Source organism: Pogoniulus pusillus, chromosome 22, assembly GCF_015220805.1.
Source record: "Pogoniulus pusillus isolate bPogPus1 chromosome 22, bPogPus1.pri, whole genome shotgun sequence".
NCBI classification, from domain to species: domain Eukaryota; kingdom Metazoa; phylum Chordata; class Aves; order Piciformes; family Lybiidae; genus Pogoniulus; species Pogoniulus pusillus.
In genome coordinates, this window is record NC_087285.1 from 9445582 (window position 1) to 9586955 (window position 141374).

The 141374-nt window shown below is 47.2% G+C and overlaps 2 protein-coding genes and 1 long non-coding RNA gene across 7 annotated transcripts; 2 read left to right on the forward strand and 1 right to left on the reverse strand.

Annotated features, from left to right (window-relative positions):
* The first annotated feature begins 369 nt into the window (after nt 1-369).
* On the forward strand, nt 370-14407 carry NPM1 (nucleophosmin 1). 3 transcript variants are annotated; one of them, XM_064161643.1, is made up of 11 exons: nt 372-501; nt 1208-1287; nt 3663-3782; nt 4087-4180; nt 5550-5653; nt 6149-6195; nt 6639-6693; nt 8207-8296; nt 9609-9710; nt 13004-13078; nt 14050-14407. In XM_064161643.1, exons 1-11 carry the CDS (start codon nt 438-440, stop codon nt 14086-14088), a joined length of 870 nt encoding a protein of 289 aa, XP_064017713.1. In that variant the 5' UTR covers nt 372-437; the 3' UTR covers nt 14089-14407. The 3 variants fall into 3 exon arrangements, with proteins under 3 accessions (XP_064017714.1, XP_064017713.1, XP_064017712.1); XM_064161642.1 differs by having other exon boundaries at nt 373-501; nt 6149-6213; XM_064161644.1 differs by lacking the exons at nt 9609-9710; nt 13004-13078; nt 14050-14407 and adding an exon at nt 9765-9992 and having other exon boundaries at nt 370-501; nt 6149-6213.
* A 10465-nt stretch (nt 14408-24872) lies between these two features.
* On the forward strand, nt 24873-101647 carry FGF18 (fibroblast growth factor 18). 3 transcript variants are annotated; one of them, XM_064161645.1, is made up of 7 exons: nt 24873-24963; nt 25624-26095; nt 26560-26830; nt 27157-27193; nt 55217-55397; nt 83276-83382; nt 101254-101647. In XM_064161645.1, the coding sequence occupies exons 3-7, from the start codon at nt 26799-26801 to the stop codon at nt 101518-101520; spliced, it is 624 nt and encodes a 207-aa protein (XP_064017715.1). In that variant the 5' UTR covers nt 24873-24963; nt 25624-26095; nt 26560-26798; the 3' UTR covers nt 101521-101647. The 3 variants fall into 3 exon arrangements, with proteins under 3 accessions (XP_064017715.1, XP_064017716.1, XP_064017717.1); XM_064161646.1 differs by lacking the exon at nt 24873-24963 and having other exon boundaries at nt 25590-26095; XM_064161647.1 differs by lacking the exons at nt 24873-24963; nt 25624-26095; nt 26560-26830; nt 27157-27193 and adding an exon at nt 33919-34002.
* Nucleotides 99770-102807, reverse strand: LOC135185155 (uncharacterized). Its single transcript, XR_010306379.1, has 2 exons — nt 102241-102807; nt 99770-100178 (listed from the first exon to the last, which is right to left on the reverse strand). It is a non-coding gene; the product is annotated as an uncharacterized LOC135185155 (long non-coding RNA).
* Nucleotides 102808-141374: the final 38567 nt, after the last annotated feature.

Genomic DNA, 141374 nt, shown 5'->3' on the forward strand with positions numbered 1-141374 from the left:
GCCGCTTCCTCCAGCTTAGAGCACCGAGCGAGCACCTGCACGGGCGGCGCTCGCCGCCGCTTCCCAGCGCCGCGACGCCGGCCCCACGCAGGACGGAAGGGCCGCAGGCAGCCCGCCCGGCCCGGCCCGCCCCGCAGCAGCCCGGGGCCCGTAGGCGCCGCCCCGGACGCCTCCATCTTGTGGCGGCCGCAACCCCCAGCGCGTGGCAGGACGCCACGAGCCGCGCGCTCGCGACCACCCCCGGCGTGAGCGCGCGGCGGGAGCGGGGCGGCGCGTGCGCAGAGGCGGGGCGGCGGGCAGGGGGCGTGGCCGGCGCGGTGCTGTCGCGAGAGCACGCGGGCTATATCTGGGGGTGGGCGGGAACGAGGCTCCCTTTACTGCGCGTCCGCCCGCAGCGTGCAGCTCCGAGAGGCCTTCCGCGCCAGCAGGCCGACAAGATGGAGGACAGCGCCATGGACATGGAGAGCATGGGCCCCCTGCGCCCGCAGACCTTCCTCTTCGGTAACCGCCTGCCCTTCACCCAGACCTGCCTTCCCGGGCTCTGCCGGCCTCTCCGCTCCCCCGGGCCGGGCCGGAGGCGGCCCGAGGCAGAGGGGCCCGCGAGGCCTGGTGCCGGCCTTGCGCTGTGCCTTAGCGGGGGGGGAGAGGCGGGAGGCGGGAGGGGCCCTGCCGAGGCGGGGGATGCGCGCCCCTAACGGCGGTGGCCGCGGCGCGGCCCACGGGGTGCGCCTCTCGCACGTGGCGCTGGCCCGGGCCGGCCCGATCCGGCGCTTTTGTTCGCCGCTGCCGCCCCGCCCGTTCCTAAGGACGCGGCCGCGCTCGCAGCGCCGGGGGCGGCGGCGGAGCACATGGCTGCGCTGCTGCAGGGCCAGCACGTGGAGGGGAGGGATGCGGGGCCGCGGCCTGCCTTGCCGCCTGCCCTCAGGTGCGGAGTCCGGGCCTCCCGGGTGGCGTCGGGGATGGGATGGGGGATATGGGTGAGCTTGGAGCGAACGCTTGAAAGGACTACGGTGGAGCTGCGTGGCCCGGAGTAGGCCGCGGGTTCGCCTGAGTTTTCCCTGCCCCACGTGTTTCTCGTGTGCCTGCGGTGCTTCTGGTTTTCTGTGTGACTGATGAGCCTTCAAGCAGCGAGTTTCGAAACTAGTGTTTAGCAAGTACTTGGATATAAGCAATGCAGCGTGCTTATGGTTGAACCATGTTTTCACAGGCTGTGAGCTTAAAGCAGATAAGGAGTATCAGTTCAAAGTAGATGATGAAGAAAATGAGCATCAGTTGTCTTTGAGAACGGCAAGTATCATTTCGTTTTAAAACTGCGGGGGTTTATATTTTAAGGTAATTCTCTGTGTTGTTAGAAGAGAAGGTTTTGATACATATCTCTAATAATACATTTTTGTGGGAATGGCTTGAATAGTAAGGTCTCATTGGCGAGTGAAGCATAAACCATATTACTTAAGAGACTAATTGGAAAAAAATACAATATCCAGCGATGCTTTGTTGTTTACAGCAAACAGTGTAGGGCTGAAAAAGTGTAAACGTGATTTTACAGTAGCTTCATAACTTAATTCTAAAAGGAATTAAAGACCAAAATACAGTTTACCCTCTCTAATGCAGTAGTTCACTGGAGTTAGCATGGGGGACAGGAGAAGTTTATGAGATACATGAATTATATATGGGCACAACACAGTTCAGTGGATTTTAATTTTGTAAAGGTTTTCTGTATATTCTCTAAATATAATGCCCAGAGCTTTTTTCTCTCCCCCCCCCACCATGAGTAGCTAGTAACTAAGTTTTATGTTTTGATTTGTTGTCTTTGGAGTTGCCCTCTTTCAGGATGTGACTACACAATGTCTGTTCAGATACTTTAGCTAACAGGACACTCCTGGAAATAGGAATCTGCATACTGAATTCTTAGCTGTGTTATTGGCTTTTTCTGCCTTACACAAACAAGACTTTGTTTTGGCCTGAGCACATTAGGTTTTGGTAGCAGAAAGGTGTGCTTCAACTTTACAGGCAAGGAATTGAAAAGCTGTAGCATCTCTCTACTTCGTGATTTCATACTGTCTTTATTTAAATACAAAAAGACATCTTGATGATACCTGGAAACAAGTCCTGTAATTATGGATTACTTCCTGTAGCATAGTTGTTTTCTACAGCAGACTTACATAATCTCTGCATTTATTCGAAGTGATAATTGGAATACTTTAATACAGGTGTTAGAATCTAAGGAGTAATTAGCTCTTAGAATTTCTTCTGAGGCAAGAATATAACTGAAGTATGTTCTTGCATCTTGTCATGCAGATGAAGTTAGTCACTGTGTGGTAACTGACGTGGCTTTATCTAAAGATCCTGGGTTTGGAAAATTGCTTGTTGCATCTATTCTGATGCTCTGTCTGCCTTTTTAAAGACAAAAACTGATACACAGGAGGAATGAGGGAGGAAATAAATGACAAACTGGAAGTGTCTCAGAGGCTTGTAAGATTTTTTTAATATAGAAAAGAAGGTACTGATGGAAGATAGTGTGGAGCTAGCAAATATCAAAGGACTATGCACCTGATGGAAGGCTAGATGTATAAAAGATTGACTGACATGTGTCAGTTAATATTCAGGTGTGGTCATGGACCTGGTGTGAGGCACAGAATGTGGGGGGAGGATAAGGAGATAAAAATGGAAGGGTAGGAGAATCAATGCATGTAGAGACATGAGGGTTTCTCTAAGTGTCTTAGAAATGACAGCTGAGAAAAAGAGGGATACTCAGTGCTTCGTTATGCTTTACTTCAGTGTAGAAATGGAAGCATGTGAATGGCTACTTGGCAGACACTCAATAAATAAAAGAACAGTATTGCTTGAACTGGTGCAAATGTCAGTAATTGTGGGTGGAAGGCATGCTCTTAAATTCCTGTCCTGGTGGGTAGTTGTACCAGCTGAATAATGCAGTGTTGTTCCTAACTCATTTGAGTGGTGAGGTCAGAGCAACAGTTTCACCTTTTTAAATTTACAGTAGCAAATCTTTATAGCAGTAGTGAATCCTAGATCCTGTTTCTCAGCCTTCACTATGATAGTCTGGATCAGGATAGACTGCTTAAAACTCGGTGGGAACTTGCAGTTGTGTCCCTCTGCCACCTTACACCAGCATCTCCCATGAAGGAGAGTGCAGATATCTCTTTTCGTGGGCATTGAGCAATAGTCTTCTTCACTGTCCTCTGGAATACCTGCCGGTGATACTGATCAGATACCAGAGGTTCAGAGAACTGGAATTTCAGGACTGTTTTATATCTCACCTATCTGCCTCCCTGAAGCCATGATTTTATTTTAGAAAGTGCCAGTCTGGTATTCAGGGTAAGGAATCCAGCACTTGAGTTTTGAAATGCTTCTGAGGGAGAGTTGTTGGTCTTTGAAGTAATGCATAAGCCAAGGCATATGTGACAGTGCTGAACTGGGAGAGGTTAAGACCTAACTGCTTGCAGAACATCCAGTAGGCAGACATTGTGTAGTGTGATAGTGAAGGAGTTCAGCAGTTGAGACATGGGCAGAAGGGGAAGGATAAAGGCAGTGATACTGTCTCACCTTGTACATCAGTCTTAAGAGATGCAGAAGAGTGAATGTGGTTCAAAGGACTTCAGCATATTTGGGAAGGTGCTGAAAACATGCTTTGTTCTTCACAGGTTACCTTAGGGGCTGGAGCCAAAGACGAATTACATGTTGTAGAAGCAGAAGCGTTGGACTATGAAGGCAACCCTGTCAAAGTAGTCCTGGCATCTCTGAAAATGTCAGTGCAGCCTACGGTAAGTACAGGGACTTGACAATCTGGTCCCAGTGGATTCAGGTGAGAAAGATTAGTTGGAAAAGGGCTTGGTTGGATGAATTTTAGGCAAACTTTAACTTTTTAATGAGAATGTAATGTGAATGCTGTTGTGTGACCCTTATTTGACTCAAAACACTTGACTATTCTGTCAGATGGGGACTGGGCAGTAACTGTTAGCATTAGGGTCTGCAGATGTTGATGCTTTTGGTTTCCTTTGGAGGGATTACCTGTTAAGCACATTGTCTTTAATAGCTGAGTAAATAACACGTTTTGTTTTCCTTTAGGTTTCGTTAGGTGGCTTTGAGATCACACCACCAGTGGTCTTGAGGTTGAAATGCGGTTCAGGGCCTGTTTACGTCAGTGGGCAACATCTTGTAGGTATGTAGTAATCTGGTTGTTAATCAGTCTCAAGAGAGCATGAATTGATGTATCTGTGTCCAGTTCTGGGATCCCCAGTTTAAGAGGGACATGTAGAACTTGCTTGAGAGAGTCCAGCACAGAGCCATGAAAATGATTAAGAGTGGAACATCTCTCTTAGGAAAGACTGAGGAAGCTGAGCCTCTTTAGCTTGGAGAAGAGGAGGCTGAGGGGGGTAACCTCATCAATGTTTATAAATACATAAAGGGTGAGTGCCAGAAGGATGGAGGCAGGCCATTCTCAGTGATGCCTGAGGACAGGACTAGGGGCAGTGTATGGAAGTTGAGGCATAGGAAGTTTCATGTAAACATGAGAAGGACTTTTTTTTCCTTGTGAGGATGACAGAACACTGGAACAGGCTGCCCAGGGTTTCCCTCTGTGGAGATACTCAAAACCCACCTGGATGCATTCCTGTGTAATCTGGTATAGGTGATCCTGCTCTGGAAGGGGGGCTGGACAGCTTTCAAGGTCCCTTCAAGCTCCTGACACTCTGTGTCTCAAACAGTGCTTTCTGTAATGCTAATACTCTGAATCCTGAACTGTTCTGAGAGATGTGAGGAAACTAGAAAAAGTTGTTCGGGGATGTGCTTGTGTAACTTTTCTTCATGCTTTGCATGGGTAAGGGGAGTTCATTGTTACAGTATTATATTCCTGGTGGGAAGTGTCTCAGAATTCTGCTGTGGCAAGACTGGCCATGAAATACTTTTGAGTTTGCTCTAAAACCTAAGCTGGGACTAACCTTCTCCTTTGAAATAATCTTCTGAGATATCTTTGTCTAGATGTCTCTTAAATGTCTCTTTAGGCATGGAAACAATTTTATGGCCCCTTTTTGTAAGGAATCTTGCAGGCAGTATATGGATGGTTATTCACCTACTTCGGACTTAGGAGAAGCTGGCATCAGATTAGACATTAGGATGAAATTCTTTGCTGTGTGGCTGATGAGGCATTGGAACAGGTTACCCAGAACATTTGTGGAGAACTCCAACCCTGGAGGTGGTCAGACCCAGGTTGGATGAGGCTTTGAGCAGCCTGGTCTAGTAGGTGATGTCCCTGCCCATGGCAATGTGGTTGGAACCAACTAGATAATCTGTAAGGTCTCTTCCATCCCATTCTGTGATTCTGTTTTAGTGTAGTAGTATGCATGTGATCAACTGAATTTCTAATTCTAGTGGTTAGGTAGCTAATAGGAAGCTTCCTCTTAACCAATTCAGCAGCCTAGTAAGACCACAACTATTAGTTGGGTTTGTTACTCTCTATTTTGTCCCAGCAGACCTGCTTTAATTATCAGTAAGTGAGGTGAGTTTTTTATACATTGCCATTATCCTACCAGCTCTAGAGGAAGAACCAGAATCAGATGAAGAGGAAGAGGATACAAAAATCATGAACACTTCAGTAAAGAGACCAGCAAGTGGAGGAGGAGCTAAAACACCACAGGTATCCCATTCAGTCACCTTGTCTGTAAAATTTTGCTATAGTTTCATACTACTGCTCCTAGGACTAAACAGTAAATCATAGCAAGCCAGCTAATTAAGTGGTCTTTTGATACCTGCAGGGAAGGATTATTTTATACTTGAGTCTTGAAAACTGCTATTCTAAGTATGGATAGCTTCCAAACCTTTCCTGGAGAGGTTGGGATGAAGGCAACTAAAAATGAAAGTTGAGTCCACTGCAGAAAGTGAAGGTGTACAGGTTCTGGTGCAAACATCAGTACGCTGCAGGAGTTTAGATGCTGATGGAAGCTGTAATGTAGAAGGAAAGGTTGATGTGCTCACAGCATGCTGTAGATGTCGATAGCTTTTGCCTGTAGCTTGCTATGGCTTGTCTTCTAGCTGTATTGATGGAAGATAGTCTTGTTACTACCCCACAAATTGTTTGGGATCAAGTTTAAGACAAAATGGCATTAACACTTTACTTGCTTTTGTTTTAAAGAAAAAAGCAAAATTAGCGGAAGATGAAGACGACGACGATGATGATGATGACGACGATGATGATGAGTATGTATTCTTGTTTTGATGAAGTTTAGAGTAGTCTTAACTGTTCTAGAATAGCAAGGATACTAAGTGAGCAAACTGCTTTTTATCTGGGCTATGAAAAGATAGAATTGCCTTAAATTCATCTCTGCAGTGACAAATATGTCATACTGGGTTATAAAACTTAGTTTCCTGTAATTAATTTCTGCTAAACTTAACTCTCTGTTAGTAGTGGAAGTCTTAAGATACAGCCTTGCAGTGTGAAAACAGAAGGAAAGTAATGTGGCCTAATGCCTTGCAATGTGCTAAATAAAGCTCTAAGGTAGACTTGGGGAGATAACTACTTCCTTCATGAAGAAAATGTTTTGCTGGGATGGGGAAGACTGAATTCCTAACACAGTTAAAGCTGTGAATATCAATCTAAATTGTAACCACCTTTCTGATTTTAGTGATGAGGATGACTTGGAGGATGATGAGGAAGAAATTAAAGCACCAATCAAGAAAGTAAGTGGTCTGTATATAAAAACATGTTGCTATAACCCTCTTCACCAGGGAAGGATTAAATGGTCTCTTTAACTTGAAGGGAAGTGGCTGGTGACACCAGGTAGCTTTACTATCTGCAGCTAAATATATTCAGATGAGGGAGCAAGTGCTTGCACCTCAAAACTTATTGATAGGTGTTAATTGACTGTCCATACTGATCTGTCATTGAGAAGTCATGTGAAAGACCCCTGAGGCAGGAAGTGGTGTGGTGAGGAAACTGTTTGCATGAGTGAGAGAGCATGTTAGGTTTGGAGTCTGTGTTTATTGTAGTGCAGAAGCTATTTGAGGCTGAGATGTCCTCTGGTATTTTGGTTTAACAATGGTCTGAATGACAATACAAAGTGTAACGGTCCAGGCACATAAAAACCCTTCCTTGAGTTAAGGGTTTTGAGCATGACTGGTTGCAATGTGTAAATGTTTTGATGTGGTTTAGTCTAAGCAGATTTTAATAGGACATTGGAATGCTTCAGTGTGATGTGCACCCAGTTCAGGGCTTATTTGCTGCAGAGCAGAGCTGAATTCCTACCATCATGGCTACACCAGTGTCAGACTGGTATGTGTTCCCTTGTGGTTAATGGGCAGCAAACAGAGATGTAGGCAACATTCTGCCATTTCAGTTAGTCCTGCGTGCTGTGAAGAAACTTCACCAACCTGACTGACTACAAAATGCGTTTGAATATGGCCACTGGAAAAGGTTCACTTCAGGCACCCAGGGGCTTGGATGTGAAGTTGTGTGAGCCCTTGAATGCCATCTAGTGGCAAAATTAACTATCAAGCTTTGAGCTGCCACTTGAATACTTGGATTTTTATGTTTCCTTCTGTTAAACTTTTAATGGTTTGCTTCACAATATGGTGCTCTATTTGAGCAAATTTCTATAGATGACAGTGCACTGATAGTTTAAGCCCCAATAAAGACAATCTGAACTGCAAACTTCCTGCCATCTAATCAAATCTAATGTGACTGAATTAAATGAGCCCTTGGCTTATGTAGAAATATAAGAGTTCAGTTCTTAAATATACAAATGTTGCATTTTCCACACATACCCCAGGTAATGTTTCTGTATGAAACGCCAAACAAAAGACAATGATTGTTACAAAACCTGTGTAGCACTTCAGTCAGATATTGGAATTGTTGTGCCACCTAAAATTAGTCTGAAGTGGTATCTGCCTACCGAAGCCTGCATGGTAGTAGGTAAGGCAAGATGTATCATCTAAGGAAAATATATTGGAAGTCCTATGTAGTTTTAAGGTAAAACAAAACTTGATCTTGGTTATTGTGCTTCTCTATCAGTTTGTCATTTGAGTCCCTGTAGTATACTTCTTGCTTAAATGATCAACACTGACAATGCTGTTGTGGGCAGTGAGAATGCCTTTTGTTTCAGGTTAGAGTGTAGTTGTTACTAAAACTTCAGTATTAATGAGTTTAACACTTGCAGTTTATAATGGCAGGTAAACTTGTATGTTTTCTTTTCAGCCTGTTCGTGAGACTCCAGGAAAAAATATGCAGAAAGCAAAGCAGAATGGAAAAGACTCTAAGCCATCCACACCAGCATCTAAATCAAAAGTGAGTGAGGGAAAATGAGTAAATAATGTTTTAGTGTGGAAGCTAATTTTCTTGCCTAATGATGACTTCAAATAATGTACTAACCATTAAGTTATGGTTCTTTATCTTTCATGCATTCGTAGAATGGTTTATATTGGAGGGGGTCAGCTAGTTCCAACCTCTTTACCTTGGGCAGGGACACCTTCCACTAGACCAGGTTGCTGAAGGCCTCATCCAGCTTGGCCTTAAACACCAAGGGAGTGGGCATCCATGACCTCCCTGAGCAGCCTGTTCTAGTGTCTCGCCACCCTCACTGGAAAGAATTTCTTCCTAATCTCCGGTCTAAATCTACCCTCCTCAGTCTCAGAGCCATTTCCCTCATCACAACAAGCCCTTGTAAGAAGTCCCTCTCCAGCTTTCCTGTAGCCCACTTCACGTACTGAAAGGCTGCTATTGGGTCTCCCTGAAGCGATCTCTTTTCCAGGCTGTATGGCCCCAGCTCTTTCAGCCTGTCCCATTAGGGGAGATTCTCCAGCCCCCTGATCACCTTTGGCCTTCTGGAACTGCTCCAGCAGCTACATTTCCCTGTTAAACTGAGGAATGAATATTGTAAATATGAAGCATGCTGGGTATGCTGTTCGTTGTTACATATTACCCTTTGAAATTCTTGACTGGTCGATACATAACTGCAGCAGCCAAACTTTGAAATTGGATGTGCTGTACTTTGAGTAGTGATGATTCCACAGTTCAAAATAGCTGCCTGTCAAGGAGGATGAGTGCCAGTTGCCTTGCCCCACTGCAGTGCAGCAGGAGACTGTTGCTAGCAGGGGAATCTCCCTGAACTGGAATGTTTGAGAACATAGGTTCCTTGCTTTGTAGTTTTTAAGCTCATTATGCAGCTTTTTCTTGCTGCATGTACCTGAACGTGCATGCCATGAAAATTAAACGGGTTAGGGTGAGATGGATGCTAGGATAGCATCTGAAAAACAGTGCAGATGTGTGACTTCAGGCATGATGTCATGTGTCGCTTACCACACTCAACACTCATTAAACCTCTGGTGGGATTCTTGTCTGTTTTTATTTCTGGGAGAAAGAGCTGTGTAGGCCTGGCCTTAGAAGCAAGATACTAACTAAGCAGACAGTAACTTCAGACTGAAATGTTGTTCTGCTTGTCTGAGGAATATGTGCTATCTGAAGTACCTGCAATCACTAGCGCGTTTATTATGTACCAATTCTACACTGTTTTAACATTTGAGTTTACAAAACTTCATCTTGTATATGAAGTAGCTTTATGTGTGTGCTGCAAGCTGTTAATGACACGAATAACTTTCAGACTCCAGATTCCAAGAAGGATAAATCTCTAACTCCAAAAACTCCAAAGGTCCCTCTGTCGTTAGAGGAGATTAAAGCAAAAATGCAAGCGTCTGTAGATAAGGTGAGTTTTTGGAACCTTTGGGTTTCTCAGCCTTATTTTTCTTTCCTCCCACAGATCAGAAGAGTTGAATGTTTATAAGAAATGATTGTGTCACTGGCTATGCAGTTATCAGAGTTGATGTTGAAGCTCTGAGAATTGAAAACTCGCATGGGGCAAAACCAAGCCTCAGTACTCACCAATGCCACTGTTTTTTGTGTTCCTCCATCAATGGCAATGAGTAATTTGGTATGACTGAAATGTTTTACTGAAAAGAACCCACAATAAAAAAAACCCAAAGCAATATACCTTGGGTGACATTTATTCTCAAGGTGTCTTAGTGTACCCATTGTAGGCAACTAGAGTAAAGCAGAGTTCTTCACATGCTTGAAATAGTTTGATCTGAAGACAGTATCCACCTTACAGATCCGGTGCTTGTAGTGCTCTCTGACTTCCAGAAGGGGGAGACAGGTGCTTATGAGATGCCTTAGTGAGTGGGCGAAGACCTGCAAGCGTGAGCTTTCTCAGCTGGAGACCTGGGGTTAATTGAGTCTGACCTCTGTGCATGCTTCATTCTTGAAGGCCGTGGGGCACTTGCTCTGTATCTGATGGTTATCAGCTTTGACTAGTGCTTCATGATTATTGTCCTTGTTTAAAGGATGCTCATCAACCCTTCTCGAATTAAAGGAAAATGCTCCACACCAGATTGGAAATAATTAGATGTTTAAGTGGAAGTAGTGTTCATAACTACATGTAACAGTGCAAATCATGATACACAAATCTATTATACGTACTACATACCAAGAAAAATCTTACTCCCCATGCTTTAATACCCAGGCCTCAGTGCTCCTCTCTCCCCCCATGCCTCCATACATTCTGTGCAACCAAGCCTGGACTGTAGAAAATGAGCCAGGCTGTCCATGGCTGCAGATAAACCCAAAATCCTCCCCCATGCCAGAGATAAGAACCCATGCGTTCCCAGAAGGAGAGAAGGGAGAAAAGAGCAAGATCTGGCCATACAGCCAGCTTATAAAGAGATGGTGGAATTCTGAGATAGAATAACACTTTACAATGTCTTGGGTCCTGTCTAGCCATTTGGAGAACTGTACTCTCTGGTTGAGACATCTCAGTGCCTTAAACCTATAACAGCATAGCAGAATTCTTACCTGGTATTTTAAGTTTGAGAAGGAAAATTGCACATTAGGTACAGGCTAGTTGGATTTAAGTGCCATAGGTAATAGCAGTTCTTCCTCTTTTAGATAGGCTTGGCAGTCTGTGCTAGCTGGGGGAGCAGTTGAGCACACACTGCAGAACAGTGAGGGCCTGACAGCTAGAACTCTGGAGCTCTGGTTTTACTTCAGGAGCTCTGGAGTGTGCCTACTTAAGTTTGAGACTGAAGTGGAGTATTAGACACTTGACTGATGCCAGTGCTGTGAAGGGTTCCTGGTTTGCTTTTTTTTTTCTTGGTTTGGTCTGAGTTGATAAATTTTTTTCCTCTTAAAGTGGCAATCAAATCATCTGAAGAATTAGGATTATCCTGTGCTTAGATTCTTAAAATGCTTCGGGGTGGCTTTATCCCAGGAATGTGATAGGACCCATAAGCATTCAAATCCAGAGTGTATGTCAAGTGAGCAGTGACAGATTGTGATGAGGATCAAAATGCATATGCCTGAACTGTGAAGCTGGCAGTGATGGATGGTATGGTTCTGCTAGGTCAGGCTAACCTCATGGAGCTAGTGGATGCTAGGGTGGATTTTGCATGACTCAGAGGAGCTGCGATTAGTGTTGGATTCTGCAGTGTAAGCAGAAGCTGCTGAGCTGCTCACAGTAGACAGATGTCCCTGTGGGAGGGGAAAGCATGTGGAGCAGATAAATGGCGAGTAGTTCTAGGATATACTTTGAGGAGTGTTTTTACTGGGAAATGCTGTGTAAGCACAAATACACAGAAGCAATAGCAGGCAGCTTAATTTAATGTTCTCCAAGGTGATGCTAGAGCATAACTCAGCAAGGCAGAAGGTCTGTGTGTTGCCATAGACAATAGCACTTGTATCTGACAACCAGCAAGCTAGCAGCTTAAAAAAAATCACCATTAAATTAGAGTGGAACTGCTCTATTGTATAGTAAGCAGATGTTGAGAGGCTAAAAAAAGGCACTAGTACTTAACAGAATCCAGAGGTAAGACATTGTCCAAATCTGAGCTTCTTGGGTGCACTGTTACACTTTCAGATACTCCTAACGTTGCTTTGTGTCCTTTGAACATTGTAATCTGCAGTGTGCTGTGTGGCAATCTAAATGTGCTGTCCTAATTAACTAGGTACATTTCAACTGATGAACCTGAAAAATGGGGAAAATACTACTCACAGTGCATGTGAAAAAGTAAATGTCTCTAAAGATAGTGTGCTGAGTTATTTTTGCCTGGAGTTAGGAAGAGACAAGAAGGGAGATAGAGGCAAGAAGATCCATGAATTACTGTGGAATGTGCTTTGTGCATTTCAGTATCTTCAAAGACAATTTGGGAGGTGCAAGCAAATCTTAGGATAGATTCATTTTGATTGAAAAAGACCTTTAAAATCATCATGGCCAACCGTTATTTAATGCTGCCAAGTTTGGTGTTAATCCATGATCCCTCAACACCCTATCTGTGTCTTCTAAGCTTCTCCAGGGATGGGAATTTCCACTTTACTGGGGAGTCTGTTCCAGTGTTAGAGAACCCTTTCAGTGAACAAGTTAGTCTTCTAATACCCAATCTGAACCCTCCCTAGTGCAAGTTGAGGCCATTTCCTCTCATCCTGTCACTTTTTCCTTGAGAAAAAAGATCAACCTCGACCTGGCTCCAACTTTCTTCAGGGAGTTGTAGAGGGCCAGAGGGTCTCCCCTCAGCCTCCACGTTAAACAGCCTCAGTTCTCTCAGCTGCTCCTCACAAGATCTGTTCTCCAGACATTTCACCAGCTTCCAAAACAGTTCTTTAAATTCATAAAATGAATGTATTGGAGTAAGTCTTAAAATGTAGTGGGAAGATAAATTTTAATACTCTCAGTGATATGAATGTTGACTACAAGCAAGGTTGTGGTGTACTTGCTATTACATTCCAAAGCAGGAGCAAAGATGCTCATGCAGTCATTGTAGTGTGCAGGCACTCCTCTGAGAATAGCTGACTACCACAGGGGAGAAAGCTTCTTAATGGTTTAAAAGCAGGTTGGTTTGGGATGTTGCAAGGTGAGCTCAGTAAAATTGCAAAGGGTTTAAGCTTCAGAAGTTGTTTACTGGAATCTTTAAATGACCTGCATACACTAAAGTGTGTTTTTTATCCAATCAGGGTACTACCCTTCCGAAGCTGGAACCCAAATTTGCCAACTATGTTAAGAATTGCTTCAGGACGGAGGACCAGAAGGTAACTGAGTTTATTGGAACGTGATAAAGTCCAAAAACTTTTATAACCTGACTTTAGGGATTCTTTTCCACTTCTTAATCTTTACAAGCATTGGACTCCTTCAAAGAGTTACAAACCACAAACAATACTTCAAATTAAAGAAATGGGAATGGTTTTAAGGGTTTAGTTGGCTCAGATGGGGAAGCTAATATTTTATTACATTTTTCCAGATTTTATATGGTTGGTAAATCATCTCTTGCTCACTAAGCCCACAGAATTTTCCTTTTGGCACCATCTTGGCTAAGGAAATGAGCTGTGGTTTTCCTTGCTGCTGAATTTGGCCACCTAGGCCAGTCTGCTGTTGATCCTTTTGTTGGGGAGGGTGTCTGGGAGGGGGAACTGTTTTGTGATTGAGATTATGACTTTCTTCCTACATTTTCTCCCAAAGTCAACTGAACTCTTCTGAGTGTGCAAGCCAAAAGGTGGTATCAGGAAGCAAGTTCTGAATTAGTTACTACTCAACATGTATTAGGCTAAAATGTCTCATGTTTCCCTATCAAAATTCCTCTGAGTTAATGCTTTATTCCAGTGACAGAATTCCTTCTGCTTTCCTGCTTCCCTCAGTGGTTTTGAGTCAACTTGTCTGATAGACAAATTGATAGGTTCTTGAAAGAAGGTTTAAAAGCAGTTAGCCTCAGCTACTGAAGTTGGTCTGACATGAGCCAGGGTAGGCAGAGTTCAGCCAATATTTGCCTAGCTGGTCCACACCCATCCTCTTGCTTACCTTCACTAAATTCTGACTATTGTGACTTAGTGTAAACAGTCTCCTAGACAGCAAGACGTTGGGTACTGCTGCAACTACTTTCTCTGCAAGGAATTTATATTTGTTGTAATTGCATGTCAGTGTTTTGTGGAGTAAGTGGTGATAGTAAACTGAAAATAATGAGAGAAAAGGATTTCAGTCTCTAACTTTTTTTTGTGCACACTTCCAGGTCATTCAAGCTCTCTGGCAGTGGAGACAGAGTCTGTAAGAAAACAAAACAGTTTAAACAGTTCATTAAAATCTGCAGTCTTCATTTCTGTAACCATTATTTGGCTGTCCTTTTTACAAATGCTGAAAGAGCTTTCCCTACTGTGTCTGATAAATGTCATCCAGATTACCTTGCCAAGAATGTGTTGTCCAAAACGCCTGCTCAGTTTTTAAAGACGGGACTCCACCCTCAGCTTCACTTTAAGTATGTATGGAATGTTTTGATAAGGCATGGTGGTGGTGGTGGTGGTCAGACAAATGGAGATGGTGGGGAGAATAAATGTACGTGGCAGAAAAATAAATTTCAGTATTTTAATAAAGCACTATCGTTTCTTTTTTATGATGGGCTGGGGGCTGTCTGTTTACTCAGCCCCAACCCAGGAGATAACAAGGCTTTGAAGTTAACCATAGGAACTACTACTAAGTATTTTAGCTACTCCTTTATACATCAGATAGTCTCATTTATGTTGTTGACTTGAAAAACAACTCCAATTCCAGGAGCTTTACGGCTGCTGAGCAGATGACTGGTGAGAGGACTGAAGTGGTAAGTGGTGTTTTATTCTTGTCTGGAAGTGACCACTAATTATGTAATTGCATAGAACAGCCTTTCCTGCATCTTGGTTTCTGAGCTGCTTCACTGCTCTTTGGTTTATGGTTTCTCTCTAATGACTGAGTATGTAGGGCTTGTAACTCTGCTTGTAAAATGTAATACCTCTGATTTAGGAATTGCTGGTTGTGCTGGTCCCCTCAGGGACTGCAGGCTCTGAGACTCTCCATGAATCCAGTGAGTGTTTTGTGGAGAAGAGAATTGAACATTTGTAGGGTGTGCCTAGAGATCTTGCTGAAGGAGATCTATTCCAGTGGATAAATTCCTGGGAAGGAGGAGCTTATTCATCAAACCCCAAAGGCTCACATCGGTCTCTTCTTCATTCCTTCTCTCTGATTCCTGCCTACTGATGGTGCCAAGAGGCAAAGTTGTATGTTTGAATCAGAGAATGTTGGGGGTTGGAAGAGGACTTGAAAGATTGAGTCCAACACCCCTGCCTCACCCCCCATCATGCCCCTGCCAGAATAGGATCACCTAGTGTAGGTCACACAGGAATTCATCCATGTGGATTTTGAATGCCTCCAGAGAAGATGACCCTACAGTCGTTCTGGGCAGCCTGTTCTAGGGCTGTTGCACTCACAGTGGAAGAGTTTTGCCTTTTTTATGTTCTTCTAGAACCTCCTATGCTGCAGCTTGAACCCTTTGCCCCTTGCCCTATTAGACATCACTGAGAAGAGCCTGGCTACATCCAGCCACTCCTCTCAGTTTGATGTCATCAGCAAACTTGCTGACTGCACTCTTCCTTCATCCAGGTGGTTGATGAATGTATCGAATAGTACTGGTCCCAAAATCCTGAGGGACTCTGCTAGACACAGGCCTCCAACTAGACTCTTCCATTGACCACACCTGACTTCTACTCTTTAGTTCACATCCACCTCACTACCAAGTCATCAGTATCACACTTCCTCAGTTTAGCTGTGAGTGGGAGACACTAGCAAATGCTTTAAAAACATTGGAGCAGTTGTATGGTAAACTATTCAACTTTAATCCTTGCTGTGTGTGAGAATTAATGCAACTGAAGTTTTTCACAGCAGAAAAATGTTAGTTGAGAACAGAAGGGCATTTGAGCAAATTGAGAGTTTTTCCACTTGCACAGTTGGTCTTTCAAGAAGGTTGCCTTCAAGAAATTGTAAAAACTTGAGTTGTTCTTTGTTTTATTTGACATAGAGGGTTGCTTTTTAAGTAGTGATCTTTCTCTCAAGTTGCAGAAACAATATATATGGTTTGAAAATTTGTAATTGAAAGTATTTTTTAAGGCTTGCTATTCTAATCACCTTAGTTTCTATAGCTGAGGTTCTGGACAAAAGGGAAGCCACCATGAGTCTCCAGAAGCAAATCTTGTTGGAAAAACAAAGTCAACAAAATGCATGGTAGAGAAGCAAAATGGTGCAAGTCTAGTGTCTAAGATTCATTTAAGTTTGAGCATAACTGCAGCACGTGAAGCTGCAGAGGGTAAGGGTTTGAAATGCCTGTTTCAGTGGGGTTATGTCAATAGATGATGTCATATACACAAGTGAGAGCAGATTTCCCTGATGAAATGGAGCTAATGGCATAGACAGGCTTATTTAAGCAAAATTGCCCTCAATTTTGGCTGAAACAAGTGAAAATTGTACAGTAATTTCAGTAAGAGGCCATCCAGCCAATAAAATATTCTGAGTATTAAACTTGTAAGAAAAGCCAGGGTGTTGTCTGTCTGCAGGTCACTTAACTCTGGTGGTTTGGCCCTGGCTGGGGGCCAGGTGCCCACCAAAGCCACTATCACTCCCTTTCTTAGATGGATAAGGGAGAGGGAAGATAAACCAAAGGCCTGTGAATCCAGATAGAAGCAATTTAATAGGGTGAAAAGCTAAGTCTGCACGTGGAAGCAAGAGTAAACAAAGCCGTTACTCTGCTCCCCACCAGCAGATGATGTCTGCTGCCTGAGAAGCAGGGCTTCAACACATGTAATGGTTGCACTGGAGGACAGATGCCATCAGTGACTGTCCCATGCTTCCTTTTCCTCAGCTGTTCCTTCTCAGCTGACATCCTATGTCATGGAATACCCCTTTAGTCACTTGGGGTCAGCTGGTCTAGCTCTGTCCCTTTGCAAGGTCTTGCCCAACTCTCAGCTCACTGCTGGGAAGTGAAAATGCTGGAGAAGCAGAGCCTTGATGCTTGGTTCAGCAATATCTGATGTGGTGTTATCACCCAGCTACATCACCCCAAAACACAGCACTATAAAAGGTGCTCTGAGGATGATGAACTCCAGCTCAGCCAATACACTTGACAAGAGCAGGTCCGTGGAGTGCCACCTGACCCAACACAAGGACCGAAGGGGAGAAGATGGAGCCCAGATGGACAGTTTTAATGGAAACCATTTCTGTGCTGTAGCCAAGGTGTAATGCAAGTCAAATCTTTGTTAGGCTGCTGTTGAGCATTGTGAGGCATCTACATCGGGACATAAAAATGGTAACTTCAGCTCCTGTTAGCCTTCTCACCGTTTTCTGCCAGTTTACATTCATGCAGTTGTGAAAAGTGAACAGGGATTGATGTGGTTGTCCACTGCCCTGCTGGCTCTGTAGTGATCTGCCTTGGCCCTTGCCTGTTCCTGCCAGCCACATCTCGCCTTGCTCCTGTTGGGACTGGCTATGGGATGATTCCATGGGGCTGCTGGGCTCCACAGCCCTATCCTCTAGGATATGCACGTGCAGCTGCCAGCTCTTCCACTGCTTTGAACAGAGCCTCAAAGGTTGAATTAAAACTATCTCAGATAGCAAATACCAGATGTGGGCTATTGAAGTGTTCTTGACTTTCAGGAGGGTTGAAACATGTTTTTGCCATGGCAATAATGACCTTATTGCAACAGAGCTGCAATGTTTTGATTGCTAAGTCGAGGGTTACAAATCTGTGTGCTTCTGGTCCTTCAGAATGGCTTGCTTGAAAGCATATAGGTCCATTGAGAAGCAGTTCTTCCCTGCCTTCTCAGGTGACCTTTCTTTGTGAATTTGTGTCTGCTCTGGAGTCGTCCTGCTCCTTGCCATTTCATCCCATAAGTGTTTAATGTCTTAAACAAGTAGCTGGTTGTGTTCCCTTGCACAGAGCAGATGTTCAAGGGAGCAAGCAGGGTGTGCAGCAGCACTGTCCTCTCCTGCAGTGTTGGTTGCAGGTACAGCTGCTCTGTATGGATACCTGGTTTGTTTTCAAGTCCCTGGTGATTTTAGTGTTTCAGAGAAGGTGATAATGGATACTGTAAAACCACCTCTTTGGTTTTTGTTGTCTTTGTTGGGACATTCAAGAAGAGTGCTCATGGTTGCCTCTTAGGTCTTTCTCAGAGTTCTGTTTGCTCCTATTAAACTGGCTTACCAGAGTGATGTCTGAGACCCCAAGGGCTGTGAAGAGTGTGGGGCTCTGTGCTTTTGTACTCAGCAATGTTGCAGCCTTTCTAGAGGAGCAACTGGAGCATGACGGTGGAAGGGAGTGTGTGTGGGCTGAGGCAGTGGAAAACAGGGCCAGGATGGGTGGTGGTTCTGGGCTTCTTGCCACCCAGACGGTCCCTCAGGGGCTAAGTTCGTGCTGGAACTGTCCTCTGCTTCTCTAGAAATCTTACCCAGATACCCCAAGCTATGCCCTGTCTCCTTCTAGTGTGCCATTACTGACTGGCAGCCAAACTCCACCAAATTTCCTGCCCTCTTTCCCTGTGCAGTAAGCACAGATGCTTATTTTTCTTACCATTTTCCCAAAGGGGAGCAAGTTAAAGACTGGATCCTACCTAAGGATTTTCATAGCAAAAAAGCTGTAGAAGAACTGGGTGGTTTGGAACCAAGTGTTAGATGGAGCACCTTTATTCCCTGGACTTGCCTACTGGGCAGTAGGTCTTGGCAAGCAGAACCAACTTGTGTTAAGTGAAGTTTGGAAGTTTTGTGAACGTGTGTTTATTATAGATTGCTTATTTTGAGTCCTGGCTCTTGTAATCTGAAGGAGGAGAGCTAAGCTTGTGTGTCTGGGCACAGGAGAAGTGGTATAGGACTTCGATGTATTTCCGAAGGAGCATGACTTGTCCTTCCTTTTGCAGACAGCAGAGGGATTCCCCTCCTCTCTGCTTGCTGGTTGCTTTTTATCTACAGTTACACTTCTGGTAGAACTAGTGTTGGATCAGTTCTTCAGTTGGGTTGTCTGTTGTGCTAGTGGATTCTATGTCATGCTTTACTTGGATCAAGTCAAATACATTGAATGTTAATTAAGATGAGTGTGCTGTGGAGACTCTTGGGCTCTTCTAACTATGCGTGCTTAGCCTGTCATCAGTTGTATGGGGCTGACTTCTGCTTTGCTTCTTACTTTCTTCAGAAACTTTCTCTTTCACTTTTCTGCCAACCCCTTAATCAAGCCCAGGAGTAGGATCCTGGGAGAAAATACAGTGAAAATCAAATAAAGAAGAGAAAGGAGGCAGAGGGTCAAAAGTTAGAACAGGAAAACTGGACACCTAAGGGGAATGGCATCTTCTGGGATTACCATAATAAAGTGAACTCGCAGGACAGGAAGAATGGGAGATGTTGGCTGCTTTTTTAGGGTCTCAAAATAGGAAAGGTGTTTTTGCATGTTCCCTCTGGCTTTTTATGGTTCTGGATAGTTCCAACTCTTTCCCATTCTAGATCTTGCTGCAGCCTTCTCCTTGTTAACTCTGCCTGTCATTGCTTTTCTGTCTTCTTATCCAGAACAGTTCCTTCTCTAGCCTTTTCTACCCATTGCTGCTGTGACTTTCCCTGGTCATCTTGCTCTCACAGTCTGTAGGAAAAGCTTGAACATTACTGCAAACCTGGTGCTCCTGCATGGATTTTTTGTGTTGCTTGGCAATGTGTCCCTGAGAGCAGCACAGAGGCTGGTGCCTTTGTGTCAGTCATGGTGAGGAATGGTGAGGATAACCCCCCAGTTCTGCTGCTGCTTTAAGTAGATGGAGCATTCAGCCTTACCTGTTTGTAGGGGTGCAGGATGCGTGTGTGTGCCTCAGGAGAATGGGACATCCAGAGATGTCTCTAACCTGTGATACTGCATTTCCAGAAGGAAGAAGAAAAAAGAAGTCATAATGGGGTATATTTTTATGCAAAAAGATGTCCCACCAATCTGCTTTCTAAGTTCTTGTTGTGAAGCCAGGTGTGGCTTATGGCTCCTCTTCAGGGTGTCAGTGGAGTCATACTTTTTCAGCTGTGTTTTCAGAAAGAGCTGCCCTGTGTCTGTCTCAAGGCCCACCTTGAGTTGTTTTCAGGTTGTTCCAGGTTGCTTGTTCAGTTGTGTCATGACTGAGGATAGTGACATGGGGTGCTGGGAGGTCCAGGACACACATCACCAGTTGAACAGTGCCTGCAGCTGTATGTGTGTCAACCCTGAACTGTGCTAGGGATGGTACATGGCAACTGTGGGGACATGTGAGGTCCTGCCAATGAGCAGGTGGTGGTGTGGGGAGGGATCCACTGTCCCAGAGAAGAAATGGCTCTGCAGGTGGGAACTGAGATAGTGGGAATCAAGATAGTGGCTTGCTGCAGACAGCTTAACTCAGGAGACTTCAGTCAGAGAGGTTTATGTTTAAGAGCTGCTGAGCTGAAAAGCTCTGGGTTAAGGAAATAGTAAGTTTTGAAGCTTAACAGCTTGTGATTTTATATATATATATAAGGGAAAAATGAAACCATGGTGGAACGTAAATCCAAGAAGCTAAGACATAGAATGTAATGCAGCACAAAGGCTGAAAGTGACAATTCCCACTGGTTTGCATAGAATTGTCTGCAGAGGTTTATCTCTTCCTGCCTCTCTCCTGAAGCATTCAAGCAGCTCCTGTATGCTTTCAGAGAGGAGCTGTGATGCTCCTGGGTGGTGGGACCAAAGGAAACCCAGGCACATCCTCGCAGTGCGGGACAGGCAGGACACCAGATCAGGCGTGCCAGGCTGGGGGAAGTGAGGTGGGGCCCTGGGCACCAGAAGTGGGCTGCACAGGGAATGGCACTGTTGTCTCTCCTTTATCTTGAGATGTCTGTCACTTTCACTGCTTTATTTTTCCTCATTCCTCTACCCATAAAGCGCTGAGGTTTATTTAATGAATGCACTGGAGCTTTCAGAGGAATCTGAGCTTTCAGTTCCCAAATCCCATTGAAATCCAGGAGGTGTTTCAGTGGAGAAAAATCTTTGCAAACTCTGGCTGCTGAATAAGAATCTTTGTTATTTTTTTTTCTTGTTATGAAGTAATGGTACACATGACCATGAGGACTGTGGCCTGTGTGGTTCTCTCTTTGCATTGGGCCGTGACACATGCATGTGGTCTAGAGCTGGAGGAGGTACTACTCTTACTTCCTGTTCCCAAGAAGTCCAGGATGTCCTCTTGGCTGCAGAAGCTCTTGGGAGCATCACTGATCACTCAGAATCTGGAGCAGCCTGTCTGCAACGTTCGTGACAGCTTTGGGGATTTCCTGACCACCTCCATCTTCCCAGGAGTTGGTGCTTTGCCTTGCCTCAGCTCCCTCCCTTCCTTCCCAGTCCATGGAAGGCTGTCCCATTTTGTTGTCCCTCTTAAGTCTACAAAAGGAAAGCACCCCCACTTGATATCCTGTTATTTTTATTTCTTATTTTACATTATTCTCTCTTGGCTTTTATTTGTCATGCATTATGTGCTTTTTCAGTCTTCATTCTCCAAGACAGGAGTTACTGGTCACACCACTACAGATTGCAGTGGAGCTGGGCTGGTACATCTGTGTGAGCTCTTGCTCACCACTGAGCGACTTCAGATTGTTCCTCACAGCTATTCTGTCCTTAATGCTGAATGATGGATGTATTATCTACACACAAGGCTCCAGATAGACCTTCATATTTTTCCAACAGGGTTTTCCAGCAGCTGTTACATAGCAAATATTTCTTGCTAAGAAGATAGGGTCATGTCACACCCATGTTTCAGTAGTGCCAGTCTCTTGACTGAGATCCTAGCCCACCTTGCTTCTTGATCACTGCATGGGATGGATGTGTCTTTTTTTTGCAATAGTGTCTCTAATTCTTGATGCTGTTTCAGAGATTTATAGGATGGTTTGGGTTGGAAGTGACCTCAGAGGTCGTCTGCTCCATCCCCCCTGCTCTGGGCAGGGAAGTGTCTCAGCTAGACTTAATTGCTCAAGATCTCATCCAACATGGCCTTGAGTACCTTCAGGTAGGGAGCATCCACAGCCTCCCTGGGCAACCTGTGCCAATGTTTCAGCGCCCTCACTGTGAAGAATTTCTCCCTAATATCCAGTCTAAATCTCTCCTCTTCCAGTTTAAGTAGTGAATAAAATCTGTAGAGTATGCTTCCATTAAAAATAAAAGAGAATAAAAATCTCTCCCAGGAATCATATGATCATAGAGTTTCCATCTCTTGCAGGTTGCTATCTGATCTGTGGGGCTTACCAAGCACAACTCGATGGTCACAGACTAAAAACTCGGTATGCATAAGGCAATCAGGACCAAAAAGCACTGTTTTGCCTTCTTGTTTTTTTGAGTAGTGAAGGGAAGCTGTTACATGTGCCCTGCTTCACTGTTTGAAATGCTTGGTGTGGGAATTCAGCATTGCTGCTTTCATTCTCTTTTATGCTGTTGTCTGGCATTTGGGTTCATTTCCATGCCTTCGTGCATTTGCTGAGTCCAGGCAACTGGCAAAGTGGTTGCAGACACATGTTGGGCCTGTGCTGACTTCTCTGGCTCTTCATCTTTCTCAGGGCTTGATGAAATCCCAGCATAATAGCCATTGACTTATGGTTTATTTGCTTTTGTTCCTGCATATATGGTTTGTTTATGTCCAGGGAGAAACTTCAGAGTGCTAAAACCAAAATCCCTTCTGGGAGCTAACTGGTAAGTGAGCCTAACCTGTGCCTTTCGGTATGTGGTGAACTTGGAGACCTTCATGGGTTGGGTACCAGCACCCAGCAGCTTTCCATCCTCACAGCTGCTCTTAGAGCAAGGTGCTGGGAACAAATCATGGATGCTGCACACCAAATCATTGCACACTTTGTTCAAACCACACATAAGCATGGAACTGCTGCTTTCTGCTGCTACCTGTATGATGTGAGGGGCTCATTTCTGAGTGCATTAGCAGTGTTAGAGGCTGAAGAGGGCTGCAGAAGAGCAAAGCTGTGTGCCTCTGATGTTCCTGGCTGCTCTGACTTGCCCCCATGCTGAACACCCTTCCCATGCAGCTGCTTGCAGGGCTCTGTCTTGGGATACGTTTTCATTCAGAGATTGCATACTCCTTAACCTTTTCTGTGCCTTTTCCCTGTCTTCTGTATTAGCAGGGCTGGTGACCATTGTGCCACCTACCACACTGCTGACTTTGAAATTGTTTGCAAATTATTCATGCAGGTTATATCTGTGTGTGTGTATTTATGCCTTTGTGCTTCAAATCAGGTCTTTAGACCACTGCTTTGTGGCTGTCTGAATCCAAGTCCTGACTGCTCTTCACCATGTTCCTTCTGCAAGGTTGTGGCTGAACATCACAGTGCTAAGGCTTAAGTCCTGTGCTCTTGGGTATCAGTTCAGGGTTGCTTTGAGATGACTCTTTGGTCGAGTGCTGGTGGAATTGTCAAATCATTTTGGTTGAAAGATACCTTTAAGATTATTGAGTCCAACCACTCTCTAACTCTACCAAGTCTGGTGCTAAATCTTGTCCCCCAGCACCACATCTCCCTGCCTATTTTAAACACCTCAGGGTTAGGGAAATCAGCCACCTCCCTGAGGAGCCCATTCCAGTACGAGAACCCATTCAAGGATGAAGTTTCTTCTAATACTCAACTTAAACCTCCCCTGTTGCAGCTTGTAGGTCATTTGTTCCCATCCTAGGAACAAGGTGGGGGCAAGAGACCTGCCTCCACCTCTCTACAACTACATTACAGTAACTATAGAGCATCCTCTCCCTCCTTGTTGGTCCAGGTTATGTGGCTGTAAAGGAGACAGGACTCTGGTGGCACAGTATGCCAGGTGTAGCAGGAGTAGATCCTGCACCAGCTTTTGCTGCTGGCTTTTCATTCACATTCCAAAGGGCCATGGAATGGATAGGAAGGTTTCCTGCTCAAGCATGCTGCTAAGTCCCCGGCCCCATTGAATGGGTTTCATGCTCTCTGAAATGTCTGCTCACTGGGGGATGTGGTCCACTGGAGCAGGGCAAGGGAAGCTCATTTCACTGGAGGCACCTTCACAGCCCTGCAAGCAAAAGGTCATGCTGCTCAGACTTTGATTCGAGCTGCTGAAGGGCAGTTACTAATCCAATAAACCACCAAGGCACTGTAAGACTTAGTCTTAATTCAGGTATTTGCATGGGTAAGTGGAAGGCAACATCGTGCAGCACTGAGACCCTACCTGCATGTGTCTGCCTTAACAATGTAGTGAGTTGTAGCCAGGTGGGTATTGGTCTCTTCTCCCAAGTAACAGGAAATGGCCTTAAATTGCACTGGGGCAGGTTTAGGTTGAATATTAGAAGAAACATTTTTGCTGAAAGGGGTCTCAAATCCTGGAACAGGCCTCTCAGGGAGATGGTTGAACCCTCAAATTTGGAGGTATCAAGAAGATACAGATGTGGTGCTGAGGGACATGGGCTAGCACCAGACTTGGTAGAGTTAGGGAATGGTTAGACTTGAGGATCTTAAAAGTCTTTTCCAAATGAAATGATTCTGTGATCGAAGGGCTGTGTCAGACTGCTGAGGGACAAAGCATGATCTAGTTTAAAGAAAGAACTCGTGCATGACTGCAAATTTAATGTTTCTGTAATTGAATAAGGAAAAATCCATCATGCCCTCTTTAAAAGAGGCCTCAGCTATTGTCCCGGCAGCTCTCGCTGTTCGAGGTGTCCAAGTGCCTTTTGCTCTGTGTGAATCCAGTCCCTTGGGTAGTCCTGTTTGTGCCGTGCCGGTGGGAGGCAGCCATGATTGCTGTCGTGTGGTACGCTGGCACAGCCAGGGCCAGTGAGGCCTCTGAGGTTCTGCATGTGCAACTCACAGCTGTGATGTGATTTTCCCTGCTGCTGGGGGAGCTGAAATGATAAATGACTTCTAGCTGTGCTGCTTGCGTCCAGGTGCAGCAGCTTTAGGCCAGCTCAGGTGCAGGCCATCACCATCAGTCACTACCTAACGAGCCTTTTCTGAGAGGAGGGTGGTGAGGCTCCCACATGCAAACCCTTGGAGCAGTGGGGTGGGTGCTCACCACTGCTGTAGGACTCTCAACCCTTCTCCCGTGGCATTTCTGCGTGGGGCTGGTCTTTGGAAGACACGCCGTGGAGAAGCCTCTCTTACAAAGGTGCGGAGGGGCCTGTGAGGAGGGAAGCCTGAGAGGCCTGTGGAAGGGCAGCCTGGGAGGGGATCTTCTCAATGCTCAGCAACAGCTGAAGGGTGGGGGGCAAGAGAATGCGGCCAGACTCTTGCCAATGGTGCCCCGTGACAGGACAAGGGGCACAGGGCACAAACTGGAACCTAAGAGGTTCCAGCTGCATGTGAAGAAGAAATTCTTTGCTGTGAGGGTGCTGGAGGCCTGGAGATGCCGAACTCAGGTGGACATTTTGATCCTGTGCAACCTGCTGTGGGTGACCCTGCTTTAGCAGAGATCTCTTAGAGAGCTCTTCTAACCCTTACCAGCCTGGGATTCTGGTTGTGTAACATGGAGGCTCTGTAAGAGCTTCCTTGGGTCATTCTTTTCAAAATTTTAAATGCTTTTGATGCCTCTTGGGCCTGAAACCAGTGATTTGGTGTCTGAGGGCTCCCCGGTGGTGCACTGTGGGGACTAAGGGTGACACTTGATTTGTGGGGGGGAGCAGACGCCTCAGCCTCCACAGCTGTAGGATGCTACCATGCTGTGCCGATGTGTGCTCTTGCTGGAGTGGAGAAATTGGAAGGCTCGGCGTTATGGGCGATGGTTGTGTTCTCACTTAACAAGGTGTTAACTGATGTTCTCTCTCCTCAGAAAGCAGTGCTCTGCGCAGAGGTGGATGGTTCCTGGCACTTTATCTGCTACTAACCAGTTTCCAGAGAGGGGAAGGAGGCACCGCACGCTCCTAGGCCGTCCATTTTTCAGACTTTAACTTAAATACATACATCAGAGCGAGGAAGCCTCTTGGATTTGCCCCCTGGGCTGCAGCGGTTCAGCAGGACGAGCTGAGTCGCGCCGAGCGGTGCTGGGCGGCCGCGTGGCCGCTGGAGGGCAGGCGAAGCGTACCGGAGCGGCGGGCAGCGCTGGCAGCACCGGCAACCTCGGCAACCTGACCCCGCTGCAGAGCGCCCGTCGTGGGAGCCGGGCCGGGCAGAGCTGGGCTAATGGACCCGAGCGGGAGCGGCGGCTGCCTGCCCGAGCGGCGGCAGGGCCGGGGAGATCCGCACCGGGGCTACCGCCCGCCCGGAGCTGGCCGGGGACGAGACGCGCGGCTGCCCGCTCCAAGGTAAGAGTGCATCGGGACGAGGCCGGGCAGGGAGCGGGTGCGAGGTGCGGTCTGCTGGGAGTAGGGGGGGTCCGGACCAGCAGTGGCTCTGCCCGCTCCGTCGGGCCGGCACCCCCGCCGCCTCCCCCCTCCCCCTCTCCCCTTTCTCTCCTTTTAAAATTCCTCCCTATTTTGTATTCACCCGCTCCCCGCCGTCGCTGCCCCCCGGGCCGTGCTGCGCAGGCGGGCGGTGCCCCATCCGCGCAGGCGGTGCCAACCCCGCAGGGGGTTGCCCGGGCGGGTCCCGCCTCCCGCTCCGCGCCCCGCGCATCGCCATGCCGCCGGAGCGGAGCGAGGCGCGGAACGGGCGCGGGGCCGCCGAGAGGCTTTATTCGCCTCGCAGGGCTGGCCCGGGGGCGGCGGCGGGGGGGCACTCGCTGATGATCGGAAGTTACTGACAATAAGCACCTTCATCCCCCCCAAAGGCGGAGAGAGAGAGGGAGAGGAGGAGGAGGAGAGACAGGGGGAGAGGAGAGCTGATGCCTAAGCGAGTCACTCGGAGGAGGCAAAGCGGGCGGTACCACAACTTCTCGGCGGCGCGGAGCGGCGCGGAACGGCGCGGAGCGGAGCTCGCCGGCCGGATCGCTCCCATGTCAGGGCGGCGGTGGGGGACTGCACTCCGCTAGCGTGAAGCCACTGACCTCCCTCTTCTCCTCGCCCAGCGATGTATTCACTGCTCTCAGCCTGCACTTGCCTGTAAGGATTATGGCATATTTTTCCATATTTTTGTTTCGATTTTTTAAACAAAATATTATTTTATTTTTAACATTTTTTCCTTGGTTTCACTATTCCTATTTTTTTAAACTTTCCTTTTGGAGGCTCCGGTTGCATTTTCCTTGCAATCAGGTGGGAATCGGGACGCGAGTCTTTTTCCTGAGCAGCGTATGGCTCTGCGCCCTTTAAAAGAATTGCAAACAAAAACAAAGGGAAAAAAAAGCAATAAAATAACAAAACTAAGCAACTTTTACCGTTTTACCGCATCATTTGATCTCTTGTTGCCTTTTTTTTTTTCTCCTCTCCAGATGTTTACATTTCCTGCTGCTGTGCTTTCAGGTACAGGTACGTGTCCTTTCTGTCCTCTTTCGCTTTTGGTTGGAAAACAGAAACAAAGGCAGCTGCTGACCCCGCAGTGCCAGGCACTTTGGGCTGAGGCTTTCACTTTCCTCCCCTCTAGTTTTTATAGCCATATTAAACCGATCCCCACCAGTGCCAGATGCTGGAGTGTCCCTTGCCATGGACAGAGGCTGCCCCACTCCCTCAGTCTCCTTGGTTGGGTGAGCGCTGGTGCGGGGGGAACCTGAGGCTGCGGGCGCTTGGCCGTCCGGTGCGGGCTGGGGCGCAGCCGGGTGCGCCGGTAGCGGGATCCTCTGGAGTGCATTAGGCTGGCTAATGATGTGAGAGGGAGTGCTGGACTCTCCTCCTTACACAATGTTGATTGATGCACTTGCCTTAGAAGAGCAGGCGCTCTGCTGATCGCCCTCTTTTTTTTTTCCCCTTTTTTTTTTTTTGTTTGGTGGGGTTTTTTTTCTTCTTCTTCCCCCTCCTAGGGAATTTACTCCCAAAAACTGATACTTTGAAAAACACGAGTTTTCCTAGCCAGGAGAAGGAGGCTGCGTGCTCCCTCCCCATTATTCAGTAGAAAGCCATCCAAGTCAGATCCTGCCTTTGATCCTGCCTCGGCAGGAATGAAGCCGTTGGAGGAACACCCTGAGTGTCGAGGCTCTGCAGCCCAACGCCTGCAGGATGCGGATGGTTGGCCGGGGATGCTGGAGTGGCCGCATCCACAGAGCCACATGCTTCCCCGGGATGATGGGGATTTAACTGAGAATGCCAGAGCAGACCCACCTGCGGGGCTGGGCAGAGCAGGTGCCACTGCTCTGCTGGCACCAGGACACCATCTCAATGTGAGACTGGGGGACACTTGTGCCACCCCCTTGGCCCTGCATAGTGCCTTGGCTGCGATTGCACCTGCTCACCCTTTTGAAGATAACCCAGCGACAGTGAGGGATGGTCCCGAATGAGCACGACGTCAGCCTTGGAGGGAGTTTCATCCCTCTGGCCAAGCTAAAATCCAAACCAGCCCCATACCCTGCTCCCCCACTCTTCCAAAAAATCCCCGGGTGCATTTTTCTTCTCATCCCCTCTGGAAACTGCAGCTCGAACCTAGCACCAGCAGAGCTCCCCCTCGGCGGAGCAGGCTCCTGGGCAGGAGAGGATCCACAGCTGTAATTTACCCTGCGGCTGGGAGACGTTTCTGCGGGAGTGTTTTCCCAGTGCCTTTTGGGGTGTTTTTCAAGCCCGAGGAGTATGAGGCCACACAGGGCTTGCAGCGATGGCACCCTTTGCGGAGGGGAGACGTTTCTTTTTGCGCTTGTGCGGTAACTGAAGTTAATCAGCCCTCCAGCCCCCTCCCTCTCCCCCTCCCTTTGGTGCTTTTAGTGAATCAGAAAAAGTTTGGCTGGCTGCCTGGAAAGCACTTGCTAAAATCTGATCTCTTACTTCAGCAGCCTTAAAACTTGGGAAGTTATTGGCATTTATACAGTTGGAGCTCGCAGGCTTCCAAGGCAATAAAATTATGAAAAAAAAAAAAAAGGACAAAAAAAAAGTTTAAAAAAAATGAAAGCTCTGGTGCTATTGGAACCATACTTGCTCCCTTTCGTGCTGATTTGGCAGTGTTCTGTGGGATTTGAGGCAGGATTCTCTGTGGATGGGCACTGCGGAGGTGTGCTGGCTGGAGGGGCAGTGGGGCTCGCTGGGTGTTACACCGAGGGGTGAGCTCCTGTGGTGATTAGTGTTGGGAGCCAAAAACCTTAGATTAGTCATACTCAAGGGCCTTCGAGTGAGTGTTTACAGTATTAATGGTAGATGAAAAGATGTGACTGCTGTAAGTTTTTATTGCCCGTTTTGTTACACGTTCTTTCTAGATTTATTCATGGGATTACATGTTTTGAGCCTGAATGGGAGCCAGGGATTATAGGATTTCTTTTATAGTGATCAGTTTGGGTAGGAGTTAGCCTTTGGTGAACTGGAGTAAATTAATGCGTCACTTAGCTTTAATATTTATTTAGGCTAAAGGAAGTTGTTTAGTTTTGCTTAAAGGGCTCTGTGTTGTATTGGGGAGATTTAGGAGTGCCTGAAATGGATTACGTTCTAAGGCTGCCTTTCGCCCTCCCGTGCAAGCCATGACCAAGCAGGTCATCCCACGTCTTAGTTTTAGAATTCTGCTCCCCAGCTGCTGGCTGTCACCCTGTGGCTCTGCATGCAAAGGTAGAAATCTCTCTGTCATGCATTTGGGCTGGGGATATTCTGCAGAAGAATACCATGGCTCAGATGTTTTGTGTCTTCTCTTAATTACTTATATACGAAGACTGTGGTGCTTTGATGTGAGGTGATGTAGTTGGCTAAGAGCTTTCTTGTAAACCCTGTGCCCACCTTTACAGACACGTGTAGGTGACACAGTTGTATGTAGCATCATCTATGGGAGGGTCGTGGCACAATAGAGAGGTGCTACCCATCCCAGAATGTCAAGAGGTTGGAGTGATGGGAGTTTCCAGGAGCAGGACTTAGACTCCTCTGTGAATTTGAATCCTCCAGAACTTTGCTGTTGGGCGACATTTCCACCAAGAGATGCTGGGGCATAATGTGTGGTGGGTCAGAGAGGAGCACTGCTGAAGCACAGCTGATGGGAGCTGGCGCAATGGTGTGGCTGTAAAAGCAGCCATGTACCTTGCAGGGCTGTGAGGACAGCTCACTCTTGATCCCTTCCCCCATGCCAGCAATGTCCTTGTCTTGTTCTTTTCTCTTGCATCTTGGGAAGTTCCTCTGCTGCTTGGGGTAGCTGCAGTCCTCAAGGCAGCAGGGACACTGAATATTCTTGGGGACACTGGAGGGATTAATTTATTTACACATGTTGTTCCTAGAGATGCCCTTTTCACCAGTGGTAACTAAGCTCTCCCTCTGTTGCTTGTTTTTAACATCTTTCAGCTTAATTCTCCTGATGTTTTTTCAGACTTCCAGGAGCAATTTGTCCTCTACGTGCTGTTTCCCTCTTTGTGTCCCAGAGTGGTTTTGAATTTGGCTTTGCAGTCCGTCCCTGCTCTTCACATGACTGAGAAAGCCTAGGAGCACTTTGGTAGATGGATAGCATCTCCTGTGCTATGCCAGCTCTGGCAACCCAAGTGACCCTTAGGACCTTGGGGTCAGGAACATGTGACCTCCTTTACTAAGGCCTGGAGGCAGGTTCAGTGTAGGCTGTGCAAGATTGTGAGATTTTGGGTGTTTCCCTAGTTTGCAAGAGATTCCAGCTCTTCTGCCCTGGACCATCTCCAGCACATCATCAGCCAGAGCATGGGGTGATGCTGGTGTGGGCTGCCATGGCCATGCCTCAGAGCAGAGGTTGATAAACCTCTGTGTGTTCTTCTACATGAAGTGCATCTGTCTTAGATTATTAAGAGGTCCCTGATAGGGCCAAATCCTTTGCTTTTATGGCTCTTGTAGGTTAAGATCCAGCTTTGGAATCTGATCCAGAAGCAAACAGGAGGTCAGAGGAGCGCACAAGGCAGCACTGGGCTATTTTCACATCTGCTGGTGTTGTGTAAGAGGAAGGCTGCTGCGGGCCATGCCAATAGCAACTTATGTTTCTTCTGAGCTCCTGTGCAGCGACAGACAGTTATTGTTTGGGGTTTGTAAAGTGAGACACAGAGAAGTGTTGCTTCCACACGTTCAGTGAGCCAGATCCTGCGGTCTGGCGAAGCTGCGGCAGCACATGTCGGAGCTGTGAGCCTGCTGAGCGGCTCCCCCCCTCTCCCCGCTGCTTCTCCGCGGCTGGTCTCCTCGGGGCAGCCGGATGCGAGTGACACTGAACGGCACCGAGGACACTGCCGTGGACAAGCCGGAGCCTCGTCCTTTTCACAGCCCGGCTTGCCTTGACATGGTGTCCTGGCAGCCCTGCCTGTGGGTGTGAAGCAGTGCTGGAGCCAAGGATCTCTGCTTGCCTTGCCCTCACCCTCCTGGCAGCAACGCTGGTGGCTGGCACTGAAGGCAGTGTGCTGGACCACTCGCTCCAGGAAGGTAATTCTCATGTCTGCTCTCCCTGCAGATGAGTGCCCACCTGCCCTCTCCCCGCCTTGGTAGCATGGGCATCTGTCTGGAGATGGTAGCCAAGGCTGTGTGTGCTACTAGGGATGGAGGCTCTGAGACTTGGGCATCACTGCATTGCTCTTGAAGCCCATGCTGTGGGACAGGGCAGATGTTACTTTGATGGAGCTCCTCATGGCAAAGCTTTGTGTGCTGAGACTTGCTGGGGACTCAGCATCCTGCAGCTCACAGGTCCTTGTGAGATCCTGTCCTTGTCATCTCTGCTAAGCCTGGCCTGGGATGATGGATTCCTCAGCACAGTATCCCTATGTCAGCACCTGCCTCCTGCTCTATGAGGGTATCAGACTGCCCTTGGATGAAGGTTCCATGAAAACATCTGAAGTGAGGGCTGTTTTCCAGTCTTGTCTCACTGTGCTTCCTGCCATGCTGTACCTCCCTGCCTTGGCCCACTCTGCACTTGGGCTGCTGACACAGGTTATAGAAGTGAAGTTGTTCAAAGCCCCCTTGCTCTCCTTGAAACTGCTATGCTGGTCAGCACAGGTGATTTTTATTCTCTCCTGATAACTCATTGCACCTGTCTCAGAAGTGGTGTGTTCTGAAGCTGTTCCTCATGTCCTGCTTCTGCCTTCTGGTCTTTGGAGAACTTGGGCTGCTGACACACAGGTTACAGAAGTGAAGGTGTGAAGGACAAAATACAGTAGAGGAAGGCTGGGAAGTTTTCTGTGGATTTTTCTGATCGCTGATGACTCTTAATGAGAAGACAGGAGAAGCTACATTGCCAAAAGCTGATTTAATTGGAGGACCAGGAGATCAGCAATGTTGATGAAGTGTACAACCCCATTATGAGCTGGAACTGATGAGATGGTCTACAGTGCTGGGTCAGTGCTACTGCTTGACTTGTGGTGGTGGAATGCAGTGCTTGCTTGTGTGGGTCTGCAGAGGCAGGGTTTGGTTGTGTATTAGATCTCTAGTTGCTGTTTAAAGCCCCCTTGCTCTCCTTGAAACCGCTGTGCTGGTCAGCACAGGTGATTTTTATTCTCTCCTGATGACTTATTGCACCTGTCTCGAAGTGGTGTGTTCTGAAGCCATTCCTCATGTCCTGCTTCTGCCTTCTGGTCTCTGGAGAACTTGGGCTCGTGGGGGAAGAGGAGACACCTTGGAGCAGCAGTCTGAGCTGGAGCGGGTAAGCCCAGCTCTGCTGAGTGGCAGTGGCCTGGTCCTTGTGTTGATGCATGCTCTGGGTCTCCCATGGCAGAAGTGAGACTGAGATTAGTACAGGGTGAGTGCAGGCATGAGCTTTCTTCCTGCAAAGATGGGGGTATGCAGCCCACGATCCAGTGGTGGCTGTTGACTGTCTACCCTGGGCCCAGGCTGCCTTTGCTTGCCATGGTCCTTGGCTCTTCAATGTTCTGGGACAGGTCCTCTGCTAGAAGACCCCTTAAACACATTTAGCAGGAAGACTTGCAAGGATGAAGCTGGTTTCTAGGTTCACATCTCAGTGAGGCCGAAACAAATATGAACTCTTTCAGCATTTGAGGGCTTAGCATCTTCTCGATATGTTGTGGCTGTGGGCAGCAAGGCAGAGCTGCTGCTGGAAAGTGTTGATCTGTGCACCTGCATATGTTGCTGTTGGCTTTTTCAGGGCTCTAGAGATGTGTAGAATGCCTCAGAGAGACAGAGAATGACTCAGTATGGTTGAGGAGAGCCCTTAGCAGCATTCAGTAGGTATAGGGTTCAGATGTCCCGTTTGAGGTAGCTTGTCACATTGTGGTGGTTACCTTTTGATATCTCCTTACTGCCTCTGGTTCATCCAAGGCTGGGTGGAGATGAGTGAGGCTGGGTTTGGAGCAGTGCAGAGATTCACAAGAGGGATGTCTGCTCAAACCCCACTTGTTTGGTATTTGTAGAGCAGCTTGGCCATAGTGTTCCAAAAGCAGAGCAAGCAAAGGGTGATGATGCTTCCCAAGCCTCTGGGTTGTGGTGATGTATCTGGTGGCAGATCCTTTGGTGAGAGGGGGTGGAGGATGACTGCTTAGAGCTTCCAGGATCACAGGATGTCAGGGGTTGGAAGGGACCCTAAGAGATCATTGAGTCCAACCCCCAAACGATGAACAGGATGAACAGCATCAGGGGGACCCAGGTGGCCATTCAGAATATCTGATTTTGCTGTAAACTGACAGCACCAAGCTGGTGAGGCTGGTGAGCAGATATCTGCCTCCACTGTGGGAGTCTGAGCTCAAGAGAAGGATTCCCCTAGGACTGAAAATACTTGTTTTTTTTTTTTATCTATAAAGCTACTTCTTGGATCCTTGGGAATATTTTTATGTGTCTCTTCCTTTCCTTAGACACAGGGAAAACCCCTGTCAGACTCTCTTTTCCCTCCATCCTATCTGAGCAATAGCTGTTTTCACATGGATTTCCCCCAGGTGCAGACACTTTGGCTATCAGCAGTGACAAAAGCAGGTGTGTTCAGGGCACAGCATGATTTAAAAGGGGAAGAAAACACCAATGACTGTCTGCTGATAGTGCCTGGGCAGGGGTATTTTGGGATGGATACCTGCTACCAGGGCCTCTTCCTGGGGTCTTTGCAAACTGCTCTGGTACCAGGAAGGCTGGGGTGAGTCATGCAATGTGTACTTGGAAGGTATAGAAGCTGTGGGCACCAGAAGGCGCCTGAATACCCTCCTGCCCTTCAGCCTCTCATGCTTTGGAGAGATGTTCTGCTTCTGAGACCAGGGGGACTTCCAAGTTGGAATCTGCATCTCTGGCAGGTCTGAACCTTATTTTTTTTCCTTTCTTTCCCTGGGTTTTTGTGCCTGATCACCTGCTGTGCCCTAGCAGCAGGTACAAACAGAAATTATGCAGAGCTGTGCATTACTCTGCCTACCTGCTATGTCGCCTCTGTGTCCTGGTCCCTCTCCAGATGTCCACAGAGGATTAGGCATCTGGTGAAGCAGCTGGAGGGAAAGTAAGAAAAAACCCCAACAAAATAGAAAAGACTGTCTGGCTCTGCCAAAGTCTTTCCCTATTGGCATTCAGCATCCTCGCCATAGCATGAAGAGAAAGAAAGGGGAACAGAGAGGAAGGAGGAGGCTTAGCCTGTCATGGTCTGCGTGTTTCCCTTTGTGCAAGCTCCTTGCTGTGCTGGGGGCTGCGGTGGGTGGGAGCTGATGTGCCAATCTTCCCCACTCAGCCAGGGCCAGGCTGTGGGGCTCGTGCCCCTGCACCAGGCTCACCAGCTTGCTTCAAACCAGGCATGGGCAGTGCCTCACCACTTTGCTGCTTTTTAGCCCACAGAGCTGGATTTCAAGCTGAAACACAGGGCAGTGCTTCCTACATAGTGCCAGCACATCGTCCCCTGGCACAGCACTGTTCCCTTTGCCAAACTCTTCTTACACTCTACTCACTGCATGCACTGGCTTCTTGAGGTTATGTGCTTTATTCTGCTGCAGTCAGCAGAAAAGGGGTTATACTGCTGGGAAATCCAAAATGCTTTCAACATATTGACCTTAAGAGTGCAGTAACACCATCCAACAGCACCCTCCTGCATACAGAGCCTGTCTCAGCATAGTGCTGCTCCTCTGGTGTGCGTGCTTATTGAGTTCACTGGCTATGTCGGCTGAGGTGAAGTTTGCTTTGGAGGCAAACTGGGAGGAAAGGGCAATGCTTTGAGGCTACAGTTCTGGGTGATCACAGCTCCCGCCTTGGGGAGCAGTTGAACCTGGATAAAAAGCAGGGAGTGAGGAAGGGTCTTGCTCACCTAGTGGGGAACAGCTTGTCAGGCCCTGGTGGTGCTGATGGGAGATGAGGCAGAACCCAGCCCTTGATCTCACTGCACGTGCAGGTGGAAGGTGAGGAATTGTTTCACTGGATTCATTGGGACAGACTGGGACTGCCAAGCCTTGCTCCAGCTGCTGGCCAGGCTGAGGGGCTGAATATTGCCTGTGATGGGTATGGCACTGAGGGAAGTGGTGACACGGGTCCAGGTGTGCCCTGTGTTTCCTTTGCTCTTGTTTTACAATCCAAATCACATTGAGGGTGATGAATGCAAAATCTTGGTGCCGGTACCAGGGAACTGCATATTGCATGGACACAAACACCAGGATGCAGCAATTAAGAACGGATTGCTCTTCCTGCAAGGTGTTTCCAGCACTCCTTATTTCTCCCAGTTCCTTTTTCTCCTACTGCATGTTACAAATCTCTTTCTTTCCTGCCACAATACTATCTTTGGCATCGTTTTCAAGGACAACTTGTTAAAAATCTGTTGTATCTTTTGGAATACTCTGAGCTACTCTTCTGCAGAATTAACAGGAGAATTCAGGGAGCATTGGTAAGCCTGGTAAATAACTGGGCTTGCAGCATGTGTGCTGGGTGACCGTGGGCATGGCTAGTGAGGTATGCAGTCCTGGGAATATAAATCAGAAAATGAGATGAAAGACAGTATTAGTAGAAGACATTTGGGTGCTTCTCCGTGGCTGTTAATCTGTTTGGAGAAAGGGCTGGGCTGGAAAGCTGGCACTGCAGTGCTAGAATCACAGGGGTTCTCCTACTCACTGGTGGAACTGGGCTCACCTCCTTCATTGCAAATTTGCCTTGGTTATATGAATGCACAAACTACTAGTGAGTAGGGTACTTACTTCCAGCCACAATTTGAGGGTGCTGGAGTCCTGGAGCAGGTTTTGGAGTCTCCTTCTCTGGAGAGGTTTCAAGCCTCCCTGGACATTGTGATCCTGGACAGTCTGCTGTGAGTGATCTTGCTTTAGCAAGAGGGTTGGACTAGATGATGTCTAGGAGTCCTTTCCAGCACTCACCATGCTGGGATTCTGAGATTCCTAACTATGAAATGGAAGCTGATTTTAACACCCCTAAGTTGCCAGGCCTCAAGGCTGCAATCCTGGTTGAGCAGCACTAGCCCCTGAGCATGGGGCTGTACTGTAAGATTGCATGGTGCAGTGTGGTATTGATTATCTGTAAAATAAATTATGATGTATGTAGTGCAGGTTTCTGACCCTGTGGTCGTGACCTCCCTGTGATTGGGGAGACTTCCTACCAGCTGAGATCAGAATAGCAAACAGCCCCCCAGCAATCAATAGAAGAACCAGCAGCTCTCATCCTTGGGGCCTGTGACAGGAGTAATGTTTGGTACTGTGCACACATGGCATTTTTATCCTGGAGAGCAGGCAGATCTTTTACAAACTTCATCTGAAATTAGGAGTGGAACTTGTGTGGGTCGTTCTGCTGTGTGCTGAGGCAGCCTGACCAGGGGACTGTCAGGGATGGGAAGATTCACAGTGCAAAACCAAGCATGTGGGTTTCTGTATCAGGGTTTTCAGTGACCAGCCAAGCTGGTGGTACCTCTGAGGATGGCAGGGAGGAATGTGAGCAGCTCTGCCTGGTTCTGTGGGCAGCACAGAGGAGCTGTCCTGCTTATATGGCATGTTTATTTTGTGAGTGTATAATGGTATTATATCAGCCCTACAAGGGATGTCTTCTGACCCGCAAGCCAACGTGACCAAGCTGGGGCACAACTGACAGCCAACCTGCTGGGCTGATCTTTGTGAGGTGTGCAGCTGCCTGCAGATGTGAGTGTGGTGATTAAGGTGGCTGCACCGGTGCTTTGCTGGGCTTGTTCCTCTAAAGTAGCCCTCACTAAGGAACTGGCAAGGCAGGGAACAGGACTGGACTGCCCTGAGGCACTCTAAGAGCATCACTCTCTCTCCTGACCCTGCTATCATGGGGATTGCAGCAGGGCCTCCAGCTTCTGGTTTGGAGAGACAGCAAGGAAATGGGAATGGCCTGCCAGAGAGGCAGAGGGCTTGCTTTTGCCTGTTTATGTTGAAAGAGTAGGTAATAGGAATTTAACTGCCATTTGAATTTTACAACCAAGAGAATGGAACGTATTTGTGCCATTTCAGTTTCTCTCTGGGAGCCTGATTTCCCCTGCACACCCTATCACTGTCTGTGCCAAGCAGCTGAACCATGACAGGTTAAATTGTGAGGTCTCACTTCTGAGACAAATCTGTGCAAGGCTAAGCTCACAAGTCTAAACTCACAAAGCTTCTTGCTTAGTTGGGTGATGGACCCAAGGAGGTGGGCAGCTATAGGAATTCCCAGGCCAGGCAGGAGCTATAGGCATTCCCAGCCCAAACAGGTTGCTGTGTGCTAGGTGCCTGCAGGGTCTCCTTGCAAGAGGGTGCTTGGAGAGTGGAGAGATGTCTGGACCCAGGCATGGTGCTTGATAGCATGCTGGTGATTCAAAGAAGGGCTGTTGGGGAATCACAGGCTTCATGTTATAAAGCCTCCTGAATTTCCCCTCCAGCAGCATTTTTCTCCCACTGCTGGTGACTGATGATGGGTACAGCAAAGTGTGTTGGGCTCTCTCTGGTACCTGCAAACTGTGTGGGCATGCAGCAGCCCAAACTTTGGGAGGCACCTTACTGATGCTAATGCCTCTATTTCTTAGTTTGACTACTTAAACTGCTCAAAAAAGGATTTATTTTCCAATGCTGTTGAGAATTATTGCCTGAAAATGGGAAACCAGAAATCTAAAGTGAAAAAAAACCTGTTCCCTAACTTAGCAAAGGAGAACAATAAGAAGTCCTATTTTCCCAGCGTGGGCTGAGTACAGATTTCCATGCTGGAGCACAGAGATCAGTACAAGTCTTCTGTAAGGAGACAAACTTTGCTCTTTATTTCTGGCCCTGAGCTGCCATGATTGTTATATCTGATCCTGAAAGCAGATTGACAGCTTGGTTTGGATTAAATTCAGCACATGGTTTATGCCATACTTTTGATAAGGCTCAGTCTTATGGGGGTTTTCAATGTGAATTTTAGTACACGAACAGCAGAATTATCCATTCTTAGGAATATTTTTGCAGTGAAACCATTGAGGAATGTATTTCTATATGGAAGATGAAATTACTGATTTTAAAAGCTCTCAGGATCCCGAGTAAAATTGAAATCCAATAGCTAAACTTGACATGACCTAGGTGGTTTTCAAGCTGTTTTATTAACTGAGATAAAAAGCATTTTATTTAAATATCTTTCAAGAAACAGCAAAGGAGGAGACTGGCTCATGCAGAAGGACCAGAGCAGGTTTGTTTGCTTTTACCATCAGCATCAGCACAGTTCTGGTTAGCTGGGAATGAAGATGGTTACCATTAGTGCCTGTATGTGCTTGTGATGTTGAGTTTCTTAGTGGGAATAACAGGCTTCACTGATTTCCCCTGGATCCCTGAAGGGCCTCCTGCTGTATGTCCCAACAATGGGCTTCTAGGTACAAATGGTTGTTTGCTCCTAATAGTTACTGGGCATAAGTAGTTATTTATTTGTATAATAGATATTTATTCTGTTTTAAATGGGCTTCAGTCTCCAAAGCTGATGTCTTTTATGTCATTGCTCTGATCCCCAGGAAGAAAGTGGGGGAGAAAAGGTAAAGGAATTGATGGGGAGGATTGAGGGAGAAGAGGCAAAGAGGGAGTTGCTTGTCACCTTTGAACTCTGTAGTTCAGCAGCAGTGTGCCTGGAAACCCAGCTGCAGAACTTCGTGTCCATGCTTGCTGTAAGATGCAGTCATCTGTGGAGGGTAATTTTGAGGCCACCTCCACCTGTGGTGCAAGTGTGGCAACTTGCAAACGTGGTGCTTTTGTCAGGAGTGAAGCTGGTCCCAAAGCCTGTCTTTGGTGCTTGAAGATAGCTGGTGCTGCCAGGGATTGTTGGTTGTTTGTACAGTGTTAGAACTGGGTGCTGGAAAAGCTCTGCCTTGATGGTGATATTGAAAGCAGCTGAGATCCTTATCCCAACTGGGTACTAAGTCTAAAAAATTAAATTAGTGGAGCTGGAGATGAACACTGCCTGGGTCAGCTTTGCTTTGAAGCTGCCTCCAGCAGTGAGTTGCACCCACAGTTTGGTGCATAGGTGAGCTGTCCTTTGGGGTGGTGAAGCTCCTGGGGCACGTATCTTGGGGTGAAGGTCTCATTTCTCAGCAGGATGGTGCAGGTTGCCTGTATCCATCCGTGTTGGGGGAGCTGGGGATCTCCAGCCTGAAGCGGAAAATGTATGTTTGCACAATTAGCGTGGCCCCTTCCTTCCCTGGGAGCAGAATGGTTTATTGATTTCTTTGGCCTGCTCGCCCCCACCTATTCAGCAATAATGACCCTTCCACCCCACCTCTAAATCATTGCAGCCTGCCTTGCCCGTAAGCCCTCTAATCTTTTTGGGTTGTTGTTGGTATTTATGCTCGTGGAGGTTTATGATCTGTCGGTGCTGGCTGCTGAAATGCTTTATTTATCCATGCACTGGGCCACACAGGGAGCGTCCTTATTCTGGTATCATATTCAGGATGCTGTAGTTAGGGTTTGTGTCAGCACTTCCATGCACAAACCTTGTTATTCAGGGCTTTTGCAACTCTGTGGAAAAGAAAACCAGCGACCTGGCACAGCAAGGGGAGGCTCGGAGGCACACATGAAAGCCCAACAACCCACTGCCCATTTAGGGATTATTAGATGGGCAGCATCTTTCCTTGAGGAAAATAGCCAAAACCAGCCTCCTCCTTCGGTCTGACTTTGTGAAAAGAAAACCCTCTTTTGTGTGCTTGTCTCGGTGTCGGGCGGGGAAAACATAGTGAGGTAGGACATGGGCTGGAATCCTCTCTGGATCCTTCAAAAACCAAACATCCGGCCCGTGTGGAACAAACCTGCCTTCTGCTGCAGAGGGTGGAGGCTTTGGGAAGGCAGAGCCTGCTCCTGCTGCCTCCCTTCACCCAGCTCCGTGGCCAGCTCAGCACCACCGCCCCCTGAACAGTAGGCAGCGGGGGCTGTAAAGGTGATTTATGGCCCTGTTAGCACAGGAGCTTGTGGACTTATAAATTACTCAGAGATCTCTCGATAATCAAAGGAGTGTGGTTATGAACAGCAGAGATAATAGGGCTTGAGACTGTGCTTCAAAGAACTTTGGGAAGAAGTCCTGCGGCTGTTGGTGGTGTCTGGCTGTGGTGGAAGAAGAAACTTTTCAGACCAACCCAGCTGAGACACATTTTTATTGCTCCCTCTTAACAGCTGATGGATTTTGTGGGTACTCCATGGAGCAGCCTGGAGGAGAGTTGAGAAGTCAAGGTGAAAGTGTTTGTGAAGCCCAGGCGCTCAAGGTGACAGGCTGAGGCTTGTGTCATAGGTCACCTGTTCAAGCAGAATTGGCCAAGTCACTTGTGTTCACAGGCAGGAGTGGGTGGTGATGGAATACGCTCCTGCTTCCCCCGAGAGGGGAAACCAGGAGTGCCAAGTAGATGCTTGACCTTTTTGTTAGCAGGTACTGACCTAGCATGATTTTCAGCCCTAAGTCCCTGCACATTTTTCTCATCTCTGGGGTGGTGCCAGCAAGTCTTGCAATACGTCTCCACATGTAGCCAAAGGGACCCTGCCACCACACACAACAACATGCAGCAGGCTGAAAGCAGCAATGATGACACAGAAGCATCATTTTGAGGAGGGCATTAGTGAGTTGAGAGGCCCAGGAAAACATCTCCTCACACATGTCTTTGGCTGGGGCTGGGAGATGCCCAACTTCAGTGCTCGCCCTCTTCTCAGTCCTTGGTTTGCTGGCCACCTTTGGCAAGGCACTGATGGAAAGGGTTGACAGTTCCTTGGTAGGCTTGATGATGACCACCTTGGGAACTGACAGTGGACCAGAGGTGTTTCCTGTCTCTTCTGTTTCATCTCAAAGCCTTTGGAGTTGACCATATATTTTGTTGTCTGAACATCTTGATCTTACATCAGGGATCAAGACGGTGTGGAATAGTGTTTTGCTGACTGCTCTTGGAAACTCTGTAGCCTGATGCTGGGAAGCAGTATCTCAGACCATGATTTCAGGTAGGGCCACCCTAGAGAAGGGATAGGAAGTGGAAAAGGTTGCTGCTATGGTGGTTTTGAGATTTGCTGAATGTAAGTGGGTCTTCCCAGGTAAGTTGATTTGAAGAGACTGATTTAAAATAATACATTTTCAACTCTTTCTGTCTATGTCCTGCGTCAGCACGACTCCCATGGTGATGTATTTGGGGTTCAGAGGACATCCAGGGAGCTTCATCCTGCCTTACAGTTCATGAAACAGGGTTTGCAATGCAAGCAAAGCATAAAGTAAGCTGAGAAGAAAGTATCTCCCTTTCTGAGAAAAAGGAAATTTTGCATCTCGTGCTTCAAATAAATGAATTACTGATCCAAATCACCTCTGGAGAACTCTGCTCCACAAATAGCTTGCAAGGCTTCTGTTAACAAAGATGTTTCTCATCTGTGTGGGAAGAGCAGAAGCAACTCTGATATTGCAGGTGCTTGGTCATGGTAACTTGGGGAGAAGAAAAAGTAACTTGTTAGCAGTGTGTTGGCAAAGCATGCATCTGACGTGGGGAAAAGCTCTCTGAAGGACAAGGGAATGCTCATCTCTGTGGCTGTGTTTTCACAAGTTGTCATTTATTTTGGGGTAATTTGCTGGCCTACTCTGCTTTTCACCCTGACTGCTCTTCCTCAACGCTATTACCCCAGGACCTTGCCTTTAAAAGGTCCCAGTGGGATCCAGTAGCTTGTTCTTGGGAGCTGGTGGTTCCTGCTGTGCTGTTGTCCCAGTTCCTTGCTCTCTCTTTGTTCAGAAGCCTCCAGTGTTAATTTCAAAACCTAAACCTTCTTTGTAGCACAGCAGTGCTGGTCATCTCTGGACCCCTGCATGGAGAGGGCAGATGAATCTTACGTTTCTTTTGCCCTCTGTCTGTTAATTTTGGGTTCTGATACAGCTCTGTACTTTGCTTTCTAAAAAGCAAAGTTTGTGCCCCTGACTCTTCCAACAGTATCTCAAGTCAGGGCTTGTTGGATAGAATATTTGGGTGTGGTGGGTGAAGTCCAAGAAGAGAGAGCATGTCGTTACATGTTAGTGCCCAGTGGTGGTTGGTCATTTAGTGTGTTTTCAGACCTGAGGAGAAGTTGTTGTCTCTGTGTCTCATAGCTTATAGTTCACGTTCACATACAGCTTTTCCTGTTTTGACACCAAAAGCTTCAGCTCAGCCTGGCAGCTGGGGAAGGGCAGGTCTGTGGTGACCTCTCATGAAACTGCCATGTGTAAGCCATGTTTAGCAGCACCAGCCCTGCTGTCATAGGCTTTATTCTACTAGGTCTGGATGAAGAGCCTGGAGAGGTTGTCCCCCAAGCTGGGTATCCCCATCGTGTGTCATAATTAGATGCTGAAGGAGAGATGAACCCAGAGAATCAGGACTTTTCCCCCTCGTAACTAATAGTGACAGGTGACATGTAACCACCGAGGCTGCCAGTCATGTTTTGGTGGTTATCATAACACAGAGTGGATGCTTTCCCACAACCCACAGACATCTCCCTTCATACCAGTGCTGTTGGAGATGGTGGGAGTAAAGAAGATACTCCATTTAATAATGGAGAAGGCAAACTTTAAATGTAGGAGTGGTGGATGAAAGCTTTGTGAGGGATCAAACAGCTCATGTCAGCCAGTCCTAAAAGCAGGCATGACAAAGCTGGAGGCAGACTGGTGGGAATGAGTGCAAGGCAGAAATGAGGTATCAGCAGCACAAAATTCCCAGCAGAATGACTCCTGTGGGTTCAATAAATCCCCCTGCCTGGCCTCCAGGTATTGTTAGATGGATTAACCTCCCTGTCCCTGGTCACAACCATTTTCTTCTATTCCAGTGCTGTGTAGAGAGTGACAAATCATGGGATGAGTGAGCAGTGACACCCGAGGAAGTCCCTTTCCCCTTGAGACCATTTCCATGCAGGGTCACCAGGTGTTACCTTGCCAGAATAAACAGGACTGAGACCAGTCAGAGCTTACTGAAAGCTTTGCAGAGAGGAAGCAGAAGAGAGAAGTAGCACAGGGTAGTTCAGCAGGATCTCCAGGCATCTCTGCTGAATCAGCTGTCTGCTTTTGGAGGAGCCACCTTTCACGGGGGATCAGTCCTTGGGAGCTGCTGTGCAAGGAGCCGAGAGCTTGGCGGGTGCAATGGCTGAAGGTGCTTGGGGAATGTTGGCCTGCACTGGCGAGCGCTGCTCGGCAGTTGCCATGCTTTACCCTAGAGGGAGTTGCTTTTCTGCAGTGGGAGCAGGATCTCTGTGTTCCTTGGACGATGTCAGGAACGGGACGAAAGGAGTTACGGGGGCAAACATCGCATCGCTGCTGCAGGGCTGCCACTCGTTTTTTTCACGGGGAGATCGGTCTCTGGTCATCTGTCGTCTTCTGAAAGCTGTTCTCTCGAGTGTCCCTTGGCTTTGCCAGGTCTTGTGCTTTCCCCCCTGTTTTCATGGAGGTTGCAGGTGGACTTATGTTGAGCAGAAGAGCCAGAGGTGTCACCGTGGATCTGATGAACTCAAGCTCTAAAGTGGCATTGTGGTCAGTCACTGGTCCTAGGGGTGACTGACTTCACCTTTTTCCAGCGTCTGGATCCCCCCTGACTAGTTTCAGGGGAGTGGGCTTGGGGTTTCTGCTCTGTCCTGCCAGATGAGTTTGGTCTGGAGCATCTGTTCTGGGAGAAAGTTGCTGCTGGTAAAGGGAAGGAGGAAAAAGGCCAGGAGTGCTTTGAACTTGGCAGGTTTGTCAGTAATTTGGCTCAGGTCTTGTTTGAAGAGATGAACAAATTGCTGGTAGGTATTTTTAGTGGGGTGCCTCCAGCTGCTGTCCCAGCAGCACCCTGCTGGGAGGACTGCACGGGTCGCTGCTGCATCTCAGCTGGTGTGGCCAAGCTGAGCTCCTCCACCACTGCCTGTGAAATAGGATGAGGAGCAGGGGATATAAACCATGTGCTTGGCTAGCTGCACTCCGGGAAGAGAGGAGGGGCAGCCCCCTCACCCTTGTTTCACACCTTTGCGGAGCTCCCTGTGCCTTCTGCAAAGGCTTTTACGTTGTTTAGAAGCTAGCTGGGTGCTGATGCTGGATCAGCCTCAGGAAGGACCTCCTCTGTGGCAGACCATGGGGCTGATACATGTTCAGACACAGATTATTATGCTGCTACCTTATCAGAGACTGAGTTTGCTCTTGACGTCTTTGAGCTGGAGACTTTATGGTCTCCTCTTAAGGTTTTGTTCTTGAATGCATATTTCAACTTCTCAGAAACACAGACAGGCAATGACCTGCAACAGTTTGAAGCACTGAATGGCTTTAATTCCTGCCTGTTAGGGAGTTTAATTCACCAGGAGTATTTTCTCCATGAAGAAAGGAAACTGTCTTTCTTTATCAAGGTAGTGAAAGCAGTCCTTGTGTGCTCAAATCCAGCTGCTGGCTTTCCGGATCCAGGACCTCACAAAGGTTGGATGGGACTGTTCTGCGAAACCTTGTTGAAGTTTGCAGCTATACCTGTGGCATAAAGAGATTTACAGGCATGAAACTACTTCTGGTGGTAGTAGAGAACATGGTGGTGGCAACATCACCAAGACATGCAGAGATCTTGAGTCAGTGCTTTAACAGTGTTGGAATGGACTGTGGTGAAATGGCAATGATGGGAGCTTAGCAAAGCCATCTCCCAGTGGAAACATCTGGTGACAAGCCACAGTAGGAGATTTCAGCTGTGATTTGTGCAGATGAGGACTGCTGTGAAGGCTGTTGTAGTGTAACACATCCTCGAGAGCAAATCCTGTCTTATCTCTGTGGGTTGTCTCAGGGTAAGTTTTATCTGTCTGGTAAGACATGTCCAGAGCAATGTAAATGCAGTGAAGCCTCAGCCCTGGGGGGGTGTGAGGATTTCTGCTGGCAGGAGGGTTTGAGATGCAATGATTTGGTCCAGACAGTGCTGCTCAGGCAGTATTTGGCACGAAAAGGATGAAACATGAGAGGATGGCTGGAGTGGGAAATGGTAGGTGGGGCAGTGCCTGAAGGGGAGGTGGAAACTTTGCCCTGTTCCTGGATGGCTCTACCAAGGTCTAAGTTGAGTGTCAGAGCTAAACAGGTGATACCAGTCCAGCTTAGTCCTATGTTTCTCCCAGCAAAAAGAGATAGATGAGTGCAGTAGTAAATGTGAATGTTGTGTATTTTGAAAAGCCAAGTGCTTAAGGTGGGCACAGTTTTGGATCTCTGAATCTGAGCATATCCAACTGCTGTCTGGTGATTCTGACAAGTGTAGCATTAACCCTTGAACCTCCCTGCAGTCCAGGCTGCACAGAGATGCCCATAGAAACCTGAGATGACCTCAAGAAACCACCATGGAAATTACAGAATCACAGAATCAACCAGGTTGGAAGAGACCTTCTAGGATCATCGAGGCCAACCTATCAATTGAATTGTATCTCAGCAAGCAAGTGAGGGATTTGTTTGCTGAGCTGTTTACTTGGTTATATTTTAATATGCTCTGTTTTTTTCCTCCTGTTCTTATTACTCTGGAATCATCACACTATTTCCTACAAACATAATTTCTCTAAGAGATGGCTGGATTTTTTTGAAATGGGAAAGCAGTGGTTCTTGTGGCCAGAATTGTAGCACTTGAGCAAAACCAAACTGCTTTGGACCCACATGACCCTAAATCTCCTTGCTTCAGTATTCTATGCTTTCATGATTCTGTCTCTTCCTGAGAGAGAATCACGTATATAAATGGCAACTTTGGGTCAGGATTACTGAGATTGCAGGATATTAGGAGTTGGAAGGGACGCAAGGAGCTCGAGTCCAACCCCTGTGCAATCACCTTGAACCCATACCATAGATTTCCTGTGACTCCACAGAGCTGGACAGTTTAAAGGTCTCTCATATGCTTATTTCCCAGTTTCAGGATCCCAGGAAGAACAAGTAGAATTACTTGACAATGTGCATTTCAGGGTGGTGTAGAAAGCTGATGGATCATGGACAATCTCTGTTTTCCCCCTGACACCTCAGTCGACTAGTCAGAGCTGCAAAACCAAGGACTTGCTGACCCCTTTGGGTACTTGAGGATCTGCAGCAACCAGATGAAATCATGCTGGGGCAGACGAGGTGCCAGAGCTGGAGTGATCACATGTGCATGGTGTTGGGGACCTTCCTTCCAGCACCGACCTCCCTCTCAAGCCCTGGTCAGCGGCTTTGGAAGGCAACGTTTTGCCAGTCGCGGTGGAAGTCAGAAGGACCACCCAGTTCTGATAAGGGCAATTTAGAAAGGAAGGGGAAGATTGTGAAAAGAGGGGCAAAGGGGCACAAAGAGAAGAAAAAAACCACCCCACCGCTGAACAAAACTGAAGATCAAGACCGCTGTTAAACACACTGCCTGCGAGGGAGGTCTCCACCGTGCCTTTTCTCATCTAGAGCCAGCCAGGATTGTATTAACAGCTTCAACGCAATGGAACAAATTAATCCCTGATGTAATTGAAATCGGTGAGGTCTCACAATAGGTGAGTTTGACCCAGTGGGATAGAAATAGAACAAGTGTTGGAATGAAGGAGTGAAATGAAGTCACACTGTTCAGCCATTGGTATTTCATTCCTAGAAACAAAGGCCGGACAAACGCAGAGAATACATGGCTCTGTTGGGCATGGTTGAAAGCTGCTCAATAATATCAAGCTTTGAAGGGGTATTTCTGTGTGGAGAGGAAGTATAGAGCAGAGATGTAACAAGCATTAAAGAGAAAGAGAGACAAAGAAAGAAAGGAAGAAAGAAAAAGCCCCTCGTGCTCGTTGCCTGATTGATAGCTGCTGTAAAATAACATCAGCCCTGAATTTAAAACAAAGATCTATCACAACTGGGGGAAAACAAGGAAAATAATTAAGGTCTGAATTGTATTTCCAGAGAATCAAAACTGTCAGGAGCTTGTAGCAAGAGGCAGCATCCTTCAGACAACCCTGCAGCTGAGATGCACAGGCTTGGTTTGCTTTGGCTAGCACAGGTAGCAGGAGCTGCTCTGCTGGGAAAGATATGCCTTTAGGTGCTGGGAGGTGGCTCAGTCTTGGGCCCTTCACTCCAGCTGCAACCTGACATGACACAGGCTCCGGTGCAGGGGAAAGTGGATGCTGGAGACGTGGGCTCCTCTTGCAGGCTGCTGTTGTGATTCATGGTTGCATCTTAATAACGTAGCCAGGGGGTTGCTGCTAGTGACCTGGTTCTGAATCGGTGCAAAAGGGCAGATGCGGAGCATCTCCAGGGGTGTTGGAGCCTGTTGAAGGGAGCTGCATCACAGCACCTCAGCAACACCCTGATGCTCCAGCAGGCAGCACTGGCTAGAGGCACCTTCCCTTCCTCTGCTTGCACAGGAGTATGGCTGGGATTTGAAAAGCCATTAATCAAGGCTGAAACCCTGCTCTTCCCCAGACCGAGCCATTTCCCAGGGTGGAACGAATTTAAAATGTCACCATCTTCCAAATAGTGTGTTTGAACAGTTCTGGCTGAGGCTCAGTCCATCATCAGAAGGAGAAGGCAGCATCATCTTTCTCTAGAAAATGGCCAAATACTGACTGATGGGCCATAAAACATTTGTTTCCTCAAGCTCTCTCAGGTTCCAGCTTTTTGGCACTCCCTCCTGCCTTCCTCCCAGTTTCATACCAGGCTCAGTAATACTTGTCTGCCATCTGAGGGGCAATGGACATGTTGTGTTAGGGGAGCTGGATAGCAGTGGGACATGACTTGGCAAGTGGGCAGGATCTCAGGGAGATTGGCTGTATTTCTCAGGGGTTGTGTGTCTCAAGAGGAAGCTGCCCAAGGAGATTTAATGTATGGCCTCTCTGAATGCAGCAGGCAGCTCTCAAGAGGCAAGGAGACTCTGCTTGCTGAGCAGCTTTTGGATCCAAGTATGTGTCACCACTCTGATCTGTATGCCCCCTCTTCTGAGCCCTGGAAATGTCTTCTCTTCAGGTCTTGTTTAGCATATCTGAAATCCAAAGGGATGGGCAGGCTTGACCGCCTTATCACCCCTTTCTTTCTCCTTCCAGCTTCATCCCTACATCCACTGCACTTTGAGTGTGTTATGCAAGAGCAAAGATCCTTGAATTTCAAGCACTGCAGCAACTCAAAAGTGCTCAAGTCAAAGAAATGAGGGGCTCAGTTGTAGAGCACATCTATGCATGAGCAAGGAGAGCTCAGTTTCTTCCTGTGGTGGGCTAATGACTCCTTCATGAGTCTATGCTAGGGGAGAGCTCAGCACCCATCTTTACTGTGGGCTGGAACTCCTTTGTGACAAGGGCAGGTGTGGAAGGGGAGGTGGAATTGATTTGGTTCTTTCTTTCCCAGCATGCTGGGAATGGAGGTTGGGAAGTGAATGGAGAAAGGGAATGGCTTGAATGTATTGCAAGGAGAAGCACAAGTGGAGAAAGTATTAGTCAAGCTGAAGGACATTCAGAAGAAGAGTAACCAGATGTAAACTGAATGCAAATACACAAGGTAGAACATTAAGGCAGAGAATCTTAAGGAAGTGCTTCTGAAACAGCCTTTTAAGAAAGCAGAGACAAAAGATGGTTTCTGATTTGATCTGTGAACAAGGCTATAAAGTGGATGTGGAGGGAGATTTTTTGGTGTCTGGGTTTTAAGTAGGACCTTCATACTTGTCCAGTGAAATACTATTTCCCAGCAAAACCAAAGTATCAAAAAAGCTTTTCAAGTGAAATACTCTGTAAACACCATTGCTCAAATCTCCTAAAGAGTCTCATCTGTCCTACAATGACAGGCTAATGGAAATGGGTCTGTTCAGTCCAGAGAAGAAGGAGGTCTCCCTAGGTCTCCAAGGAGACCTTATTGTGGCCTTCCAGTATGTGAAGTGGGCTACAGGAAAGCTGAGGAGGGGCTTCTTAAAAGGGCTTCTGGTGATAGGATGAGAGGCAACGGCTTAAAGCTGGAGCAGGGTACATTTAGATGGGACATTAGGAAGCAGTTGTTTTCTATGAGTGTGGTGAGATGCTAGAACAGGTTGCCTAGAGAAATTGTGGACATCCTATCTCTGAAAGTGTTTAAGACCAGGCTAGATGAAGGTTTGAGCAAGCTGATCTAGTGGGAGGTGCCCCTGCCTATGGCAGAGACATTGGAACTAGGTGATCTTTAGAGTTCCTTCCAACTCAAAACCATTCCATGATTCACGTCTGCATTGTTTTCAACGATGTCTTCTGTGTTGCCCTTCCTCATAGTGCATCCTGAAGGGTACACAGTCATCATCCAAGGGGCATATCCAGAGGCTGAGAGTGCAACACAGCTTTTTGGATGTTTGTTTTTCAAGGGAGAAATACTTCTGTGTGAATTTGAGGAAGAAATCAACACCAAACCAAAGATCTAATTCCTATTGTTTTGAGGAGCTTATTTACATTTATGTGGTCCTGACACTGCCATACACCACTGGATGCACAGAGTGTGACTCTGGAGTGTCCTTTCCCTTTGCCTGGAGTTTCTGCTGTACATCTGAATGTGGAGATTCTTTGTGTTAGATGAATTTGCAAATGTGTTTCTGAGCCCAGAGAAGTGAGTATGCCAAAGCAGCGCACATCCACTTCTTTCCGACTTCAAACTGGGCTCCGTAACAATATCCTGGTGATGGACTGACTTTGCAGTTAAGAGGAGAAAAAAGCAGCAAATAAGGAGTGCATTGTGTTTCACTGCACATCGAGGATGGCTGTCATGGTGAGCTAGCAAATCCTCCTGTAATTGGCATAGAGGAATTTTGCCAAAGTCATGGAAGCAAAGTGGTTTGTTGCTTGCCTTTGTGGACTTGAGAGAGATCTGTCTTGGATATCCTCTTGATGACCTTATTGAGTTAACTTTCATGTGTTTAGAAGGTCATGGAGAAAATCATTAATATTAAGTTGATTTGATGGCTGAAAGGTAATAAGTATTTCCTGCTTATCAGATGGGGTTTGAAAGGCCTTTGAATGGCTTGATTTGTTTATCTTTTGCAATCGGTATGGCCCTTAGCAAGAGGGATTTAGTATTCCTAGTTCAGTTTGGGGAATGACATATGGTTTGCTCTCTGAGGCTTGGAGGCTCTGTAGGATAAAAAGCAGAAAAATCAGGAAATTCTGAAGTCCAGCTCCCAGCTGACTTGGCCATGCTGAGAGCCCCGGACATCTCATGCTGTAACACTTTGTGACATGAACAATAACAAATTAACATCCCATTTTACTGAAAAGCTCAAAATAGAAAATTTGAAGTGCTTGGAGGCTGGTTGGATGGAAAGCCAAATCCCATAAACATGGCTTGGCACTGTGAGGGTTTCATTGACCTTGGCAGGGCTGTGGTTGCTTTCAGCAAGGCATCGCTGACTGCAGAGATGTGGCACAAGCTCGTGTAGGACTAACATGGCAGTGCAGCTGTCAGAGGCTTTTGCTGTTCTTGAGCGTTTCTTGGATGACTTAATGGTGAAAGCTTAGGCTGCAACAGTGAAATGGTCCTTCCCTCGCCCTCCATCTGGGATGTAACAAATAGGAAAGTCATTCTTTAAGCTGAAGGATGGTTGTAAAGCCATTTAAAATGAAATGCGCTCATTGTCTGAGCAAAAAAAAGCACTTGGAAATCTCCCGGTGTGGGCTGTCTGAGGGCAGATGTGGTTGCTGTGGCAGCTTGGAGAGGTGGTAGAGCTAAATGAACCTACCTTGAAGGGCTGGATGAGTACAACAGATAGAGGAAGAAGAGCTGCTGCTTTCCAGAAGTAAGGCACTTCTGGTGCATTCAGTGCGTCAGAGGCTTGAGGTGATATTTGTTGTAAAAGGAAAGCTGTTTGTTCCCTGCATAAGCTCTGTGTTGCTAACTGTAGGATGTCTTCGTAGCTGTGTGGTATCACTGAAAAATGTAGTGATAAATAAATGATTAATAGATGAGGGACTGATTTAAAATAAGGGTGGGGGGGGAAGTAAAGAGGAAGAATAAAAATGAAGCTGAATTTGATGCTCTGTCTTATCAACTGGGATTTTGTAGGCTATAAATTGTTGGCAAGGAGCAAGAGGGAGTTATGTGAAACTTGCTATCCTGAGATGCTGAATATACCCTGCACAGACAGAAGCCTGTACCAGTTGGATATATCTGCCAAGCAGACCACAACACAACCCCAAATCCCACCAAAACACTGAAGGAGATAAAGTAATGGAATAAAGGAAATCCTTTTCCTGTCCCTAGAGAGTGTTGGGCTGTTTGGGACCTGTTGTGCTGAGCTCTGGGTCCAGCACTCATAGATTTTGTTACCTACAGTGTGGATGTATGGAAGAACAGATTTAAAGTGCCAAAAGAAAAAGTGGTCCTTTTGTGTATGATAATAGTTTAAAAAAAATTCCTTTTGCTTTGAGGAAGAGAAGTGCAAGCCCTTAACTTTGCAAGTGGGACTTAAAGACGTTTCTCCATTCGTTTGTGTGTGGTTGTGATGGCTACAGATGTATTTGGGGTGGACAAACTTGATTTTAGGTGACCTTCTTAGAATCACAGAATCAGTCAGGGTCGGAAGGGACCACAAGGATCATGTAGTTCCAACCCCCCTGCCATGGGCAGGGACACCCTACCCTAGATCAGGCTGGCCAGAGCCTCATCCAGCCTGGCCTTAAACACCTCTAGAGATGGACCCTCAACCACCTCCTGGAGCAACCCATTCCAGGCTTTCACCCCTCTCATGCTGAACAACTCCCTCCTCACTTCCATTCTGAATCTCCCCATCTCCAGCTTTGCTCCATTCCCCCTAGTGCTGTCACTACCTGACATCCTAAAAAGTCGCTCTCCATCTTTTTTTGTAGCCCCCTTCAGATACTGGAAGGCCACAATAAGGTCACCTCAGAGCCTCCTTTTCTCCAGACTGACCAGCCCCAACTCTTTCAGTCTGTCCTCATAGGAGAGGTGCTCCAGCCCCCTGATCATCCTCGTGGCCCTTCTCTGTACACAATCCTGCACATCCATATCTCTCTTGTAATAGGGGCTCCAGAACTGGATGCAGTACTCCAGGTGGGGTCTCACCGGAGTGGAATAGATGGGGAGAATCACCTCCCTCGCCCTGCTTGTCACACTTCTCCTGATGCAGCCAAGGCTCTGGTTGGCTTTTTGTGCTGCAAGTGCACACTGCTGGCTCATGTTGAGCTTCTTGTCCACCAGCACCCCCAAGTCCCTCTCCTCAGGGCTGCTGTCCAGCCAGTCACTGCCCAGCCTGGATTTGTGCTCGACCCAGATGCAGGACCTTGCATGTGGTCTTGTTGAACCTTCTTGAGCTAGTGTGGGTGAGCAGTTACTGAAGGAGGCATATGTGACTGATTGGTTTTTTTAATTTTGAAAGAGAGTCTTTCTTCTGGCACCTATAAATGGACTTTCTTACCTCAGTAAAGTTAGCTGCTTGAGGGAGTGAGCTCTTCAGGGCAGGGAGACTGTGAGAATGGGCTCCAACAATGATCAAATAGGTTTTATCTCATGAAATCAACACTGCATGAAATTTTATGTTAGAGTATTGATACTCTCTGCTGTGGGCCAGATGCAGCCCAGGCTGGCATGGCTAATTCACCTTGGCCACATTCCAGCAGAGCATCATCCTGTTTCAACAGATTGGTTAAGTGGATGCTTATCTTTAAGCAGACAGCTAAGTCCTGGGGGCTTCACTGCTGCTTTGGTCCATGTCTGCTTGACCAGGGGACAGGTCAGATGTCAGAAGAACCTGTAGCACCTTCCTTCTCCAGAACTTTATTTCCCTGGATTAGCGCTGGCCTTGTTACTGGAGAAGTGAAGGATAGAGAAGCTCTTGAGCTGACTTCATTTCAGGAGTCAGTGTCCCCACTGAACCTTGCATCATGCTGCCATTGGGGTTGGGGTTGTGGGTGATGCCAGACAAGCCCTCAGCTGGGGGAGTACTCATCATCCTTCTGGGCTGCAGTGTGCCCTTCTTGTGAAGGGAGGTGACACTTAATTAGCTGATCTTGGCCAGAAGAAGGGTAACGAATATGCAGAGGTGACTTTACTGCGTGTTCGGAACTCACCATAGTGCAGGATGGCTCCATGAGTGCTTCAGGGTGCACTTGAGGACTGCGGCTATAGACAGGATCTGTGATGTGAGTGCTGGAGTGACAATTAAAAGAGAGAATGAAGCCATCTTTTGGAAAACAGATTGCCTTTTCTGTCAGAAGTTTCCAAGAAAGCAAAGCAACCTGCCCATCCCCCCGCTTCAGATCCCACCTGTTTTGTTGGGCTTTTTTGCCTAGAAAAATGTGAAATTCATTAACATGTGGTGAAAGCAATGTAACGACGTCATCTTGATTTAAAATCTGTTTTAAATCTTAAAATGGTGGAGCCAGAGTTTAACTGCACATAGGCTTGCTTTTGTGGGCACAAAGCAGACTGTCGATATTATGGGAACATCTCTGGTTTTAGTAGTTCAGCATCCTTCACAACAATAGAACTTGAAAAGAAAGCAAGAAGAGATTCAGGGGAAAAAATTATTCATATTAAAAGTCAAGTCCAGCTTACTGTGCTTGAATATAGCTATGGTACCTTGGGAGAGGAGAGAGAGAAGTGCCTGGCTTGGCGATGGCCGTGAGCTCTGCTGGCATCCTGTAGTGCCTTCCTGGCAGGCGCTGCAGCTGCTGCTCCTCTCAGGTCCTCAGCTGTGGGTCACAGTTTCTTACTGCACTGTTTTCTGAGAGTGGGAATTATTGCTGTGATTGTGTAATTTTTGCCTGTCATCTCCATCGTCACCTTGTGAGTGCCTGTTTGGATCCTGCATTACTGTGAGCCTGCTTTTGAAGCCTGTGCATTTAGCTTCTGCACTCTCCTCCCAACTTCTGGCAGTGAAATCATAGAATCATAGAGTGTTTAGGGTTGGAAAGGACCTGTAAAGGTTATCTATTCCAACCCCCCCCCGCAGTGATCTGGGACATCTGCAACTAGAGCAGGTTGCACAGAAGTGGTACGTAGCATTAGAGCTCACCAAGGATGAGTAGACTTTGAACGGTCTTTGTCTTGGTCAACTTAAAAATTGCCTGTTGTGTTCTGTGTGCCACTTGATAATCTTTTGGGTTTGGTTTCCAAATGATTAATTGTCTTGTGAAGGGAAGTCTGCCACCAAAATATTGTCCATCTGTGAGTTAGGAGTGGACAGTGTGCTGGGGCAAACACTCTCAGGGACGGGTTGTGGAGCAGTTTCTGGACTTTGATACTGTTTGGGTGTGAAGTACTTTTGGATGCATGCTGCTTAACCTGTCCTTTGGGAGAGCATCTTGAGAACGTCTGGGTTGTCTGGGCCTCTGACCTTGGGCAAGGCAAGATGTTTCTCTGGAAGCAAAAGCAGGAATCTTGTTTTGGTGTGTCTTGGCAGCAGTTAAGATAGGAAACAAGACCTTCAGAGAAGGGCAGATGTGTCAGAGAAAGTTTCTGGTAATATTTGAAGGTTGTAGTGAGCTAAGGTTAAATTAATCCATTGGCCATAAAAAACAGATGAAGTGGCTTAGGGATCAGACCTATGCTGATAACAACCTCACACCTGGATGTGCTGATTCAGCTCTTGTTGGTCCTTGTGATTTCTCCCTAAGCCATGTCCCTTTTGAGGGGGCAGAGGTGCCTCCATAGACAGACACGAGTGAGCTGGCTTCACTGAAAAGCAGAGCTGGCAAAATCCTTAGGCTGAAGAGTGCCCACATGCAAGTGATACTTTTATCCCAGTAGGTGTTATGCCTGTGCAAAACTAGACTCCAGTCTGCTGATGTCAGCTGTGAATCCAGGGAATCAGCTGAAGGTGAAACAAGTTCTCTGCAATAGAGTTGTCCATCCCCTTTCTCCCACATGTGTCTGTGTAACCTGGTAGAGACTATGCGAAGGAGAAGCTAATTTATGACCAGTGTGTCTGACCAGGATTAAATCAAAGCAGGACTGAACAGAAGCTTTTACTTGAGCCTCCCCAGTTTGATTGTGAAAACCCAGGTCTGTTTCACTATCAAGAGCCAATGCCATGTTGAGTTCCTGGCCATAGCTGTCAAGGGAAGGGCAGCCAAATCCCAGTCATCTCAGGCCAAGTGCCCATTGCTAGGTTGGTTTGAAGTCTTTCTGCCCAAGATGCTCATTTTGTTTCATGACCTGTTCTATTCTTTCTCCCCCACGCCCTCTCAGATGTTTGCTGCCGAGGAGAATGTAGATTTTCGGATACACGTGGAGAACCAGACGCGAGCGAGGGACGACGTGAGCAGGAAGCAGCTTCGGCTCTATCAGCTCTACAGCAGGACAAGCGGGAAACACATCCAAGTGCTCGGCAGGAGGATCAGTGCCAAAGGAGAAGATGGAGATAAATATGGTAAGAATATTAACTAGGATCCCCCAGACTCCTAAGTCTGCTTTAATCCTGTATGTTGGGCTGAAAACCTTCTGGGAGAAAAGTATGAGCAACAGAAAGCAGGTTCAAAGCGGGGAAAAAAGAACACCAAAATTCTGTGCTAAGAACATGGGATTTTATTAGTGTGTGATGGTGCTTGAATAGAAATATCTTCTTCTGCCTGATGGATGAGCTCATGGAGTGTCTATGTAACTCATAAACGGTACCCAAGTTGGTGATTTGGGTTGTTCTTTCTCCATGAACTGCAGGCTCGAGTTTGGGTGAATCCAGTGCTTCAATGAAGTGCTCTTGTCTTTCTAGGCTTGGGGGATATTTGATTTGAGCTGAGATAAAACAGACTTTGGAGATTTGAGTGTTCCCCAGAGCTTAAGTTGAATCTTGAGGCATGTAGATCCTACAGGAATGCAAGTAATTGAACATCCCCTGGGCTAGCAGCATGTTCAACTATTCTCGTGGTGCTTTGCACACAAGCAGCATGTTAGAGATGGTGCTGGCAGGCTGAATCATGATAACCTGCAATTCTGCTTTACTTTGAGGTGGTTGTGGCAGAGATGCTCTTGCTCAAGGCAGTTGCTAGAAGAATTTTAGGGCTGTTCAGAGAATGGATTCTTTTTCTCTTGGAGGTGTACATTCATGTGTTGCTGCAGAGGTGTGCGTATGCATTGGCTAGTGTGCAAGTTCATATGAGATTAACGTCATATGCAGCACTGGCGAGGTGAGCTTTGATGATGGCAGGTCAATGTCTGGGAACAATTGTTCCCTCAGGAGCTTCAGGCAGGATGTGGTACACTCTGTGCCTAGTGCTGAGAGCAGTGACTGTCATTGCCAATATATGCAGGGGAGCAAGGTGAGCTGTGCCATGGGAGGTGACAGCTAGGGAGCACCTGGCTGGTGTGAAATGAACCCCCACAGCTCTTGAGAAGAGTCAGTTTCTCAGAGAAAGCCCTGCTCTGGGGTCTCATCAACCTTGTCCTTTGTCACTCCCAAATTTCCAGATAAAACAGGAGTGTAAAGTGCCATTTGGCTGCTAATTATTGTGTCATTTGATTGCATTCATCCCCTTCAGGTTTGATATGTAAACCAGTGGCTGCTGCCTGCCCAGGGAGCGCTCATGCCCAGGGTGACTGTCAGGTAGCGTGATGTGGTTTTCCTCTCCGTGAAAGAAGGCAGCATTTACAGTGGGGTGCAGCAGGGAAGTGTGCCCGTGAGCAGCTGACAAGTGCTAATTTATGTGTCAAAGCCCATCTTGTCCCCTTCATACATATGCAATCGTGTCTGAACAACAAATCCCCACGCAGGAGCGCGCTCCTGACCGCTGCCTGTGCTGCAGATTGCAGAGCCCAAGATTTTCAGTCTGAGAGCTCCCTGGTGCTGGTGTTGCTGCTTGCCACCTATTTCTCTCCACTCCTGGAAAACTCAGAGTGCCAGTCATGGAGGCCATTTGCTGGCACCTCGCCTGGTGCCTCCCCTCTGTCTCCTAATGAAAGTCCTCGACATGCAAAGCCTTCTCATCCCTATCCCTAGTGAAAGGTTATGGAAATTTGTTCAGCATCTTTCTTGGCACAGGAACATTTAGAGCATGATAATCGGGGAGACAGTGAGGTGGGACATGGAGGTCCAGGATGTGACCATGCAGGGCTCCTAGCTGTGATAATGAAGGGGGGAGAGATGTCAGAGTTACTGAAGTGAGAACCATCTGTGTTACAGCCAAAACTGGATACAAAGGCAATGACACAGGATTCATTATGTGCTGGGAACCCCTCCCCCCGAGGCATTATTATGGAGTAACCTTTGATCAAGACCAGAGAAAGGCTTAAACCTGGTCTGAGGATCTCAACAGTTGCGAACTTTTGATCCACATCTCCGTCTTGCTGGTTGAGCTTGCCTCTGCAGGAGGACACCTTTACCCTCCTGCAGCAGCAGATGGGTGGTTTTCCTCTTGCCCTTTTTCTCTCCCCCCACCCCTTCACTGTCTGGATGCTGGCACAGTGAGTCAGAGACAGGCTTGGCACTGGGCAGTGCCCAGCTCCTTTCTTGGCTACCATGCACTTGCAGACAGTGCAGTCTTCCACAGCTTCTTCACTGTCTTTACCCTGTCCCCACCGGCAGGGGAAATGATGGTGGAGGTGATGTGGATAGACGTCCTAAAGATTACAGCTGGGAAAAGTTTTGGGAGACTGAGCAAGAGTCAATACCTGACAAAAGGCCAGAGATGTGGGAAAAGAGACCCGTGAGCTGGTTCCTGCCCTGAATTCTCCCAGCATCTGAGTCTCGTTAAGAGAAGGTAACATTAGTCAAGGACAGAGTCAGTCCAGTCTTAATGTGAGCAGCTCTGTGGAGCAGGTAGCTGTGTCTGAGATCCGTAGTGCTCATCACTAGCCATTAGCACTAACCAGCTTTAGGGGTGAGGGAGGCAATACCATTTTAGCAGGTCTCCTCCCATATATTGACAACTGGTTAAAGAACAGTGTCCAAGTGAAGAACTGCTTGGGGTTTTTTCTTTTCACGTATACAGCTTCCAAATGGCTGATGTGGGAGGGGTGTCCTGCCTTTGAAGGCAGGTTAGTTTTATTGCAAGGTTTTATTGACTTCTGTAAAACTTCTCACCTCTTGGTTGAAGAGAATGCCCCGAAAAGAAGGGAGGTGGCAAGTCTCAGGCAGAGAATTACTCATTTCTAAGTAGCCACCATAAGAACAGCAAAATGATCAGCTAGCCCTGGTCCAGGAAGAGAAGATACCACAGGGCTGGGGGAACTGGCTGGAGGAAAGCCCTTGGAGTGTTTTATCTAGGTCTGCAATCGCATGCTCTGCAATGCTCAGCTTTGCTGGCACAATAATTCTGGGATGTAATTTTTGGCATATGTGTTCTTTGGGGCCAAGATCTGGCCCCATGTGTCAAATTATTAAATGGCAAATTAAGTCAGTTAATAGAATTAATTGAGTCGATGTAATCCTTTTAATCAGATGGATTTGATCCCTTCTCAGATGAATTAGAATCCATTAACAGATAAGTCAATTATTGGGCGAAATTAAATCTAATAATAATGCCTGCTGCTCACAGCAACGCTAATTAATCTAAATACACTTACCTATCTCCCAAGGTTGTATGGGTTTTTTTTTTTAGGGTTTAATTGATGTTCCTAAAGTGCTCTGAGATCTTTAGATAACAATCTATGCGAGCAAAATATTATCTCTTAACAGACTATAAACTAATTAAAAGACTGATCTATTTACAGATTGCATTTTTACTTTAATCTCTTCGACCTATTCAGTAGGAGTTTGCACTGGCCCAGAAAAACAATATTCCTGTTATAAGCTACTTATTACTTTACAGGTTCCTAAGTGGTCCTTTCATTCAGAAAATGAAAGGGGGAAGAAGAAAAAAAACAACCATTAAAGTGCTGACAAAAAAAAATAAAAAAGCAGAAGAAAAGGACCTGGAACCTTTATATTCTACCTCCGATAAATGGTACAGATAGGGAAGAGAGGGATCAGTGACCTGAAACCTTAGATCCTTTCATTTATTTTCATTTCACAAAAGGCAGAAGACATTCTATCCTGTTTGTTCATGATCTTTGTATCCGGTGCAGTTGGGGAGACAGAGCTCTCTTGGTTGGGTGAAGGCATTTTTTGCCTCATTTGTATTTCACAGCCATGTGATTTTGGGTTTTATTTGTCCCCGGCTACTGCTGTCCTGCGGGCGATGAGAAGTGATAGCCATCAGGAGAGAGGCGAGGGGGGTGCCAGGGGCCTTTGGGCTTGCCCTCTCTGGGGAGGTAACTTGTCTTTGTTGTGAGCGCTTGAGGGTCCTGGTGACTGGGATGGAATCACTAAAGCTAGGAAAGGCCTCTGAGATCATCAAGTCCAGCCGTCTGTGTGGTGTATGTAGGTAGGTGATTAGTCGGCGTGTTCCAGGTCACTATCCAGGGGTATTTTGTCTGTTGACCCAGAGTCTAGCATAGTTTAAAAAAAAAACAACTCTTGCCCCCCTCCCCCCCCCCCCGAATGTTATAAACCATCTATTTTTCAAAGCTTCTCATTTACCAACCGTCTAGTCTGTGACATGGGAGGCTTTGTCTGAGGATAGCCCACACAGGGGACACCTCACAGGTATGACAGCTCTCCTCAGCATCCTGTTCTTTATCTGGGTTCGTGCAAAAACAGTCGACATGAAGTGCTTTATTCCAGTTCTGCACAAAAAATGATGCTAGGTGGTAAAGGAACCAGATTTGGGACAACATCATCACTGCCAGAATTTTCAGCCGCTCTGAGTGGTGAGAGTCCCCTGAGTTCAGTGCGGTTTGGCTCAGAGCTCCAGAGATGCTCCTGAGACAGGAGGACTGGGGAGGTTAACAGGGTTTGCTAACAGGGTGTTAACAAATCATGGGTCAGGAAGACCAAGGAGGGAAGTAAATTTAAAGAGGTGGTGCAGGCATTATGCCAGGCATTGCCTCCACGTGTCATGGGCATTTGGGGTAAAGAATATCCCGCCCTCTATGCATGTGCTTTTTTGAGGTCCTGGGTAAAGCAGGGAGCTTGAAGAGATAGGTACCTTCCTTCTGGGGGATATTCTCTGCAGCTTGCAGTCCCCGCCTTCTGTTCTGGCTGGAGCTTCCCAGAGATGCCAGTGGACAAGCCCATGGAGAGCACATTACAGCTGTCTAGACATCAGCCACACTCCATCCCGCCAGAGATTTCATTTGTGGTAGAAGTGGGCTCTGTTCCACGAGGAGGTGTAATATGTGTGGAAAATATTATTATAGCAAAATAGCCTCCTTTAATTGACTCTACATTTTGCAGGATGCCTTCCTAGGTTTGGGTAATCCTGTGCTCTCCAGAATTAATGAGCTGACATAGCACTTCTTGGGGTTTGGCAGCCTGACAGCTAATTTAGAACTCCCTAAACTCATTTCACTAATGACTCCCATTTGTTCTATCTCAAAGCCTGGAAACAAATGCAAAATACCAGTGCCATTGTCCCATCTTTAGCAAGTCATTCTTTCCCCTCGGTGTTTCTGGCACCTTAACAGCAAGCTGCCTTGGGAAACCTGATTAACCCTTTCCCGTCCCAGAATAGTTAAAATCAATTTTGATGCCCCTCCTGGGAAGAAAAAAACCCATAAACTCCTTGTGGCTGGAAGGCACGGGGAAGACGAAAGCTGTATCCCGAGCTGCAAATGGGGTTAGTTAAATAGAGCTGTATTTCCATAGGCTGGGAACTCAGAGTCCTGCTTTTCTTGCCAGGAACCAGGTATGTGCAGAGGGCCTGCCCGTCCCTGGGCAGCCCAGCTCCGTGCCCCGCACGGGCGGTGATTCCCTTTGTAGTTTATTCCGCTGACCGTCAGGGTGGCTGTTTCCTATTTAAATGCCCTATCGCTGCCTCCAGTCTCTTCCCATTACAGTTTTGACGTGACAACAAGACAAATAATTTTTTTAAAAGACCTTTTATCTTCTAAATCATTTATTTTCACTTACTTAGCCCGGGGGCAGAGCTGACCTCAGCGAAGGGGATGATCATTCACCGTGGCAGCTGTACAGTCATATGGGTCCTGGGGACTGGCCTGAGCCACAGAAGCCTTCGCCCTCCAGCTGCTGTGTCGTGGCTCTGGGTGTTTTCCCTTCTTGCCCAACATCGCCTGGTTGCTTTACTGATATTTTTCCCCCCCTCTCCTTTCTCAAAATATCTTCTCATCTGTAGGAGGGCAGTGGTGGAGTTCTCTTTGGAAAGCAGGCGTGGGGATGAACTGCGGTGCTGTGGCCAGAGGGTTGCTTTGTTGAGCCGTGCATGGAGGCAGTGGAGCTGGGACTGGGATAAGGACTGGGGCTGAAGTCGTGTCTAGAGATAGGGCTTAGGCTGCACCTGAGACGGGGGCTGGGAGCCTCCACTGTCCTCATCATCCAGGAGATTCTGAGAGGTTCGTCAGACATTTGAAATGTGTCACAATCCTCTTATATGAGCCATCTGTACATATAAGATGTTTTCCCTTTTTTATTCTGCCATATTCTGTGCATGTGTTAGGCTAAGGGAAAGCTCTGCAATGAGGAGGGATACAGTGAGAAGTTTAGGGAGAAAAATCCAAGCGTTTTGCATTTTGATTCACGACAAAGCTACCTCAATGTGTGTGTTTGCCAGTTTCCTTTATTTTTGTTTTTGACAGCTGCTACCCTAAACTCCCACTGTGATCAGTGTCACACCTGAAGTTCAGCTCTCTGCAGCAGTCTCTGTCTGCTACCTGTAGTAACAGCAGAAAGCCATCTTTATTTTTCTTCTGACACTACAGGGATTTTTGATATCCATACTTCTGGACTTAGAGATGGCTTAAAGAACCTTGACTTCCATGGAAACAACACAAAAATGGCCTTTCAGTTCTGTGTCCAAATTCCAGATCTCCAGGTCTGGAAAACAACAGCCTGTCAGTAACTATTGAGGACCCAGAAATAATGAGAAGCAATTTAGAGGTCTACTGATAATTAGTAATTTTTAATTTCTGTGTGGAGTTTTAGAAAGCAAGCTACAAAGTGAAAAAATCTCTATTTTCATGCAAGCCATAAAAGGGTTTTTGTTAACAGTTTGTGTGTGTGTGTATAATTCTGTGCTGTGATTTAAGTGTTCCCATTAGAAATGCAGAATAGGAAATAGGATCCCATCTGTGAGCAATTTAGGAGGAAGTGAGACAATGGAGTCGATTGCTGCTTCAGTTTAGATAATCAATACAAATATTATTAGTATAGTGATTTATCTTCTGAGACACGTTATGAAAATGTGAATGCCAGACCCTGAAGACAGGTCAATATGATATTATCTGTTCTTGCCATACTGGGATTACGTTTTTTTTTCCCATGAAGCTTGAGCAGCTGCTTGACTAAATGTTCTTCCTTGGCTGTGATGAAATAATGCAGAAACAAAGTTGAGGCTTCCCTTTCTCCTCCGTGACTCTGCAAGCATACGGTGCATATTAGTACAAAGGCTACTTTTACCTGAAATTTGTGGCTGGGGACTGCAGGGTGGATACTAAGAGATGGTCTTTTAGGTCCCTTCCAACCCAGACAACTCTGTGATGAAGTTCTCACAGAAGTTTGCATAATTTTGAATGTATTTCTAGGTCATGAGTGATTTGGTGCACAAATGCTGGGAGAGTTCCTTTGACTTTATTGCAGTTGGTCTATGCTAGTGTCTGTTATCAAGCCTTGGGTTGTGGTATCTGAGGTTCCCTCATATCAAAGCATTTGGCCAGTTATTGTGGCCTTCCAGTATCTAAAGGGGGCTTACAAAAAAGGTGGAGAGGGATTTTTTAGGATATCAGGTAGTGACAGGACTAGGGGGAATGGAGCAAAGTTGGATGTGGAGCAATTCAGACTGGAAGTGAGGAGGAAGTTCTTCACTGTGAGGGCAGTGAGAACCTGGACTGGGTTGCCCAGGGAGGCGGTTGAGGCCTCATCTCTGGAGGTGTTTAAGTCCAGGCTGGATGAGGCTCTGGCCAGCCTGATCTAGGGTAGGATGTCCCTGCCTATGGTAGGAGGATTGGAAGTAGATGATCCTTGTGGTCCCTTCCAACCCTGACTGATTCTGTGATTCTAACTTGGTTCTTGAGAATGCAACTAGAAGTACCCTGTGAATAGGCTGGTACATTTTAAAAACTGCTTTTTAATTGCTTTTGCTTTAAAGATGAGGGAAGGAAAACATCATCAACAAATTGTCTTGTGAATTTTGGCTTTGGTGTACACTGCTACGCATGTTGTCAAGTGGCCACAAATTTGTCCTTCATGAGAAGCATTTGGTGAAAATGAAAAATGTCAATAATCTCCTTAAGGACATGCCTAATTAAAGACAGGATGGGAAGTTCAAAACTTGATGTGTAAAGAGCACATGTCTGAGTAAGGAGAATATGGCATATCCCTAGGCTGCTGCTCGAGGACACCTAAAGCAAGTATTGTGCTTTGCTAGATACTTAATGTTTGGTGGACTTAAGCCAAGTTGTTCAGCTGGAGCAACCTGCATTCCACTCTGCCCAGGTTAGATGGTGGGACACTAAGGCTGGACCCTCTAGACAGTGGAGGGAGAAGAACTTTTGCTCCTCATGTATAATGGAGTGATCTGAATTTAATCTTCTGAACCTCTTTGTGTGTGTCTCTCTCATCTCTAAATCAAGGGTCGCACTATTCCCTCACCTCACATTGCAAAGGGAGAGATGCTATAGAGGTGGTGCAAATGGAGACCACATTGCTAGCTTGGTTAGAAGTGATTATTTGGTGTTTTTAGGTGCTGTGAGACCACTCCTCTTTTCAGGTTGGGGTTTCCTCAAGAAAGGTGTTAGACTTTATGAAAAAGCAAGGCACTTGAATTGCTCAGATTTCACCTCAGCTCTTTTCAAACCCAGATAGTCAGGAATTTCCGCAGCTGCGAGGTGGAGCACAGCAAACATTAACAAGGCCAGCAGCATTGCCTGCCTGTCTGGAAGAGGAGGGAAGAGCCTGGACCCTTCAAAACTGCACTGAGCCTGGGGCTCAATGGAAAGGTGAAAAATAATGATGCTCTGAAGAGGGGAAATTGCTGATGCATGACGCTCAGAACTCTTCCTGAATCCAAAAAGGGAGCTGAAAACACCCCTCAGAAATGACTATCTGTGGCTTGAACAAAATAGTGTCCGATCAGCATTCAGAAACCGCTGAATCCAGGCCCTTCCAATACTGGCATTTTCCAGACAGCCTGCCAGTCGGATGCTGAGGAGAACACGTGTAGAGTGTCTGCGGTCTCAGCGCTTGCAAGAAGGGGAAGGCGAGCTGGAAGTGAAGGGAGTGAGAAGGCCCAGTTAAAAAGCCCAGTTTTTTCTTACAGTGATGAGGAGGAGGTGTTGGGGTTGAAGGGAGACAGTTGCGTGGCTGCACGCTGCGAACATCCCTTTTGATGAGCTATGCCAAAGCAATAAGAAAACCCTGCCATCTGCCATGACCTTGCCGCCTTCTAGCTGTGGTGATTTTGGGTCTTCTTCAACAAGTAGTTTCCCAGTAATCGCAACTGGATTGCAACTGTGCTGGCTGGAAGGATCCAGCCCCAGGTAGCTCCATGGAGAGGAGTTCTTGTGCTCTGATGCTGCTCAGCTGCTTCTGTTCTTCATCCAAGAGCTAGGCTGTCGAGGTGGAGGAGGAGCAGATGTTGTGCCTGAGTGGTACAATGCTGACGCATGCCATTGGTGTTTGAGCATATGGAAGGAGACAGAAGCTCAGGATCCTGGCTCAAGTTGGCATGGCTGGCGTGGTTTGCTTATACCTGATGTTCTCAAGTGTTTTCGGAAAGACAAGCAGGAGAGGAAATGGGTTGGATGTGAAAAAGGAACTCTAGCAGTAGTGAACGTCACCCACGGCCTCTGGAGGTGATGAAGAACCTAAGAAGCAGTAGGGAAGGGCTAAGAATAGGCTGGCATGTAAACACCAGATACATCTGAAAAAAGAATGTCCAAATGGCCTCAGTGCTTGGCCAGGGACAGTTGTGAGGCTTACAGTGTGTCCATGGCTCCTGTGTGGTGTGGGTGTTAGTGCTGAAGCAGGCTGAGGGGTGCTTTGGGTTCCAAGTTTCAAACTGCACATTGTGTCAGAGGGGGAACTCCGCAGCTGCTGAAAGCTGGGCTTGCCCTGTTGGGATCAGTGATGCTGTCCCAGCTTCCAGCAGCAAAGGAGCTTGCCTGAAGGTACTTCCAGTAAAAATCCCAAATAACATTTCTGCTGGTTGCATGGAGGGATCACGGGGCTGGGTCTCTGTTAAAATCTGAGGCCTGATTATCCTCTTTCCTACACTCATGAAACTCCACCGGCTTCAGCAGAGCTGTTCCAGGAGCTCCTGTGTGAGACTGAAAGGAGATTAAGTGCCCAGCAGTGCCTCCCATTCCTCCTGTGTCTTGCACCTTTGTTAAGACCTTGCATTTCAAACCATTTTAGCCGGTAGGAGGCAAATCAAAGCTGTTAGGTTTTAGCTGGTGACAATGGTGGGGTGCTGTGTGGTGTGCCCAGCCCCTTGCCTTTGTGCCACGTTTGCTCAGCGGTGATTCTGGCCTTTATTTCATTTGCTTCTGCATCTGCATTTGTAACCAGGTTTTTTTTCAAGTTGAGTTTCTGACTGGTGACTCATTAGGAGTAAATAGGCAAAAGGATATTGACTTTACACCTACTAATTTGGGGGTGCTAACAAGCAAGTGTAAGAGCTGTATAGTCACATTCCACCTGGGAGGACTGGAGGAGGGGAGATAAAAAGCCTTGCAAAGAAACTGCACTTTTGTTTCTGGCTCCCAGCCTCGGTTGTTCTTGCAACCATAATGAATTTGGGTGAACATTAGATGGTCACCATTGCTGTAACCTGTTTTGAGGAGAAAGACTTGGGGCCCCTTAACCTGGACAAGAGAAGACTGAGAGGGCAATCTTACAAATGCTTATAAATATCTAAAAGGTGGAGATCATGAGGATGGGGCTGGGTTCTTTTCAGTGGTGGGCAGTGATGGGACAAAGGGCAATAGGTACAAACCCAAACACAGCAGGCTTCACTTGAATTTAAGGAGAAACTTTTTTCATTTGGGAGTGCTTGAGTACTGGAGCAGGTCATGGAGTCTCCTCTGAAGACTTTCAAAACCCAGTTGGAGGCCATCCTGTGCAACCTGATCCAGGTGAACCTGTTTTAGCAGGGGACTTGGACTAGATGTTCTCCAGAGGTCTCTTTTAATGGTCACCATTCTGTGAGTCTTTGATTCTGTGATTGAGCAGCGCTGGCACTTTCTAGCACTGGAACTAGTAAACCTGTGTGGGCATGAGTAGAAGCTGAGATCCTAATTAGATGATGGTAAATATGTTCCTGCAGAAGTAAGGCACCCGTTACAGTGGCTGGTGGAACAAACCCTTCTTCCTGTGGCATATGTGAGTTCAGAGATGCAATGAATGAGTCAGGATGTGTGTTGCTGCCGGTGCTGGCATGCCATGTGGATGCTGCTCTCTGGAGGGGAGATGGAGACATAGAATAGCTTTAATATAGCTGAGGTAGGTACCAACTGCAGCCACCATCAATAGTGTGCGATGTCCATCAGGTAAATGTGACTCAGTGTGACTGCGGGAACAACAGAAGGTTGTCGCCACGGTCAGGCCCAAGGTCTGTTCTCAGTTTCACTGATGCTGGGTCCCAGGTCAGTGCAGATGTGTCTGTCCCTCTCCAGCCACATGTCTGACACCCTGACCACACACCCTTAGATGTGTTTAAATGAAGACCAGGATGGCAGTGTTCTTAGGAAGAGCAAACTATTGCAGAGGAGCTGGGGCACAGCTAGTGAGAGCTGGTGTCCTGCCCTGATGGCCCTGCTCTGAGCAAAAAGGTGAGCTGGATAATCCCTGGAGAGCCTTCCCAGCCTAAATAATTTTGTGATTTGATGAATGTCTTTCAACAGTGGTAGTGGTGAGTGCCTTTCAGCACTCATAGTCAGAACGGAGCTAACCAAGTCATCAGTGGTAGCTGCTTGGAAGACAGTGGTTCTTTAGTTGGGACCCTTAGGAACTGTCTTCTTGTGGTTTGTGTCTCTCTTTTCTCCTTGTGATTTTGGCATTGGGATTTTAAGAATCTGTATTATTTAAAATATTGGATGTATTTTTAAAAGTTTGACTGCAAAGTTCTCTGTTCTACCACTTTAGCCCTTTTGCCCTTTCCTTCAGCTCAGGGTGACCTCTTTAAATCTGTAAAGATGATACCATCTGCACAAGAGTTTATTATAAACCGAGTTTATCTTAAGAGGTGTGTGCTGTGCCAAAGTATGCTGAGGCATACTTTGTACCAGTGGAATAAGCAGGTATCATCTTGACTCCTTTCTGGACACAAACTGGATTTACTGTGTGCTTTGAATGGAAGGAAGGAGTCTCCAGTGCTGCTGTATCTGATGCCAGGCTCCCTTTCACCGCATCCTGCTCTGTGGTTGTGACTTCCAGCCTCATTCTTCCTCCTCGGTGCCTGACCTGGCTGCAGCCAATATCTGTCTCTCAGCGGGAGGAATCTGAGGAAACGCAGCAAACTTCAGCTCCTGGGGCTAAATTGTTGTGCTCCTTAACAGCAAACTGTCTTGAACTAATTGACAGCCAGCTTTAAACGTAACCCCATCAAGCAGATACTTTGATTTATTTTTTCCTCTATTATGGAGCATTAAGCAGCTTCCAGCATGGTTTCCTCCCCAAGAACTGGATAACTCATCTATTGTTTAGTAAAATTGGTGGGCAGTTTTGACCTCTGTACAATCCTTTCAGTAGCTTGAGGGATGAAGGAGTTTCTTCTACTCGTATGAGTGTTTGACCATTAAAAAAAAAAATCAAAATGACAACAAAAAAAAAAAAAAGCCCAACCCAAACCCACACACACCAACAAAAGATGATCCATTTTCTCTGGATGTCTTTGAAAGAAGCTTAGTATAGAGACAGACTGGAGAGAAAGGCTATTGATTTTGTTTGACCTCCAAACAGACTGCGGTCAGTATATTTTCCCTGTTGGAAGTGATTCAGGGCTCTGAATTTCTGTGTCAGTGTTTGTGTTCTGAAGTGCACTGGAGCTTTTGCTGCTTCTTCAATAAGCAGCAGGCTGTTGAGAAGGGCATTGCTGGTGTAGATACGTATTTCCCTCTGGGTCTGCCCTGCCTTTCTTTTTCTTTCCTCTAGAACCGGGTCCTGTTGCTGATTAAGCATTTACAAGTCTTTTTTATTGAACCTCATGCAGGTTAGTGGCTTAACCTAAGATTCCAAGCAACAGTTTTGTAATCCCTGTCTTGCTTGTTCCGTTGCTGAGCCAGGACCTTTCTCAGCCTCAGGCCTGCACCAGCACCCGTGGCCATGCCTGGCACGAGGAGGGATACCTTCCTGCACGTAGTAATAAACCCTCTCAGAAATGCTGTTTCCTGATTGTTCTCCACCTTTAGGTAGGAGAACCTTGCAGACTGCAGTTAGTCCCCTGCAGTGAAACAGAGTACTTTGTTTGGTGACTCCCCTAGTGCTGGAAAACCTCTGCTCTCTACAGGCTTGTGTAGTTCTGTCAGTGTTCCTCTAAAAAGGATTGTGAGAGCTGATCTGCCCTTCCTCTGGCATTCACCTATCAAAGAGTGGCTTCAAGGGATGGCAGTACCTGTAAGATGTGTTGATTGTCAGGTTTCTAAATTAACTTCTCAGAGCTCCTTTGAGATGAGCAGAGCCAAGGTGTTGACTGGTTATCACCTTTTAATTTAACAATAATGCTTCACACAGTGTGGTTTTGGTTCTTATGCTTCCGCCTGTGCTGCAGCAAATTCAACACAGCGAGTTTGCTGCTGTCAGCACATCAAAGGGCAGCCTGATAAACTCATCATGATGTTATCACACTCCAGGCAGAGGGTCACTGATGTTGAATACCAGTTGCTGAGCTCCCTTGTTGGCTTTGGCCACACGAGTTTAATGTCTAATGCCCATAGGCAGATGTTCCTCTTGGTCCCAGTGCTTATTTCGAGGGTTGGTCTTCATTGCCACTGCCAGCCTCGTGTTCTGCTTCTAGCTGTGTTATGGGACAGGGTGAAGGCTGCTGGTACATATGGGTGAGAGCATGTGGCATTTGTGGTCTGCTAACAATTTCACAGCATCAATTTCTATCTTAAGCACTTAACTTCCCAGAGAGTAATAGCCCACTGCATCCCTAAAAAATAATGAGTAGTGGAAATTGTGTTTGTGCAGCCTGTGCCAAGTCAAGCTGAGTTTGTGTAACTCTAGTGACTCCTAGGAGCAGAGCTTTAAGGTTCCCCAGAACCTTTTCTTGCTGCTGTTAGCCTGAACCCCCCTCTCCTTACATCTGAATATTCAATTACATTAACCCTTTGCAAATGGCTCAGCAAACACCTCTGAGAGTGGTGAGAGAGACCTGTAGCTGTTAAACCTCTGCACAAACACAAGGGCAAGGAGCTGATGGAGTGAGACAGCAGGAGGTGATAGGTTCACTCCCAGCAATCTTCAGCCACAAGCAGGGCTGAGCCCACTCAATGCTGCCTAACACAGCTCAATACTGGTCAGCCTACACATCCCTGTGGCTGGAGCTACTGGAGATGGGTCCCGTGGGTGCTGCCTAGCCACACTGGGTGCTTGTGTCTACCTCGGGTACCGGTGCTGCTAATAATACCTCAGCTCCAGCTCCCAAGCTTGCGTGGTGAGTGGCCCCTGCAGATGGGGGGCACGGGACCATCGGGCAGTAGAGTGCAATGCTGAGGGGCTGCTGTGCTGCCTGGAATGATTTAGTCATAATTATTGTGACTACAGCAATAATATTCATCAACTGCTACTTGTCTTGGGAATGAGTAGCCCTGGGCATGCAGTCTGAGCAGAGTGGCCTGGTTAGCTGTTACCCACCTCAAGGTGGAATCTCTCTTGCAATCATTTTTGTTTGGAAAAGACCATCAAGACCATCGATTCCAACTGTCAACCTAACACCACTATGTCCATTAAACCATGTCCCCAAGTGTCATGTCTACATGCAGCAGATTGTGACTTCAACTAAAGGGCAGCAGCTAAGGAGATTGAATTCTTACACAGCTTTGAAATTATCTACATATATTTAGATTTAAATGACACGAGCAAGGTTTACTCTGCTCTCTGTGGGTTTTTGCTTGACTTCTTTTGTTTTTCTGTCAGTTATAAAAACCTGATACAAAAACCATTCTATGACCAAAAACAGCCTTAACTTTCTGTTTTCCTCAACATGGCACAAATTTGTGAGTGCAAGCATCAAATCCTTTCTTAAAATTGTTCCAGCTCTGCCTCTTCCCAAAAGCCTGCTTTAGCACCTGTGCTTTATAATAGTTTAAGAATAATTGAAATAAAAAGAGAAAAAGGTTCATCCTGGGATAGCTCTAAAATATGGCTGCGGGAAAAGCTGTGACATGCTCTGAAGGCAAACCTCTGGCCACAGTCAAGGTTCCAGAATGAAGAGTCCTGAGTTTGTTTTGGGGAGACTTTGGTGTGATTTACAAAACCTCTGAAGCAAGGGATATGATGACTGTGACTAAAAGCTGCTTGACCTGTTGTGTGAATAGAGGAATCTCACAGTATGCACAAGTCATGACTACAGGCATTAATGCACCACTGAGGAAGTGTACCCTGGAGGCTTCTTCTGTGCTTAAATGAATACCTTAAAAACACAGTGGCTTCTAGGGCATGTTTCTTGAACACCTCCAGGGACAGTGATCCACCACCTCCTGGGCAGCCTGATCCAATGCTTGAACACCTTTTAAGTACATTTTTTTTTCTTCTAATATCTTATCTAAACCTCCCCTGGCACAACTTGAGGCCATTTCATTTTGTTCTTTGTCCTACTAGGGAGAAGAGACCAACACTCACCTCACTACAACCTCCTTTCAAGTAGTTGTAGAGAGTAACATGAAGATGTGGCACTTCAGGACATAGTTTAGTGGTTACAGTAGTTGGATTGCAGTTGGACTTGATGATCTTGAAGGTCTTTTCCAACCTTAACTATTCTATGATTCCATGAAGCTTTGGTAATTAATGAAAAGACAGTTTTGCAAGAACTATGAGTGTCAGGTGATGTATCAGTAAGACATGTCCTTTGGAATGTAGGTGATGATAGAATCATGGAGTTCTCTGTTTGGAAGGGACATTTAGAAGTCATCTAGTTCAACCACCCTGCAGGAAGTGGGACATCCCCTGCTAGGTCAGGTTGCTTGGAGCCCTATCAAGCCTGACCTTGAAAGTCTCCGGTGGTGGGGCTTTCACCCACCTCTGTGAGCAATTTGTTAGAGTGTTGCACCACTCTCATAGTAAAAAACTTCTTCCTAATGTCCAGTCTAGATCTACACTTCTCTTGTTTCAAACTGTTGCCCAGTGTCCTGATGTTGTATGCCCTTGTACACAGGTCATCCCCAGCTTTCTTGCAGATTGCCTTCAGGTACTCTCACAGAAGGCTGTTCTAAGGTCTCCTTGGAGCCTTCTCCAGGCTAAACAACCCCAACTCTCTTAGCTTGTCTTGGGAAAGCATCAGTGCTGTATGTTATGCTATGGCAGTGGCTTCCATACGTGGACTCCCCCACATTGTGGTGGTGGATTTGGAATGTGACAGTTTGGTTTTGACGATCTAAATCAAAAACGAAGCACACAGAGAAAAGCAAAGATGTCCTTGTCTTTTAAGTGCCTGTCGTCTGTTTCCAAGAGTTGGGTACCAAACTATCCCTTTGATTCTCAAAGGTAATTGTACCTCTTAATTAGCTGGAGAGAAAACCAAAACCCGACAAACCCAACCAACACAAACAACCCCACAGCCCGAGATCTTGCTATATAAATTATAATTAACCTCTTGGCACTGGAAGTTGAGATTTCCTGCCCCCGAGCACAAATGCGAAACGCATTAGCAGCACTTAGCGTCGGACCCTCTCGGCCACCGCAGCCGAGGGGTCAGCTCCCTCCCCCGTAAATACTGCCACACGCCCAGGGCCCCCCGGAAAACGGCCGCGCATCCACGGCGGCCCGAGGGAGAGCACTAAACACACCATTCCGGGACATTTGACCTGCCTTTTTTTTGTTTTTCCCCCTCTGAGCTGCAAACGCCCCGGCGGGAAGGACACCACAGAGATAAAAAACGCCAGCCAAGCCAGCGCCCGGCGGGGAGATGGGGGCGAGGAGAGGGACGCTCCCCGGCGGGCGGTTTTGTTAGGCGCCATGGCTGGTCGCGCCGCCGGGAGAGGGCTCTGGGCGCTGCCGCCGCGCACACCTCCAGCGCGACCATTGTCTGGTGCCAGACACACTTGGCTGTGCCTCTTGTGTGCAGAGAGCGCCGGGCAGCGCCGGCGGCCACCCACCGCTGTCATTCACCAGCATCCTGCTTTTTTGTCTCCTTTTCACTCATGCCTGTTGGGGGATGAGCTTTCACTCCTCACACCGGAGGTGGACCTGCGGTGGAGCGCCAGGTCAGGGCAGCTGGAGGAGGAGAACATCATGGCCATTGCTGTAGGGAGGCTGGAGGCTGGCCTGGGTCTGCTTGCACCTGCAGCTCTTCCCTTCCCACTCCTCTCATCTACAAAGGGGCTCTGCTCACTTCATAGATTTGGTGGAGAACCAGGCCAGGTGGGCACCTGGATTTAGGGAAAGCCATCTGCTTTCCCCACCAGGAGCCTGCACAGAATCTTCTCTGTTCATGTTTGCCTGTTCCTATGGTCCTTTGGTGTTATGGGTGGAGAAACATCTCCTGCTATGGGTCAGACCCTGGGTGGCTGAGGCTCTGTGCTGGGTGATGAAGCCCTTGCAGATAAGATGTTTGCTGTGTCTTGACCCATGGGCTGCGTGGTGTCCTCGGGCTCCTAGGTGCTGACGGCTCAGGTGGTGTGGGCTGTCAGGGCAGCCACAGCTCCTCCTGCAGCAGCGCTGGTTCGCTGCTTCATCAAGCGTGGAGTGGCCGATGGTGCTGCCGTGATGTGTGGGGTGGCTTGGCCACTTTGGCAAGTTTCTAAGGGGACTTCATCCTCCTGTGCAAAGGTGAGGAGCAGCCCCTCCTCCTGGAGTTTGGTAGAGAGATGCCAGGGCTGCCTGTAAGTCTGCTGTGTCTAGTGGTGGGGAATATCCTTCTCCTGTCTCTGCAAACACTGTAGATGGAGATAAAACAAAAAAGTAACAAGGTGCTAGTGAGGGGGAGGGACACACTTGCTAGCAAGGGACAGTGAGTGATGAAAGATATTGTTGCTTGGGTTTTGTCCTTTTTGTCCCTTCTGGGTGTGTCTGGAGATGTTTAAAGTGAATTATGTGCTGATTAAAAATCTGACTGAAGAGCCTTCCAAGCTAAATGAAATATACCTATTCATGTTAGGACATGCTGGACACCTACAGCAGTGGTGTGACCTGGCACCTGCTGCCTCAAGAGACCATCTCCTGTGCAGGTCCTTAGGATCACCTCCCAAGGCGGGGAGAGAAGGAAAGATACTTTAGTGCAGGGAAGAGAGAAAAGGGATGGAAAATTGTGGTTGGAAAGCTGGTGCTGAACCTGAGCTTTATGGGTGATCTGGGTCCCTAGAGAAACTGAAACTGGGCTAAGTAACAAATAATGTCATTCAGATCTTTTTGCTGCCAGTGCTGATTCATTAAACCCAGAATACCCCCAAAATAATGTATTAGAGGTAGTGGCTTGTTCCTTTGCTGCTCTTGTTTATAGCATCACAGATGATGACTGGCTTAGTTCTCTACTTGATTTACTTTTTCTGTCAAGATTTGACATGGGATCTCCATCTCTTAATCCAAATGCAGTTTGAATGGAGAATTATATTTGAGGTTTTAAAAGTACCTATATTAAAATGTAAAAGTAATGGTATAGTTCTGACAGGTCTCATTTAAATACCCACTGGCAGGTGCCTTTTGTCCCAGATGACTTTAGGGAAAAAAAAAAAAAAGCTCCAAACAACCAACTTTTAATGTTTCTTATGCAATTAAAATACAGTAAAAGGTGAGTAAATAGTCTTACCTATGCTGTGGACTGGCAATTTAAGAAAATCCCCCTGAAGAATGTATTTCAAAAACTAATATGCAACCTAAAGATGCTAAAGGTAGATTTAATGTGATTTCTGAACTTTGTTGTTGTTGTCACTGCTGTTCTGAGACTAGGTGGAAGAATTGTGCTGTGTCTGCAGGGAGAGACTTTTTCAAAGAGGTTGATACAGAGAACCCTATGCCAAGCAACTTCAACTCAGGGATTTGCTTTGGCTACAGCTGGTTCCAGAGGATGTGTCCCACCAGGTGCTACAGAAAATCAGTTTTTGTCCACCTCTTTCAACCCTTACCCCAAAATAGTCACAGTCTCATATTCATATTAAGTAACTGAAGGAGCTGGGGCTCTTCAGTTTGAAAAAGAAGAGGCTGAGGGGAGACCTCGTTGCTGTCTACAGCTCTCTGAAAGGACATTATAGAGAGGTTGGTGCTGGTCTCTTCTCAGAGGTAATTAATGATAGAACAAAAGGGAACAGCCTCAAGTTGCATCTACTTAGGTTTAGACTGGACATTAGGAAACATTTTTTCCCAGTAAGAGTGGTTAAGCATTGGAATGGGCTGCCCAGGGAGGTGGTTGAGTCACCAACCCTGGATGTGTTAAAAAGTCGTTTGGATGTGGTGCTTGGTGAACCTTGTAGAGTAGGGATATCAAATGGACTTGGTTATCCTGAGGGTCTTTTCCAACCTGAATGTTTCTGTGATTCTTAGAATCATAGAATTGTTTCAGCTTGAAAAGACCTCTAAGATCATCAAATCCATCTGTTGACCTAACATTAAACCATGTCTCAGAGTGGTATGACTTATCTGAGAGTCACAGTTTGAGATCCTTCATTTAACAGTATGTTGTCTTTTATTTGGCAACACCAGGTTTCAGCAGCACAAGCATTAAAAATCAGGTATCTTGGAAACTCTGTGCCCATTTGTAAGAGCAAACCCTGTTTGAAATCTTAATGCAGAGGAATTTTCCCCATGTGCCACAGCATTTTTCTGCTAGGTTGTACTTCTGCCTTTGCTCCTCTGGGTTCCAGAGCCACAAGAATCCCACTGAAAACACCAGGGCATCCTGCTACTTTTTTTGCAGCATATTTTTGCCTTGCTGGTAAAAGGAAAAGTCACAATGAACTCTTTGAGAAAATGCATAGGCATAATTACAGTCCTAACCATAAAATGAATTGTCACAATTTCAGCTTTTACTGCACAAAACAAGAAAACTGCTGGGTAGGACTTCACATCTTTGTATACCATATGTGGCTGATCATCTTAACTCAGCTAGTGCTGCAAATACTTGATGCATTTTTCCTCATTAGCCCCATTTTGGAGCATTCACAAATACAACAGTGGAGCCTAGATGGGCTAACTTTTGGAGTATGTGAAACCATCGTGCTGTTGGCACGGAGGAGAGATTTACATGCTTGGGACTTCTTGGTAAGAGGATACGGTGATGTTGGCATCAGGCCTACTTCATCAATAATGATGAGCAGCCAACCAACAGGCTGCCCAAGAGAGGTGGATGAGTGCTTTGGAGTAAATGTGGTCTGTCCTGCGCTGCTGGCCCCAGATGAAGCAGCTTTGGAGAAGGAAGGGTACGTGGGGTTTCCATAGCCGTCATTCTCTGCTTATTGTTATTTTCGTGTATGTCGGTATTTTTGTTGGGTTCATCTGAGACTGGGAACAAGAGAGTCAGAATAACTTCAGCAGGATTTGTTCTTGTGGTAATTCTAACCCTCTGTGGGGCGGGAAAGGTTCATGTTATTTCCAGACCCAAGAGACTCCAGTGCTTTGGATGTGTTTCAGCTAGGCGCTCAGGGCCAGGTTCTGAGGTCCTTGTCTGTTGGGCTTGACTGTGTCAGTAGGAGTTTATTCAAATGAGAATGATCAAAGACACCAGGGTTTGGCCCTTTATTTTTCATTTTAGGTGCTTTTTCAAGCATAACAGAGCTTCTGAACTTTCTTGAGGCTCATCCTTCACTAATTCCAGACTCGGAGCCTGGCAGCATGTCAAGCACTTTTCCTGCCTCTGTAGAAATACTGTCCACTTGAGCTGTGTTTGGAGGCAGCAAGACACCCTGGTGAGATAGAGGAATTTCTGTGCTAACATTTTTAACGTTTCTCTTTCCAGGCCTACTTCTTAGTCATGGCAAGTTTGCAGGTGGCGAAGTTCAGTGCAGAGTTTGTTTGGTGCCGCTCCCTGCCTAGGCGTTTTGAAAGCACACAGCCTGTTGCCTCCAGTTTAACTGAATCTTGTCTAAATAAGCTTGTTCACCATTGTTGGAGCAACTGCCAAAACATTTTTTGCTGTCTCTTATGGTGAATTATGTATAAAACATCTGCAAGAGGCCAAGTCTGATTCCCCACTGCTTTATCTTGTTTTCTTAGATCTACAAATGGGTGCAAGTGATTCTCTGTCAGAACGACAGTGTTTGACATTTATTTTTCACGTGGGGAAATAATGACCAGCCTCTGGCCAGTAATATGTGACTTAGAATTCTCACATTGTCCTCAGATGTGTTTTATTGTGGTGTTCTTTTTTTTTTTTTCTTCTGAGAATCACAGATTCAGGGATTTCTAAACTTCTATTTAAGCTGGGCAGAATCTCTAAGAGTTACCTTGATAGTTGTTCTGGTCTTACATCAGCTAGACTATTAAATAATTTTCATATGCATGGACTGATAAAAGACCTCAAATCAGCAGATTTTCATTCAAGGCATTTCATTTTTTTGGCACTGGAGCAGGCTGCCCAGTGAAGCAGTGCAGTCACCATCCCTGGGGGTGTTAAAAAATGTGTAGATATATGGCACTTGGGGACATGTTTTAGTGGTCATGGTTTGGGGTTGATAGTTGCACTTTGATGATTGTAGAGGTCATTTCCGACCTTTGTGATTCTATAAGCTTTCCCAAGATGTGGTAAATAGAGTTAATTTATAGAGACTGTGTCTAGAAGCTTTGTAATCCTTCAGCAGCCTGGGCAGTCCTGAGAGGAATACTATTCTGTTTCAGAATCTCCTTTTTCCCTTGCTACTGCCATTCTGGCATAAGCGAACCACCTCCTACAGGATGGGGAGGATGGTCCCTGAGGTGTTTGAGGAACACCAGCAGCTCAGCATCATTCCCTGGATATGTATCATTACTGAGCTGGCAGTGGAATTTTTTGGGTGGTCATTCGTCCCTGGAGGTGTTAAAAAAAAAGCCTGGATGAGGAACTTAGTTCCATGGTCTAGTTGATTGGACAGGGCTGGGTGATAGGTTGGACTGGATGGTCTTGGAGGTCTCTTCCAACCTGGCTGATTCAATGATTCCTACAGGTGAGAGCACTGTAATGGTGTGACTGGCTTAAACTGTGCAAGGGATACGCTTTTACTCAGCTCTCTTGGCTTGTGCACCCCTTGGGCTTGACTGTTGAGGCAGTGTGCCATCCCTGCACATCTGTCCTGGGCTGGGCACTCAAGCTGGTGCGGTTGGCACCAGTGTGAGTATTTCTGCATGTCTTGGCCTCGTGTCATGTAGACGTGCCCAGGGAGTGCCGATGGGATAGCTCAGCATCCTGGAGATGGGACAGGATGCCTTCTCGGAATTAGGTGGTTGTTTACAGAAAGGAGTGCCTGAAAGCGTCTCCTAGAGATTGAATCTCTTATTGGCTAGCACGGAGGTGAAACCCAGCAAAAGGTGCCCCGGAGTGCACCAGGAAGGGGCACATTAGCCCCTGTTTCTCAGTTGCAAGTGCTGTGATCCTGCACTTCATTCCATCACATCAAGCCCTCAGGGCAGTTGCAAATAGGCAGGGTGAGAAGAGAACTCTGGGGAGGACTGAGGAAGGGGAAGCTTGCGCTCTCATATCCAAAGCTGTGCTCCCAGAGTCTCCAACCATGCAGCAGATAACAGAAGTTGTACCCTGAAGCCATGTATGGGACTTTATCAGCGCTGAAGGACTTCCGATGTGTGTGAAGCCCTTCACCTGAGAGTATTTCCTGGATCGGGTTGCTGCAGCGTAAGTGCCTTTGAGGTCTTTGCTGCATTATAGATTTTCTTCTGATGTGTCCTATGCAAATATTTAGCTTGTCTGGGTCCTGAGAGCTACCGAGGCTGTTAAGCAGGTGACAGGTTGTATCTGCAGCCTTCCATTTGTTCAGAGAGAGTACTCTGTCCTGCTTCCCTTGCACCCCAAAATGGGACAGGGAGAAGTGCTATGGGAGACTTTGCATGTGTTGATGCTCTGAGGGGCTTATGCACTGCAGATCATGTCTTCTCCCCTGTATTCTTCGGCTCAACGAGTAAAAAGCATGGTCAAAAGAAACCTCCTTCAGAGAAGCAGTACTTTAACAGCTTGGGGCACGCTGGGGTGCACCAGGCAGCTGCTGCGCTTCTGCCAGACGCCTTAAAAAATACCTGGAGCCTGCTCTTACTCCTCCCCACCATGACCATCCCTTTTAATTGACATATATATCCTATGCTTGCTCCAGACAGGCTCGATGAGCTAATTGCAGTGGTATGTGGGCCAGAGCTCTGCCCTCCTGAGCACCAGCCTCATTGATTTTGGTGGTTAGTTCTGATTCCACCTGAATAATTGAGACGGGAGTTGGGTTGTAGGAGTTAGAACTATTTAAAATGCTGCAGTTTAAAGGAGTACACAAGTGTGCAAGCAGAAATTGAGGGTGCAGCCTAGATTCCCTCACTTGTTCATAGCCTGTGGCTTTATTAGACCCTCCAGACTTTACCTAATTTTGGCCTTATTCCCTTGTCATTACATCATGAATGTGAAGTGGAGACGGGGTCATTCTCTCCTATGTTGTGGTCATGTAAGAGTTTCATGTGGTTTTGGTAGGGGGTAGGCCATCTTTGAACAGGTTTCAACTATTTTAAGTGCCCTTGGCCATGCTGAGGTTCAAACTGAAAGATTCGGCCTTGCCAGTGGGTAGAGGTTAGTCTCCCATCAGATGGGATATATGCTGTGAGCTATGGAAATGTGCTTTATCTTGGTTTCATAACACCACAGTAACCACACTGGAAAGCTGCTCTCGAATCACACAGACTCTTCTCCCAGATACATCCTTCCTCTTCATCAACTGGGAATAGTTTTGAGTGCTGAGAATAGTTTCCCCAACTTTATAATTGCATCAGAAAAAAAAGTGAAAAAAAATCTGAGTCTTCTCTGAAACCTTTTCTCTTCTTCAGCTGACTTGAAGGTCTCTGGGCAGTGTAAGTGGCTGCAGTTTTTTTTTCTCTCTGTGGTTCTCTTTGCAGGATTTTCACCTGAAAAAAGGTCCGAAGGAATGGTTGCCAGTCTCCAAGTGTCCAGTCCTTTTGCACTTTGCTGGTGCTTTTCCCTTTTATCTTTTTATTTGTCTGAATCTGGCTGGTACTCAGGATTTTGTGATAGTTACAAGAGAACCTTACACCTCTCAGGTGCCCTCTTTCTCTTTCCTTACCCCATGCTTTTCTGGCTCCTGTTCTCCCACTCCCAGGAAATATTTGAAAGATAATTTGGCATATTTTCTGCCACCTTCACATATCTCCCTGACTTCATGTTTTCTTAGCTGGAAGATAGCTTTTCAACATACATATGTAATCCTGTTCACCTAGACATGTGAGGAATTCCAATCTCTTCCAGTGGGAGTTTTCAGGAAGGTTTAGGTTAAATGGGCCAATAAGGCAAAAGCATGTAGCAGAAGATTTCACCCTCTAAAGACATCTTTTCTCCTTCCCTCCTTCCCCCCCCCCTTTTTTCTTTTTCCCTCTAGAAATGTATCTGACTATCTAGCTGTCAAAGAATTTAAACAATAATACCTGATCTGAAGGCCAGAGTGCAGGGTTTTTGGAAACAGAGATTGTAATCTCTCTATGGTGTATCCAGGGATTAATGGAGCTGAAAGTCAGGTGTCTGGAGCAGCAAACTGCTGTGGGAGCACTGCTCCAGCTTGGTGGGATTTCTTTTACCTGAGCTCTCAGTAGAGATTCTCGTGGACATTCCCTGGTGCTTTTGTTTTGGCTGGAGCATCTTTATTGTAGAGGTGAGACAGTGAGTCGAGTCCTGTCTGTGCTAACTTCAATCTTAGTGATGGTGGATGAGCTTTTCTCCTGCCATGTCAGTGTGGCAACAGCCCTCAGCAGCCCTGTCTGCTGGGCCAGCTGCCATTCTCCAGAAGCTCGTGTTGCAGCATACAAGGCTGGGATTCATCCCTCTCAGCTGACCTTAGCTGACTAGATGTGTTCTCCAAGGTCCCTACCTGGGCTCCTGGGAGAATTTGGGGAGATGCCTGTTGCAAAAACGCGAATCACTTATAAGAGGTGCCCTAGACTGGCAGCCTGTCTTGTGAACCCAGCCCTAATGGTGCACTGATTTTTCATGTAGGAAAGGACTTCAAGGTTGTCTATAGATAAGAAGATGTTTCCAACATCTTAAGGTACAGGTTTTTCAGAGGTGTGTACCTATGGGTGGCCTTAGCTTGTACATCAGCAGCAAGTGTCATAGCAGGGAGCAGACAGCATCTGCTGACCTTCCTTCTCTCTGATCTCTACTCCTAGACATTGGGTGAAGGACGATCTGTGGGGCTCACAGACCTTGTCAGGGCACTGGGATATGTATGCTGGCATGTTTACTGGTGTGGATGTTGCACTGGATGCTTGCCCATCCACTGCTGCTCGGTCTGCACTGTGGTGCTAGCCTGGGAGAGATCTCAGCACCGACATAACCTTTGCAGCGTGCAGGAAAGGTGACTTCCATTTAGTTCTAAATTATGACATTATTTTATTAGATCTTTAAACTTTATTTAAATTCTTTATTTAAAAAGGGGGGGGGGAGGGAAGGAAAGTATCATATTTTAATTAGTAGTGGTGTCAAAGGAGACCTAGATTAATTATTTGAAATCACTCCATCCAGATGGTTTTAATTTTCACAGCAGGGAACCGGCATCTTTTTAAGGTGATATTTTTCAAATTAAAATCAGCTTGGATATTACTCATGCTGGCTGCAGAGCGAGGGGGTGGGGAATGTGAGCCAGTGTGCCCTGTGTTTGTCCATCTCAGCTGCCAGCAGGGACTGTATTGGAGAGGTGTGCGTTGCCAGCTGCCCATTGGGGGCACAGCTCTAAGGCTCTTGTCTTGGAGTGTTTTGTCAATGTTAGCTCTTACTTGGGCTGGCCAAACTCAGGTTTTGATATTCAGCGTTATTCTTAGCAGCTTTAGTTGCAGTGCTGGGAGTGGAATGGATGGGGAACGCCTCACAGCTTAGACGGGAACTTGCCATGTCCTGTTCTTGCCTGTGTGCAAGCTGTGGAGCCCTGGCTTGACCTCTTCAGTGGGTGGCCTGGGTCTGTTTGTGTGCCTGGGTGGATTTGACACTGTAGATCTGTGGGCGACTCCTTGGCACTCTGGCTGTTGGCTGTGGTTCTTGGGCCACTTGTTGGGACAGTTTGTGCTGGCTCTGTAACCTTCCCTCATGTGCAGGCTGCTGCTCTCCTCCTCTGATGCTGACCATTAGTCTTCTGCTCATGCGAGGAAAAGACCTTTCACTGCCAGCTCTCTTCCTTGGTTATTCCCTAGTCTATTGGTGCCGCACTGTATCTGAGCAGCACCTCTGAACTTCCTGAAGCAGAGAGCATTCACCCAGTTGTATATCATGTTGGTCAGTCTCCTGTTGTAAGACCTGTCTTTGACCCTGTGCCAACCTCCCCCACCCTGTCTTGGTTTATCCTGATATCCATACTATGATGGGATATTTCTGGTTCACGTGGCCCTGTGACATTGAAGTGGTCACTGGTTTAATACTACCTTGGCAGGTGTGGAGAGAATGCACCCAGTTACGGCTTGCAGGCTGCTCTCCATCAGACACACACAAGATGAGCTGAAAGACTTGGGTAAATATCCTTGTTTATGCACATTTGCAAGTAATATTCTGCTTTAATACAGTCATCATCCCACTTGTCTGAAAGAAGCTGTTCTTTCAGTATCCCCTGTGATAACAGGTTTAACAGATATATCTGTATAAAGGTAAGCTGCTCATAACTGGAAAACCCTGAGCTTGCATCTGTGACTGAGCTGCTGAGGGAAAACTCGGTTTAGGGCCCTTGTGAGTTAAAGGTTTGTGATATTTGCACTGCTGCAGAAGCCAAGAGCTGACTTTACAAGTGGGAAAAATATTAATGTGTTTAAATGAAACAAACTCCTATTTCTATCCCCACGGCAAATCCTTACAGTGAACATATTTGCTCTTAGAGGGTTTTAAAGTTTGAAATATGAATGCCAAAAAGAATGTGACTTTTTGCAGCACAGATCAAACATTCTCCAGAGTTTGGCAAAGGCTGTGCTTCTACAGCAAGGCTCAGGTCTTACAAGCATGAGTATTTCCAGAGCAGGACCGTGGATTTACACTTGCTGACACTTACACATTCTTGCATTGTGTTTCGACCATGTCTACTTTCTCCCCCTCCATATCGGAGATGGATCTCAACCAAAATGTCCAGTCTGCCTGTTCCTGCCTCTCCAGGGAAATTCCTGGAATCCAAATCTTGAGCATGACTGAAATTCCTGTTCAGATCAGAGAGGGAATAAAATGCTGGATTTGGATGCGTATGAGTTTTTGTGACACTGGAGGTGTGCTACGCTTCTGCAAATACAGTTGTGTCAGGGCAGGTGGTTTATGAAGAAGGCCCAGAAGTCTGTCCTCTGCAGTGGCTCCTGGAAATGCTGCACACCAGCTCTGGCCTTAATAAACATAAGAGGCCCTGCAAGATTGGCCTTATTTCTCCCAGCTAGACCTGGGCTGCCAGAAAACAATTAGTGACCTCCTAGGAACGTAGCTAGACATACAGAGGGCATCTACACTGCAGATGTTCATCAGACAGAACAAGCAGTGCTGATCTTCAGGAGATAATGCACTGTTTTCCACCATCTACACTGTGGAGCCCTTGTGTGGAGTATTTGAGGGCTGCTGGCTGTGGGGAAAGGATTTCCGTTCTTGTCATGCTAATCTTTCATCTTTATGAGACTAAAATCCCTGTCTTTGCTTTCTAAGAACCCTCCTGAGGGGGGAGAGCATTAGCATTGAGCTTGATGAGGTGGTGAGGTTGATGTGGACAAATGGACTATCTATGACTGCTCTCTGATGAACTGGCATTGTGTCTGGTAGTCTCACACAGGAGTCAGTGGAGATGTGTCAGATCTGCACCTGTGACCAAGCCTGGAGTTCACTCCCTGGGTGGTTCCTCGAGTTGTTCTTTTGTAGAGCATCCTGGTGTGGTCCAGGTAGAGGTAATGGGACAACATGTTGATGAGCTTTGCACTCTCTAACTTAATAGAACCACATTGGTAAATGCTCTTTTTTTTCCTTCTTCCTTTACAAGCCCAGCTTCTAGTGGAAACAGACACTTTTGGCAGTCAAGTCCGGATCAAAGGGAAGGAGACAGACTTCTACCTTTGCATGAACAGGAAAGGCAAGCTAGTGGGGAAGGTAAGTGTTTCCTATTAATTCATTTGTAACATGAGTGTTACCTTCAGCAGCCTTCTCAAGGCTGTAATGATGTGTTTGAGCTTTGCCTGTCAGTCTCAAATGAAAAGCAGGATGGAGGAGATGTGCGGTTTGCAAGCAACCTAGGTCCTTCCTGGGGCCTGCATCCACAAAATCCATCTCTTCAGCCAGCCCTGGGGTTCTCTGATGCTTTAGGTGTTTAAGCTTTACAGTTGTGTTGACATGAGAAGTCATCTCTGCATCCCAATATCGTGGCTTCATTACTTGATCTTTCTCTGGAAATTCAGAGTGAAAGGGCAGGGGGAGAACTGTGCTGGGGAGGCTTGTGCTGGAGAGGTTGGTGCTAGAGATGCTGATCCTAGAGAGGCTGGTACTGGAGAGGTTGATGCTGGGGAGATTGATGCTGATGAGTTTGGTGCTGGAGAGGCTGGTGCTGAGAAGGTTAATGCTGGAGAGGTAGGCACTGCAAGGGTCCTTTCAGTGGTGAGCCAGAGGATGGTGTGGCAGAGCTAACACTGGAATCTGAACATCATCCTGGGGCTGGGCCTCACGGTTCTAGCGTTACAGGAATATTTCATTACTTTGGATCCCTGTACAATGGAAGCATGTAACAAATTACAGCATATTCACCCATCCAGCTTAACTTCTTTGCTGAAGTCATATTTTTTATGCATTAACTTGTTTTTTTTAACTTAGGCAGATCATCTGCATTGCTGGCAACCCTGGAGGCTTGCTAACCAGGCAGGAGCTTGCTCAGAGCTAGAATATCACCAAAACCTAAATGTAAATGAAATCTCTCAGCCCTCAAAGGAGGCCCCCCCCCCCCATTGCCCACACTTTGCACCGCTAGGAGTTAAAATTTGGCATCTCTATGGCTGTGAAAAAGGGAAGCTGATTTTTGTTGTGAGTCACCGCAGTGAAAGCCATGCTCCCAAACAGAAACCAGAAGCCAACTTGCTCTGATGAAACATTATTTACTTTTGTGGTCCCAAGAGTGACACTTGTGGGACAAGTGCCTTCCGCAGAGAATCCCTCCTGCCACTTCTGCTTTCCTCATGAGCGCTGTGGATGCTTCTGTGGAGCCTGAGCCCATCTGCCAAGCCACTTTGGCCAGGCAGTCTCTGAGGACCTGGAATTTGGTGTTCTGGGAGGAATAGGCCAAAGCATCTGGCTCTCTGTGCTTCCTGCACTTCCATGGTGCAGTTACTGCCCTGAGTTGTTTGGTATTTGATGAGGAAATTTGGTTTTTAATTGGATTTAGATCTCTCAGGATATGCAGGTCATACTGACTTCTATTTTTTTGGTGTGCCTTAATTTTCCATTCTTTAAATGTGATAATAGCATTTTCCCAGAAATGTTTTAAGGATAATTTTGTTAATGTTTATGAGGTGCTGATACCACAGTAATGGACACCTTAGGTGCATTCAAAATAGACAGAGTCAAATGAGCATGAAATCTTACCTTCTTTCACAGAATCCCAGTATGGTTGGGATTGGAAGGGACTTCCAGAGATTACTTAGTCCAGTTCTCCAGCAAATTGTCCAGGATCACAATGTCTGAGCGGGTTTGGAAACTCTCCAGAGAAGGAGACTCTGCAGCCTCTCTGGGCAGCCTGCTTGGGGGCTTCAGCACCCTCACACCAAAGAAGTTCATCCTTGTTTAGGTGGAACTGTCTGTGTAGAACCTCACTGGGCACCACCGACAAGAGTCTGGCCCAGTCCTCTCCACCCCTATCTCTTTCTGAGCATTGAGAAGGTCCTGTCTCAGGCTGCTCTTCTCCAGACTAAACAGTCCCACATCTTTCAGCCTTTCCTCCACACAGGTGCTCCAGTCTCCTTAGCATCTTCATTGCCTCCATTAGACTCTCTCCAGTAGTTCCCTGTCTCTTGAACTGGGGAGCCCAGGTACTGGAAACAATACTCCAGATATGGCCTCACTAGGGTGGACTAGAGCAAGACAACCTCCCTTAGCCTGCTCAGCACACTCAGTGCACTCCAGGACACCACTGGCTTTCTTGGCCACGAGGGTACGCAGCAGCCCACAATGAACTTGTCACCCACCAGCACTCCCAGGTCCTTCTCCACAGAGCTGCTTTCCAGCAGGTCAACCTCTAACCTGTACTGGTGCAGGAGTTGTTCCTTCCCAGGCATTTATCAGCCCTTATCCCAGGATGGACCAGCAGTGACTCACAGGGCAACCCATACCCTTTCCAGGTCTATGCTGAGTGGTAGAGTCAGAGGCTGTCTTTCAAAACCTGCAGTATATTTTGGCGAGGTTCAACCCTTGATTTAGCCCCTCTGTCACCAAGGGAGGACAGTTCTTTAGCTTGTCACCTTTCACGCAGCATCCAGCTTTTGTTGTTAGGGTTTTTGTTGTGTTGTTCTTTTCTTGATGTGCTTTTCATAAGGTTAAGCTGGCAAATGGCTTGCTATATAAAAAAAAGAAGAGAAGAAATCTGTTCTTGCAAATAGGAGCCTTCCCACCCCAGACTGCTGACAAGTTCACAAGCCAGCTGACCTGAGCAGGAGGGGGTCCAGAGCATGGTGTTTGGAAGGAAAATGTTCCAGACGCATTGCCCATATTAACAGCTCCTCATGAGCAAAAAAACCCCAACACAACCCAGAAAAATAATAGCATGTCTTCTTGATACCAAAGAGTGTGGTTTTAATTAGTATCATGGTTTCAGCTCTTTCTGTGGCAGAGGTTTGAGGGAATGCTTTTTAGCCCGAATGCGCTAAACAGCTAGTAAACCCCAAGGAAAACATCAGATAAAAGTTACGCCTGGGCTTATACAAATATTTAAGTTCAGTCTGGGGGTGGAGGGGAATGAAAGCTGTAAACTGATTGTTTCACAGGCACCCCGGTATGTTCGTTTGGCAAGAGCAGAGCTGTGGGACCAAACTGGGTCTTTTTCTCTGCTCGTTTCCTATTGCCTTACACTGCATAATCCCAAGCAATACCAGCATATGCCATCTGGCTTTGTTCTCCTCCTCAGTCAGCAGTTTTGGATCCCCCCCAGTTGAAAGCCTGCTTTGAATTTAGTCCTTTTTGTTTCCCATAATCACCTACAAAGGGTATTACAGACCAGAGCAGGTTGTTGTTGTTCTCAGCTGAAACTGGTGACAAATGCAAGAGCTGCAGAGGCTGGGCTCCCACCTTGGAGCTGGTTGTGTTGCAGGCAAACAGGCTAAGCCCCGGGGCTGCGAAGGGCAGCCTTTGCCTCTTTTGATTTATTTATCTATCCAAAACTGCCCCTCTGCCAGCATTTCTGAGCAGAGACCATCCGACAGAGCGTTCTCAGGAGCCCCAGACCTTGTGCTTTCTCCCTTGTTTAGTTGTTACTGCACATGTGTTCACAGCCAGTGCTGGCCAAAGGGCTTGGAGGTGTTTTGGGCAGGCTTCTAACTTTATTTATTGTCACAGCATGCAACTGCTGAGGTCACTGGCACTCTCCGTGCTGCTTATGAAAACTGGAGGGGCAGGTGTTGTACAGGGAGTGACTTTGCTGCTAAAGATGATCAGCACAAGGGGGAAACAAACCCAGGTGTGTTTCTTTGGTAGTTGTTGGTGTTATGTGGAAAAAGGGCTGAGAGAGACTCAATTTTTAAATTTTCCTTCTGACCTTCTCCTATTTTGCCTGTGGGATTTTGGTGCCTCTCTGTATACACATAGAGTAATTGCACATCCTGACTTTTCTGATTTGCTCCAATCCCCCTGCATTCAGCAGGGGCATCTGCAACTAGAGCAGGTTGCTTTGAGCCCCTGACTTGGAATGGCTTCTTACAAACACATGGGAGAAAGGGTCTCTGAAAGGTGCAGCTCTCTTTTCAAGGAGACTAAGACACAAAGTGACTGGCCACCTAGAAGAAAAGAACTCTGAATAGTTGCATTAATTCAGTGTTAGGGGAGGAGGAGCCAGTGGTCTCTTTGGAGGAGCTCTGAGTTTCTAAGTGTGGTTCTCCTGGGGAGACCTTCTCTGGTATTTCAAGCTGCCCTAGCAGCTTTTCTTATCTTGTGTATTGAGATGAGGATGTCTATAATAAAATGGGGAGTGTCAAAGGTGAGTCTTTTGAGTCTCCAGAGCAGGGAATAGCAGCCTGTGGTGTGGGCAGGTGGCTCCTAATTAGGTTGGCCATGTCTACATGCTCTTGCTGAGCCTGCCCTTGCAGCAGATGCATGCTCTTTCGAAGTGCAGGAAGATGCAGAGGTTTCCTTTCCACGCACTTTTTAATCCTCTTTCGGCAGAGCCTTTGCAAGTGGTCAGTGATCTCTGTCAGACTTAAGCTGGATCTATTAGCACCATTACAAGATGGCCAAAGCCCTACACTTCTCCTTAGACACTGCTAGGGGTAGTGACTGGTACATGGTGATCAGAGCATCTCTCATCCCCAGGCATTGCTGCCAGGGAATTGCCCATGGTTCTCTACCAGCCACCCATGGCATCACACAATCTGGTTGACATGAGTGCTCAGGTTGTAGCAGGTATCTGTAAGGAGAGTATTTTACTCTCCCAGTGATAAAGAGACAGGAAAGAATAAGCCTGTTCTGGACTGACCAAGGGCAGAAAAGAATGGACCTTGGCTCCTTGCAAAACTTCCAGGTGGGAGGAGAGGCTGCTTATTGCAGATGGTGGTGAGGGAGACATCAGTTTTTAGAAGCAGCAAAGGTAGGTAATGACTGGAAGGAATCCAGACAATTTGAGAAGAAAGGGGAAAGAGATAAGCACATCTTTGATTTGATCCAGAACTTTCTTCAGAAGATGCTCCAAGCAATCTCACTAATGTTCTTCCATGGCATCAGATGAATTATGTCTTTTCCAGATCCAGCAGCAATATTGTTCCCTGTTGGTTTCATATTGAGAACAGCTTCATCTCTCAGTGCATTAAGTCACTCTTTGAGTTCTTCCAGGAAGGAGAAGCAGATGGTGGGTGCTGGAGCCATCTCCTCAGGGTGGGATAGGACTCAGTGTGCAGGTGGAGTTGCAACATCATGGCAGCTGTCAGTTGTGTGCTGTGCTCCTGTGTAATGCAGCTCCACATAGCACAACTGTGATACTGCGAGTCTGCAGAAGACTCCCATACTGCTGTACATGGAGTGAGGCCTTTATCTGAGGCAGGATGTAACTAGGGAGAAAACTCCAGCAAGTGGGGCAGAGTCAGAAAGGCAATTGACAAATTAGGGTCTACCAAAGGTGCCATCTCTGCCAGCTCTACAGAAAGTGAGAGCAGTGAAGTTGTAAACTGAGGAGGCGCCGCTCATCGCATCACTTCAGCTCCTTCTAAGAGTTCAGGTCTCAGAGCATGCAGTAGTGTAAAATAGGTGATTTCCCACCAAATCCATGTGCAGGCTTGCACCATCTCAAAATCCTCATCGACCTGGTACACACAGGCTCTCAGAAGATCATTGCAGCATACAATGTTAGTATTGAAAAGAGCATTTTCATGGGTTTGGATTTATTTCTCCCTTCTCTGTGCTTATGTGGGCAGTAGGGAAAAGCCCTTTGGTGAAAGGTAGGAAGCCTGGACTTAAGCAGCTGAGGGATTGCTTTGGGTCTCTGAAAGGGAACTCAGGTGCTTCCTGGGGCAGTTTTGCTGACATGTTTGTAACACCGAAGGCCTCACAAAGCGCAGATGAACAGCCTTGAGCTTCTGCCCTCGAGCATGATCCAACTCCTGGACCAACAAGGCTGTGTCAGGGAGATGTTATCTATGCTGGGGCTGGAGGTGGCATGGCTCTGCTGGCTGCTACCATCTCTCTTCCACCCCTGACCAGCACCTCTGTGCTGATACTACTTACAGCATAGACCTGCCTCTCAGATGTAAGATTTTTTCTGGTGTGATAACTGCTTTCCAAGCCAATATATTTCTTAATGTTACCAGAAAGTTGCTAATACCATATGGCAAGGCTCTCTGTATTTTTGCAGGACAACAAACAAATTGTTGCTAGATGCCAGACTGCTCTGGCAAAGCTTTATCACTGATGCCTGCCAGCAGTAGCCTTTAGGGGATAGTAATAATTTGGGGTTGTTTACATTGCAGCTTTAAAATAGAGGTTTTCTTCAAGTGTGTGTGTGTGTGTGTTTAGTCAGGAAAGTTGGCTGAAAAACCTCTGACAGCATCAAAGAGGGAAGGCATTCACTCTGGCCCATGCCTGCAGTCTTGGCCCTTTACAATACCTCTGGTCTTAGAGAAGGAGCAGGTTATATTATGGGAGCTCCAGGTGATTCGGTGGGAGCCATCCTTTGTAGGAGAAGGGGACCTACCCGGATAGGAGAGATCAGGTAAGTTCTCCAAAGTCTTATCAGTGTATCTGGACCAGGGTTTTTTTTCATCAGTTGACTTTGGTCAAGGCTGAAATTGAGCTTTCTTGGAAAGCCACCTTTGAAACAGTGATGGTGGGAAACCAGTGCCTTGCTGTAAGGTCAAGAGCCTGTGTTAGCCTGAGACAAGGGGACTTAGGGATGAGCTCTGAACTTTACACTCTTCATGTGTCCCTGTCCTTCATGTCACTTGGATGCAGATCTTCCCAGTGCCTGCCTGTGCCTGGGGTCTGCCTGGACAGCCAAATGTGCTGCAAAGATGTGGGGAGGTGTGTGGTGAGGGCAGTGGGGCACTGAGGGGTTTTCAGTTTGCAACTCTGATGCCATGGGTGAGGTGTTTGCACCCCTCAGCTTGTGTATTTAAACCCATGCTGAACTGCATCTTGGATTTGGGGCAGAACTTTGAGTTTCACAGGGGTTTGATGTTTATCCAGGATTTCTCCCCACGTTGCACAGCATTTGGGTTGCTTGAAAGGGCCTTGTAAAACCGAACAATTTCTGGGGCTGAATGCTGAATTTGCAACAAAGACACGACCCGCATTAGTGGGGTGTCGGGTTTAACAGCGGGCGTCCTGCGGATCTCTCTGTGACATGTTCAGCCATAAACCAGTCTGACTTGGCATCTCGTGCAAAAGCCAAACTTGACATGACTTCTGCTGGATCTCGCTCAGATCTCGTTCTGAACTGCAGCTTGGCTCTTCCTACAGAGTGGGGTTGGTCCTTTTTCAAGTGAACTGTTCGCAGGCTTTCATTCCCCTGTGAGTTTGGTTTAGTTTAAGTCATCTAAATAAACTCCTTCAGTGGAACCTGGAGCCAAGCAGCCTTGGAGCCTGTCATACTTTGCACAGGGACCTGATCTGAAGCCAGCCTCAAGTATCTGAAAATCTTGAGTCAGGACCTGCAGGATTGCAAAGGTTTCCAAACCAGCTGTCTTTTGGTTGAGCCACTGGAATCTTCTGCCTTCACCTAATCAGGCTTCTTTTCTGCAACCAGTGGAAAAGATTTGGAATAGTTGTTCTGAAAAGTTAAAAGCTGAGATTCTCCTGAAATTAAAAGCAGAAGTGGAAGCTAGAATCAGCCATCACCATCATCCAGTCTCGGCCCCCAGATATCATAAGGCTTTTGGTAGCGTTGCACAACTCTCCACAGCTGCTCCTTTCCCATTGCAGGATAGCTGAAGCATCTCATTCAAACTTCTGTGCATGCTGATAGAGTTTGTATCTTGTGGTTCAGTTGCTGCAATTTCAGATCTCTGCAGTGCTGGCAATGTGTCAGAAGACTTCCCCAAGGAGGAGCTGCTAGGTGTTACAGTAGGGATGCTGTTATCATGCAGGCTCAGGGTTTGTGGGCACAATAATTTGTCATGTTACTTCTCAGCAGGTTTAATGTGCTAAGAGCTGGCCAGACCCCAGCTTTGGTGTTACTTGGCTGTTCCAAGAACCCTTGCTCTGGATGGCACAACTGTGTAATGATTCCCAAGAAACCATTTATGGTTGAGCCCAGGGGAAACCACTTTCCAGCATTTATTGCACCGAGGCTGTCTTGGCAAAAACATGGATAAGCTCTGCTGATGCTGTGCTTCCCTCAGTGTGGTAGGAGTTTGTGTCAGCTCAATGGCCCTTTGCAGCATTAATATTTGCTGTGAGCAATGGGCCTTGTCCTGCTTCTGTGCTTGTGATGATTTGTGCTTTGCACTGAAGTTTTTCTGGAGGTAGGGAGGGGAGAATGATGTGAATGAAATGGATTTTGTGGAAGAATCGTAGAATGGCTTGAGTTGGAAGGGACTTTAAAGGTCATCTAGTTCCAGCCTCCCCTGCTATGGGCAGGGACACCTTCTACTGAACTGGGTTGCTCAAGGCCTCATCCAGCCTGGTCTTAAACACTTCCAGGAAAGAGGCATCCACAACTTTTCTGGCCAACTTGTTCCAATGCCTCACCACCCCCATAGTAAAGAACTTCTTTCTAATGTCCAATCTAAATCTACCCTCCTCTAGTTCAAAATCACTGCCCCTTGTCCTTTCACCTCATGCTCTTATAAAATGTCCCTCCCCAGCTTTCTTGCAGACCTCCTTTGGGTAGGCAAGGGCACTATTGGGTCTTGCTGGAGCCTTCTCTAGACTGAATAGACCCAATTCTCTCAGCTTGTCCTCATAGGAGAGTTGCTCCAGCCCTCTGATCATCTTTATGCCCCTCCCTCACACCTCTATGTCCTTCTTGTACTGGTGATTCCAGAGCTAGATACAGAAGGTTGTTTGTTTTGTAGCGGTATGGGATGGCAGGTGGCTGATTTTGGTTGGGCAGGGATATTAGAGGTAGTGTTGAAGCTCTGTGTGCAGAGCCACAGTGCTTTAAGCGTTCAGTCTGAAATGAAGCAAGAGGTCCTTTGGCCTTCTATTTTAAAAGCTGAATTCCTTCATGAGACTGGTTTTATGCTGGGGAGCTGTAGTTGCTTGGCTGAGGATGCGAACACTGTCCCTTTTATCTCCAGGCTGTGTTTGGTCACCAGAGAGCTGTGTAAAAGGATTATGAGTTTCTTGTGATTGCTGTTGAGGAAACTTCATGTTTTTCTTCATGTATGCCTAAGAAGCACCAATTGGCCCTCAGACTGTAGCTTTGCAAAGTCTAAGGTTCATGTTGCAGACCAAGCTTACAAGCTTTCACCTTTCAGTCTTTCTTTTATCCTGTGGCTGGCAGTTGCATATTCACTTCCAGGAAAATCAACACCCTCTTGAAAGCTAGGTGGTGATTTAATAAAGTCCTTTCTATGTTCAAGGAGCAAGTGTCACCATAAAGCTGCTAACATCCTGTCTCCTGTGTTTCTTGGTGGCCACACCAGTGTGTCATGTTGGAATATTTCAGGTCAGGTTAAATGACCGTAGCAGTGCATTTATCCAACATGCGCTTCGTGTGGGTGGCTAAAAACACCTTCCCAGCTCTTGCCATATTTAACATCTAGAAGCATGCATGTGGCTGGGTCAGGTAGGTGCAGGTAATGGTAGATGTTCTAGACCTGCTCAGATGTCACACCTGAAGCAGTAGCTTCCTAGTGCAGGGAGCCCACAGTTTCAACTTAGATTTTTTTCCTTAATTCTCTATTGCTTTCATAAAGTGCATTTAAAAAGTGATTGACTTTCCTCATTATTCATAGTAAGTACAGGTAGGTCTTTGAGATGCACTTAGGAATTTCTGTTAGCCAAACGTTCATCTGTCCAGATGAGGCCTATCTCATTTGCTCTAATTACCATTAGATGTGTGCCATTCTGCCATACTGCCAGCAATAGGTGTGCCTGTGATGGAATGGGCAGGTTAGGAGGCACGTCTTGGCACAGCCTCAGCCTTGTTTGGTTCATCCCTAAAAAACACCCCTTTCATAGCATCAGAGAATCATTTTTGTTGGAAAAGACCTTTAAGATCATTGAGGCAACCTTTCTCTAACTCTACCAAGGCTGGTGCTAAACCATGCCCCTCAGTATCACATCTCTGTCTTTTGAACACCTCCAGGGATGGGGATTCAACTACCTCCCTGGGAAGCCTGTTCCAGTGTTTGAGAATCCTCTCAGTGAGGAATCTTCTTCTAATGTCCAACCTAAACCTCTCCTGGTGCAACTTGAGACCATTCCTCATCTCTGCATCTACCTGTTTATCCTGTGACAAAAATCTTTTCTAGAGCAGTGTGAGAGTTATGGAACAGATATTGGTTAGAAAAGAGGAATTTTTGGATGGAAGGTCGAAGGAAATAAAATTTTTAAACCATCTGTTTCCTCCCTTGCTTCCTGCAGCTTGTTCCTGTCAGGGACCGGGCTGGTGAAGCCTGTAGATCCCATCCCACATGTGCAAGACTGTGCCCATTTCTTTTTCCCATGCTCTCAGGAGAGATAGGATGGACCCCTGGAGCATTTGGGCAGGTGGGTGCAGGCACGGGTGATGCTGTTGTCAAACTGTGCCTCTGAATGGAGATGTACTCTCTTTGGAGGATCTCCTCCATGTGGGTTTTGTGTTACTTCCCCGATCATGAATGCACTTAGATGTCCTCTATACATAATTAACCTCCCTGCTGTGCTGGCAGACACTTTTATTGAACTGCTCATCATGACTCCTAAGTATTTTCCTCAGAGGATTGTGCAGGTTCAGAGGGCAGAGAGCTGGAGGAAACATTCATGAAGCTGAGTAACTCTTGGCAGTTACAGATGTGTCTTCCCTGATTTACAGCCCAGTTGAGGAGGAAGAATGTGCATTTGGGTCAAGAGGTGTCTCTCTGGTCAAGATGCCTTGCCATAAATCCAGGATGTTGAGCATCAGGATGCTTATGAGGGTCTGTGCTGATAATGCCTGTAAAGTGGACAAGATGGCTGGCCCCAGCTTACCAGCAGCCAGAGCACTTGGCTGTGCTGCTGTGTGGGGAGTTGCATCTCCTACAGCGCTGCTGGGTCTGTTAGCTCCTGTACCCACCTCGTTATCACACTTTCTGACCTACCTTTAAAAGGTTTACATGTGAAGGGGGAGAGAGGGAAGTGCTAAAAGCTGTGACATTAACACAGCCCCTGCTGTATTATCTTCCTCTTGGAATTTTCCAAGCCATGGGCAGTGAGTCTGGAGGAGCTTCTTAGTGGTACCTGTCTGACTTGGAGTTGAGCTTGTGCAAAACCACAGGGAAGTAACATGCTTCCTGAAAATCATATGTCATTAGGTGCAGGCTGTGTAAGCACTTCTGGGACTATATAGGGGCTGTCAGTGATGCAGGATGCACCAGCCCTTAGTCCTCACCTGGGGATGCTTCAGGAGCGGCTTACTGGGGCTGCCAAGCCACACATCTCCTGACAGCCCAACCCTTGCTCTGAAATTTAGGAACACAGGGCAGGATATCTTCTGTCTAGTGCAGCGTGTGAATCTAACAGTGCCAACGTGGGAGGGAAATGTCGAGCAGCCCTTTGAACTCAGGCTGAGCTCAGGGGCTGTGTCTCACACCTGGAGATGGCCTGAGGTCCAGCACGGCGGGGTGCCACTGCTCAGGAACTCCCTCTGTCTGACTGTCTGTCTGTAGAGGTAGGTACAGGCTGCAGAGAGGGTCTGTTCTCAGGGTTTTTCCTTGCAAAAGCAGGCTTTTTGGAAACCTTCCGCTTGAGCAGTAGCTTTCCCTGCTCCAGAGTTTTGAAGAAAGGAGGTTTGCTTTCCTTCCTGAGGGAAGTGCTCCTACTGGTACAGAGGGCTGGTATCACCACAGTTTTACTTCAAGCCTGAGGACTGAACTTGCAGAAGGGTGATAATTAGATAGGAGAGTCACTTCCCTCTCACTTGAAAGGCTGAAGAGGTCTGTGCCCTGTGCCAAGCCAACATTCCTAGGTCATCACAGGTGGGTTTTGTTAGGTTTGGTATTTGTTAGTATTTGCAGCACAACATGTTCAGTCTTTTTACCCTGAGAACTTCAAATTGCAGCATCGTTTGAGGAGGGGGGAAGCATTTTAGTGGGAGCTTAGCTAACGAGACCATCACTCGTGGGACTTGATTTGTGCCCTGAGCTTTGCAAACAGAGAAACCTTTCAGTCTTGGAGGCATCTCTCCCTGCACCACAGTGTTACTCGAGCTGCTTTTGTTGCCATAAAAGCCAAGTGAAGTTTGGATTTGCTGGTGCCCACTGAGCCAGATTTGTGAAGCATAATTGAGAAAACCTGCCCCAGCCTCCCTTTCCCATAAAAAGCTGCTCAGGTGGCTTCAGCGTGGCCAGCTAATGGGGGGAAGGCGGAGGCAGCCGCTGCACCTGCTAATGCTTTGGCTCGGGCTGGTGGCACAGAGGCTGCTGCGAATTCCCCCTGAGCAGCAAGCTGTTGGTGGCAGGAATGCCTCGCTCCGAGGAGCGCTCCTGCTACGACAACAAAGAGCCCTTTGATCCTTTCCATTTGGAGAACTTAAAATGAGAAAGCCAAACTACAATGAGACCAAGTTGGGTCATAAAAAAAGGAGAGCAGGCTCACCAAAGCGCTCTGGAGTGTAATTGTAGAAGCAGCAAATGCTTTGGCACTTAATTCTGCTTTAGTGTCAGTTCAGCGTGTTTCATGTTTAGTACTGGCAAGCCCTTCACCAAATGCTCTGCACAAACAACCCACTGCTGCTCCTCAGCAGCCTCGGGGCACTTAGAGAGCCCCTGGCTCAGGCACAGCTCCTTCAGCTCTGAGGTCTTCAACTGCACATGGGGTGGAAATGGACCATGATATATAAACAACCCCGTGCTCAAGATAGCCCTTCCTGGAGGGGGTGCCTTGACTGGCTGCTGCTGTTCTAACCTGACTCAATAAAAGTCCTGGGACCACTGGAGTCCACAGCTTTGTCACTGGGCAGCAGCATTCTGTATCCAGGGCTGGTCCCAAATTCTTATTTATAGGAGATCATCATCCAGTGTGACCTGGACTGGCTGGAAGAGTTGGGCAGAAGTTCAAGAAGTTCAAGTGTAGAGTCCTGCACCTAGGGAGGAAAAAAACCCAGCATCAGTAGAGGTGAGGGACTCTGGAAAGCAGCTTGGTGGAAAAGAGACCTGGGAGTACTGGTGGGCAACAGGAAGACCATGAGCTAGCAATGCACCCTCGTGGCCAAGAAGGCCAGTGGCATCAAACAGTGTGGCCAGCAGGTCAAGGGAGGTTCTGCCCCTCTAATCTGCCCTGGTAAAGCCTCATCTGGAATATTTTGACCAGTACTGGGCTCCCAGTACAGTTCAAGATGGACAGGAAACTGCTTGAGAGGGTACAGAGATGGGCTACAAAGATGATCAGGGAGCTAGAACATCTGTCTTAAGAAGGAAGGCTGAGGGACTTGGAGCTTTTTAAGCTGAGGAGGGTCTTATCAATGTCTATCAATACTGTGGATGACAGGAGGATGGGATCAGTCTTTTTTCAGTGGTGTGCAGTCACAGGAGAAGCAGCAATGAGCACAAATGTGAACATAGGAAGTTCCATCTACACGTGAGGATGAGCTCCTTTATTTGGAAGATGGTAGAGCACGGGAACAGGCTGCCTAGAGCACGGGAACAGGCTGTCCAGACTGCTCTGGAGTCACTCATTGCCCACCTGGACATAGTGCTCCTGTGCTAGGTGAACCTGTTCTGGCAGGGTGGTAGGCCTGGATGATCTCCAGAGATCCCTTTCAACCTTTATGAGTCTGTGATTCCATGAGATGCTCTAAAAGAGCCATTTGCTTTGTGCTGCTCAGGCTTTATGAGTGTGGCTGTGCTTCCCCTCACCTCTGCAAAGCCCAAGGGCTTTCGGTGGAAGGTGGCCATTAGATCAGGCATTTTTAAAGGCGTTCATCAGAAGTCTGGCTAACAGCTACTACACCTTCCCACAGCTCTTGGAAGGTCTCTGAATTATTTCTCTGCAAAGAACTGAGCTGCCAGATGTCACCTTCATGGTGGCATGGCCTTGTCATGAGGCCAGGCAGCAGCCCCTAGGGTCAAACTGGCTATTTAGGGGTGGAGGTGCTCACTTGAAGAGAGCCCTTGCCTTTTGCAGGGGTAGGGTTATGCCTCTGCAATGGAGCTCACTTTCTTTGATCAGGGAGCTTGGCTGAAGATGCTGCCTGTTGGACTGCCTCCCAGGTACGTGTGAGACACTCCAGGACCACAAAGGCCCTCTAGCTGCCCTGCTCTGTGAGGTGATGGGGATGCAGGGATGGATGTAGGTCCTCCCCCATCATGGGGCAGTGCCATCACACACTAGGCTGTGTGGTTCCTGCACAGCTCCCAGGCTTTCCAGAACTCTATTTTAAAGAATCAGTTCAAAATGCAGAGATGGGAGATGCCCCATCTGTGGAACCATTCCAGATCAGGTTGTTTGGAGCTGTGGGAACCCTGTTCTATTTTCATATGTCCCTGCTGACTGCAGAGGGGGTTGGACTAAATGACCTTTAAAGGTCCCTTCCAATCCAAATAATAATAATCTAAGTCTATGATTCTCTAAGCCACCAGATTTTGGAGGCCAAGCACTCAGCAAGGTGCATCCTGACAGCTAAGTATGTGTGAAATGTGGCTTGGCAGCATCTCCCAGCTAATGCTGGCAGCAAAGGGTGCAGCCCTGTATCGACAGCAAGCATCTGCACAAGGAGCAGCAAGTGGCTGGAGCAGGGGGTGATGCTTGCCCAAAGCCATCTCCCTTTTCTCTTATATCCCCCTCTTTTTGGTGGAGTGAGGTGATGGGTGACTCCTGTGCTGTCACTTGAACAGAGGGACGTGACTAGGTCTTAAGTGATAGGCTCCTGGTGAAAACAAAGTGACACTTCCAAAGTGTTGCAAACCATTATAAAGTGCTTTGTTCCCTAATAGCTCACCAGCTCTCCGTGGTTATAGGTAATGTGTGTGAGTGGTTAGTTCTGCTAGGAATTATAGGAGATGCTGTAAAATCATCTTGTAATTATTTGCAAGTAATTTGTCTGCCTCTGGCATGTCTTAGCATGGACAGGAATGCTCTGCTTGGGGAAGTGAGGGCCTTATCCTGATCTATCTCGAGGTACTTGTAGATGTTACTGTAATTTCATGTTATCAAATGGTTTAGCTCTTCCTCTTCCAGAGAGAAGTTATCTCATGCACCTTGTTTACTTCAAATTAGCCCTGAGGTTGGCCTGAAGTTGCACCTTGTTATTCCTTCACCTCCTGTCTCCATCTTAGGCTCTTTCGGCAAAGTTGAAGGTATAAGTAAATACTTTTTTGTTATTAATAGAATAAGTTCCCCTCCCACACACACACTTTTCCTTTTCACTCCAGTCTTCATTTTCCATGAGAAACTGACATTGCAGTGCGAGCAGAAACCTCCCAAATCGCACGAAAACGCCTTAATTCTCCTAGCAACAAGGTCAGGGCTCCAGTCCAGGCCCTTTCCGTGAGCGCAGGGGGAGCAGCCCTTCCAATTACCTGCTCCCCCTGCGGTACGGATCCGGTCGGTTCAGCAGCACCTGGGTTTGGGTGGATTTGAAACTCAGCCATGGTATTGTTTAAAAATTCTCCATTCACTGGGGAAGGGTTTGTAGTGGGCTGAGCCCTGAGCAACCTGGGGCTGGTTTTATGGCTTCCCATTGAAACCTGGTGGAACCCCATGGTGTTGACTGATTTCCCCCTTCCTCACTCATGTGGCTTTGATCAAACCCAGGGCTTGCAGAATGACACCTCCCCCCCCCAGCCCCCCTGGAACTGGAACCACTGAGCTTTGCCCAGTTCTGTCGTTCATTAAAGTGTTTGTGAGCTTCCAGTCCTAGGTGATAGAATGAGGACCTTTGTGCCTAGTCCAGGGTGGAGATTGCGATTGCTGGTCCTGGTGGCAGAAGCTTTGTCCCTGCATAGGGGGCATGCATAGGGAACACAGACCCCGGATTAGCATGTCTGATGCAGAAGTTGCCATGCTCTTCCTGTGCTCTCTTAATGAGACCTGCTCATGGTAACAAAAGCCTTTAGGCAGGGTGATGGTGCATGAATGATTTGAGGGTAAACATCACATATTATTGGAGCATTCAAGCTCTGCTCCTGCTATTAATCCAGGAAGGGATGGCTGCTTGTGGAAGCTGGCAATGGCAGACCTTCTACCTGCGTGACTCCTGTCTGGATTGTCACGCCTGATGGTTCTCACAGCTCTTTTTACAGCTCACACACTGTTATTTGGGGATCAGAGGTGTAGGGAAACCTCAGCTAACTCAGCCCAAGGGGTTTCCCTCCTGTCCCGCAGTCCCTGCCTTTCCCACGAACTGCACCAACCTCTTCTGAGGTTGCACAAGATGTTTTAGGACGGTTTCTAGGGAAAAAGCAGGCTGGCCTGGCCTTGGGAAAAGGGTGACAAACAGGTGGGGCTGATCTGCTTGCCCACAGGAGCTCCTGAGCAAAGCTGCTGCAGCCTGAGACTGACCAGTGCTGCTGCTGCTGTGTGGTCCTGCTGCTGTGGCTCTTCTGTTCCCCCAGGAATAGGTGAAATGCAGTTGGGTTGGGCTAATATGATAGAAAACCTTCCTTTGGCTTTGCCGAGACTTAGTCTGACTAAGTCCTGTATGATGCTTCTACTGTGTTTATTCCTCTCTGGAGCCTAAAAAACACAAAGTGCTGGTGCACACAACAACATGGTGTTCTAGGTGCAGCATCAGTAACTCAGTAGTTAAAGAACAAAACTTGTTTTCTGGTGGAAGATTATAGGTGGGAAGAATGTCCTCGATGATGAAGAACTTAAAGATGTTGTTGGGTAATGCTGCAACTCCTTCCCATGTCACAAGTACTGTATAGAGTCCCAAATCCAGATGCTTACTGCATTGAAACCTAAGTTCTGGATCTTTTAGTCCAGATCTTCAAACTGAGCCAAACTCTGTCAAACTGTGAGCCAAACTCAGTGGTTGCATCAGAAAAAGGGTCCCAGCAGGGTGGGCATTTTGCTGCCGGGTGGTTGGGGATCAGCACTTACTCTCAGCAGCTTTTGGCCTCCAGTTCTGTGCTGATCCTGGCTCTCTGCAAGGAGGAAAGTAATTTAGGGGCATGGCTTCCTAAGCCAGATCCTTGAGCTTTAGGTGGCTGGTTTTAGGTTGAGATTGGAAGGTCATGATAGGGGAAGGACAGTGTCCCCTCTGCCACCAGAAATCAAACTCTGTTGCAAACAAAAAGCTACCCTGAGACATGTAAAATCAGGTACTCTCTGGCAGTGGAGCTGGGGTGGGTTGGGTGACTGAGAACTCTTCCATTGAGTCCTCCAGCTGCCATGACTTTGAGGTGCTGGTAGGTTGATGGCCCATCCAGGGATCTGCTCCAGCGTGGGAACAGCCCTTTCTGCTGCTGCTGTTTCTCAGGGATGTGAGTTGGAGTGAAGCCTGGGGTGTGCAATGTGGGTTTGAAGGAACCGCTGGCTTCAAGGCTGTTCCAGGGAGTGGACTGGGACTGGAGACCTCACTGCCTCCAGTACCCCCCTGCTCATCTCCAGAGCTCCATGCATGGATTATTTGCCAGGTGTCATGCTCACGGTGCTGTGGGGGAGTTTTCAAAGTGCTGGGAAGTCTTAGTCTAAGGCTTGTAAGGATTTTAGTGGGATTTGGGTAGTTATGGCCACAAGCCCATGAAGTATTTTGGAGACCATATCAAAAGTGAGCAGTGCAAGGAGAAAGGCTGTTGTTTGGCCCTTGCAAGATCCTGGGTTTTTAAATTTCTTCTGATGAAGTACAATGTTTCCCTGGCAGGAGTCCAGCTCATCCTCCTTCCCTAATGGAAAAAGCACAGCTAAATGGCTCACTTTGCTTGCAGCTGAAGGAGCTGGACTGGGCAAAGTCAACTGTTGTCTTTGAAAAAAATTTCTCTCCCTGGACAGGAGTGTTTAAAAACAGAAAAAAGAATGAAACTATGACCTCATGCTTTTTCCCCCTTAATCCTTTCTGTTTCAGCTGATGTTTGTTACTGCTCCGATTAACAATGTCTGAACCAAACCCAAGATCCAGATGTGATGATTTTGCTGATGCCAAATTGGGTTTTGGACACTGAGTTTGTATTTGCATAACGAATGTTTTGTTGTTTGCTTTGTTTGTTTTCCTTTTCTCAGCCTGATGGCACCAGCAAGGAGTGTGTCTTCATTGAAAAAGTTCTAGAGAACAACTACACGGCACTGATGTCAGCGAAGTATTCAGGCTGGTATGTTGGATTCACCAAAAAAGGGAGGCCAAGGAAAGGGCCCAAGACCCGAGAAAACCAACAAGATGTACATTTTATGAAGAGGTACCCAAAGGGGCAAGTGGAGATACAGAAACCTTTCAAGTACACAACAGTCACCAAGAGGACTAAGAGAATACGACCCACCAACCCCAGTTAAAACCAGACCAGAACGGTGTCACCATAATGAACCACAAAGAAACGAAACCAAACCCCCCCCACAAAAAAAAAAAGAAAAACAAACCCAAACAAACAAAACCCCCAAAACCCACAAACAAAAAAAAGAAAAAAAAAAAAAGAAAAAGAAGAAAAAAAACAAAAACAAAAAACCAAACCCATAACAAACTGCACCAGAGGAATATTTTTACATTAAAGATAAGGAAGAAGCTCTATTTTTGTACATTGTGTTTAAAAAAAAAAAAAAAAGAAAAGAAAAAAAAAAGGGAAAAAAAAAGAGATAAAAATAATAACAACAAAAAAAAATTAATAAAAGACTAGATGGCAAAACAAAAAAAAACGCTGGGGAAAAGCTGTTAGGGATTTATTGTGACTTGAAAACACAAAGCGAACTGCTCTATTTAAATTGACTTCTTGTTGTTGATGACACACAGGTGCTTATCTTGCTTTTTTTTTTTAACTTCTTTTTTTTGTTGTTGTTTTGTTGGTTTTTCTTTTGGTGTTTTTTTTTTTCTCTTTTGTTGGTTTTTCTTTTTGTTGGTTTGTTTTTTTGGTTTTTTTTTTTGGAAAGGACAACTTTACAAGCAGATCCCCAGAGGAAAACAAAACAAAACAAAGACAAAGCAAAAAGTAATTATTAAAAGTAACGAACTAAAAAACCAAAGAAAACCAAAGTTCTTTCCCAAAGTTACTGAGACCTTACCCCTGGAAAGTGCCGGTTTGGCAGTCACCTATTTATTGTCTGCTGCACGCCGGCCCCGCGACAAGATGGTTTGTGCCGCAGTGATTGAGTTCCCGTGGAGTTCTCGACGCATCGATCTTCTGTAACCTTTCTGACGACATAAGGTGTCACGGCTCCGTGATCCTGCATTGTGCTCAGTTCTGGAGAATGCTGCTAACTACATTCAAGTGACTACAAGATGACCTAGTACACCAATGATAAGGGAATATTTTAAAACCAGCTATATTATATATATTATATATATATAAGCTATTTATTTCACCTCTCTGTATATTGCAGTTCCATGAACCAAGTATTACTGCCTCAACAATTAAAAAAGTTATTTAAAACACACATACCTTTTTTTTTTTTTTTAAATTTTGTTTTCTTTCCTTCATGCTTCTTTCTTCTCCCTGAGCAGTGGTTGGGTTTTTTTTTGTTTGTTTGTTTGTTTGTTTCTTTTTAATGCTTATTTGTTGTTTTTGTGAAGGTGTCGGGATCATAGGATGTTAGGGGTTGGAAGGGACCTCCAGAGATCATCAAGTCACAGTATCATCAAAGTCCAACCCCACAAGACATGTTAGGGGTTGTTTTGCCACTCTAAACTTCATTGCTAATTCATAGAGACAGAATGGTTTGAGTTGGAAGGGACCTCAAAGACCACCTAGAGCCAACTCCCCTGCCATGGGCAGGGACACCTTCCACTGGACGATGGTGCACAAAGCCTCATCCAAACAGGCCTTGAACACCTCCAGGGAGGAGGCATCCACAACCTTCCTGGGCAACCTGTTCCAGTGTCTCACCACACTCACTGTAAATAATTTCTTCCTAATCTCCAGTTTAAATCTCGTCTGCTCAAGCTTCCATCCATTACCTCTTGCCCTATCACTACGAGTACTTATAAAAATTCCCTTCCTGGCTTTCTTGCAGCCCCCTGCAGGTACAGGAAGGCCACTCTTAAGATCTCCCTTCTCCCACAAGGAGGAAATCTTGTGAGGGTCAATGAGGGGGATAAGAATGAGGGAACTCTGAGGATGGTGGGATACTGGAACAGGTTGCCCAGGGAGGTGCTGGAGGCTCCATCCCTGGAATAGGTCCAGGTCAGATTTCTTGGGGCTTTGAGCAACTTGCCTCAGTTGCAAATGTGAGTCCTCCCCCATCATGGGGCAATACCATTGCACCAGACCAAGAGTTTCCTGCTCTAGTTGCAGATGTCCATGCTGACTGCAGGGAGTTGTTGGATTAGATGACCTTGAAAGGTCCTTTCCAATCCAAACCATTCTGCAGTTCTAAGTTTCTGTGATTTTTCAAGTGCAGGAGCTAAATTTGTGACTTTTCAGTCCAATGACTATTTCCTAAAGCTTTGGCCAAGCAGAAAGTAAACTGGAAAATGAGCAACTGACTCAATTAACACATACTTACGTATGGCTTGTGTTTCCTTCACAGGAGGTTTTGAGAGGGGCTGTTTGTTTCAGTTGTTTAGTTCAATATTGCATGCCCTCAGCCATGCAAATCCCTCTCCCCTGCCCTGCAGAGTTCTCCCCGCCTGTTGGTGACTTGCCTTCCTGGTCAGCGCAGCAAGCTTTTCTCCCAAGGTATGGATGATGTTGAAGCCATGCATAACTGCAAGGCATGAACCTGCCTATATGGACTGGCCTCCACAGTGGTGATGGGTTAGGACAGCATTAAACAGAGGAGGGAAAAGCAGCTAGATGAGCAGACTCACCTCATCTGAGCCCAAGGGAAGGTCCAAGGAGATGCTCACTTGACTTTTCCCTTCTCTGTGCTGCTATCCTCCTTGATATCCTCCAAGGCTGAAAATGCTCAAAGCCACTGAGGAAGACTTTTCTTGTTAATTAGAAGAGTGAGTCTCCATAACAAGGTTTCTCAAGATAACCCTGGTAGTTGCAGCCAAATCCTGCAAATCAAAGCTGTTTGGGAGATGGGGCAGATAAGCATGCAAGCTTGAGGATGCTTATCTGAACCAATCCCCAAACCTCAGAAGCCTGGAGAAAAATGAACAGTGCTAAGCAGGGTTACTCCGTGCTGCTCCACTGAAAGCTAGGCAGCCTTACAGGTGTTGCCTATAGCCCAGGTAAGCACAGGTGGTCACTCAAGCAGCCCCTCTGCCAGTGTACATAAGGGGGAAGCTGCTCTCCTGGTGCTCTGGGAAACCAGCATGGAAGCAGGATCTGATGGCATGGTGGTACAATTGGTTGGTGGGAGCTGGAAGGCTTTGCCAAATTTGCCTTCAGATTGATTCATGTGGGAGAGATTTGGGGAAGGTTCAGAGGAGCGCAGGGGTGGGGGGTTGGAAGAGGCTGGAGATTTGCTGTGTTAGTACCTCCAAGAGAAGAAACCCAGTTGACTTTCAGAGTGAGAAAGGATTTACGAGTGCCTTTTTTCTCCTTGAAATATCGCCATGGCCCATGGCACTGATGGTTTCACTGTCAGAACAACAGGGTTTGTTTGCCATCGGGGAAACGCTGAGGTGGAGGCGGTAAGTGCTGGAGAAATCTGGGCAGAAGGGATCTCCTGTGAGGCCAAGAGCAACCAGGTAAGGTTTTCTTCCTGTCCCACAATGCCTGCTGGCTTTGGAGACCAGCACATGGAAACTAGAGGCTGTGCAATTGGCAACGGGGGCCTCTGGCACTGGGGTCATTGATTTATCAGAACATTTCCTAGGCAGCAGTGAGACAAGTTCCTTGGCCTGTGAAAAGTCAGTGTGGTGAGGAGATAACAGTGCTCACCTGGCTTAGGTGCTGTCAGAAAGATCTATTGGCTGGAATGGTGTGAATTGAGTGTTTGTAGGCATGTGCTGCTTCTTCACCTGCATCAGGCTTGGTGATTAGGCTAGAGGTTCAAGTGCTTGTCAACAGCCCCGTTTGAACAGGTCCCTCCATTGACCTCTTGACTCTAGGGAAGAAGCTTGTCTGTGTTGTTTACCACCTCTTTCAGAAGGTCTTCAGGCTCCCTGAATGAGAGCTGAGATTCCCCACATATGCTATTAGACTCGCTGTGCTTTGTAACTGAAAGTAGTTAATGAGGATTTAATTACTATTAAACTCAAGAGCGAGGAGCGTAGCGCTGGGTGATTGCTTGAAGCAACTGATGGCATTACTGTGTGTGGGGCTCTGGGCAGGCACACTTAGAAATGAATATTGCTCAATTTGACTTAATAAAAGCAGATTGTAGCTGCTGTTCCAGAAGTGCTGCTACATCTGTAGCAAGGTTTTCACCCCTGAGATCAGATAGCGGCACTCTGCAATAATGCTGTGGTTGGTCAAGGGCCACCAGGCACATCAAATCTCACAGAATAAGAGAGTTGGAAGAAATCTTGAGATCATCCAGTCCAACCACCCTGCCAGAGCAGGTTCACCTAGCACAGGTTGCACAGGAGCACTATGTCCAGGTGGGCACTGAGTGACTCCAGAGGTGGAGACTCCACCACTTCTCTGGGCAGCCTGTTCCTGTGCTCTACCATCTTCCAAATAAAGGAGCTCCTCCTCACTTGTAGATGGAACTTCCTATGTTCACATTTGTGCTCATTGCTGCTTCTCCTGTGACTGCACACCACTGAAAAAAGACTGATCCCATCCTCCTGTCATCCACAGTATTGATAGACATTGATAAGACCCTCCTCAGCCTAAAAAGCTCCAAGTCCCTTAGCCTTCCTTCTTAAGACAGATGTTCTAGCTCCCTGATCATCTTTGTAGCCCATCTCTGTACCCTCTCAAGCAGTTTCCTGTCCATCTTGAACTGTACTGGGAGCCCAGTACTGGACAAAATATTCCAGATTAGGCTTTACCAGGGCAGATTAGAGAGGGAAGAGAACATCTCTTGACCTGCTGCCCACAGTTGTCTTGATTTTAGTGTGTCTGTGCTTTTACCAAAGCAGTGAAAGAGAATGGAGATTTCACAAGAGCAATGGAGATTGCAGCTGGGACCTCAGTCTCCAGCTGCAGAAGACTTGTAGCAGTTTGACTTGTCCAGGAGAGATTATCCACCAAGGAAAATATGACTCTGGTCAAAGAGTCTGCTCTTGGTAGAACAAATTGGGTAACAGAAAGCATAGGTGACTTTGGCTCCAACAGCATGCTACATTGCTGCACCCACCTCTGAAAAATAAGGTTGTAAGATGAAACAGTGTGAGGGGAGTGGTGGTGACTCTTTATAGGGCAATGGATTAATCTACAGTGCAGATACCTGCTGATGAAGGAGGAGGAGGAGGTGTGTGTTTTCTCCTTGTAGCTGTAAATACCTCCTGAAAAGCCATCTGCTTGTCATGGTACAGAATCACACAATGGCAAAGCTTGAAGGGGATTTCTGGAGATCCCCCACTCCAAAGGCCCTGATAAGGCAGTAGTTTGCCCGTGATCGCCATGATCAGGTGGCTTTAGCATCTCTTCAAGGATGAAGACTCTAGAACCTCTCTGGGCAGCCTCCTCCAGGGCTCCAGCTGCCTCACAGCAAAGAATTTCTTTCTCCTGTTTAGATGGAATTTTCTGGGCTGCAGTGTGTGCCCATTGCCCCTTGTTGTGTCACTGGGCACCACTGACAAGGGTCTGGCCCCAGCCTTTTGACCTCACCCTTTAGCTCTAGCTGAGCATTAAGCAGATCCCCTCTCAGGCTGCTTTTCTCCAGGCTCTCAGCCTTTCCTCCACACACAGATGCTCCAGGCCCCTCAGCATCTTTGTAGCCTCTGCTAGACCCACTCCAGTAGTTCCTCGTCTCTCAGTCCAGAGCCCTGTTTGGTCCTTCTCATCCAACGCTGCAGAAAAGGCCAAAGCATGAGCGTCCCCCAGGAAAGAAGCTTTTCTCTGCTGCCTGCACTGCAGGCAGGGAAGCCGTCGGCTGTTGTCTGCGGCAGAGGAAAGCAGGTATATCCCTCTGCATTATTTCCTGGTGTGGAGCCAAAGGGTGGAAGTTTATACTTAAGATTCACTACAGCTGTTTAAGGCGCTGCTGTCTCGTGCCAGCCCTACCACCTGAATGGCCAAGGGATATATATAAAACTTCAATTATTTTCTGACTGTTTGTTGTTAGTCATTTGGAGACGGATGAGAGGAGATTCCTCCCGAGTGATGTCACCTCCATGGGCTCTCTTGCAGCCAACGGTGTGAGCTGAAAAACTAGGGAGCAAAAAACACGGCAAACTGAAACTTTTCTCCCTTTTCCTCTTCCCTTTTCCTCTTCCCTTTTCCTCTTCCCTTTTCCTCTTCCCTTTTCCTCTTCCCTTTTCCTCTTCCCTTTTCCTCTTCCCTTTTCCTCTTCCCTTTTCCTCTTCCCTTTTCCTCTTCCCTTTTCCTCTTCCCTTTTCCTCTTCCCTTTTCCTCTTCCCTTTTCCTCTTCCCTTTTCCTCTTCCCTTTTCCTCTTCCCTTTTCCTCTTCCCTTTTCCTCTTCCCTTTTCCTCTTCCCTTTTCCTCTTCCCTTTTCCTCTTCCCTTTTCCTCTTCCCTTTTCCTCCAGTAAGACAAAGTACTGGGTGGAGAGGTATGGGCTTACCCCAAACCATTTAATTCATCCTATTTAACAATGTACTTAGTAACTTTAAACAGAGATAATTTTTAGGGGACAAAGAGAAATCAGAAGCTTTGCTTTGAAGGAAAAAAGTGATATTTGTTGTGTAAAAAAACCCCACCTCCATTACCTACTTTTCAGCTGCTACTTTTTTCACTGTCTCCAAATTAATTTAAGCCCTGCTCTAAAACTCCACCTCTGTGGCATTTTACTGCTTCCTTAGCAAATGGCACCTTTAGACTCTGCGTGTTGAATCCCACCACTTTTCCCCAGAGCCCAAACTTTCTCTGCACTGGCCATGTCTTACCCATTTTTGCTGCCCCCTTGCAGCTCCTCTGTCTTTTCTCCAGAGGCTGATGAGAAAAAGCCCCCCCCCAACACCATTTCTTTTTGTCCATGGTATTTTAAGCCCACAATGCCCATGTTAAGGTGTCAACCCAAAGAGATGTAGATTGTGAGCATCACTTTTAGTGGTCACCTGCAGAGTCCCTGTGGCACAGCAAGGTCTGGTACATACTGGGATCTGTCAGTCAAGTTTTAGTGGTGACTTGCAGAGACAAGCCAAGCCATGAGCTCTGGGCTGGTGGCAATTGCTGCAGCACCTGGCTGGTTTTGGTCTGGGTGGGACTCATTTATACTCAGCAAGTTATGGAAAGTTGTAGCCTGATCAGAGCAGTCCAAAGGTGACCAACACTTCCCCGGGGAAGAGCTGATTTCGAGCTTTGGAGCAGACAAAAGTGTAGTTGTCTGCACATCCCCAGTGCCTGCCAGGCTCAAGGACCCGTGGCTGAGCAACAGGAAGAGAAACCAAATTACAACAGGCTTGGGAAACGACCAGTTGAGTTTCCCAAGCCACATCAAACCAAGCTGAAGAGAGCTGAACTGGTCTGCTGGGGCCTGAAGGGTAGCAAACACTGCCTTTGTTTTGAAAAAAACAACCGCAGCGGCCAGGAATAACAGAGGCTGTAACCACAGCGTACCTCTAATGGGAGCTCCTTCCTCAGGTAAGCAGCACAATTAGCATGGGCTTCCTGGGGTGTTTTGAGGGATGGCCTAAATGAAGGACAGCATGTCCTGGCTGGGTGAAGCATTCCAGCTGATGGTGCAGTTTCTCCTTCCCAACTGAGTAGTAAGGACATGGTTCTGACTGTCTCTGGAGATATTAAAACCCCATCTGGATGAGTTCCTGTGTGCTCTGGTCTAGGCTCCTGCTCTGCAGGGAGGTTGGACTAGATGATCTTTTGAGGTCCCTTCCAGCCCCTGACAGCCTGTAATTCTGTGACCTGTGTCTCCCTTGAGTTCTCTTTTCACCCTCTTGCTCAGCCTCAGGCTTGGAAGAGCCATTTCCCACCCTCTCCCCAAAAGAGGCAATTCTGAACCTTCTTCCACCTGGAGTAAATGAAAGGTGCCCTGGAAGTAATGGGAAAAATCTGTAATTGGGAGCTTTCCTCCCCAGACTTTGTAGCCAGGGGTTCCATAAAGGTGCACCCGTTTTGGAGCACAGCAGGGAGAGATGCACCATCAGAAACTGTGTATCATGGGTGGAGCAGGAGGGGGGCAAGACAAGGTCCTCTGAGTGTGCAGTGAAGCCATGCAGAGAGGCAGCTTGAGGCAGACCCCATCCCAGCTGGTTCAGAGCCAGCTGTCTGCCTGAGGGATGGTGTGTGCAAGGACAGGAGGAAGCCCTGTCAGGAACAAGGAGGGAAAGCGATGGTGTGCGATAGGCCATGGCCCGCAGCATGCCAGCGCTTAGTGCATTAGTTCCTGGGAGGTAGCACATGTTACTTTGATCATCTGATCCTATTTGCATGAATCAGAATGTAAAAATCTTGGCTGGAGTTTACAAAGGAGCCTGGAGGAATGAGCTGCCTATCTATCTATCTGTGTATCTGACACGAGCAAAGTGAAAACCCTTCCATTTCTTCCTGGGACCATTTTCCAAGGAGAGACAACTATGTGGGGCTTAAATGTTGTTTACAGCCATGGCAGGCTTTGGGGCTGTGATCATCTCTGCTCGAGAGCGTTCAAAAGGATAAAATGAGCCTCCTATTATAAAGGCTGAAAATGATCCTAAATGAGTAACACACACGCAGCCTTCACAGGCACACATTTCTGAGCCCTTGGAAATGTTGGCACATGCAAACAAACAAAAACACATGTCTCGGGTCTCTGCTTTTCATAGATTTCTGCATGCCATGGCATTTGGGGGGATGGCATTGCCAAGAGCTAACAAACCAGACTCCCTAGCTTGGCTCGTGGAGCTGGCTCAGTGACACAGGGACCTCGGGCAAAAAACTTTTGAGGGGTGGCTGCCTGCTGGAGGATCAGGCGGCAAGGAGGGCAGCTTCCTCTGGAGCAAGGTTTGCAATCAGGAGGCTCTCTGGGGCAAGATTTGCAGTTGTGAGGCTCTGCAGCAGCATTTGCAACCAGGAGGCTCTGGTGCAAAGTTCAAATCACGAGAATCTGTAACAATGTTTGCATCTGGGAGGCTCTGGAGCAAGGTTTGCAATTGGGAGGCTCTCTGGAAGCAGCCTCAGAGCAGGGATCTGCACCCACCTGCATTTGAAGGCAAGTAGGTGATGGAGAGCAATTGCTGTGAAACCTACAGCTGTTGGCAATGCCCAAAACACTCCCTGGAGAGAAAGCCTGGTCAAACTGCATCTGTATGGCCCTTTCCTACCCTAAAGTTGTGATGACAGTGACACTGGTGAGCATATCAGAGCAAGCACTAGTCTCTGGGGACCCCGAGCCTGGGGAACAGGGACCCTGCATCTGGACCTCACGGAGAGCTGGGCTTGCCCAGGCTGTGCCCTGCAGAGCAGCTGGTGTGACCCACAGAGCTCACCCAGCTCCTGAGCACAGTCCGCCCGCCCGCCTGTCTGGCTGGGCTGCTTGGGAAAGGTAAAACGCTGTTTCCTGCGGGGCCAGATATTTTGGAGGGGAAAGAAAGCAATTTGTGGCTGTGTTGTCTGCCTGATCAAAAGTGTTACTGGACTCGGCTACACAATGTGCACTCTTTAAACCGGTCCCAATTAGCCCTTCTTGCTAATGCTGCATTTCATTCCTGGGAGACTGCACTCGGAGAGCTGTTATGACTTTGTGATTGTGCACATACCTTTATGTGCTTTCATTCTTAATCCCCTTTTTGCAGAAGCCAAAAGGTCTTCCAGCCAAAAAGGAAATCAAAACCTTTTGTTGGCTGCTTCGTAAGAATTAAGGGTGGGATGAAGGTTGTAGCAGGATCTTAATTAGCCATTGTAAATAACGAGAGCGGCAGTGCCTGCAACCATATACCACCTTGGGTTGAGATATTGTCAGACCACACAAAGCTAGGTGAATGGGCAGCACAATGGCAGATAAAATTCACCCCTGACAACTGCAAGGCAAGGCAGGGTGAGGAATAATTTCAGCTCCACATGCACATCATCCAGCTCCAAATTAATTGTAATAATTTACGCTTTTGTTGAGCTATCCACAATGACTCCAGGGTAGTTTTTTTTTCCCTTTTGCTGTTGGGAAAGTAAAGCAAAATATGAGGATGGTTAAAGAGAGGGATGTAAAATATTCCCCAAAGCCTGCCTGCTCACAGCAGAGATCTGGAAGAGACCCTTGCTAACATGCAGGGCTCCTCTCGGGATATCTGATCTCAGAAGGGGATATAGTGGAAATAATAAGCGTTCAGAGGCTGACAATGAAAATGATTAGAGGCCTGGGGAGGGAATGCTTTATGGAGGCATTGAAAGGACTGTGCCTGCCTCATTTAGAGACAGGAAAGTAATGAATAGTCTAGACTGCAGAGAAAGTAAATTGGGATCTCCTGCTCACCTGCTCTCAACACAGGCGGGGAAATTCAATGAAAGGCAGCAAACTTCAAAACTGCTGAAAGAGAGGTTCTTGACTTGGGCAACATTAACATTTGGCATGGTGATTAACCTTTCCATGCAGACTATGGGAGCCTGGAGACCAGACCTGGAAAAGCAGGGCAATGGGCAGTGTAACCCCTCACGAGACCAGTGCTTCTCCCATCCCATCCAGCAAAAGCCATAGTGGTCCAACCTTGTTTCCTTCATGTTAAACAGCTCTGAAGAAAGCACTGAATACTTTCAGGTGTGCTTTGGATCCTTTCCCTGTCCGATCGCCCTGGTCTGCCATTTCTCACACTGCTGAACTGGCTAAAGGAGCAGCAAAGATGCTCCATAACGGCCTTGCAGGGTCCTTGTAGGAAGCCCCACAGGCACCTCTGCCTAAGGAGACCTCCTTTGCCCAGGTGGCAGCAGTGCTGCTCACAAACCCTAGCTTGTGTTTTCTCTTGGTGCTTTTTGGATCCCTGAGTCCTTCCCACATTGCACAGACACCATCTCCTTTGCTTACCACTGAGACAGCACCAGCACTGACCCGTGGCAAGTGTTGTATGGCCACCCTTGCCAGCTGATTGGAGTTGGAGAAGAGAACTGTCACCTCCTACCTTCAGAGGGTCACCGAGTTCTTCTCCAGCCTATGCTGCTGTTTGCACCAGCCATGCCCAAGGACTAAGTGCAAGCAGTCCTGTTCCAGGGGTGAAGTTGAGATGTTAGATCTTGAACGTGGCAAGTCTTGAGCTCAGTGTTTTGCAGCCTGATTGTACAAGCTCCTTGCACACATCTGGGCTGAGATCTTTCATTGCCTGGAGGATTTTGGTGTTCAAGTCCCATCCATTTGGCACACTGTAGAAGGGTTTCTTCTGTGATTTCAGGAGGAGATCCATGCACGTGGTGAGCTCTTTGCTACAGGAGCCTAAACAGCTCCATGGCATGATTTGCTGGGAAGCATCAAAACTAGCTGCAGGGCACAAGGTGGATCTGGCTCTGAAAGCTCCAGGCTGCTGCAGAGTAACTGGATGTCCTCTTCATCGCCTGCATGAGGAGAGGGTTTGGCCTGGCCAGCCCAACTGTGGGGTGCTGTCATCAGACTTCATGGTAGGTGGTCTGAACCTGGCCCAAGGTGCTCTAATCTAAGATCTGCTGTAGCAGCCAAGTGATTCAAGGCTGGATGCTTCCTTCGTACTTCTTCAAGGTGTGAACTAAGATCATGTCATGCCCTTGAAAGAAGACAACAAAAATGGCCCCTCACCCTCCCCAGGTGGCTTCTGCAAGCAGACAGTGGCTCTGCTGAGTTAGTGGGATTGACCACTGCCAGCTCAGCCACAAGCTCTGGATAAGTCCTTCTCCCTCTCCAGAGCACCAAGTCACCAGATGTGTGGGACAAGCCAGATACCAGCTCACAGCTGCCTTGGGAGGCAGGGTCTGCCTTTGAGAAGCAACTGACTTGAGAAATAAACCCAAACTCTGCCCTTAGATGGAATTCATGACATGTAAATTTATAGGTGACTTCTGCAGTGCCACTTTGAGAGAGACCTGGGACTTTATGATGGGGTGCACACCTTTATGGTACGTGCTTCATTAAACACCTTTCCACCCAAAGCAGGTGGTCACAGCACCAGAACAGCAATCAGAACCTTTCCTGGTGGCTTGACAACCAGAGGAGAAAGGACCACATTATCCCATGGGACACAGAGAAAAGACTCCAGGGAGGGTTTGGCAATGAGCAGATGTCAGTGCCAGTGCCTGGAGGAACCTTGCCTGTGCAAAGGGATCAGCCATGTGGATGCACAGCAGAAAACATTGCTCCAGGAGAAGGTAAGTGCCCCATGTCCTTGACAATTGTGATGATGGGAGGGGAAAAAAATAAGCAGAAGAGCACACAGAGATGAAAGCTTACCGAAAGTTGGTTGGCTTGGAAGTTTCCAGAGCAACAGTGACGGGTGCAAGTGAGAATGTGGCTGTGGCCAGAGGGTGGAAGATCAGGGGAGGGCTGTGACTGCTGGCAAGAGTCTGAACTGGAGCGCTTTGTTTCATGACCTGCTTTTGGAGGGAGGGATTATTAATAGTTTCACATCCGTCCTGCAACTTCTTTGCTGTTTGAAGGGTGCTGCTAGTTCCACATCAGGAATATCTGCATCTGGCTGGGGGGCACTTGGACACCTGCTAGAGACGTTGAGTTGGATGTGCTGGGATGGTAGAGGAGGAAATGCTAGCTCCCACCCTCATGGGGAGAGCACTGGGTCTGTGTTCCCGTCCCTTGCTCTGCTGTATTTCAACAGCCACGTGTAGGGGTGCCCTGCACCGATGTCGGGAGTAAATTGAGTCAATTATCTCCCACTATCTCCGTTGAAAGTGGTACTTAATCCTTTCCTCTAAACCTTTTATCTGACATTAAATGGTCATTAGTTTAAAAGAAAAAAAGTTAATCTGACTCCCTTTGCAGCTAGCAAAACCTTTGTAATTGCAGTAAAAACGCACCGAGGGCATGCACTGATAACATTGTTTTAGGGAACAAACGGAAAACCACCATCGGGTTTGCATTAATTATTTTCCTGGGCAAATGACTTAAGCACACGGGACTGCTGATTTGTAACTTGTGGGCACGTTGTTGTGTTTACTATTAGACCTTCCTGGAAATTTCCCGGCTTAGGAGAAACATTTAAATCATAACCAGCTACACAGTTCTCCTGGGAATGGTTCCCAGGCATAAATAGTAAAGAAGTCTTTAGGCTGATGAGAAGGAATTCAGATTCCTCTCCCCGATGTTTCCAGTCAAAAGTAAGATTCCAAGACCCTACTGCTTTGGAGAAAGTTGTTGGGATGGAGAGAGATGTTGGGGGAGCCTGGGGATCAATGCTTGGGCAGGCAGGAGCAGGAGACTTGCTTCATCCACTTTTTCTCCATGGGAGCAAACTAGCTCCACTCTCAGCTTGGCACCTAGACCATATGACCCTGGAGGAGCTCAGGTTTTCTAAGAGGGCTCCTCCATCTGGGCTGTGTTCTGCTGCTCTGGGGCAGGAGCCTCCTGCCACATGTCTGATGCTGCAGACCTTTGTACTGGAGGTATGACAGGGATAAGAAGCACGGTGCAGCAGATGGCTGGGGAGGGTGGGTGGTGTCTGTCATGCAGCACCATGCTGAGCATGGTAGACCTCTTGGGCTTTTCCAACCCAGTTGTTAGAATATTTGTAGTGGCATCAGCTCCTCAGAATTCCCTCCTATTTGCTGAAAAAATAGTGGTGGTTTCCCTCTATTAACTTTTTATCCCCCTGCAGCAAGCCTCTGCTGCCTCCGACTCTGCCATGGCCCTCCTCACATGCACAACATGAAAGGAACAGGGTAGGAACCAGGGTTGCTGTCATCTGCATCCCTTTCTACTGGTGACCTGGGGACAAGGACTGGGGAGATGGTAGCCTGCACCCTGGAGCAGCCTCCTGCCCCTCTATGCATGCAGTGATACCCTGCCTAGGGTGCCACAACACCCTTGCTTGGTGCTGACAGCCACCTCAGGAGATGCCTTGAGCAAGGCTAGAGACGAATTTGGGATTGGACTGGGATGATTAAGCAAGGACTAAAGCAGAAATTAGTTGGGGTCCAATGAAATGTAACTTGGAAATTTTGTTCCTTTCTTTGAAAAGTACAGCTAAAGGATTAGGTTTTGTGTTTTTTTTAACTAGATTTCTTTCTTTCCTTGGAAAGGTCTTTGCATTTTTCCAGCCTAGAAACAGAGGCTAGAAATACTTAAATGTGAAAAGAATGTGTTTCCAGTTCCAGTTTTTCTTCTTTTGACAATAAGAAAGGTTTCCCTTAATGAAAAGGTTCTAATTAGCTGTAAATCTGGGGAAATTTCCAGCCAGCTCTAATGTAGATTGTTCAATTTGCAAGTTCTAGGCTAGAAATGTGGAATTTTCCCATGGTTAGAGCCACAGTGCCACAACTGCTGCTCCTGTGCCAGGCCTGTCATCACCTGTGGCATGGTGGCATGAATCTGGAGCTAGGCACAAGTGAGGAGCTCAGCTTTTGGATGCATCAGGGCTGTGCTGACATGGCCAACCATCCCTTGCCATTGGGTTGTTTCTGAAGCCCCAAAGCAGAGTGTGCTGTGACACCCCCTCCCTGGACCCTGCCCACCCCTGCCCTCGGTGCTGCAGTGCCACTTCCAGAAAGCAGCACTGGGTGTACTGAATTTACCAGCAGATTGTAGAGCGCATGGTCCGTCAGCCGCTGCTCCGCTCCCCTTGAATTTACCTGACAGGGACACCTTTTCTGCAGTGAAGCTCCTCTTGTGGCACTCAAGGTCCTGCTGATGGCCAGGGAAGGTTTGGCACTCGGCAAGTGAACGGGAACTGACTCCAGCCTTTGAAGTAGGGGAAATCCACAGTATTCAGTCCAAGATGAAGGGTGAAGGGCTGGAGAGCAGTCCTGTGGAGGAGGGCTTAGGGGTGCTGGTGGATGAAAAGCTGGATGTCAGCCAGCAGCGTGTGCTCACAGTGTAGAGCCAGCTGTGGGCTGATCCTCAGCAGCATGGGCAGCAGGTGCAGGGAGGAGATTCTGTCCTTCTGCTCTGCTGAGACCTCACCTGAAGTGCTGGGGCCAGCTCTGGAGTCCTTAGCACAGGAGAAGCATGGACCTGTTGGAGCAGGGACAGAAGAGAACACAGCAATGATGGAAGGGCTGGAAACCCTCCTCTATGGGGCCAGGCTGAAAGAGTTGGGACTGTTCAGCTTTGAGAAGGGAAGGCTCAGGAAGACCTTCTGGTGGCCTTTCAGTGCTTTAAGGGGGTGTAAGAAAGCCAGGGACTGACGTTTGAGCAGGGCCAGTTGTGAGAGGATGAGAGGTCATGATTTGATACCAAACCAGGGAGACTCAGACGAGAGAGCAGAAGAAATTCTCTACACTGAGGCTGGTGAGGCCCTGGCCCTGGTTGGCTGGTGAGGTGGGAGATGGCCCATCCCTGGAACAATCCCAGATCAGGTTCTGTTGGGCTTTTGGGCTATGAGCATCCTGCACTAGTTGCAAATGTCCCTACTGGACTGCAGGGGAGTTGGACTATGTGATCTTTCAAGGTCTTTCCCAACCCAGCATTTAGCAGAGCAGGGTCTTTGCATGAGCAAAGCCATCATGACTAATAGATAGGACAAAGCACCAGGGAAATGACACAGAGCACCAGCCCCTTCCCCAGGAAGCAAGTACTGCGAGAGACTCCTGTTTGCATAACGAAGTAGCTCGGCCTCTGCTGTCTGCCCAGCTCATTTATGCTTTTCCACAGCTCCCAGCCCCAATCCAGCCAGACTTGACATTAGCAGATGCCAAATGAATATTTGCACAAATGTTCACCAGCGAGTTTTCGTGCCGCTCCCTCCCTCAAGGTGGCAAGTGTGGGTGTGGAGAGCGCTGCCCTGTTTGAGAACATGTCCCTTTGAACTCCCCGGCGGGGCGGGTGAAAGAAAGGGGAAAAGGTTTTCCAAGCAAAAAAAAAAAAAGCCATTAAAAAAAAAAAGGAATAAAATAATCTGAACAGGTTCCAGCCTGTGTTATTTTGTTGTTAACCCAGAAACCTGTGGATACCAGAAACTGGGAAAGGGGAGGAGGAATGGAAACAGAGTGGGAATGTGGAGAGGAATAAAGCAAAGCTAAAAAAAACCCCGAATCATGCCTTTGGTTTTGTTGAGATGAGAATTAGACACATACAAATTAGCTAGGAAATATCCTGTTTCTTTAGGGGGGGTTGGGGGTGGGGAAGGTATTAACCTTATAAAGGGAACTCTCTGGCCACCCCAGGGAGGGTGTGAAGTAAGTGTTGGGTGATGTGTTGACTTTAATGCAGGAAAGGAGTCTGCTGCCGAGAGAAGCACTAATCCTGCCCCTGCCTTTGGGCTGCAGTTGTTAGCATCCTCCCTTGTCTCCCATTTAAAGTGATGCCCGGAGGATGCTGCCTTGGGCACAGTGGTCCCCATCCTGGCTCAGTCTAGCTGGAGGGGGCCAGGATGGAAAGGAGGTTTCCATCTGTGGAAGACAGAGCTGCTCACCTAGGGGTATAACAGTCGATATTTTGCCAAAGACAGGGAAAATATTTGGATTACAGGGATTTGGTGGTGCCCCTCATGGGAGCAAGGTGGACTGTGCCCATTCCTTCACCCTTTCAATAGTGCATGTGGGAGCAGCCCCATCCCCGAGGCAGAATTCGGCCACTCTCCCCAGACCTACCCAGTTTGGTGTTGGCCAGGTCCAGCCAGGTTTGCCACGGAGCCTGTGAGGGGGGAGAAACAGAGACATGCCTGAGGATGGAAGAGTTAAGCAGACCCTGGCAGCGCTCCCCAGCCTCCCCTCCCCAAGTTAATCAAACAGATGGGGAGATACTAATTATCCCCCAAGCCAGTAGCTGTGCTGTGAGGGTGATGCTGTCCTGGCACTGTGCCATGCAGTGTGGCAGCATTATTCTGGCAAGAGCAGGGTGAGGTGTTTCAGGGTGACCCACGGGGACACGGTGTGACCAGCTTGGGCAGAGGATGCTGCTGCCAACCCCATAGCCAGGAATGAAAGCAAAGCACTAGTAGGGCTGGGGTGGAAATAGGCTTGGCTTTTCCTGTCTTGCTGTACCTTTGCTTTGGGCACGTCGATACCCTTTCATTCCTCCTGGGAATTCCCAGATGAACAAGTAGTCTTTAACTGCTGCAGTAGACCATAGCAGGTAACTGGAGAGCTGGAGAGCTGCTGTGGCCGAGGCTGTTTCCTTGCAAAACAAAAGAAACCCAAACTAAACAAAAATCCATGTACTTAGCATGTCGGGGAGACACCAAAGTTGCCTCATCAGCAGTCAGCTTGTCCTTGGTTTTTGTTGGGCTGCAGGGACTGGTTCCAGCTCTGTTTTGAGTGAGGGTCTGTGCAGCCTCTCCTCAAGAACAGCTTCTCCTCCTGCAATCCCTGGCTGTCTGCAGCCCCCAACGCCACTCTGGCTTTGCAGCTGAGAGCTGTGTTCCCAACAAAGCGTTATTGATTGTTATGCCCTTGCATCTCAGCACGGGTGAGCCTTCCCTGTGCCCGGTGCAGCCCCTGGGGAACAAATAACACATGGGAGCTTGTTCCTGTGCCTAGGCAGTAGGGAGCTGTCGGCTTCCCTGCCATTTCACACATTTTATTCATCTAGCTCAGCAGTCCAAATGCAAAAGCCCAGGAAGCAGGGACATTGTGTTTATTTCTGACAATCCCTGGAGAGGACTGCATTGGAAACCAGTGCCTGGATTACGCTCATCTCTAGATGATATGTTTGTTTGGTTGGTTTTTTTCTCTCACCTGCAACAGAAATCAGCTCTAAAAATCTCCATTTACTAGCTGATCCAAGAATAGTCCAATACAAGTGAGTAAAATGAGTTTTAGAAATACTGCACCTATCGCCAATTCTTTGTAACTCTTTCAGGGCAGGGCGGGTGGGAGGCTGAAGGTGCTGGAAATGGGGGAAAGGGAAAGCTGCTTTGTAGGTGGTATCTCAGCTCAGAGACCTAACATCTGTACAGCCCATGGGAATACAGGTTGTGACAAAGAAGTGTTCTACTTTGAAGGTGATGGCTAGAAAAGTCTCTTGGTCTGCTTTAGTATTCCTGCTGAAGAAGTTGCTCAGATTCTGCACAGTGTTTCCAGGCAGATTCCACTTTTGATGGAACTTCTTTTATTCTCACCTGGCCAGGAGCAGCTGGGCACAGACTGCCTGAGGCTGGGCCCACAGGATGCGTAGGGATAGAGATACAGAAAATGAACTACAGACATACACATACATATGCATATGTATAGCCATCCCCACATACACCCCCTCCTACCGATAGGCCTGTTCATACACAGGTGTATGCACACACACACAGGTATGCCCTTGTGTGCTGTAGCTGCGCATACATCCCCCAGGCGCACGCAGCCCCGCAGACAGATGGATACACCTCCCTGTACATACACACACACCCCCCCGCACACACACAACCACAGAACCAGAGAATCACTTAGGGTGGAATGGACCTTAGGCATCATCTCCAACCCACCTGTGTCATGGGTGGGGTTGCCTCTCAACTAGACTCAGCTGCTCAAGGCCTCATCCAACCTGGCCTTTAACGCCTTCAGGGAGGGGTCATCTACAACTACTCTGGGCAACCCATTCCAGAGTCTCACCACCCTCATACCAAAAAACTTCTTCCTAAGATCCAGTCTCAACCTACTTTTCCTCAGCTTAAAACCGTTCCCCTTGTCCTGTTGCTAGACATCCTTATGAAAAGTTCCACTTGAGTGTTTCAATAAGTTCATTTCAGGTATTGGAAGTCTTTTCTTCTCCAGGCTGATTAGCCCCATCTACCTCAGCCTGTCCTCAAAGCAGAGCCCTTGAGTTAGCCTTGTAGCTCCCCTCTGTACTTACTCCTACAGTTCTATATCCTTCTTATAATAGGGACACCAGAACTCTACACAGTATTTGAGGTAGGGTCTTACAAAAGCAGAGTAAAGGGGAAGAATCCCTTCTGACCTGCTAGCCACACTCCTGATGCAGTGCCACATACATACACATCATATACATATACACATCACACACCCCTCTGTTATATAGCGAACTGCACATCCACAGACATCTACCCATGTAGATGCATGTGTGCCTCTCTCTCTGTGCTGCTGCCAGCACAGCATCCCGGAGCTTTGTCCCTGCCCCAGCGCTGTGAGCCGGAGCAGGGAGGAGAGGCAGCAGATGGGTGTGGAGAACGGGCGGGCGCAGGCAGACGCCGAGCCAATACTGCTCACTATGATAGACAGTGGTCTTAGCACACCAGCAGCCTAATGCAGGTTTTGTTGCTGTCACTTTTTTGGTAGCTATGCTGGCAAAGAATGGATTTAAGGAGGAATGTGAAGTGGCAGAGACTGATGCAGTTGGTAGAGACCTTCCTGGTGGGGAGGGTGAGTTGGAGGAGAGCACTAGGGCCTATCAGGGTCAGTGGAAATGAGCAGGAGTGATGGTTTACAATGATTGACACCACTATCATGCTGGTGAAAGTCCAGCTGAACTCAATGTTACTTGCCTGAAGACTGGATTCCCTTCAGATAAACTGGGGGATGAGAGCTGGGGCTGGCTGTGGGGAAAAACAAGAAGGTTTTGCTGTAATGCTGGATTTTCCTAAGGGCTAGACTTACTTTAACCTTCAGAAATCAGAGAGCATCAATGCATATATACTTTTATATATGGAATATAACAGCAGAGCCTCACATTCAAAAATCAAGACACAAGGAAATGTCCTCCTTAGACAATATCCTTCTCTCAGTTCCCCTCCTCAGCCCTATATGCTGGGGTCTCCAATGCACAGTGAAACCTTTTTATCCCTACCAGTCATTTGCCACCTTCTAGTCCTGGATACTGCATCCCTAAGAGGTTCTCTCTCATTGCTGTGGCAGAAGCCGCATGGCTTTCAGTTCATCTTGGTACCATCTCAGCATCCTTTATTAGACACTGCATCCTCTTGGACCTTTTAGTCCCCCCCGGAGATGTGTTCCCAGATCTTACTCCAAGAAACAGGCTCAGGATGTGGAATTGCAGTCTGAGCTGGATTCTGCCATGAAAGCCTTCTACCCCTAATGGAAAGTTCTGTAATCTCTGTGCCTCCTTACACCACCATTCATGGAACTGTAGACTTGTTGCTGTTGGAGAAGACCTTTGAAATCATTGAGTCAAACCATCAAAGTGTCACCAGCATGGCCATTAAATCATGTCCCGAATTGCTATGTCTACTTGTGGTTTGATCACCTCCAGAGATGGTGAACCCACCACCTGCATGGGCAGCCTGTTCCAATGCTTGGCCACTCTTTCAGTACAGGTATTTCCCCTAATATCAAGCCTAAACCTCCCCCATACACAATTTCAAGCCTTTGCTGCCTCTAGCATCATCACATCTTCTGATTTCAGTGGTACTCAGATGCTTCCTAGAGATTTGGTAACATTTACCCTTTTCATCCCACCCCACTGCATTTTGATACTGTCAGAGTGCTGGATGGTGTCCTATCAGCCAGGGGCTCCAAATGACTATGCAGGATCTAGGAATATTTTGGAACATATGTTCCCTCACCTCTCCAGGGCTAAATATTTCATTTTCCTTCAAATATCAGAGTGGAAATAATCAATTAACACATTCATTACTCATTTCTGGTACAGTGCAGTCTAAACATCTGAGACCCAACCCATGCTCTTTCCAGTGAGCACAGTATAAACTCACATTGTGAGACTAATGATCATATGGTACTTGAGAAATGAACCCAATTTTGTGTCTTCTCATTAAGCAAAACTATATCTCATCATTACTATCATGTAGATTTGGATAGAGCTACTGGCACCCTGACCATGCTTGTCTGGGGCTGGAGTCCTGCTACCTCTTGCAAGGCAGTATAATGTTTGTGTGTGTCCTGATGCCTTAACCCTTCGAGCAGTGAGCAAAGAAAGAGGAAATAAGATTTGCTAGCAATAAAGCAGTATACAATAGCTATTAAAATGGGGTAATTACATAATTAGCACGGTAGTGGTAACTCACCCAGCACGAACAACAGTAAAACAGGCCCCTGCTTCCCTTGGTCTGACTGGAGCCGAGACCCTAACAAAACCTCCAAAATGGTTATTTAGTTGAAACACACAAGAAAAACTTAAAAGCTGTCGTAAAACTGAGAAGGGAGGCCCAAAAAACCACAGGGAAGCCAAACACTTTCAAAGAAACAATAGTAAATTAGGTGTTAAAGATATAAAAGCCTGTTCCCTAACAATTTAATTAGGTAGCATGTCTGTTACAGACATTATGCTGCTAGTTTTGGAACCCATGGCAGGGCCTCACAGCTCTCAATTCACACCAGCCCCCAAGAGAGGAGTTTGTTATGAAGGACTGATGTTTTTGCTCTACGGAAAAGTGTGATGGTAATCAAGTGAAAATGGCAGGTAGCACAAGAAATTACTATTTTTCTTCCCCTTTGCAACTTTCCTTGACATGTATTTACAGTAATTAAAAGCCCAGTTTGAAGAATAGTCCTGGTTTTAATTAGCACCTGCTTCAGTTTCATCTGAGCTCATTCCCTCAAAGAAGGAACAAAACAACAAAACTCTCCTGGAATGGGCTTGAGTTTGACCAGTTGGAGAAGCCTGCCTTCAACTTCTGTCCTGCCTCTGGAATGGAGCTCAGAAACTAGAGGCAGAGACTGTGTGCTGGGTGTGCAGCCTGCAATCGAGCCTTGGCTCATGCATTAACTTTTCTTGCCACCACACAGCATCTCCTGTGCATGGGAGTGAACCTCTTCTTGCCTCGTCCTCAGCCTGAAGGCTGAGGCAAAAAGGGAAGGAAATAAAAACCTGATGGCTTTGCCACCAATGCTGAGTCTACTATTAGTGACTTCTAATCTTAACTCCATTAGGTGGAATCAGGAAAGGAAAGGGATTGCCTTAATGAAATGTGAAGCATTACAATGAAGACAGTTCTGTGGTACTGTGACAGTCACTGCCTCGCTGCTTCTCAGAGGTCACCCCATCCCTAGATACTATGACAAAGCCTCTCTGGGCAGGCTGCATTTTACTTCTGCAGCCCTAAAGATGCAGGTTTTTTTCCCTTTGTGGCAAAGGGAGTTGCATTAAAGGACTGCTGTAGAATGAGCAAGACCTGTGTGAAGGTTCTCGCTGACCTCTTCTCAAAGGCAGGATACTCAGCAGTACTCCTGCTGTGCTCAGGGTAATTTTGAGGGATAAAGTTTCCATCGGCGTGTTGCTTGGTGGTTTGGTCTTCTGTCACCTCCTAGCAATGTTTATACTCAGGAACAGAGAGTCTGTCATGAGCCAAGAGGTCATTTATTTTTAGTGGAGTTTCTTTGCTAAAAACGAGGGCACAACCCTGAGGGAGTTAACTGAAGCAAGTGGAGAGGTCCTCACCTAACCCCTCTGCTGGTTTGCAGAGTTTGCCTTAATGCTAAGCCTGACTTTATCTCATCCACTGCAAGTGTGCTATGCCATGCACTGCCCTGGAGTTAGCACACCACTGTGACACTGCCCTGGCCCCTTCAGTCACTGCTCCCCCACAGGGCTGCCTCTCATCCAGCAGGCCTCAAAACAGTGACACGCAGTCTCCTGGCCAAACAAGACCTGCTCCATCCAGAAACATGAATCTTCTCCTCTGGTTTGATACTTTGTCTGTCTCAGGATGCAGAGATGTGCAGCTCCACTCCAATGATGCCAGCTGGAGGTCAGAGCTTTTCACATTCTGGAGTTGCTTTGAGCACTCAATGCACTCCAGAAAGAAGAATCAGTGCTGGGCCCAGTTCTGTTCAATAGCTTTACTGATGATCTAGACCAGAGGATTGAGTCCAGCATCAGTAAGTTTGCAGATGACACCAAGCTAGTAGCAGGTGTCAATATGTTGGACAGTAAGAGAGCCCTGCAGAGGGACCTTGCCAGGCTGGATGGGTGGGCAGAGGCCAACGGGATGAGACCGAACAAGGCCAAGTGCAGGGTTCTACACTTCGGCCACAACAACCCCAAGCAGCACTACAGGCTGGGGCCAGAGTGGCTGAGAGCAGCCAGGAAGAAAGGGACCTGGGGGTGCTGGTAGAAAGTAGCTGAAGATGAGCCAGCAGTGTGCCCAGGTGGCCAAGAGAGCCAATGGCATCCTGGCCTGGATCAGGAGCAGTGTGGCCAGCAGGACAGGGGAGGTTATTCTTCCCCTGTGCTCAGCACTGCTCAGGCTCCACCTTGAGAGTTGTGTCCTGTTCTGGGCTACCCAATTCAAGAGAGATGTTGAGATACTGGAATGTGTCCAGAGAAGGGCAATGAAGCTGGTGAGGGGCCTGGAGCACAGCCTTGTGAGGAGAGGCTGAGGGAGCTGGAGGTGTGCAGCCTGGAGAAGAGGAAGCTCAGGGCAGACCTCATTACAGTCTGCAACTACCTGAAGGGAGGCTGTAACCAGGTGGGGTTGATTTCTTCTCCCAGGCAACCAGCAACAGAACGAGGGGACACAGTCTCAAGTTGTGCTGGAGGAGATCTAGGCTGGATATTAGGAGGAAGTTCTTGCCTGAGAGAGTGATTGGCATTGGAATGGGCTGCCCAGGGAGGTGGTGGAGTCACTGTCCCTGGAGGTGTTCAAGAAAAGCCTGGATGAGGCATTTAGTGCCATGTTCTAGTTGACTAGATAGGTCTGGGTGCTAGGTTGGACTGGATGATCTTGGAGGTCTCTTCCAAGCTGCTTGATTCTATGATGCTGTACCATTTTTAGAACTACGTGCATTTCCAGACCCACGCCACTGTCCTCATCTGGAAAAGGGAGTAGCACTTTAAAACAGGCTCAGATCTGCTTCTAGAACTTAGTTTTCAAGGACAGAGTTATAAGAGGAAGTATCTCTCTTGGAGAAGAGCTGCTCCCTGTGGCATGAGTGTGGTCCCTGTGTTTTGGGAGCATGCACCCTTTCAACTGCTTATGTGCCAAGAGCAAACCTGGGCTGAAGTCCCTCTGCTTGAGAGAGGCATGCACCCTGCAGGACCTGGGGATGCTCCCATGGAGCTGTAGGGAACTAGCACAGGCAGAACTGGTTCTCAGTAGTAATGACCACCCGGATTGGATGGATGCCTTCCTCTGACCCCATGTCAGCAACTCAGCTGAGCTGCAGTGCTGCAGATCAGGAGCAAAGATCCAGTGACCTCTCTTACTCTGGTATCCATATCCAAAATTTCCTCCCCAGGCCACCGAGATTCCACTTCTCCTCCCAAAGCAGTTGGCAGCAGCTCCCTTCCTGAGGGAGCAAAGGCTCCTGCATCTCTGTGCTGGTGTGTGTGTTGTTTGTGAAGAGCTTTGCAGTGAACTCTTTCTCACAAGGCTTTCTAATTTTTTTAAATATTATTAACACTTCATTGTTTTGTCAGGGCTGGAAACACAAGCTCAGGCATCCCGATGCTATTTTGGACCTCACACCTCTACTTGACCTAAGAGAACTAAGGACAGCTGCAAAAATACAAACAAACAAATAACTTAGAGCATTGGATATGCTTTAAACCACTAATGAGCTAAGCCTAACGACCCCCCTAGGAGGCATATGCTAATTTATATGTTTTCATTAAGTCTAGTCTTCAGCCTCCTGAGCTGTGTGTGCAGTGTGCAGCATGGCAGAGCACTTGGTGATGAACAGAAGAGACAACGGTGGAGCTGCAGCTTTGGCAAAGACGTTTGAAAGCAGAGTATGTCCTGCTTAAAAAGGGCAGTGATTATCAATGCCATGGTGGCACAAATAACATCTGTTTTGGTCACTGCATGTACCAACAGAGGCAGTGAGGCTGCAAAGAGCTGAAACACCACACGTGATGTGGGACAGTGGGGAGGAGGGTGGCACAGAACCTCAGCGAGCTGCCTCAGCTGTGGCCTCCACCAACCAGCCCTCTGCAGAACATGGGGGCAAGGACTCATTTTTGCCAGAGCTCCAAATCTTTGCCTGCCTCGGTCCAACTAATTCCAGCTGAGCTCAGATTTCCCACACCCAGGCACTGAAATAAGGGGAAAAGAAACAATTTTAGGAAGGAGGTCATAATATTCCCCCCCTTCCCCGTTTGCTTTTTGGTGTTACTAGATGTCAAGTGCTTCTGGCATAAACAGCATGTTCCCCTCGTAGCTCCTTTTTCCAGCTCATTCCTGTGAAGCTGCAGTTATTTGTGACTTCACTCCAGATCTATTGCTCTGGGATTTGGGAAGTGCTGCCACTCCCTCAGCCCACATCGCTGACGGGGGATGGGGAGAAGGAGAAATGGGGAATAAACAGGGCTGCCACCTTGCAGGAAGCAGGAGATGGAGCCTGCCTCCGCTGCCCGACCCAGCTGCAGCCCCAGGGTGGGGCCTGGGGGCTGTGACCGAGGGGCAGAGGCATGTGGGCAGCTATAGGAACCGTAGTGTATAAATAGCAACATGAGATACTCACAGACCAGCTGCGATGGTAAAGCCCTGGACAAGTCCATGCCTTGCAGCCCCTCCTCTGTCATTCCTTGAGGGTAATGCTGTGTGTTGGGTGGTGCAGCAGCAGGCTCAGCAGCTGCTGAGGCCATGAAGCAGGCTCCGTCACACCTGCAGCTGCCCTCTTGCAGCCTCTTGTGCTCACCATGGGCTACTTCATTCACAACCCATCTTGCTCCTCTCACACAGCGGCACATACCTGCAGTGGGATTTTTGTCTTGAGGAGTCCGACCTGTGGAGGCAACACTGACGCCAGGAGTGCTCCTTCCCTAGCCCTGCAGTGGGCAAGGGGCCACCTCCAGTGGTTGGTGTTGGTGGGACTTGTAGCAGAGCAGAGCCCACTGACTTTAAGCATCGTTTTGGTTAGAGAAATAAGATGGGTAAAAATAGCAGCTTACCGCTGAGGAAAAGTGCCTCCCGTCGGGGCCTCATTTCATCACCCGGGCCAGCGCTGTGCAGCTGCAGAACCACAGCCTGGCTCCGGCTCCTTGCTCCCTAGCGCTGCATGGTCTCTGCTCTCTAGTGACAGCACCCTGGGGGCACCTCTGCTCCTCAGGGCTCTGCTTGAGAGTAGCCAGCCACAAATACTTGGGGCCCCACATAGCCATGTAGCATTAGTAGTAGTAGTTTATCTGCACTGAAACTGTCCTATGAGGCTTTTTAGCTCTGCTAGGATGTTCCCACCCTGTTTTACTTATGATCTAAACTTGTAGTTCATAAGCCTTTGGCTGGGGGTGGGCATGTGTGGGCTGAAAAGCTCAGTGTCTCTGCTCTTATGATGAAAGTGTGGTCATTCTGCAGCTGGACTCATCTCCAGTTGGATGACAAATGGAAAAGCATGTAGGGCCTCTAGAACAGAAGGGTAGGTCATCGACTACACACAGTCTTGCAGGGTATGATCTGCAGGCTGTAGCTTAGGTGCAACCGAGCACGGGTGAGTGTGGGAGCAACTGGAATAATTTGGTTCAAGACCAATTTTGAATGACCTGATCTTCTAAGCTCTCCTACCGATGGTAGGGAAGATTCTTTTGCTCCTGGAACTGGAACACTACACTTGGTTTGCCTCACAGAGATGAAGTAATTTTACAAGTGATCTTAGAAACAGCAGAACAGGTAAAACTTACAAACTCTTACCACAGGTCCAAAGTGTTTTTTCTCCTAAGGCTTCCCTGGGTACTATTTGATTTCTGGGGTGGCTCCTCTAGTGAATCGTGTAACCTGAAAGACAATAAAGGAGACCAAAAGGGAAAACTATGGCTGACTTGACAACATCATTTTGGATCAGATCTTATGCAGACAACTCATGCTTCTGCTGTATTTCTGTAGGTGATATTCACTCTGTGTTGCACCAACCTCTAAGGCCTCTCCTTCACTGCATCAGGTTGCCAAAATTCCAGAAGGAGCTACATCATCTGAAACCAGCAAACTGCAGATGAGTTTCAACTCCTTGCAAAGACAAGGAGCATCCGTGTCCGAAGGAGTGCTCCCTTGGAAGAGGACAATCTGGCTGAATCTCACTCAGATACAGTGCTCTGCTCTGAGTGGTCTTGTGTTTCACAAGCTCTTATGATGTGACTCACTCCAGGAAGGGTTTCCTCTGCTTGTAAGTGGGATCTGCTGCGAGGTTTAGCTCCTCAGCCGAAGCCTGTGGGAGGCTGCCTGTCCAGTGTCACACGGTACTTCAGTGGTTTGAGTTTGTTCACGTTTGTGTTTCTCCCTCATTTTTGGTCAAATTATGTTCAGATTTTCACACACACACACGTATTAGGAGTAAAATAACTCTGAGGATTCATTCCAGTACTTCTCCTCCTCCCAGAACAGTGGATAAATATTTCAAGCTGCATGTGATTTAAGATCATATTTCTGTTGCTGAGGTACATTTTCCTTGCAAGGAGGGCAGACTGCATCAAAGCCATGATGATTCACTGAGCTTTGCAAAGGGCTGGTTTGCCCAGTTGTATTCTCCAGCTGTTGCTAGGCTTGTGAATCGAAGCTATCTTGGACCTTCCCACATAGCCAAGGGTTTCAGCCAGGTGAGGGCAGAGTGCTAATGAGAACTGGTCAGAAGGTGGAATTTCCTCTCCAGGAGAAGCTCTGGCACTCCCCAGTTCTTTTTGTTATGAATTGAGATGGAAAGCTGAAATTTGGGAGTTTCCCATGAAAGGTTAACTTAGAAGCAATTCGGAGCAGAAAGCCTTATTTCAGTGATGTTGACTTCATTTCTACTTTCTTATTAGAAAAAAAAAAAAAAAGGAGGAAAAAAGGAGAACTGAAGACTTTAGACAGTGCAAAACATCAAACCTGTATAAGCTTTGAGTCAATACTCAGCTATGTGCAGCAGTGGAAGCAAAAAAGGCCATAATGAAACGAAGTACGTCAATGCCGCTGAACAGAACCGCGGCGGCGGTGATGAAACACCATGTTTTGACATTCTCCTGTTGTAAAATTTCATTGAAATTGACAAACTGCTGAGAAATATTTTGATTTTTTTTTTTTTTGAATAGGCTTCACTGGATGAGAAAGTGCTCTGTTGAAAGATTTTCAGCTGGCTCTATCGCAAACTGAGTCAACAGCTGATGAGCAGGCCATCGTCACTGCTGGAGAGGGCCTGGAGATGGTGAGGCAAATGCACGAGGGTCAAACCCTGAGTGTTTTAGCAGTCCCTCATCAAAATACCATTTGATTTGAGCAGGAAGCTGGACTAAATAAGAACGACAGTGTTTGGCACTTTGTAGGTGTCCAGATGGCCTAGCATTAGGCGCTGGCTTCTAAGAATGGATGTGACCCAAGCTGTTATCAAGGCTGCTTGCAGCAGCCATTGCAGAGATTGACAAGTCAGAGTGCTTTCGTTAGGAGCCAAAGTCAGGTCTGCTCAATCAGCCTCTAAATTTCAAGCAGATGTAAGATGCAAAAGTAGGAGGAAGATGGCAAGAAGAGTTGCTCGCTGGAACAGATGAATTGGAACATGTACTCACTTCTGCTGGAGGGGGCCCTGCCAAAGGAGAACATTAGTTCTGAGGAGCTGCTGGTTCATGCTGACATCAAATCTCCTCAGAAGGGAATTTCACATATGCCATGGCACATGGATCTTAACTGCCTGGTAGGTCTGAAAGTCCATGTTGCTATGGGCAAGAAGAAACAAAAATTCTGAGGTCCACCAACTGCCTCATTTCCAGTAACTCCTTTTAAACTAGTTACAGTGCTGAAGTATAACAACTGTTGAACCCTGAAGAGGAGATATCAGTGCTCGGCACGTAGCAAGATTTTTCTTACCAGGTTTTGCAAAACCCACTTCTTTGGCAGAGGAAAGAAGATGGCCTGGTATTTAGAGGCCTAAAACTATGTAGGATACATATTTTGGAAGTGCTTTTCCAGTTTCTGAGCACAATTCCCACTTTCTTCCCGTTCTCTTAACGTCAATTCTGCCTATTCTCATATTCCAGCTCCTAACCCTTGGAAGTGTCATACTGTCTTGGCACAAGCATCAGGAAGTGGCTACCCATCGTCTGGGCCACAGGTGCTGAGACTTGCTGGGAGCATTGCTCCTAGGATGTCCAGTCCAGCATGTGCTATCACTCATTTCTTGAGGCTTGTGAACTCCTAGTTGGAGCTTTCTTGTCTCTTTGGGGATGTTTGGAAGTCTGGTTCTGCAGGTGTGAATCTCTTCAACCATCCCAGGAGCACTTTGGCAGTTCTGAAACTCTCCCTCATTCCCATGCCTAGTGTTTTGTCCAATAGAGCCTTGGCTGGTGGAACATATCAGACTCCTGAAGCCCACGACCCAGCTGGGGTGGCATTTTATAGAGGGTTCAGAGAGAATGTGTAACTACACATGGGATACATCTGACTTCAGCTATCTTGGCCAAGGTTACTCTGAGGTTAACCCACTGTATGCTCACATGGGAGCTGTGCTGCAGGGCAGGAACGGTGCCCATGAGTTCATGGGCAATGAAGCCTCATTCCCCTTCCCACAACAGAACACAGTGAAAAACAACAGCACCCTTTTCCGACAGCACAGGGGTGCTGAGAGCCAGTCTTGAGACTCTTCTCATCCAGCCTGAGCTGGCCAGAACCTTGTTATGGTAAGGACACTGGAAGATTCCTGATTTTCAACCTGATGTCTTTCCTTAAGCATAGCACAGAAATGCTGAACAGTGGTCAAAGATGCTTCTTGCAAGTGTCAACACTGAAAAAACTTGATCCTCAAGGGAGGAGAGGGAATGTCTTGCAACCTAAGAAACTTTTTCAAATGGCACAAGTCTCTACTGGTTCCTGGTCTTTCCATCACCTCTGAAGCTTAGTTGTGAGTGTGGTTCCCACCACACAAGCAGGTTTCCTGATTCTTGTAGGTTTGCTCTCATGATGCAAACTCTGATGCAGCTGCTGCACCCACACTTGTCACCTCAGCCTTCACCAGCAGAGCCTGCCCCTTGCTCTCCAGAAAGCTGCTTCCTCTCCCTTTCCCCAGAGTGGTTCCAGCTGGCCTTGTGTACAGGATCCAGAACAAGGACTGTCGCCCAGTAATAGCCTTTTCCACAGTGGACCACATCTACAAAACAGATCTGAGCAAGAAGGATATGTTCCAGCCCTCGTCTCGCAGCAGACTGGGGGTTTGCTCCCCTCCCACAGCGCATCTTGGAGTCCAGACCTCAAACCACCTGCACCGCATCACTGTCAAACACTTCCAAAGTCCAGTTTTCCTCTCCTTCCAGGCTCATCTGCAAGCAGAGGAAAGAAAAGGGATGAACGAGAGGCAGAATGGGTGATGGCTTTAAACTCAGAGGGAGGTGAGTTTATTTGGTGGAGTCAATGCATGCATATCCAAGGAGAGACTGAAAAATAGGGAAGGAAAAGAGCCCAGCCAATGGAGCCAGGCAGATAGGCAAGGGTTAGCCAGCACGGATCAAGAGCACTAAGCCATGACAGGAGACTGGCATGGTATCATCTCAGATTATTAGTGCCTCTTGTTTTATAAGCTAAGTTCTGGGGGAGGAAATATGTAGTGGAGTGAAACTGGTGATTGTACAGGCACGCCGGCGATTAAGGTTGCGGTGGGTGGGCAGTCTGTGGGGGCTGGTGTGTTAACTCCAGCCAAGGAGAGGCACATGCTTTCCAATCTATGCTATCTCAGTTTCAGTGCTGCAGACAACCCATCAGGGTGTCATTAACAAGCAGTTACTCTGTGCTGGTTGCTGCACTTTAAGGAAATATGTCAAAGGCATTTCTGGTGAGCGAGGGCTCGGTGCGATCAGATTGCTGCAGTCTTCTCACAGCATTCCATTCAGATTATAATACACAATAGTTCAGACCCTGCTGTGTCCCATTACTCAATTATGAAATTGCTTTAGAAGTTGGGAGCTTACTGATTGGTTCTGAATGATTTCATACCCATCATATTTCTGTGTGTTTGTACTCTTGGGCTGATTGCTCTGCCTAGTTGGTTCAAGCCATTTCACCCTTCTGTTTCGTGCACTAGAATATATTTTATACCTTTCTGTATTGCCAACAATACCCCAAGCATCATGCTTTGCCTCTGCAAATCAGGTGGTGGCAGCTTAAGTTTTCTTTGAGGCCACTTGTTGTGGGTATGGAGCCCTCCTGCCTCATGCCCTCTAATCTGAGAGCTAGAAGTGGGATAATGTAGTGAACATAAGTAAAATCCCCAAGGATGCTGCCTTAGCTGTCTGGCAGATGTGCAGGGAGAAAAATGGGGAAAGATGGCTGGAATGGCAATGGCATTTGTTTGTGCAGCTTTGCTTGGAAAAGGTCTTTAAGATCATCAAAGTCCATCATCATCTGGTGGTTGAATTCCCATTTCTGGAGGTGTTTAAAAGACACAGAGATGTGGTGCTGGGTGACATGGTTTAGCATCTGACTCGGCAGAGTTATATAATGGGTGGATTCAATGACCTTAAAGGTCTTTTCCAGCTAAAACTATTGTATGATTCTAGGATAGAAAACCATGTCCCTCAGTAAACACCTCCAGGGATGGTGCTTCTACCACTCAGCACAAACACTAAAGCATTTATCCTCTAAGCATCATAACCATTTAATCCATCAAGCATCACAACCTGCCTATATAAAATTTAAGTTCATTCATGACTTACATGCAAGAGGAAAAAGTTGCATTGCTAGTTTGTGCAGAGATGACCTACTTTGTGTATTGAATCTTCACGCATCTCCTTGCCTTCCTGGCTTGTTTGTCATGGGGTAAACTTTTCTCAGTGGTGGAAGACTTCACAGAGAAAGGCACTACTGTTTCATGTGGAAAATAGGTTTTGCACCTGATTGAAAGAAACCCCATGGTACCTGGAAGTTTGGGGTTGATTCTATGGAATGACCCCATTTATCATATAATTCATAAAAGGGGAACAAACAAGAATGAAGTCAACAGGACTGAGCTTGTGCATCTTTCAGAAGCTCACTCCTATTTGTATCCATTCATGCACGAAGCCAGCCAAGGTCCAGTTCAAACTTAAAACAATGTTATGTCTTCTGATTTGGAGAGCCAAAATAAACTCAGTCTTTGAACTTTTCTGTTCTACTTACTGCAGGTGGCCAATTTCAGCTCCTATTGTCAATGGCAGCATCGATTTTCAGGATCCATTTGTACCACCCAAAGCAAAAAAAAAGCTGAGCTGGTAAAGTGATAGTATGATGCAGAGCCTGTTAGAGTCAGATAGTTGGCATCTTCTACTGAGATGCTGAGCTTATGAAAACTGCCTGGGTAAAAATGTCCTTGCTGTGCAATTAGTAGTTTTCTCTGTTCTCTGTCAATAAAGGAATGTGATTTAGGGTTGGAGCAAATTGCTCAGGCAGTTGGATGTGTTTAGAAGCCTGTGGATATAGCCAAGCAACTGGATGCCACTGACCTCATGCTCAAGCCCTCGATCTGCTGATCAAAGGGCAAAGATTTCTTAATAAGGAGCCTGAACTCTGGTGATCCCTCAAGAGTTTCTCTTGGGCCAAATCCTTAAATCCTCTCTAGGTTAAGTCCTTGATGGAGACATTTAGATACATGCACAAATGCAAATGAAATGAGGACACTGGATCTGTCTGGCTTGTTTTTATCCCAGAATCAGCATTTAGCAGTGTTTTCCCCTCTCCTCTTCAGATCAGACCACCAGCAGGTTTGTTTCACCCTCTAGGTGTTATCAGGGAATTACTGGAAAGCAACATCACTTTCTACACCTTTGATGCTGTTAAAATGAGAGTCCCTTTTGCCTACGCAGGGATGTAGCTAGAAGGTCTTTGAAAGCTTTCAGCTTAAGTTTCCAAGAAGAATCACTGATTTCCTGGTGAGTTAAGGCTCTGGCAACAGCAACAGGATTCTCTCACCTGTCAGCAGATAAGGATCATCATAGATGTTCACCATTCTGGGCTAAGCTATTCAGTCAATTGAACACACTAAAAAAAAACCCCAACCTCAAACCCCAATACTGTGCCATCTACATTTTCCCTTTTCAGTCTTTCCACTGGAAGTGATCATTCTGACATTCTGCCATGCCACTATCATGGAGAGCTGCTTATCTTGTGAAGTTATTTCATGCATTTATTAACTCACTGTGTTTACTTATTTAAATATTCTCTGCAGATGAGGCATATGGCTAACGCTGGCCAGCTTCGTCTCAGCTGCTTCTCAGATCCAGATGCTAATATCATTTCATAACTTGGCTTGTGCAGTTCAGATCTCTACCAAAAGACTCTGGTTTGAATTACCATTATATTTGATATTAATACTAAGCATACTCACAGCTGTCCTACATTGCTATTTCCACCCTCCCTGGGATTCTGCTCTCAGACAGAGGACATGTCTGCTCTCAGGCTTTTAGATCTGTCCTGGACTTGCAGTGTATTGTCTAGAGCAGAGAAGATGTGCTAATTGCCACTACATCATTCTCAGCTTATGAGCTTCATGGCTTCTTCAAGGTCAGACTTAACCCAGGAAGCCTTTCCAGCATAATAGTGATCTTCAACTGTGCAGCTGAGGAAAGACTTATGTGCAGGCTGCCCAAAGTCCCTGAGGGTATTTGAGATGGGAATTCAGAAAGTGAGGAATGGTATCAGGCAGAACTCCGCCAACCCGCATTGGGCCCAGATCCTCAGTGGTATTAAATATCTTTATCTCAGTGAAGTCAATGGGACTTAAGTACTGAAATGTGTTGTGGGTGTAGGTCTCCATGTCTCCTTCTCTTGGACACATCTGCACAGCTGTCTGTGTCTTCAAGAGCACAAGCACTTTACAAGCCTGCTGATGGTGAGCCCCAACTAGACAGCTAAGCACATGGCTTCACCCAACTCCTGGAACAGTCTCATCTCTGGGCTTCACAGACCAGAAGTCTTGTAGATGTACTGAAATGAAATGTCCCAGCTCATGTCCTTTTGGCTTCTACACCGAGAGCCCACGCCCAGTTCTGGGTTAGGATGTGGCGAATGCTCAGAAATGGCATTTCCAGCTTGCTGAGAGCAGTGCTCTACCAGCTGACACTGTGTAAATAGTTCTTGTTTATGACGACACTTGGCTCAGTTGTAGGACCCAACTATTTAGTTCTTCCCACAGAAGTAGAGTAGTTAGGTAGAGAGAGAAAAAACATCAAATAGTTGGGTTCCTTTAGCTCTCTGGATCCTGGATGAGCAACATGCAGAGACTCCTGTTTGCCCACGACGGCTGCTGTGACGACCTGGGCACTGTTTCTTTGGCACAAGAGCAGAATGTGATCTTCTCCTAAGGAGCAGGGCAGCAGTTGCTCTTTCTAGAGATTGGGTATTGTGCCTGCGCTCACTACAAGCTAAATATTTCTGTTGGTGACAAACTAATGTATCACCATTTCCAGATGAAAAAGGGAGAAAAGCTGTAAATTCAGTGTAAATCCTGTCCTCAGCAAGTCCCTCGGGAGGCAGCCCACAGATGCAAGGACAAAGACTAGAAAACCTCTTGAGTGCCTTTCAAATCTTGAGAAGGTTGGCAGCTTTGGCATGAGCCCATTAACATCCAGAGTGCTGCAGCAGGCGTAAATCTGGCCCCAGCAGTGCGAGGTCCTGGCCCGGGAATGGGTTTGAGGTGCACCTCGCCTGTGTGCTTTCCAAAGTACACTGAGATACATGCTGTGCCGCTCCTCTCCCTCCATCTTCTGCTTTCTCCTCGGGGAGGATTCAAGTTTATTTAATCTCGTATTTCTTGCTGAAAAATGCTCAGTGAGCATGAAGAGCCTTTGAACTCTGGGAGTGTTGCTACTGCCTGTAATAAGGCTGGGTAGCAGGAGACAGCCGCTTCCGTAGCTCTTGCAAACACATCTGCACAATGCGATGCAGGAAGCGTCCAAAAGCCTCCACGGCAACACTCCTGCAAGCATGTGAGGAAAGAGGGAGGACACAGCCTGTGACCCACACGCCCTGCTCGCCGGCCCGCACGCACCGAGCAACAGGGACACATGGTTGAGCTTAATGTAAAATTATTTGCAGCCCAAACAATGATCAGCTGCAAGGGATTTGGACTATGTCAGGAGGTGGATAGCCAGGAAACCCGTTCTGTGAAGGGGAGAGAGGATTTAGTTGCTGAGTGCTGCAGAGATGCATACATTTTCCTAAAAAAACATTGGTGGTGCCAAGGTGAAGATTCAGTCCCTTGTCAAAACAAGCCAAGATCATTATTAAAACCAATTGCTTTGGTTTGCCAGGCTGCTTTACTCTGGTGCCTCTAAGCCAACATATGTATGTGGGTTTAGAAGAGTTGTTCCAGCCAAACCTCAGGTGGCTAGAAATGGATGTAAGCTGAGCAGATGTGCCCACTGCTGTCCTTTGGAGGCATGGTACACGGTATGTCAGATGCTGGCTGTCTCTGTGAGAGCAGATGGCCTCCTAATGAAGCTGTACAGTAGAACTGCCAAAGAAGCATGGACAAGGCTGTGGGGACCCAAGGTGCTCCTCAGCTGCATGCACAGTAATGAAAGAGAAGACAAAGTACACACATAATCTGGATTCCATTTGACTGAATGTCATGAATAACTAAGACCATTCTGAAGAAAGAGGCTCACTGGAGGCTCACTGTGATGACACAGCAGAATAAACCCTAGGCTTGGAAGCTTGTCTGTTTTTTTGCAGCTGTATTGGTCTAACAAAAGCCCACAGTGGCTGTAGCAATGCTGTTGCTAGCATAAGGAATAAATGGTGTGCCCCTCTGAACTGCAGTTCTGCTCTCTGTGGTGTTAGGGTTTTTTCACCCGTGCCGATGAATACAAGTAGGGTAAATGACACTGGAACCAGGCTTGATGCGCCTCTGGTGGATGTGCTAATACAGTAGTCCTTTACAATCTGAGCAAACAAAGAATCCCCTTGAAAAGTCTCTTGCTTGCACATTTGGAGCTAGAATTATTAATCTGTCCTTTATTCAGAATATGGCACTTGCAGACTGGCTCTCTTTGAGCAGTGCAAGCCAGAGACCAACCAGATTGAGGCTTCGAGCGGAATGAATTGAGACAGAAATTCCAGTTGTAAAATGCATCAAAAATGAGGAAGCTGAGAAGCCATCAGACTTGTGGGTGTTCCTCCATCGCTAGAGAGCAATGGGGCATTGTCACCTGTCACCTCCACGGGCTCCTGAGGGACACCCAGCGTTTCAAAAGCAAGGATATTCAGGACGTCCTAGATTCCCATGAACTGAGCAAAACCTCAAATTCATCCCGCCTTCCACGAGCAGTATTCACATATCTGAGCCTCAAGACAAGCTCCCAGCCTGACTATCAGACACTTGGCAGTGATTTCCACACCGGTTTGTTGTATTTGGACTTGAGATTCCCCCTTGACCCCGAAAGTCATACTAAAACACTAAAAGTGTTTTCTTTACTTGCTAAAGAAAACACAGAGGACTTTATTTAGTTATTCAGAACTCCTCAGCCATTCTTCAGTCACTTCACGATTTCCAGAGATTGTATCTGTGCTGTTGTCTCCCAACTCGGGTCACTCAGCACGGCTCAGAGGGGAAGGAAAGCTGCTACATTTCATTGTCCTCAAAAGAGGGGAGAAAAATCCGACTCCTGCTCCCAACCCAAACAACTCCACTGCCTTGCGCGTTCTGACAGCCAGCAAGGCTCCACTGGAAACTGTCTGTAGCCTTTAACTCTCTTCTAACAAGTTGGCCATTTTCATAGAGAAGATTTTTTCTCCATTGATTTATGAGCTTTAATTTATATGCAAGCCTGGAATACTTACTTTGGGAAGAGTTCCACCTCAAGCCAAGTGAGGGCTGAGATGCAGAGCACTTTGCATGGTATGTTCGGCATTTTCACGGCTCGCTCTGTAGCAGGCCAAAATCTCACAGGTTAGGAGCAAGCCCCGTTGTAGGTGGTGGTAAGCCCACTTACTTCTCAGCCTGGCTGGGACAAAGTGGTGAGTTACTGAATTGGGTGGATTTAACAGGGTTGGAAAGCTTTGGTATGACCCAGGCTTCCACAGTCTATCAGTGTGGGAGTTCTGCTGCAGGCTGGGCTCCCATGCAGGTCATCTGGGATAATCTGGGAAACTGGTTAATGGTGTCTCAATGGGTGGTAGTAGGATTTTCATATCCAGAGCTGACTTGATGAAGCTTGGGTGTAGGTAGAATTGTGCTGATTCTGCTGTTTCCTTTGGAGAGGATCAATAGCATGTAGCACTTTTCCTGCATCAGGTCAGGAGCTTCTGGCTTTTCAACTGAGATATAGCAACCAATGATGTGCACCCTGAGCCCCAGGAGCATCCCATTTGGCTTCAGTTTTGTACCTGCTAGGAGCATCCAAAATGCTGCTACTGCATCTCAGCTGACACTTGTACCGTCCATGAAAAGAGAGGAGCAGGCCCAACCTGCAGGCTGCTGACAGGGCCAAGACCTTTTGCTGCAGGGAAGGGGACCAGTAGATTCCATTTTACCAAAGAGAAAGTGTCAGGCAGCAACACCTTTTGGAAGTGCTTCCTTTCAGCCAGGTGAGCATGATTGCAACCCACGCTTGCTCACCCATGTAGAATGTCGTACAAGCACTTGTAACTATCCCCTAGATGGGTCAAGCCAACCCACTACTGCTCTGCAGGGAGCTCCTAGTTGGCCTTGCAGTGGCCAGAAGCCCACTCAGGCAGCAAGTATATGAACCTTGTGGACAGAGACATGTGGAGTCACTGTAGATTGAGAGGTTATGAAGGTCCTAACTGTAATTAGAAAGTGATCAGGCCACATGAGTTTGGGTTTGCCTTTGAGGGCACATACATTGCTCAGTGAACTTGTTAGCTGTGGTAAGGGGACTGTGGCTGAGCCCTCAAGGACTTAGTCCAATAACATGGATCAAGAAGGACTTAACTGCCTAGGTAAGATCCTCTATGCAAGAAAACACTAAGATGCTGACAGTGAAGCACATAGAATGATTTGGGTTGGAAGAGATCTCCAAAGGTCATCTAGTTCAAAACCCCTGCACTCAGCAGGGACATCTTGCACTAAATCAAGCTTCTCAGAGGCAGAGCTCCAATGTGTGCTCTTCTTCAAGTAAAATCAGGAAGACACGGGCAGATGACAAGTGTTGTTGTCCTCCTAGATGAAATGGCGAGGAGACCACTGCTGCATTTGGTCCTTTGCAGCAGCTTTGTCCTGCTCAGTGCCCAACAAACCAGCCCAGGGACAGGTCACCTCTGCCTTTTGATGACAGAATTAATAACTGATCACTAACTGCATCTGATGCTTGGAAGGAACCTGCTACACTTGAGAATCTCCTTTCATCTAATAGATGTCATCTCTGACCTCATGGGAGCTGACTGGATTGCCACTAACTGTAGAAAGCCTCACTGAAGTACACTTAACAGGCCTCCCATGGAAGTGGTGGTGTGTGGTTTACAGAACAGCCCACGATGGGGCTGAGGATGAATGTAGGTCTGAATGGGATAGCGTGATGGACATCCCAGGAGGCTGGGAGTGTGAAGTTGGATCCAGGCAGCAAGGCTTACTCACATGCTTATGATAAGAAGGCTTAGGGGAGAGGCAGAGGGTTATTTGTCTGTTTGTTGGGCTGTAGACAGGGCAATAAAAGGTGATCTGTTAGAAAGCCCAGAGAGAGAAACCTGAGTCAGAGACAGCCTCAGCCTCCTTCCCTGTTATCTCTGCTGCACTCAACAGAATAATTCATCACTGGCTCTGGCTTATGTAAAATTGCACTCTTGGATGTGACCTGCCACCAGGGACCTACTCCACCCACCAGTACCTCCCTGACCTCATCTCCCCTCTCCCTTCTCCACCCGCCAGTTGCTTCTGCAGTGCTGGCCTTCTTGTCTCATGCCCACTAGCAGGGTCTTGCAGCTGGGGGCTGGGCACTCATTGGTGGCTGAGCTCACTCTACAGAAGTTAGACACTTGTGTGGTTTTCTATCTCCTGCCGGGAGTCCCCTCTACTAACCACTTCTCACCTTACACCTACTTTCCAGCTTTTCTTCTCCACTGCTTCCTGATCATCCTCCCTCCCACAGATGTGGTCTGCAGTTTGGGAGTTTCCAAACAAACAAACAAGAACCAGCAGAAGGTCATGGTTTCCACAACCACAGAAAGTGAGAAACCACCTTTCACACAAAGACATCCCCCTGTAAGGCACAAAATTAAGCCAGTGAAGAGCACAACAGGCATGGTACTTTGGCACAGCCATAGGTGTGTGCCACCTGAGATGGTCTTGCAGAAGAGGGAGCACAGCCCTTGCAATGCCTTTGCCATCCCTGCTCTTCTGGGCTACAAAGATATATGAACTCTGTGCCATTGGTATAAAGAACAAAACTTGGAGGTAGTCATTAAAACAGCTTGTTCACCCTGTGAAGAACATTGTCCTCCACCAGTTTAAGGAACATGGGGTGGACTGAGCGTTCTGGGCTGCATCTGCTGCTGGGAAGCAGATGAAAGTGTTGGCTGCACTGTCCAGGATCTAAAATTGTCTCTGGGTGTCACACCCTCATGGGTTACCTTCTGTTCCTTCTCCAGAAACTAACAGACAGGAAGTAGCAGTAGAAGGAGTGGATGGCTTTTTGTGTAAGGGAAGAGGGTAAGATCCCCTCTGTCCTAAAGCATTAGCAGTTGGGTTCCTACCACAAAGGGATGGGAGAATATAATCTTGAACTTTCCAGCCATATCACTGATTCACAGAATTAACCAGGCTGGAAAAGACCTTTGAGGTCAATGATTCCAACCTATCACCTAATACCTTCTAATTAACAAATCCATGGCACTAAGTGCCTCATTCAGTCTCCTTTTGAACATCTCCAGGGACGGTGACTCCAGCACATGCCTGGGCAGCCCATTCCAATGCCAATCACTCTTTCTGTGAAGAACTTCTTAACAGCCAGCCTAAACCTGCCCTGGCCAGTTTGAGACTGTGTCCTCTTGTTCTGTCATGGAGTGCCTGGGAGAAGAGACCAACTCCCACCTGGCTACAACCTCCCTTCAGGTAGAAAGCAATGAGGTCTCCCCTGTGGCTCCTCTTCTCCGTATTGAACAATCCCAACTCCCTCAGCCTCTCCTCACAGGGCTTGTGCTCTTCCTTGTCTCCCTCCTGTAGACCTAAAAGCTTGGCAAGTTGTCTTCATCTACATCAGGCTGTCTGATAAAACATACTGCCTTTATCTCTGCAAAACATCCTTTCCAGGAACATTTCCATGATTCCTATGGATTATGAGATTCATGGAACAATCCCTGACCTTTGATGTGTGGGAAGCCAGCAAGGTATTGCAACATCCTTTGTTATGTTCTTGGAGTTCCAGGGATGAATGCTGTTGTC

Excerpts from the sequence above, each read along its gene's own strand:
- NPM1 (XM_064161642.1), top strand. The coding sequence starts at position 438 with ATGGAGGACAGCGCCATGGACATGGAGAGCATGGGCCCCCTGCGCCCG. Across the intron at positions 1,288-3,662 it reads ATCAGTTGTCTTTGAGAACG|GTTACCTTAGGGGCTGGAGC; the intron begins GCAAGTATCATT and ends TGTTCTTCACAG. Across the intron at positions 13,079-14,049 it reads TCAGGACGGAGGACCAGAAG|GTCATTCAAGCTCTCTGGCA; the intron begins GTAACTGAGTTT and ends GCACACTTCCAG.
- FGF18 (XM_064161645.1), top strand. The coding sequence starts at position 26,799 with ATGTATTCACTGCTCTCAGCCTGCACTTGCCT. Across the intron at positions 55,398-83,275 it reads AGAAGATGGAGATAAATATG|CCCAGCTTCTAGTGGAAACA; the intron begins GTAAGAATATTA and ends TTCCTTTACAAG. Across the intron at positions 83,383-101,253 it reads AAGGCAAGCTAGTGGGGAAG|CCTGATGGCACCAGCAAGGA; the intron begins GTAAGTGTTTCC and ends TCCTTTTCTCAG.